The following is a 112,727-nucleotide window of genomic DNA, read 5'->3' as shown; positions in this document are numbered from 1 at the left end:
AATTGTTCAATTAGACCATATCACTGTACTGTTTAATCACTCGGTTTTTGATTGACTTTTGTCCACGATAGATCTGAAAGAGGACGTTCTGACGACCTTGGTATATTTTAACAGGAAAAGACGGTTTGCTTTCGAGTCAAATTGCAAGTGCACCAATTATGTAAATGATATAAATATGTCAACACTGGACTGGCATGGTTTTTCAGGTGTCCTGCTGTTAGATAAACAACGACCTAATTATATGTCGAGCGCTAAAGGCGAGTGGACGCAGCACTTCCTCCGTAGCGTCGCGTTTCCCACCCCGCCATCTTGTGGCACGTCCGTCACGAAACAGCTATACAATTTCCCCATGTTATCATCGCATTTTTATCCTCTGATCAGGAAACGTCACTACTCAATAGAAAATAGCATCCACCGTTTGATAACATTGCATCGCGGCCCTGAAACTACGCGACAGTAACGAGGAAAAACTGTATTTCCGTTACCGCTATCTCGTGGCGCGTTTAGCATTGTTCAGGTCCTCCAAAGAAAAGAGAGAAACGAGGGACAACACGAAAACGAGCTCTTACGCGAAGTGTATGTACATTATGTGCCAAGCGTCACGTGACCAGTCGCCATAAGTGTACGCTCTCGTGTTGTATCCTCCTCCCTCCTTTTTGGCCCTGAGTTAGCACCGGGACGCCAAACAATGAGAGCAAAGACAAAATAATTTCCACTGCTTCCGAATGGTCGCACTCTGTTACCTTTCCCACGGCGACGATACGGAGGGAATGCACGTTTCGCTCGACCGCTTTGCTCGTCGTTTGTTTATCCGAAAAATAAGATAGGACTCGTTAACACTAGAACTAGCAGATGCATCGAAATGAGACCCATTTCAGAATTTTCGTTTTTTAAGCACGGAAAGCAGATTTTGGAAATTCACTAACACGTTGAATGTCGGACCACTTGAACGTGATCCTAATGTGACGAGTATCGTCGAATATAGTCGGCGCAACATTGAATAATGTAATGATCCAACGGGTGTAACAAATATACACCTCGCACAGATTTACAGAAAAGACTCATTCTTTTCGAGAAATCGAAAGTTCCGTGTAACTTGATCGCTGTGTTAAATCTATAAATGCAGATCACGCGATCGTGTTACTTACAGCGTGTCTTGTAAATATGTAAATTAGCGTAAATTGAGCGATACTCCTACAAAACGTTTCGAACTTGCAATCAACGTGTTAAACAAATTCCATTTGTTCGTGTGCGCATGACGCTGAAGAGAATCGTGTCGAATCTGAACAACCGTAGTCTTGAGATTTTTATAAAAAAAATTAAGAACGAGTCGCTTTGACTACTCTATTATACTTCTAGTGCTAAAAGTCCGTCCGTACCAGCTCCTTTCGCGATCAAAATAGATTAACAAACAAATAGTCGCTCAACAAACACACACACACACACACACACACACACACACACACACACACACGCTCAGGCACTCACGCACATATACACATCGAGGGAGAGAAAGAGATGGCGAGACAGAGAGAATGGGAGAGAAAGAGAGAGAAAGGGAGAATGAAAGATAGAAAGAAAGAAGGAAAGAGTTTTTTTTCCGTGAGTCTCCTCCAGTTCGCAGATTTTGATGAAAATATACGCATGCGTCGTCGCCGTTTGCTCCGATTCTTTCGTAGGAAATAAATATCTCTGTGTTCGACGGACGCATGGGACGACGGCCTGTTATCACTCTCTTTCTCTCTCTTTCTTTCTCTCGAACACGTACACATACACATACATATACACTCTCTCCATCTCTCTGCCTTCCTCTCTCCTTCTTTCCCTCTGTCTGTGTTGCTCTTTGATATTTCATGGCCGTCGTATCGATGGAGAATCGAAAGGATCGGACATCGTGAAAAGAACCGAACGAAAGAAAATAGCGCGAACAATACACGCGCGTTGGACATCACTATGGTTCCAATCTACGCTCCGAGAGGACAGTTTCGTTCCTTGAAACTCCAGTTTATCTTTTCAAGTTGCCCCGAGCAGTCTCTCGGTTGTGCTTCGAAACAACAGTTAAGACGTATCTTATCGTTTCTCCGTAAACATTAGATTGTCATACATAAAATGCCCAATTTTCCAACACGCCAATATATACCAAGCGTTTCCGTAAAAAAATACTTTCATGCATGTCCGCACACTTTTGTCCAACGAGTTGAGCGAGTCGAGATAAACAGATGCTAGTCAATTCGGTGCGACACAGAGTTACTTGTTTCTCGGTTGGTTAACAACAAAAAAGAAAAATGGTGTTTCGTTTATCTACTCTCGTCTCGTTGGACCGAGTATAGATATCCTATATACAAATTTGAACTCCAGAAATTGTCTCTTGGAGTCGGCTCTCCATTTTGTTCGGCCCTGGCCAACGTTCCCGCAGACGAGCGGGGGAGAAGACGAATTACTGGCACGACCACCGGATTAAAAGATACATATTCTGTTTAAAATGATCGTTAAAAATCGGACATTTCACATGCAACAACCTAACGCACACGCACGCACCCGTTTTTTCTCGACGCTGCACGCGGCACGCGGCCATTGTCCGACAAATTTGCTTCCGTGGGTTTCGATAACACCAGGTTAAGAGGAAAAACAGAGAAAACGATTTCGGATAGAAAGAAATCATGTCTCAACAGTTTCTGTTCGCGCTCAGCCTTGCTCGACAGGGTGGATGAACGCGAACAGACGGATTCCGAGGGGTGAATCAGTTCGACGTCACGTGTCCCGTGCACGCACGACGCGTGATCGATTAAAATATAGATTATGTTCGCTTCGAATACAAAAATACAATTCTCGGTCGGAGACGGGTACAACGGGTATACGAGAGGCCGTATCCGCCTGTGCAATTCTTCTCGTTCGTATCGTCGACGATTCAACGGTACGAGTGTGCTGCACGCGCAAACATACACACGGAAACACATATTATAATCTACAGAGTAACACAGCGGCGCATCTCGGCCCTTCGACGAACACTTCGTCGAAGAGGCGACATCGTATTATACAGGTATCCTTCCATTTCGAGACACCGACCGATCACGTATCGTCGAAAAACGCACACCGTCGTCCACGAAGTGTCGGAACACCCTGCATAATTGTTCTGCACCTTCGGAAATTCCTTCAAACGATGGCTCAGATTTCATTGAATCAAATCTCGGAATCACTAGTTTTGACATAACAGAAGCAGACCTCTAAAACCGCTTGCTTCCCCCACCAACCTTTCTTTTGTGCACTTTTACGTACTTTCGAAGCGCGTCCTTTCTTCATGGTAACGGCGCTTATTGGAAGGGGATTTGCCTCGATCGAGGCAAATGTGCCCAGCACTGCAAACATTTTCTGCAGTATTTTTGCTACACCTCTTTACTTTAAGAGCGAAACCATCCTCCTAATTTTTGTAAAGATATTTGTTTAAAAGCTTTCTACAATATTAAAAACAATGACATTTAAAAACGTCCGAATACTTTGCAAACGAGGGTGTGCCTCGCGAGATACGTTCTCCCTCGGTGCGATAAAATTACATTCGCCCGGTTCTGGTTAAAATTTTCTGTGAAATCAAACTATTTCGATCACGAGTCAACTTCGAAAGGAAACGCAATTTCTATTCCACGCCGCGTTCGATCGGGGAACGACCCCGGCTTCTCGATCGTTCGCGAATAAGTACGGAACAGCTCGAACAAAAATATATTTCGAAACTTTCCAAAAATATATATCCGTTCCTCGCTCCAATTGACTTCGACGGGATTGATAGTATCGCACTGTCGCCGTCTAGCTCGCGGTTTGCTAAATAACTTGTATGTATGGCATTTTATTCGGAGTGAAGCGCGCGTTTGTTTGTCCACCTCTGGCTTCCCATTCTTTCCTCGCTTTACCCTGCATCGAAATCGCTACACTCGCTGGGAAGGTACTTTTTTCATTTCTCTCGATCGCGAGACCGATCAACGCGATAACTCCGTCCGCTCGATCAAGCGATTCGCAATCGTTCCTCTCGTCCTCAATCATCCTTCCGCCGTTTCTTCGATTCTTATTTTAGAAACAATACTACCTTTTCCTCCTCTCGCGGTCTATGTTCTCTGCTTTCCGTAGTTCAGCGACAAACTAATTCTTTCGTTCTTTCTCGTCCGTCAAATCATCTAAAAATATGACCTATATATATTTCTTCGTTTCCATTCAGGCATATATGTATATATATGTATATAATATAATGTATATACATATATATATACGCGCACGCATACTCTCTTTCTCTCTCTCTCTTTCTTTCCATCCGACTTCCTTTATTCCTGCGCTTGTTTCGCTCGAGACAAACCGTGAACCGCTTGTACATTTTCCTCGCGGCTGTCTGCATTTTCGGGCAGAACACCGGACGGTAATAGTTAAAAGAGAGCGTCCCGTTTCGACGATCGAAAAAGTTAGGACGAGACGGACGCGCACGACTGCTCGTAGAAAGATGGACAAGCGATCGCCGGAAGCTGGAACACCGGTGAAACAAGGAATACGCGCCGGTTTCCGAAATCATAAGCAGCAATTTTGCGCGAAGGACACCGACGACGGTGTCCGAGAATTGACTTGAAAACAGCGTCGGCCCTCCTCCGTGAGTTACGGAAAACAGAAAAACAAAGGAAACGAGCGCGTTCCGAACAACCGACGCAAACTCACGCAAAACATACCTAGCTGTACACGCTCTGTCCTCACACACAGACACACACAAGCAGATACACGCATACATACATGCACACAAAATACGCAATAACCTCTTCTCTGTCTTCATCAGCGAGGAAATTCAACGAATCCTAATCACTGGTCGAATGGAATGATCGACGGGTTTTTCCTTCGCGAGTACACAGACTGACGGACAGATGACACGCTTCTAGGATCCGACTCGTGTGGTACCCAATCGCCCCTTCTGCATCATCTGTTATCTGGGGACAGAGTGGTCTCACCGATCCAGTCGATCGTTTTCGCGATTGGATCGCTGTTCCAGCTTCACCAGCATCGAGTAAACCCCCCCTCTCTCCGTCTTCCTCCTCGTTCCGTGCTGATTCCACGTGAACCACGGCACAGCCTCTTTGGAAACTACGGGCATTTCCCAGCCCAGCCTAGGACTGACATCTTCTTCGACGGTCGATCCGCGACGCGACCCGTCGTATATTCCCGTCGGTATTGTCGACGCGACGCGACGCGACGCGACGCCGACGGTTTGTCGCCGGACCGCGGAGCATGATCGACGCGAGCACCTTTCTACTGTAGAATCGAGACGGCATGGCAGCAGCTTTCTCGTATCGAGTTCTTTCATCGCCGCGGCGTCGAGAAACGCGTCCGAGCCGCTCGGAAAATCGAAGCTCACAGACACACTCGGCGAGCAACGGAGAAATCGGCGAGACACCGGCTATACCAGCCGCCCCGCCGATTGCCGATTGGCCGATTCGTCAACTGTGCGTCGTCGAATCTCTCATCGGGTTAGGAACACTTCGTGTAATCGCTTCGTCCCCGGCTCACGACGCTGAATTCAGGCCAGGTTCCTGGGATTACCGTCAACCTTCGGCCGACACCCTTCACAAATAGTCGTTGTCAACGGCCTGCGCGTCCTGCGACTTCAGGGTCGCCATCTCCTCCACGGTACCCTCCTCCGCCTCTTGCTCCTCCACGAAATTTATGCTCCCGGCCTTGTACCAGACCACTATGTCCACCACGAACGCCAGGACCAGGATACCGCCCGTCGTACCTGATCGAGAACAGAACGGTTGTACGAAGGTCAGTCAGATGTCCAGGGCTCAGTGTTCACGCCATTGCTAGCCAATGTTTTGCAAATGATGAACATCAGGAAAAAATGAAAGAGGAAAAAGTAATACTGACTCTTGCAAGCAACGTAATAGCCTATGTAATTTTTTGTGCTTGCACTATTTTTTCAGAGGTGAAGGTGACCTTCAATTTTTTAAATGGAACCTATATAGTTTTTTGTACCACGTGAAAGCGTCTGTCAAGACAAATTCATTCGTTTGCGAGGCGATGACTTCTCAAGGTCATACAAGGTCAGATTTTCAAACGTAGGTTTTGTCGATTCATGTCGGTTGCGCGCATGCTAAAGATTTTATCAGAATCGATTTGTGTAGAAATGCGACAGGCACTGGCAGTTGTGAGAATCCTTACGATTAGTAAGATCGTTTGCTGGATTTTGTGGATCTATTTGGAGATCACGTACCGTGATAGAACATTCTGAAGACGTTCGAGTCGTAGAGCCAACAAGCACCTCGCTGACCGCATGCGTACTCCCATACGAGACAGGCAGAGTCCACCACAGCACCATAAACGATAGGACACGGAACGTTACCTGGAAATCGAAGGACGAACGGATAAATCTGACTGCTTTGAAAGTGTAGCAGAGTCACGCCCCGCCTACCGCCACCGTTGACGTCACACGCTATACTACACGTGTGACCATTTTAGCCAATAGAGTCGCTACAGTGGGAAATGCGTGTGAAACGAGGCGTGCCCCTTCCATTCTGACCAATCAGCCGCGCGATCCTTTCACGCGACTACTTTCGAGACGCGCACAGTACCCGAGTATGTACTTTGAATCTCCGAGAAGTTTGTGGCTCGTTCTCGGTTCGGAGAAGATGCGTAAAGAGATAATTACCGAACAGGCCGATGGCGAACTGTATGAGGCCCAGAGCCATGGCTTTGTCCCGTGGATCCACGCACCGTAGTATCAGCAGCATGGAGCCCACCTCGCTGGTCGAGTGTATGAAGACGAACACGGAGAAGAGGACCATGTAAACCCAAAAATTACTGCACTCGAGATCACAGTAACCGATCTTCGCTGTGGTGTTCACTGATTCCGATGTCGTGAAGTTTGAACCAATGCACTGGCAATTAAGAAACTGTAAAGCAAGGAAAACCGACGTTACATATTATCGTTTTGCCGACAAACCCACGATCAACTACTACTGAGGTGGCCAGTCAAAAAATATCTTTTTTTTTTTTACACAAATCAATATCACAAAGCTGCGAAAATATTTTCTCAGAGGCAACACAAATTTTGATGTCGTTTGTTGAAAAAGTGGCATTTGTTGATCGATATGATTTTACTCACCTCAGCCACCTTGCCGTCGGAGACGTTATAGCTGGAGCAACCGGCATGACACGCGGAGAAGTATGTTTTGCCGTCGGAACCGCAGATTGGACTGAATTTGTTTCGATCGCAGTCGCAGGTAGCCTGGCAAGTTGGCTCGAAGTTGGACAATCTGCGGAAAACAATGCACACCTATCACAAACAATCCTCGACAGATATTTTTAATGCCTGAGACGAAACACCTTGTATGAAAGAAAACCTCACTGGAATTTTGAATTTCAAACTGAAAGACAGGCATCATGCTAATCGCTATTGAAGGAATTACGCGAGAGCGTTCTAGTTTATCGTTGATAAAAATTATTTTTGGCAACAAATCGAATTGAAGAGATTTGTATAAATTAAGAAAAGTATAATAAAAACCTACATAGAGTTCCAAACGAATTAGTTTCGCCTTTCCACTTTTAAACGAACGCCAAAGACATCGGTATTTCTCGCAAAACATTTCCGAAATAATAGCCCTAGTAAAAATTGTATTTATGAGTAAATCGAGCTGAGAAAATTCGTATAAATTAACAAAAGTATAATAAAAACCTACACGAAGTTTCAAATGAATTAGTTACGCCTTTCCATTTTGAAACGAATGTGAAAGACATACGTATTTCTCGCAAAACATTTCCGAAAAAATAGTCGTAGTAAAAATTGTGTTTATGAGTAACTCGAGCTGAGAAAATTCGTATCAATTAACAAAAGTATAATAAAAACCTACACAAAGTTTCAAATGAATTAGTTACGCCTTCCCATTTTGAAACGAATGTGAAAGACATCGGTATTTCTCGCAAAACATTTCCGAAAAAATAATCCTAGTGCATCGCAAATAAAAATTGTATTCATGAGTAAATCGAGCTGCGAAAATTCGTATAAATTAACAAAAGTATAACGAAAACCCAGACAGAGTTCCAAACGAATTAATTACGCCTTTCCATTTTGAAACGAACGTCAAAGACATCGGTATTTCTCGCAAAACATTTCCGAAAAAATAGTCCTAGTGTATCGCAAATAAAAATTGTATTTATGAGTAAATCGAGCTGAGAAAATTCGTATAAGTTAACAGAAGTATAATAAAAACCTACACAAAGTTTCAAATGAATTAGTTATGCCTTTCCATTTTGAAACGAATGTCAAAGACACACGTATTTCTCGCAAAACATTTCCGAAAAAATAGTCGTAGTAAAAATTGTATTTATGAGTAAATCGAGCTGAGAAAATTCGTATAAATTAACAAAAGTATAACGAAAACCCAGACAGAGTTCCAAATGAATTAGTTACGCCTTTCCATTTTGAAACGAACGTCAAAGACATCGGTATTTCTCGCAAAACATTTCCGAAAAAATGGTCCTAGTGTATCGCAAATAAAAATTGTATTTATGAGTAAATCGAGCTCAGAAGATTGGTATAAGTTAACAGAAGTAAAATAAAAACCTACACAGAGTTTCAAATGAATTAGTTACGCCTTTCCATTTTGAAACGAATGTCAAAGACATCGGTATTTCTCGCAAAACATTTCCGAAAAAATAATCCTAGTGCATCGCAAATAAAAATTGTATTTATGAGTAAATCGAGCTAAGAAAATTGGTATAAATTAACAGAAGTATAATAAAAACCTACACAAAGTTTCAAATTAATTAGTTATGCCCTTCCATTTTGAAACGAATGTCAAAGACATACGTATTTCTCACACAATATTTCGGAAAAAATAGTCCTAGTAAAAATTGTATTCATGAGTAAATCGAGCTGAGAAAATTCGTATAAATTAACAGAAGTGTAATGAAAACCTACACAGAGTTTCAGATAAATTAGTTAAAAAAAGAAGTGTCAAATAAATCTTTCACCCGAAGAGAAAAGTTCCTCCCTGAACGTAAACGATATATGTGATTTTTGCGACTTGTATGATTTACAGAGCGTATAAACCTGGTGTTAATTTACAATTACGAAGACGCGAGAGGGAAAAGCGCGAGTGAGATGGTAATCGCGAGAAACGGTGAAGAAGGGACGAGCGCGGAAAGCGAGAGGTATAGGTATAGGTACACACCATCCACAGGCTGCGGTTCTTACCCATTGGAATGCGAGACGAGACCGGCGAAATCGTCCATCGGGCAGCCGATGAACATCAGCACACCCATGCCGATCGCGTAAACCACCGCTGTGAAGGCGATCCAGGCTGCGACAAACCTGGCGTTAGGCTTTGCCTTCAGGATGAACACTCCGCTGATTATAATGCCCAGACCCATTACTAAAATACCACCGACACCTGCAAAACACAGCCGTACGTTCAAATCGAACGATTTCCTACTTTCGAGAAAAATACGCAGGCCAGTTGTTCTATTTCTGCGCGTGTTCCTATACATCTTCAAATTTCGCACACAAGTGATTTAATTTATTTGCTTTATCGAATGAAAAAAGGGTTTCAGCCAGGCGTTTGACAGTGTAAATACTTGATCGCAACAGGGAAGCTTCGAAACCAGTTGCATCTTTTGTTCACACAGTTTCACCTGTCTGGCCCCCTCGTACGAAATTTGCTATCGTTTTGGGAGAGAGAAAGAGAGAAAGAGAGGGAGCAACGTTAACAATGGGGAAACGGAACAACAGAGGTCCGTACCATGACGATGCTCCCTCGCGTGTCTATTCGCGAAAATTACCTGAGATCATGTTCGCATGATGAGCCGGCAAGCGAAATTGGCTCTCGAGGTACTTTGGCAGGAAGGTGTAGAGGCCGGCGATCGGTAGGATGTGCAGCACGCTGCTGGCCGTTCGGAACATAAGAATGTCGTTCTTCAACAGCCTCTTCACCGCTTTAGGGAAGTCTGCAACAGGTAAAGAGAGAAGCCGAGGTGTAGCCAGTCGGTTGGGTACGTCGTGCAACATCGTGCAACGTCGCGCGTGCATCTTGCAGCTTCGCGATTTACATCGCCTCCAATTCATTCTACGTTAAACCCGCCGCACGGTGGACCGGAATCGCAAAAATACTCGACAAAATTCGCGTCTCTGTTAATTGTACAGGGTGTTCAATTGAAAACTTTCCTGCCGAATAGCTCGAAAGGTATGAAAGATATTAAAAAAGTGTAAAACACGTGTCCAAGGATTTCAAGGAGGAAAGAGAGGGACAGTACCAGTTTTTTATTTGGGCGGCGTTTTCAAGATCATTTGAAGGTCAACTTTGTTTTTTCAAACCTATATTTTTTATTATGGGATCTTGTTGTACATAAAAAGACCAGTAATTTTCGTAGGATCCTTTTTTTTATCCGCGAACTAGTTTCGGAAATATTTAAAGAGAAGTAGGGCGAATCATACTTGTACTGCGAGAAAGTTTGTAATTTCTTTGTAACCATAACAAATTTTCAAAACGTTCTCCGTTGTGTTCTAAACAATAATACAGATTATTCTCAAATTCTGAACGAACATTTTTGAAGGTATCTGTTGGAATAGCTCTGCAGTGTTTTATAAACAATAGATTTTAAGTGTCCCCACAAAAAGAAGTCGAATGGAGTTAGATCTAGTGATCTTGGTGGCCATTCGATAACACCTCTTCTACCGATCCATCTTAGTGGGCATCGATTGTTCAACCACTGGCGAACTGGTAACGTGTAATGCGGAGGAGCACCATCATGTTGGAAGTACAAAAGTTTCTCATTTACCAAAAAATTGCCGTTTTCATCTCTTTCATTTTCAAGATTTTCTGTTATAAGTGGATCAATGATGTCGTTCAGTAAATTTAACTACAGATTTCCATTCAAATTCTCTTGGAAAAACAGAGGACTTTGTACGTACAATAAGATCCCATAATAAACAATATAGGTTTGAAAAAACAAAGTTGACCTTCAAATGATCTTGAAAACGCCGCCCAAATAAAAAACTGATAATGCCCGCTCTTTCCTCCTTGAAATCCTTGGACACGTGTTTTACACTTTTTTAATATCTTTCATACCTTTCGAGCTATTCGGCTGGAAAGTTTTCGAATGAACACTCTGTATAATATTAATTACAGACCGGACGGTTCTAGGACTTTTTTGAACCGTACAGTCTGACTTTCGGCTCTGCGAACGTGTCGGCGATATCTCCGCGAAAATTAATGTATTTCGAAAAAATGTACGATCGCTCTCTCGCAAGTATTTTCAGAAATCATGAGAACGAAGTGAACGATTAATATTCGAGAGAGACCAGTTTCACCTCATTCATCGTCGACTCTGGGGCAAAAAGAAGAAAGAACAAACGTCTGGCAGGACTTTTAAAGCTTTGCCGACGAAGATCGATACTCGTTCTCCTTACGCCCGGCGAAAAAGAGTGTCGTCCTTCCAACTGCTCCCGTTCCTCCAATTCGTTGTCTCGTTTTTCGAGCTGCCGCTCGCGTCGGAGCTGTTCAAACACGCGTGTTTCCTGCCTCGCTTTCAAAATCGAACGAAATGAAACCCGATCGCGTCGACTAATTAGCTCGTCGTTACCAATCAAGTTCATAAATATTGTCGAACGTCCGAGCTCCCGCATCGGATCGGGTCGGGTCCGAGGGGTGAAGAAAAAGAAAAGGAGCCCCGTGCGACACGCGTAAATTTACGAGTTCTTCTTTACTTTTCAGCTTCAGGTCCGAACGCAAGACAAATTACCTACGTTGTCATAATAAAAATTTCATTTTAATAAAATAGAAATAAAATAAGAATAAAATTGTGATTTGTGGGATTAAAAGGAAAATAACAAAAGTTAAAAAGCGAAAGTTTTACCCTATTCTGGAACTTTACACCCGTTCTTACCCCCTTCTTTGAGGGATCAGATGCAATCGGAAAATTAAAAAATCTGGAATTTTGCTTTCTCAAATTTGTGAGTTTTCTGTAATTAATTTTCCTGTATGATAGATTGCGCATTCAAAAGATTCCCATCATTTTTCCAATGAAAAGATTTGTTCTCTTTGATCTCGACGACGCGCGAAGAGAGTTTTACAGATTGTGTGCCTAACGCCATTCTAAAAGCGATTTCCACACCCGGGTGTTCTCCTTGCGAGTTCAGTGAATCAGTCAGTCAGTGTCAATCAGAGCGAACGGAAAGTAGGTTTCTGGTACACTAATAATCGACGTTTCCATAGGCTGAACATTTAACGAATTCTATCAAAGTTTAGTGAGATATTTTCAGACACAGTCAAATCTGTTTTTGTGCGGTAGATAGGGACCGCATAAAAGAAACCGCACAAAAAAAAATATTCAGAGACTTCGTAAATAGCTATAACAAATAATGTTTTACAACGTATTACATGACCGCATAAAAAAAGTCTCACTTAGAAAATATGTCAAAGATTTACGAAATAGCGAGAAAATGCTTTCCAAACAAAATAAATAATTAAATTACACGTGGAAACATTTTTAAAAAATTCAATTTCTCATTTTAAACATGAAGAAATTTTCAAAATTCACATAATTCAATACTACTCGTCGTAGTCCAAAACGCGCATCTTATTGTAATGGGAACATCACAAGGGTGTTATAATGACAACACCGTTAGCATTCATATACCCCATAAAAAAATCGCACAAAAGAAAATCGCATAGAAAATGACCGCACAAAAACAGATTTGACTGTACAGTATTCCTGAAAAATTGTCGATGGACTGTGATAATTTCGTTAAGAAAAAAAAATAATACAGCAACGAACCTAGACTCCTTGTAGAACCTGAAGACTCTACTTTCTCAACGGATCATTCATGAGATTTTTGTGCATGCTACAGCACATAAATTAAAACATGAATTAGGGGATGTGAAAATAGAGGCTCCACGTTTATCGTCGTACTATTTGTTTTTGCAGAACTATCGAATATTAAATATCGACGATTCTTCGTCAGAAGTTTAGCGTTGAAATAATTGTTGTACCCCCTGTGTGTATTCCGTGGCGGTACAGTTTAAATGCTCGAAAGAAATCGAAGAAATATTTCCAACCATTTGCGAAGTCGGAAAAGGTCGATCAGACGCAGGTGGTGCATGACATTCTTAGACATTTCTAATTTGGACCAAAAAAAAAAAATTGAGAGGATTTCGAAATAACGAGTAACTCGCGTGCGTCCGGGTACAATTGGACAGTAATTTGTGAACTGTCGTGGAGGAAGAGAGAAGCGTAATCGCGATGCCGAAGAAGAACGAAGCGAGGCGAAGGGAAGTAATGTTGCGGCTCGTGTTTACGGTGGATGCGTTCCTGCGAGATTTCCGTCCGAGGAACCCTCGGCTCGTTGGAAACCGGCATTAAGGATGCCTAGGACTGCTCTAGGCTTCCTGGAAGGCGAAGCTAGAGTCGTGGCAACCCCGCATAGAGACGTCCTGCAGACCATGAGTAGACAAACGTGACTAACATTGCGCTTCGTGTATTATCGCGACAACCCCGCACCGGCAACATACAGGGTGGCGTTCTGCGAAATGCCGGTTAACGCTGGAAACGCGCTGCACCGAAACCGAATACTACCTACAACCTAATAAAAATAACTCGAATTTTGGGCGATTTTTGTTATACGGTGGCTGATCGAATTGTTGAACCCGCTTGGTACACTGAATTCTCATCGATCTTTTACGAAGCACACAAGCTTGGAAATCGTGAGCATTTAGCAATGCTGCAGGTAATATTATTCGTCACGTGGATGAAGAATGTGGTTTTCTTACTGTGGTTGGAACAATTTTATCAACCACTGTGCCAGATGTACAAATTAATTCATAGCCCTCACAACTATTCACAGTTCAGTTTCAATTCAAGAAGATCTTTCAAAATAAAAGTAATCCCTGTTGCATGTTGCAGTCTGCATCGATGCATCTCTAATTTCGTGCTACTCCTAGACCGAACGACCGAAAAGGAAAATCAAGATTAACCCTTTGCACTCGGCGCTACTTTCATCCTAAAACTAAATTTTTCTCCCGTCTTCGAATATTATCATTTTACTCATACGAAACTGATCCGGTTTCCACAAATAATATTTAAATGTTTAATAATCTATTGAATACAAATTTTGTAATGTAACAAATATTTTGTAATATTGTTTGCAATTTCTTTGAAATAATGCCACAACAATTTCTAGTGGCGCTTCAGAGTCACCACTCGAGTGCAAAGGGTTAATATCAAAATAGAAAACAGTTACTTTCAACAAGGTATTTTTGCTTTGCTTGTCCCCAAATGATCAACAAATTTAGCAATAAGGGCCCACGAATTAAGTGGTAGACAAATTAGTAGACGTCCGACGTTTGTTCATCTTTTTTTTTCTTCGTCCACGCGCGTCATTACACTTTACACTGTGAATCAGAAATTATTTAAACGCCCCTCGCTTCCATTCAAATTTCAGGTACGACTCAAGATTACAGGTTGATTCACATCGGAGGTATGCTCGCGCCGTGCTCGCGCATCGGCGGCTCACGTTCTCGAGGGAAAAATGATTACATTGATTTAAATGGAAATGGTTGCATCGGAGGTCACCCTCGACGCACGTTGCACTCGCGAGAGCGTACGCAACCTCCTTGCAGAATCGCTCGCGTATCCTCAGCCCGAGTGGAGCGACACCATAAACAAATAGTAAATTCGAGCTGGTGGCGGTGCGGGGATTGTTATTGTTATTAAACGAAACACTTCATGGAACTTGTTGGCGAGATACTGAAACGTCAGTCGGTTAGACATTGTTGCATAGAAAAAGTAAAAGTGTGAGAAAACAAGAGTGTTCACCGGGACGCAGTCTGGCAATCATGACACGCTCGCGGTTAGGCGAAAAGCGAAATTTTCGCGAGTGGGGCGGAACGCATCCGGATTTCTGGCCTCTCCGGCGTGTTGCGTACGTTCGTGCACTTATGGGCGCCGGTGTGCGTGGTTGCGAGGATCGTGCGAACGCACGGGGCCCCGTGTGTGCGTTAATAATGATGACTGACCGACTGGTGCACTAGGTGGGGCAAGTTCACGGTCATGCGTCGTGCATAGCACTCGGCAGGCACGCGCGCGTGCATTTCTCCGCGCGGCGCATATACGGCCGTGTTCTTCTGCGCGCGGATCCGCTCCTCGTGGGGAGAGACTTATCTCAGCTGTCCCGTGTATGCACCTCGACCGACATAACACGCCTCGCGCGACGTAACCGTACAGAAATACAGTAGGGTAAAGTAGCTCAATAAAAGACCTCTCCTAATATGCTTATCCCTGCTTATCTCCGATACAGAACTCTCGGATGTGTCGTAGCGATGCTGTTTTCTTCCGTAACTCGGCACTCGTTAGTTGTTTCATCACTGGCGTTGCATGGAAATTATCTGAATTAGCCTAACTTTATTTTTAGAAAAAACTTTGTTCGGTACAAGAAAAATGTATTCCACCTTAACACCAGAACGACCGAGCAATAAATGCCACTGACGTATATTGCTTTGTAACAGTGACAAGACTGTGCCCATTCAGACTTCGTACAACTTTTATTGTAATGTGTGCTTCAATGAAGAGGTTCATTAAAAAATTTCCGATGAAAACATTTTTACAATTTCAGTAATTGTAAAAGAAAAAATTAGGAAGTCATTTTGACTGCTCCGGAAAGCACCTTCCACATTCGGCAACGCCAAAAACAATTTTCAAGAAATTAAGCACAGAGTCTTTCCCGCCTGGAAGATTGAATCTAAGGTGGTTTGAGTCACGAGAAAAATTGTTCAATGTTTCTACGTGTGTTTAAATTTATAGTATTATGGACCAAAAGAGGGTCATGCAGAAATGTGTAAGACAAAAATGAACGATAGCAAAAAGGTAAATGCTTCAAGCTTTAAAACGAGTCCAACTACATCGTTGTACTGCAGTTTTAAAAATGTTTTAAAAATTAGTGTTCAAATATTTATCGGATCCACTGTGTACGCGTCCTAAAAAAATAACGAAATCGAAAAATTGACGAGTTTAATCAGGCTTTTCCAGGTCAGACGAGTCATCCGTGGCAGAGAAACGTTGTTGCGACAGCGACAGTGCAACAGAACAACATCTTAACCTTAACGCAACCTCTTCTCACGCCTCGTGGACAACGGATCGTCGGTCAAGGTCAAAAATCTCGTACAACGTTGACGCCGCGTGGCTACCGTTTACGATCCGGATTACTTATGCTCGCTTCCGTTCCCGCGTCGCGAATTTCGATCGAAAGTTCCAACGAAGCGGACAGACAGTAAACGGAAAAGGGTCGCCCTTCCGTCGTTCGGACGCGAGAGCAGGGTTCCCGGAAAAGGGCTCGGCTATGCTTCGCAAAACTTTGTGAGCATGTCTCTCACTATAGAGCTAACTAACTATTCTTCGCGTTCTCGAGGAATTTCGCGACAACGAGTCGAGGTCCATTTATACAGTGATTTCTCTGTATTTGTCACCAAGGCCTGGATGATTAATGTCGCGGAATTTTACCCACTACAAACATAACACGGCTCGGGTATGTCTCCTGGACGATACACGACGCTGGCAAGACCCGTGTTGTTGACATATATCGAGAATTCACGAGAGACACCGTTAAGACACGTATCGATATAGTGTTTTATCATTACGGTGTTTACTCGATATATGTCCCAAATGCCTGACCCATAAAAGTCCCAGAAGTGCCGCGGAGTATACCCCGTGAGGAGCCAAAGAATAGGAATATCTCCCGGCCGATATATGTCCGTGGCTAGACCCGTGTTTTGGACATATAGCGAGTAAACACTGTGTTTCTGATTCGAACAAAACCGCGAATTTTGTGTACTTATGGCAAAAATGTGTAGATAAAATCAAGGCTTACCTCTAAGACTAGGCTTCTTCGCATCCGTCCGTTTCGGCGGGGTTCTGCTCGAGGGCAGCCTCGTCGGGAACGCGAACATTCCAATGCTGACCAGCATCAGCATGGCGGATATTAGCACCAGACCTGGAATCACAAGACACCGGGAGGTTGAGTTTCAGTTCCCAGGAACACACATGCCACCGAAAATTTGCGCGGCTAATTAGCGAGCCGCGATTCTTTCGAACCCGTTTTCGGCGGTTCGCAGGTTTACACGTTCCGCACGAAAATTCGTCGAACTTTGCACAAAACGATCCCGAAACCTGTTCGAAAGATCGACGACCGCGCCGATGAGTAACACCGTACGCGACGAAACGCGAAGGAAATTCAATTTACCGAGCCACCATGCTCCGACCCATCTCGGGTCTGTCGGCGTGATTTGCGGATTCGTCGACAAGTCCGCGTAGATCATCGTGCACAGGGAGCCTAGGATGAAGCCCAGAGCCGGACCGAGGATCCTCACTCCGATCGTGATTGCTGCAACAAAACGATTCACCGTGATGTATCGCGATTATGGCGTAGAACGACTCCCTACTACAACAGTGCACGGTTAAATTTACACGAGTCAGCCCCACCTCTTCTCCCAACACTCGCTGTCTCGAGATTCGCGAAGCTACATCAATAGACGAGAATAGAGAATGCATGCAATGCCACGGAAAAGTAAACATGGAATGCAGAAAATTTGATTTTCAGTCATTGTCGTCTTACCTTTATAATTGTAGCGTCAATGGTTGGCTGAGATTGTTCCGGTTAAAACGAGTCCAAACACGGGGTAAATCGGAGTCACTTTACCGAATTGATAAGGAGCAATCCACGTCTTCATTACGACTGGTGGCCCGCGGGCCACGCGGTCCCTATTCCCCCTCTACTGAGCTAGTCCCACCCCTCCCACTGCGTCTGCGCAATCACGTGACACGTATCTACGAATTTACTAAAAGTGCAGTCAGTCACCAAGACGTTCACGCTTCACGCGCGGACTGACCTAAAGCACATGCTCCTACCTACGAGGTAGGGGAACCCCCATGATAGGGGTAGGAGTAACGGGGGGGGGGGGGTGTCCCCTGGGCCTGACGTATGTTGATAAAAATAATCCGATTTATACCGTGTTTGGACTCGTTTTAATCGGCATAATCTCGGCTATCCATTGTTACTACAATTATAAACGTAAGACAACAATTACCGAAAATACAATTTCTATGTATATAAGATTAATGGGTTTGTAACAGTGCCGTGAAAAGGTAATAAAATACAAAAAAAAAAAATCGTCATTGCCTTAGTATTGTCTCCGATATGTATACCTGAACCCGTATCGTGTTACACTTTTCAGCGGTCGAATTTGTTTGCCCTTCGAGGGCTATACCCCGCAGTAATGGGAACAATTGATTAATTACTTTATCGATGTTTAGGCTTTGAATCGCATGTGCGACCGCTTTGACCAATATTTCGCAGGTAAATGCGTGTGAAATGAGGCGTGCCCCTTCCACTATGACCAATCGGCTCCGCATTCCTTTCACGCGACTTCTCGCGAGACACGCGGAGTACATTCGAAGGCAAACACGAATCGTAAGACTTTCTTTTCGAGGAAACTTACCAAAATAAAGCGGACTCTCTCTGCTAGCCACGTTGTCGTCGATATAAGGAATACCAAGAGTGTAGACCGCTGTCTGACCCATTCCGACGCCCAACAACGACACGATGAAAATCGCCAGCACCACCGTCGTGATTTTACTCTGTATCAGCTGCTCCTCCTTGAAGTCGCCCTCGCAATAGTTTCGCGTGTTGATAAAAGACGGCGAGGACGTCGACGAGGTCCACCTTCGACAGCGAAACGTCACTTTAAATTTTATTCTCAGAAACACATTATTCATCTAAGGCATTGTGTCTTTTACTCGAGAATATTCAATGACATTTCCAAATTAGCGAAATACAGTTACGTTCGAAAATGACACGAAGTCATTAAAATGTTAACCCTTAGCACTCGAATGGTGACTGTAAGGCACCGCAAACAATTTCTGTATCATTATTCAAAATATATATTTAAATTTGCAAAATATATTTTGCATTATTAAATTTGTTTGTATTTAATAAATTACTAAACATTTCAGTACTGTACGAGTAAATTGCACTATTCTCGTATGTATACCATGAAAGCAAATATATAGAAGGGAAATATTCTAGGTCGGAAGAAATGTTTCCTTTTGGAGTTAAGATAGCTTCGAGTGCAAAGGGTTAAAACTTTAACGCAAATGCGATACCGATTTCCGATGGTCGATTTCTTCCAAATTTTGCACGCGTCATTTTCTCACCATGTCTCACAATTTAGGGGGGAGAGCAGAAAAAGTAGAAAGTCGAAAAATAAGGACCCCGCTATTGTGCGCCAACAATAGATGTATCCGTGTGTACTTACTCTTCGAGGGTCATGTTCTCGGGTCGTTCTAGCATCTTGCACAGGTTCGCGGGTATCGGATCGGTGTTGTTCGCGCCGCCGCCCTCGCCCCTCGGTCCGACACCGCTCACCAGCATCTCGTTCTGATGGATCAGCTGTTCGCCGAAGATGAAATGGGGCATCGAGCAGGTGAACGAGCTCACCGCGAACAGGATCATGCCCCAAGCGATCCACTTGGGCCGGTGACCTTGGCCTCCGTAGTACGTCAGCAGAAGAGAGGAGCCGATCTGGCCGATCTCCGTTGCCGACATTATGATACCGGTGGTCTTCGACTGGATCTGGAAGAGCTTCTCGATCGTCGTGATCACCGAGACGAAGTACGTGTAGTACATACCCTGGAGCACCTGGAAAACAACCCGATACAAAACGCTTGGCAATCGCGCCGTTGTTGGTTCCCGTGCTCCAACAGGTGTCCGCTAAACTTCTGCGTTAGGCTAGCTCGCGAATCGTGCCCAGAGGAATCACAACGGAACCGAAAACACTTTTCTTTTAGAAACGATCGTATTTCTTCTTGAAAAAATTATATTTTGTAAAGCGAGGATTCGATATACAGTGTTTACTCGATATATGTCCAAAACACGAGACAAATATCGCCCAGGAGATACTACTCTTCTGAGGTCTCTCAAGTTTCTTGGCCCCTCACGGGGTATACCCAGTGGCAGTGGGGTTAGTTCTGGGACTTTTATCGCCGAGACATTTCCGACGTATATAGAGTAAACACTGTAGGAGCAACATAGTGAAAGTGGGGGAATTTCAGGCAGTTGATTGGGGTACGTCGATGGTTGCAGGAACCTCGTTACTTGTCGGCACTTTCAGTTCCGGTTCGTGCAACTACCGAGGTTCTACTGTAGGTTGAACGTGCGCGGCACCGATGAAGCTGACGAGATGTTTCACGGAACTATCGGATACTAACCCAGGTGATGCAGAATGTAACCAGGAAGGCCTGCTTCGTGGCGAAATACTGAAGCCAGTGCGGCCTGCACGGGCCCCAGCCGCAAGACACGTCCCCGTCGTCGAACTCCGTGTGCAGGCTACTCGATTTCTCGTCGGACACGATCAGCTTCCCATTTTCCGTCCCGGCAATCTCGTGCAGCTTCCCGTTCGGTATCGAGCCATTATTATTGTGCTGCTTGCTGCAGATCAGACCGTTCCCGTTCGCCATCTTCGGCGGGATTATAGTGAGCGCCTCGACGTTTCCGTTCGCCAGGATCTGCGTGTCCTCGCCCGCCATGATCCTTCGGAGATTTGAACCAGCGTTCTTTCTATCCAGCTTTATTGCTACCTCTCTCTTTCTCTCTCCCCCCCTCTCTCTCTCTCTCTCTCTCTCTCTCTCTCTCGCTCTCTCCCTCTCTCGACTCGATGCTCTAGTGTTCTTTACAGCACACTCGACGCGGTACACCTTCCAATCGGGATTCTTCCTCGTCGGAGAGCCTCAGTGGTCGCTCAAGCGGCTTGCCTTCGAACGGTTAGCCTGAAATCATGCGAAAAACAATCTGTAAAGTCGCCTGGCGGTAACAGTATTGTCGCAGCGATATTCTTTCAGTAATTTTGTATTCCACAAGGATTTAATGCGAATCGATCTCGATGCAACTCGCGTCGCTCCTATTTCGGCATTCGTTGTCCACGGATCGCGATCGCTATGAGTTTCGCGCGGCAATAATCGGGCGAAACGTGGTTCCGAAATAAATCGTTAAAATCCCGGTCGCGACCCATCACTCGTCCGCGGAGAGGCGGCTTCGAGATACGCTTTGTGTTTTCAAATGTCCAACGAACGTGCGTCACGGCATTATTTATAACGGCGGTCTCTCGAGTCGTCTGCCGTGTTTCCCCGAAATCGTGATTGGCTTTGTTCCACGGCCGAATAGACCTCTTCCACGACCTCCAGGACAAGCGGTGCCACACCTCCGAAAACACCAACGATTCGCGAAATTCTAAAATGGATTGCCTGTCGACGACGCGACGCGGTGAACGCGATTCGAAGAAGAACACTATGTATTGCCGAAGCTACGAATCGTTATCAGGTGACCAAGCTAGTTCATGCCTTCTAGCGGCTTGTCATTGCTAGGCTGTGGATTTTATGCGCTTAGGACAAACATGAGTAGGGATAATTCTAAACGGTAAAAAGATTGAAAGAGTTTAACAACGTCGATATACTATTTTTAACCCTTTCCACTCGAGTGGTGACTCTGAAGCGCCACTAAAAATGGTTGTGGCATTGTTTAAAAAAAATTACAAAAAATATTACAAAATATTTGTTACATTACAAAATTTATAACTAATCGATGACTAAACGTTTAAATATTATATGTGGAAATCGGATCAGTTTCGTGTGAATAAAATGAAAATATTCTAAGACGGAAGAAAAATTTTAGAATTAGAATAACGCCGAGTGCAAAGGGTTAACATATAAAAATTATTAATGAGCAAAATAAATTTTTACTAAACGCCTATACATTGCAATTGATGTATACAAATTTTATTTTGCATAGAGAGTCTAGTCATTAGGACCTTCATTATCTGATACTCTAATGTCTTAAAAGTCTCCCAACATGTGTTCAAATTGGAATATATTTATTGTAAAGATTAACAGGCGTTGAATCACTGTAATTAAGTAGCTGCTTTATAAGACGCACAAATATTCCCCTACAGCTCTGAACTATTGCGAGAGTACTGTATAAATATCTAGCAACCGGCTAAATAAACTAAGCAGCTGATATCCCTAATTAACAGCAGGTTCGTCAAGACTCGTATGCACGTATTCCGACTGCACATGGGTGTAAAGCTTCCCACTGGGTATAGTTTGAAACCGACAGAAACAGCGTTACAAGATCGAGAGATTTCTGCGATAAATAGTGGGGGAAATGCTATAGTCAAAACCTGAGTAACGTCACGAAGCTATAGTGTAGTCTATTCGAGATAATGACCGAGGGTGAGGATCCTATCACGATCCTGCGGTACGGATCGTGACGTCACCGAGTACTGTTGGTACGTTGGTAGGTCATTTCTCATCACGTGACGTCACTGAGTACAGTTGGTACGTTGATGGGTCAATTGTTGGCACGTGACGTCACGGTGATCCTTTTGAGTAACTTTTTGGGAACAGAAATGACTATCAGCAACGAGGTACGAAATCAATGGACAAGGTCGCTAACTTTACTATAGAAACCTGCTAAACTCCACGACAAAATGGCGGAGAACTGGCGGGACCTTTCGAATTTTTCAAAAGCAATGACGCGCGCGAGGATTTCGTAGGTTTCCGTAGAAACGTATCGAACGAGAAACAGAAAGCGAATCGATCACGGTCGATCGCCATCGCCTTTCTCTCCCTATGTGATTGACAGAAAGGAAACGGTTCGACTGAAACAGCCTGTAGCCTGGCATCCTCTCACTTTCATCGGTGCCCGACTTTCCTCATTTCCCTCACGTTCCATTGCACCGACTATCCTACCGATGCGGTTTTCACTGACAGTGAGTAGGAGTCTGCGGACTAGAACGCGCCTCCACGTGCTGCGACCACGTAACGGGTGATCGAAAAGTTCATGGCACCGTGTGCTGTTAGAGAGAAGCCGCGCGGCATGAATCCTCGCCGACTCTTTGTTCGCGATTATTCTCTCGTTGAAATTTCGACCGATCTGTTAATGATATTTTTCACTTTTCGACTCAATTTACGAGGATTATAAATTGTAAGATTGTACGAATTAGTGGAACGCACGAGTGTTGATAGAACAGTTCCGATTTGTACAATAAATCCTACACGGATCGTTTCACATTCAAGTGTTTACACGTGAAATTCGAAAAAACACGGCTACGTTTCCTTGTTAGCCGAAGAAATCATATGAACTCATTAGCAAGCGTTGGTTCGTATGCCTGCCCGGGCAGCGCTGATGCAATCTTTTTGCATTCGTTTCGACGACCACGGATCGTTAAACTTTGCGAATTCGGAAACGAACTTCGAGAATGACGCTGCCCCCCCCCCCCCCCTCGTGACGTTCGTTCTGCTATTATAAAAAAGGTGAACGAAAAGATCCCCCCCCCCCTCCTCCCCCGCGTAATATAAATTCCATCCGGGCGTTACGTGAAAGTTAATTGATTGTCCGCAGTGACCGGACCTGTGAAACAACACTGTCTAAGAATACGAACGTGTTGACGGTGGCGGCGTCGTTTTCGGTACGCCATTGACCCGTAAATGATTAACATCGTGAGGCGCATACATCGCGTGTATTCCGCGCGCATCTACGAAACACGACCTCCTTCGAATCGATACGTACACATACCCACATACGCGCATGGGTGCACACGTGTACGGTCGCTTACGTCGTCGGAGCAAATTAATTCAGAGATTCTCGGCGAAAGAGAAAATTTTCCGTGGACGTTATTTACAGCGCTGCTGAACACCGATTCGCAGTCGAACGGTGTATGCCCCCCTCTCCCCAAGATAGATTTCCTTTTTTCGTTGATGACACGATAGACGACTTTTCGTTCGCAAACGTCCGCACGAGTAAAGAGTATTCCGCGACTATAATTGTAAACATTAGGAACAAATGAAGAAGGAACATTTTTTATATGGATTATTCTTTTAGAAATGAAGGTGACCTTCAATTTTCTAGAAGGAATATGCTATGTATCCTTTTTATACCATATGAAAGCCCGTGCCAAAAGAAATTCATTAGTACACGACACAATGGTTTATACCAGGCCTGGCCAACTTCTTCCCCGCCGACGCTTCACGACCCCCGCTACCAGTGTATAGGCACCCCCGCCACTGGCTTTTTATCTCTCCTACCTTCTATATAGGTTTCTAGCCCAGTGCCCCCTCCTTTCACGCTCCATAGGAGCATGGTGGGGGGTGTGAGGAGTGGGAAGAGGACTCGCAAGTGGCTCGCGAGCCACCAGTTGCCCAGGCCTGGTCAATACGATGAAAATAACAAATGTTGGAACAGTAGCTTTTCTGTAATAGAATAATTACATAATAATTAAATAGAATAATTTGCAATGTTACTTTCGCTGGGAAAGCGACAATATAAATTTCTAAATCGACAGAATTTTTAATAACTCCAGTCTCGGAACTTTTCGAGCATACCGTGCATGGTACGAATTAAACAATAAAGGGTATCTACAGTGAAATCCGGTGAGCTGAGACACTCGAGTGTACCGAGGGGATATTTAAAGTTTTCTGGAAAACGAAGTCTGAAACTTTTATTCCGTAGTCTCGATTTATGTTTTCACGTACAATCAGGCCCGTGTCCGGTTGTACCGTCAATTACACGACATTCTGTACAGTGTAAAAATAACATCGAGAATCTGAATAAGTGCACGAAGAACATAGAAATGCCAGACAGCAAGAGTTACGCGCAGATCGTTAAAGTCATTCATAAACCTGAAGATCGCAGTTATTCTAATGAAATTGATCGTCGGGCACGGATTAACGTAAGAATGTCAACGCGTGTAAGCGAACAAGAAGAAAACTAGAAACCGGCCCCCGAAGATAAAGGTGGATACAAGCGACGAGTATACTCGTCCGCGGCGAGCAAGTTGAATAATAGCCAGCAACGCCGGCCCCGGGAATAACGAAATTCCCCGTCGGCAATCTCCGGCGAGAACGAATCGGAGATTAAGAAGTTCAATTAGCTGGGAACTTTCGCCGGTTAAGGAGGGCAATGTCGACACACAGCACACGTATCGAGGCTCTGTAATCGGAATGAAATCGAAAGGGCCCGGGGAGAAGAGCGCGTCGAGCTCCGGCGAGCACGGGTTTCGATGGCGAAACGTTTCATCGAGTCGCTGCTCGCCGAGCGATCACCTTTTTACCGATCGTAAATCCTTCCCGGACAACGCGGCTGCCAAAGTGAAAATCTTACGCGGTCCCTCGATCCACGCGATCCCGTCGATCGCCCCACGGATGCCACCGCCATGAATCACCTCCCGAAATCGAGCGTTCAATCGCGCGTCCTGAAGAGTCGTGCCGCGAAAGTTATTCCAAACCTCTGCTCATCAGAAAAGAGGACATCAGCTAGGATTGCAATATCGGTCACCAAGGTTTCGATCAATTTACAATATTGATACTTTTAAGGAGGGTTTTCCTTTCACTTTTCATTTGTTTAACAATCATTTCACCAGAGCTGGATGAAATAGTACTGTGCCATTGAGCTGACTTGTTATTTCACGAATTAAGAAATTGTTTGACTTTAATTTGATCGGTTCAAAATTTATATCGATTCCCGAGCTTTTTCTTTTTATTGGAACATTTTTCTCAAGTCGAAAATGTTAATATTTCGCAATACAGTGTTTACTCGATATATGTCCAAGACACGGGTGTAGTGAGGGACATGTATCGGCCAGGAGATATTATTCTTTGACCCACGCGACCTTATATTACTCGGTGACCGAGGTCTCTCGAGCTTCTTGGCCCTAACGGGGTATGCGCCGCTGCAGTGGGGATAGTTCTGGGACATTTATCGGCGAAGCATTTGCGACATATATAGAGTAGACGCTGTAATGTAATTATTTAGGTTTTGTCGCAATTCGGATGTTTTTATAATAATAATAATAATATTGCTTTGTTCAGCCTTCCGGTCAAGAATTGGACTCGGTTTACAATAACCTATGAATACAAAAAATAACTATCTTATCCACGCATTAATTCTCTCTCTCTCTCTCTCTCTCTCTCTCTCTCTCTCTCTCTCTCCCCTTCCCTCTTCGACTCACCCATCCCTACCCTGACTACTCTACCGATATTCTGCCTGTTCCTATTCTTATTCCGATTATTGCACCACTTCCTACTCTGTTATCTTTGGTTTACGCTTCCTTATATTACCTTTATATTTCTGCTCGCTTATCTCTCTTCTTTCTGAGCTTTTGACGCCACGCTTCAACATTTGTATCTATCCTCCCACTCACTACGTCCTCCATCCTGATCCTTCCCTCCATTTCCCTGCATTCTCTTGTTAAAATGCTCCAGATTGCCATACCTGTCCCCACACAGGTCGCATCCTCTTGCTTCGTCTCCCAGCCAGTATTTGTTCCAGTTTTCTGCATTTCCGCAACTTACTTGGGCTACTAACTTTTGACTTTCCCCTCTTCCCTCCTTACTTAGGTATTCTGGTAACTCTGCCACTCTTATAAACTTGTACCTTTTGTTATGTTTTGACTGCTCTATCCTTGTATATTGTTCTTGCCGTTGTACCTCAATGTCTCTCTCCTTTAGCCTCTCCGCTACCTCCATCTCTAGCCTTATCATCTCTTCCACCCCTGCTTGGCTCCATCCGTTTCTCTTTAAGTATTCCTCCCTTTCTTTCCCGCTTTCGCCCTGAACTTTCCCTGATTCCTTTTCCTTCAGACATTCCTTGACTATCTTCCTCCCTGCTCTGTTTCTTACTCCTTCCGTGTATTTCCATGCCCTAATTCCTGCCTTTACTCTAAGCCTCGCCCTTTTTGTTTCTTCCAGTACCAAGTATCCTGGGGTACGCACGTCCAAACCAAGTGTCCACTTTATATATTTCAGCTGAATCCTTTCTACTTCTGTTCTCTCCTTAAAGCCCCATAGCTCTACCCCGTATAGGAGTACCCCCAGTACCAACGTATCAAAGAGAAACATTCTCATTTTAAAATCATTTTTAAATTTCCTTTCGCCGTTTCCCCATACTTGATTTAGGACCACGTTCGCTCTCTTTATCCTTTCCTTTACGTGACCTGCTATCTTTCCGTTGCTTTCAAACTTTATTCCTAAATAACAGAATTCCTTGACTTCCTCTACCGTTTCCCTCTTCCAGTTCCATGCAGCTTTCTTCTTTTTTTTCTCTCCCTCTCTTAAAAATCATTATTTTAGTCTTCTAATTCGGATGTTTTTAAAAATGCTTTGAACACTCGGTAGCTGCGGAAGATGGCATTCGTTCCGCGTTGGAGCCTCGCGAAAATCGCACGCTTCGACGAGGGCCGACGCGCGACGGTAACGGTGCAGAATGGTGTTGCGAACAGCGACGTAACCGACGGGACGCGTTAAGAAACGCTCGAGAGGCGCGTGCGTGCGGCTGAAAAATACCGTGCGAGGCATAAATCGACGCGCGATTTCTCGCGCGGTCAATTAGGAATTCCGCGCGCATTATGATTTCGTTCGGCGATCCCGTAAGACCGCTCCGTGGGACCGGCTGTGACGCAACGAGAAAAGAAATTTCCGGTAATAAATTGTCGTGGTATGTTGCCGTAGGCTTGAATGGGGGACTCAAATATCTCGTAACAGTTGTTGCCGGGAGCCCACGTGCGTACTTCTCTCCGGCTCTCGAAACCTCGTCCCCGTGTCTTGTGTCTCTGCCACTTTTTTCACGTTTCTTTTATCGGCAGGTACACGTTGTTGCCCGTACGTTCCCCAACCGTAGTCTCGAAAACGAAACGCCTCCCCGGCTTTTTTCTTGTAGGCGGCACGCCATATTTGCGCTTACGATTGTTGTGTAAATACTGCATCGCCGTGCAATATCTTCTTTATAGCGACGTTTGCGAGCGAATCTCATAAGGAAGCGTTCGAGGTAACGAAGGCGGTTTGCGCTGCTATCTTGACGCAACGCACTGTCATCGATTGGTAGAGAGATTTTACGATAGCGAACCTGCGTAGGCAAAATTTAGAACAGTGCATCGTGTATTTACGTTCAGCTATTTGAAAAATCCCATTGCAATGAACTCTCGATATGTGTCGGCAACACGGATCTTGCGGTGGTGGGGAGAATTCCGCGACGTTTATCGTCCAGGCCTTGGCGACGCATATAGAGAAATCACCGTAGTTAGGTGGCACCTATGAAATAGGTGGGCGCGACTTAAGCAGCGGAAACATTAAAACGCTTTAGAAACGCCGATCTGTTATTTTGAGCTTGTGGAAATTATCTACTTAAGTGAAAATGAAATGTCTACTATCTCAACTCTATTGAAATACAATATACTCCAAATACACTTGATTTCAATCATAATGTAATTCGGTTACGCTCGTGATTAGCGTGATTAGCAATTAAATGAATTGAATGTTTCGAATTGTGTAATGCAAGCAACGATATAATTCAATTATTATGTGACTCAAACGCACCGTAATTCGATTACGCAATTCGATTGCGTGACTCGATCACACCGTATTTCAATTAGCAGACGAAGTCGAGGAGCGTAACGATTAGTTTCGCCCAGCTGGCTCGTATTTTTCGGAGGAACGTGCGGCGCCGGCGGTATCTTTTGAGCCGCTCTGTACGACGACGCGGTTGCACGGCTGGCATTGAGCTGTAGCCGTAGTAGAATAGAGCAACTAACCAACTAACCACGAGACGTCAGTAGGACAGTGAAAGGCGACCTAGACCAAGTCTCTCCGCCGTAACGCTGCTGGAACTTGACAAACGCCGCTGTTTTCGTGCACGTATATTGTATACACATACGTGCACGTGTGATGCACAGACACACCAACTGCCAGGCTCGTCCGTGTTACGGCCGCTCGTGCATCGCGTCTCCTCGGGCATGCCGATCCTTCTGCGCCGATACCAAAGAGATCGGATCGCAACGAGGCGATCAGCACCCGCTACAGCGGTGCACGGTTAAATTTACATCGGCTCAGGAGAGCCCCGGCAGTTCCATTCTCGCGAACTGGACGTTAAAACACGGATTAAAAATGCTACTAGAACACTGGTGAAACAAAATATCATTTTATAGAAATAAATTAGAACAAATGAGAGGTATTAAATTGGTGACGCATGTTATTTAACACGTTGACTGCCATGTCACCCATACGTGGGTGACGGAAATATTTGTCCAGTTTTTAAAATGAATTTTTACGTTAATATATTCATTGTAACAAATTTAATTAGGATCTGTAAAATGCAAGAAAGTTGGAGGACTACTCAATATCATACATTTAATTTTTTTCAATTTTTACTTTATTAAACAACTTACTTTGATTTAATGGAATTTTTGAGGTTTCTAGTTTGCCAGTCAAAGTGTTGAACAAATCAAGGAGAGTAAATGATAACAGTAATATAATCATAACCGTAGGTAATTATCCATTACATTTATAATAATTTATTGGCAGAGGGGGGATTTGAAAGTTTTACCCTGCGGGCGGTAAAGAATTTCAGTGCAGCAGATTTTGTAAATTTAAGCGAGCACCGTTGTATTTTTCTGCTTGCTGATTTGAACGAACACCGAAACGTTCAATGGAGAACTGCAATGCGCACAGAGCCAGTCGAGTTTTTGAGAAAAATCGGTGGGATTCGCTGGCAAAAGGTCGGGGAAAGGATCGATTCTCGCGTGGTTCGTGTTTCCCGCTCGAAGCGCGAATTCGCTTTCGATCGACGCGCCGCGGGATGCGCGCGTGTCGCCGCGGATCTTTGCAAATGCCCCCAAGAAAGTAAGTGGAAAGCAGCGAGATTTATACGCCACTTTGATGTTACCAGCAAACTCGTTGAACCTGATCTTGAATCTGGTTTACGGTGATACGCTTACATGTGCGCGCCGAGCGGAGCGGAGCGGAGCTGTCGAGCGACGCTCGACGAATAATTCGAGCCACTTTTGCGGAACAATAAATAATAAACGGTGTTAAGAACCGGCTAGAATGGCCGAGAAACGATTCTAATGGGCTGCGATACGATACGCTCGCGTACTCCTTATTATCGGCATGCTGATTGCCGTCGAGGAGTAATGGGATCGAGGAGTCATCTAAAACTCTTACGCCAGATCGTTAATCATCGCGCCCGCTTCTTCTTCTTTTCCAGGACTGCACGCATGCTCCTTCAAAACAACAAGAATGGACATGAAAAATGCCGCTTCGTACCGTGAACGCTACCCTGCAACCAACAGCCACGGGCGTTTGTGAACCGAGCATTATGTGGAATTTTGCATTTGCAATCCATCGTGGTAAACAATTTCTCTTGTCTGCTAACACTTTTGCGCTGGGGTAAAACAGAAAATTCCAATGTGGATTACGCTTTCAACCGACGATTTTGCCAAAGTTTCTTTGACTTTTATTGCGTGTACTAAAGAAGTAATTAAGGAGAAACTGAAAATGTTAACCGTATGGGTGGTAACAAAAATTTGAATGGCACTCGAACGATCACACTTTACCGAAACGTTATGATCGCACAAGATACGCCCATTCGCGTGGGATTTAAACTCGAGTTCCAAGTGTAAGATAAAAAAAAAAGGGCAACGCGAAATTATAGCTCTTCGCAGGAAAGGGGGTCTGTAATCGAGCGAGGATGAAAGTCGTTTCCGTTGAGCCGGGATTCTCGTGAAAATCGAAAGTGGCGAAAGTATTGTAATTCCTCTGCCGCCGTAAACAATAGCGGAATCTCGAGTCCAATCTCGTTCTGGAAAGCAAGAGGAAGAAAGGCGAGGACGAAAGAGGGGCCCCGCGAACGATCTGCACAATCTTTCGAATTCGTGAAGATCGATCTTCGACAGTACCGTGTCGGAATAGAATAATATTTAATATTTTTTCATTCATTTCAGAAAATCCACCTACAGGGTTAAGTTACGAGTCAGATTTTCGAAAGAAATATGAAACTGGTAGCCCACGTTATCGCCCTTTCCTCTATCGAAAACATCCTTGCGGACAAGGAAAGTTTCACGGGAGCCATACGAAAGAAGCCGAACGAAACCAAGAGTGAAAGATGAGTTCGCCACGATATCTCTTCCAGTCGAAGGAAAGGAAGAGTTTAATGGAAACTAGAACATGAAAATGGTGTCATTAGAGCAGAGCACGGAGAACGAGAAAGGCCGTCGACGAAAGTTCCGACCTGTCCCCGTGCCCGAGTCTGTGCCCGTTCCCGAGTTTCTGCTTGTTCCCGAATCTGTGCCCGTGCCCGAGAATGTGCCAATTCCCGAATCTCTGCCTGTTCCCGAATCTGTGCCCGTTCCCGATTCTGTGCCCGTTCCCGAGGTCTGTACCCGTTCCTGAATCTGTGTCCGTGCCCGAATCTGTACCCGTTCCCGAATCTGTCCTCGTTCCCCATACAGTGCCCGTTCCCGAATTTGTGCCCGTTCACGAATTTCTGCCCGTTCCTGAATCTGTGTCCATGCCCGTTCCCGATACAGTGCCCGTTCCCCAATTTGTGCCCGTGCCCGAATCTGTGCCCGTCCCCGAATCTGTACCCGTGCCCGAGAATGTGCCCGTGCCCGAGAATGTGCCCGTTCCCGAATTTGTGCCCGTTCCCAAATCTGTGTACACTCCCGAATCTGTGCCCGTTCCTGAATCTGTGTCTGTGCCCGAATCTGTACCCGTTCCCGAATCTGTCCTCGTTCCCCATACAGTGCCCGTTCCCGAATTTGTGTCCGTTCCCGAATTTCTGCCCGTTCGCGAATTTCTGCCTGTTCCTGAATCTGTGTCCGTGCCCGTTCCCCAATTTGTGCCCGTGCCCGAATCTGTGCCCGTACCCGAATCTGTGCCCGTCCCCGAATCTGTGCCCGTGCCCGAGAATGTGCCCGTTCCCAAATCTGTGTACACTCCCGAATCTGTGCCCGTTCCCGAGTCTTTGCCCGTTCCCGAGGTCTGTGTGCCCGTTCCCAAATCTGTGACCACTCCCAAATCTGTGCCCGTTTCTGAATCTGTGCCCGTGCCCGTGCCCGTGCCCGTGCCCGAATCTGTGCCCGTCCCCGAATCTGTGCCCGTGCCCGAATCTGTGCCCGTTCCCGAAATTGTGCCCGTTCCCGAATCTGTTCCCGTGGCGGAGTTTGTGCCAGTTCTCGAGTCTGTGCCCGTGCCCGTCCCCGTTACCTCTTTACCTTCTTCGCTCGCATAATTCGTCGCATGATACGTGCCGCTTCCGAACACTTTCCATTTTTCTGGCCAGTTCTCCCTCTCTCCCTCTCCCTTTCGCATCGATCAGCTCCGACACGCGGTGCTTCACGCACTTCCATTGCTCTCGGCGTCGATCTTCGAAATTTATACGATCGCGCGACTGTTAATAAACCGCCAAACCGATACACCTGGTAATGATAGATAAACGTCGCGATATTAATGACAGTCGGTATATTCATGGCGGCAATAAACTTCGTCGGAAATTACAGGTAATAAAGGCTCAAGGGTGCGCTTTTTGCACAGCCTTTAGATCGACTGCTCCCCCGGTAGATCTCGTTAACATTGTACCAAGTGGCCTAGGCAGCAAAAACGAACGAATCGAATCTCAGTCTGCTCTTGAAATTCCAGTTCACCTGTCGGAAACGGTACTTCCAGAATACTTGCAACGAACCGTACTCGACTGCGTACTCTGGAGAATTTGCTGAAATTTTCTTGGAAATCGAACACGAGAAACATGTTGCATCAAACCGTTTTACATGCACGGACTAGTGCAGCGTCTTAATGAATTCAATCTAAAAAACCTTTCATGACCTCTACTTGCCTTTGCCTAGACCCGTGTTTTGCACATATATCGAGTAAACACTGTACAAGAGTTGACGATACTTTCGAAAAATATTAACGAAACGATGAATTGTTTTGTCTGTTTACCAAATAGAAAATAATAATCTACCCCAATGTGAAAATAATAATTTTCTTTTAATTCGAAAAATTGCAAATGTCATAAACCTGGACTCAAGTGTCTACGATAGGATTCGAAAACGGAAAAATCTGCTCGAGATCTCCGGAGCCGGTATTTTTAAAGAACCGCGAACGACGCGTTCGCTCGGTTGTCGTGCGATGGTTAAAAGACCCGCCGCGCGATTTCAGACTTATTAACAACCGGCTAAATAATTTTCCGTCGAAGCTGCAAACGGCGAAGCTACGAGGCAGCAGAGATACCGGACGACTACGGCAGTATCTACGAGCGGTTCAGTGGGATGATTTATGTACCGAGTACAAGATACGAAGCTATGTTGCATGCGCGTATCGGTGTGTTCTTGCGAGTCGTAAAAGTTGATTGAGCGGTTATCCCGGCTAAGTAATTTATCTCGGGAACGACGATCGAAATCGCGCTCGGAGTCGTTGCTTCTTTTCCACCGTGAAAACCGATAATGGCGACCGTTTCGTCGCCGATCGGCTTCGGGATTCAATCGCAGCCGATAAGAACCACGACGAAAACGGTCCGGTTGAAACGCGGCTGCACCGGCGACGATGAGGGGACACGACGTTCCATGCAATTATCGTAACCATAGTGGATTAATTAGGAAAATCCAGGCCGTCGAATAAAGATCAAGCCCAATTACTCGCAACAATAAACATCGTTCCTGAAATGACATCAGACCCGGTTAAGCGGTTAATCGCTGCAACGAGACATAATCCAATCTTTGCAGACCGCCACCATATAACCACGCCCCTTCCCATCCAAGTGAGACCAGTTGAAACAATTAACGTGACCGTGCGTCACGAACCTGGCTCGAACGCGTTTTAGAGACATTCCCGACTCCGAACAGATCGGATCGATCCGATCGATACCGTGTCTATCTAGATGGACCTTGAAAGCTTCCATGGCTAACGTAATTAACCGGCCTCTTACTTACACGGTCCACTTGATCGCCAACTTTATTTGTTGTACAGGGTGGCGCAGAAATGTTGCTCTTCCTTGGAACGGCTGATTCCTGAGGTGATTTCAAGTCACTTTTTCCTTTGCGAAAATATTCTCCGTGGCTTCGTTAAGGAGTTATTAACGAAAAACACGGACCAATCAGGGCGCGACAAAAGCAGACTGACTCCGGCACGGGGGCGGGTCCCATTGACCGTCGCGTCGGCATTGGCCCAGCCGAAATCTGTCCACTGTAACCGCGTCCTGATTGGTCCGTGTTTTACGTTAATAACTCTTTAACTAAGCCGCGGAGAATATTTTCGCAAAGGAAAAAGTTACTGCAAATCACCTGAGGAATTACCCCTTGTATGGGTTGGGTGGGAACGAAAGTTCCTAGCGTTATGAAATTAAAATTCACAGTTGAAATTCAGATATTTATTCATAGATTTATTCAATAACATATTTTCCATTCTGTTCTATTACTCTTTGCCATTTTTGAGACAACTTATCATGCTATTGAATAAACCTATGAACAAATATCTTAATTTTATCTTTGAATTTTAATTTAAGAACGCTATGAACTTTCGTTCCAACCAATACAATATTTATTTTCTTGAATTTCTTTACCTATTTATTTATTTGTGCTAACAAATTATCAGAAACGACATCAGTTTTTGTCTCGGAAACTATTAAAGGCAGGATGCTTAATCTACTGCATCTTTCTTCGTTAAGACGTTAATTTTGTAATATTGACATTTTCTTTTTCATCGAGGAAATCTCGTAAGAGATTGATTACAACGTTTAATATCGAAAATTAAACACGGATTCTCAGTTAGTCTTTCTTGTCGGGCATCGAGTAACTTTTCATTAACTTGAAACGTCTCTCGATATGTTTCGCGAAGTGCTATTAACTGTAACTGGTTTCATTATTACTGCATCTGGACAGGTATTCGTTGATATACAAGAGATCTTCATAAATGAAACACCAACATCGACAAATTATAGGTTGGCCGTCCCGTTCATCAACTGACACATTTATTATGAATCGAAGCTTTGTGGTTGAGTTTTTACTAAAGGATTATCTTCTGTTTTCGAAAGAACGTGAAACTTAACCCTTAACGGTCCGGAAGTATTTCAGCGGCAAAAGATAACGGAACATAGATAAAAAGCGGAAACAAATTCACAGGAGTGACACGCTGCTTAACGCGTTCGTTATGTAAGTATGACAACAATAAGGGTGATAAAAATAATAAAATAATTTTTTCCGCCATGTACGCGGCATAAAAGTAAATAGTAATAGTAAAAGTGCCATGCCGCTTATATGGCGTCATTGGTCCGTTAAGGGTTAAGATATTTGTGATTCCGAGACGCAAAGAAACGATTGAAAAATACTGCTAACATTAATATCAATCCTATTCACGGTACATGGCTGACATTTCTTCACTTGTTCACTGATTCGTGGCTTATTACAGTGAGCTTATCAACGACAAGAGTACATCATGCTTTGTGGGACTGCCGGGGAACAATTCCGGATTTATCTGGACGGCCCTGCAGAAGCAAACCTTGAGACTACATTACATCGCTAGTAATAGCGGTGCACCATGGTGGCCATAGGTAAGCGGCAACGTTGAACCGCAGCGCATTATGGTGGACACAGCTCGATGTAATAATAGATTGTATTCACGACCGCTGTGTGGCCCCTCGCCGCAAATTACCGACAATCATACTCGGCAGCGCTATCGCCGGTATCTTTTTTGGCAAATAACACGCTAGCCACGGCCGCGCGTATCGCGGTGGTTCGAGCTACGAGCACCGGTATTCGAGAGCTCCGATATCGATCCGAGCGGAATATAGAAGCAGTTGACAGGTTCTTCTGGCGGAGAATTATCGCGGAATCTATCTCTCGACCTAATCGAGAAATCGAAAGAAAGAGAGATACAGAGAGAAGAAGCAGCACGTTGGCCGCTCGATCGCATGATTCTGTATCGTCGAAAAAACGTGTTCCAGAACAGAGAGCTGCGAAATCGCCATCCGAGGAATTCATGTTCCGCGCGAACCCAGGCACGAACATCGAAAACCGGACCACACGCGATCAACCCTTGCGCCGCAATCGATTGCGCACCGGTAGCAAGTTCGCGTGCGCGTGTCTCTGTGTTTTCGGTTAACCCTTCATGCCTTGAATTATGCCACTTTCATTCCTCGCTGGCGCCGCTGTTGCGGGCACCTGTTCCGAGACTGCTCGACCAACGAACGCGATCAACCGCGACGATTAGAAATCAGAATTTTGAATGTTTTGCGATCGAATTTCGTGCGAATATAATTTCCGAAATTCGGGTAACTGTAGCACAGCAATTACTAAAAGCTATGCCGCAAAATTATTTCCCCGGGGCATTTCAGAGTCTTCTAGAACGCGGTGTGTTAAGAGTCACGGTAGTCACGTGACTTTTGCAGAGTCAGCAGATCGGTAACTGCTGTATAATTTCCGTTCACAGCCTTCAGACGTAGATCTAAGATCCGTCTTGGTCTTGATCCGACGGGTCCTAAGTCTGTGACTATACGTGTCACATTTTTTGCTCTGTATCATCGATATTATGAATTGTGAAACGTGCTTCAAGTTTTTGGCTCTATTTCGCAGAGAATCAAGACAAAATACAGCTCAATTTGTAGCTGGAGCTACTCTCGATTTCATCCAGAAAACTCATCCAATGGCATAAAAATGCTTGGATTCCACGGCACGCACATCGTCAATTTTAGGCCTACTTCTGACGCTTATATTACCAAATATCTGCATAATCTCGTCGGCTCATGACCAGCACGCCCTAGATTGAACCTTCCACTTTCGAATGAGCCCTTTCCCAGCGAAAAATATTCTCATATAAGGACGAATAGTTGAGGCGCGTGAAACCATTTTTCGCCTATTTGTGTCGGTAACGTGGTCACTCTACCTTATCGCGAATCTACGGAGTGTGAGGAAGGAGAGTGGGGATTCTATTGATCTGGATTTCTACACAATTTTTTAAATTGGGAATAAAGTTTGAGCATCGTAGAATATGTTTTGATAAAGAGTTTCGATAAAAATAGACATCACTTTAAAAAAGAAGTTATTACACTAATATCTCTGTCCAAAGTGAAACTGTGAGTCACGCGGACCCATAATCACAATCGAGGGTTACAGACTGCGGATTTTTCTACAGAATAAAAGTTGTTTGCATCGATTAGAATGAACAGTAGCCTGGCAGGAATTTCTTGCTCCCTTTAGTAATTTTGATAAGCCTAGCCTGACACACTGGAGCCCTTAACGCGTTAACTGCCACATGAGTCACATATAACTGACAGTGATTTTAGTCTGGGTTTCGAAATTCATTTTTATTATAAGATATCCAAACAAACCGAATTTTATTGATTTTGTAAGAAACTCTGGAGTTGATATCTGGCACTTATCGTGTTAAATTATTTTCGTCTATGCTTTGAATGGGCAGCTACTCGTTTTCACCATAAATGCATAAAATCCGCAGTCTATTAATACCGTACACATTGAGTAGATTCTATTCGAGATCTTGATCGCGTGTCTGACTGGATGTTATGGTGCAAGGGGTTAATTGAAAAGGATAAGAAAATGGCGAACTCCGCGAGCCGTTGCAGCGACGTTCGAATCAGAGTTGGAATCTTCGAGGTACGTGGCGTTAGGTGGGAGGAAAAGTATCGGGCAACGATCGATCATGGAGAGTTCAGGTTCTCCCGCTTCTGGTGTCTGCTCTCGTGAGTCGCGTGGCCGGCCACGTGTGTTTCAGTTTGCCGGCATTCAACCGTGCAACAAGCATTCGAACGAGAGCATGCTCGTTACGCGACGAGCCCGAGCGCCGAGCGATACGAGCGGGGATTCGAAGGTTCGCCTAATTGCCTCCGGAACCCGGTTCCACCGCGATCGGTCTTCGTTTGTTCGCGCAACGAGCACGCCCGGGCAGACAGGTTTTGTGTTTTCGTTTCCACCGAAATCACTCCTCGAGGCCCACACGCTTCGCTCGGAACGCGTGGTACGGGCATACCTGCTTTCCCAGCCCTTTCGTACTTTTCCGATCGGCCGAAGAACGCGGTGGACTGGTTGCGAGTGCATTATAGCCGGCCCGGATTATGCGAGTCAGGTGAACACGACGGCGCACAGGTGCGCCGACGCTAGAGATGGGATCAAGCGCGTAATTGTTCGTGAGCAATGCAGCCGATGCACAGTGGGGTATTTGGCCCGAAAAACCGGAAAAAATTATTTAAGCGTTATATACAGGCTCAATGCCACAATGTAGGTGGTCGTTGAATTCGTCTGAACATCAGCTATAACATTATGAGATCGAAAATATATCTTAACAGTTAAAAAATTAAATTGATCCTCACTTTTTATAAAAAAAAAATTTTTTCCGAAATTTTATGTATTGAAATTTGTAGACATCTGAATACTGTTAATCTTTTGTTCGAACCTTTTTTTTCGTCAGATTATCGGAAACCCTTGAAAAATCGTGGCGCTTGTGGAGTACGTGCACCGAAAAGCTAGAAAAAGTATTTTTACACGTAAATTATGTTAAAATGATGTAAATTATTATTGTAATACAAAATATGTAGATCATGAAATGTTTTAATAAGTAGATATGTATTTTAAGAATATTTTTAAATTATTACCATTAATTTGCGTACGTAAAACACTTCTAAACGCTAATACTAAATTAGCTATAAAACGTCAATCTGGACAAATCTGGAACCAAACTTTATTAGCTTGGAATCGCAAATCTCTACCGAATATAATGAGACCAGAAAGACCATCGGGACTCACTCAGAACCATAATAAAATCGTTAATGAAGTCTTATAATTGTAAAAATAATTTCTGAATTATTGATCATATTCAAATATTAATAACTTTATAAATGAGTATAATAAAAAAGTGAAAACAGTCTGAGAGTGTAGTCCATACTTACCTAAAAGATGTCCATAAAGCAAAAAATTACACAGCTTTTTTAAAGCATGTAAAAATCACTAATAAATGTACGATATGTTATAGCATGATTGGAAAGGCAATACAAGTCATAGAATCTCTCGACTTTCGATTAAGTTTAGACATTCATAAACTTACAAATGAATAAAAACAATTTAGTACAATGTTCTACACACATTCAACAACTTCGAGCAATAAAAAAATTACAGTTTACGTTAAATTTTTGAAATTGACTTTTTTCCGGCTTTTCGGGCCAAATACCCCACTGTGCGATGCAGCGATCAATTAACCCTCTAGTTTTACCCAAGCGATGTCAACGAGCTCTTCACAGTTCTAAATTTTTCTATCTCTAAAAAAAATAGAACTCGTCGTTTGGTTCAAATTTTTACAAAGTTATCAGTTTTCAGACGGTGTCCCCGTAATTTTGTCCCGGACTTTTCTTCGAAAAATTTTAAAATAAATTCTATTTATTATATTCCGAACACTGTCTACCGGCAATCTTCCCCTAATCGAACAGTCGCCACTCGATCCCATCTCTATCCAGCCCACGGGACTCTCGCACCGGTGCGGTGCGCGCGCACGCAGCTGTTGCTTGCTCGCAAAGTTTTATGCACGCATTTATTTCAAGCGTTCAGCATCTATGCGGCCGGAGCTCTGGTGCGCGAAGCCTACCGGCGGCACCCTTAATGATTTCGCGGAAATCTCATTCCCCGCGAATTCTTCTGCGCGCCGCGCGCATACCCGTAAGGGTACAGAGCCGCGGCGAAATGAATCGTTCGGACGGTCGTTTCTACCGTCCGGAAATATTCGCGGAATCCGCGGAAACTGGACGGGCCCCGGGATACGATCCGAGACACCGCGTTTTCGAGATCGTCTCTCAACCCCGCGATCCTCCCTTCGCGCGGTTTCTGCGGAGAGAAAGTTCCAAGCGACGACCACGCGTCGAACGCGCCGTCCCGCAGTGGTCCAGAAGCGTACAGGAGGCGGACAAAATTCGTACAGTTCTCTTTCGATAGAAGACGGTGCCTCGGGACGCCTTTCGTCGTATTTCGGATGCGAGTCGTTCTCCAGGGGGCCGGGACAGAAGAAGAATGAGCCTGAGGCGCGAGGTAGCAGCATAATATTTTTCGTTGGAAAAGGATAGAATACCCTCTCGTGCTGGCACTAAGCGGTGTCCAGTGGACAATTTCAAAAGAAGAAGAGGGGATGGTAATTTTCTTGTTGCGAAGAAAACATGGTCGTCTTATATCGAAAGAAAACCTTTGAACACGTTAACTGCCATATCAGTCACATATGACAAAGTCATGATAAGTGGTCATATGACGTATGTCACATTTCACCAGGTTTAGACATTTATTTTTATTGTGACATATCCAGATAAACCGAATTTTATTAAGATCTTTAGAATTGAAAAGGGTTAAAACAACATCCCCTATAATACATTTAAAATTTCTAGTTTTGCTTTCATTAATTAAATTACTCTGAATCTCTGTAAGAATGTAAGAATCTCTGGGAATGACATGTGGCAGTTAACGTGTTAACTATGCAGTATTTATTATGAAGGGTTCGGAGGGTTTTTCAATTCGTCGATTCCAAATCTAATATTATCATGTTTCTGCTAATGTAAAATACTACTCTTACAGGAAGTGTTTTACCCTATGAAATCGAAAAATGTCTAATTGATCTAAAACGTAATTTCAAGCAAATTATATATGTACAAACATACCTATGAAACTGTATAACAAAGAGTTAAAAGCACTGAAAGTTTATATTTCAGAGTTCTAGGTAAAAATAATTATAAAGAATGGAGTTCTGAAAGGTCAGCACACAAAATGTGTTTTTAGACATTCATCTAAAATTTTCGGATCAATTCCGCCTGTTTGCTTGAAATAGACCAGTGCGGCGCCGTTTAAAAAATGTTCGAGATACCGGTGGATATCGTTGGATCGCATTCACCGTGCATCAGAGTCCTTGAAATCCGCAGGAATGCTCGAGCAATTCGGAAGCCTGCAATTCGAGGTCTTTCGAACTGCGAATGCTGGCCGAGCTGAACCCGCGTCGCAGAAGAAAGGGCTTACGGGTGTTTTCTTGCGAACGAACCGAGAAGAAAAGATTTTTCTGCGCTTCACATTTTTCTGGAGCTTAGACTGTGCCGCTAGACTGTGGATTCTATGCATTCACGACCAAATTGAATTTTCGTAAATTCTATTTCGTCTAATTTGCTCGGAAAATTTTTCTTTCGCAGCAAGATCCATAGTCTATTCATCATTACTATTGTCACCGATCATGTCACCGATCTCATTAAATTTTTGTTAGACAATTTCTGGCGACACAAGCACAGAATCTTTGAATTATTTGTTCAGTTAGGGCATTGCCAACTGATTAACACGTGTGTTCGTTAAATGTTACAACTAGACTCCAAAAATAAAAAGTTTGTGCATCAATTGCAAGACACAGGAGCTAAATATAAGTAATATATTAATAGTCTTAAAGTCTTTTAATCTTTCCACTGTTTTAAACTGCACTCACGTTTGTCAAAAATTGATAAAATCCGGAGTCCAGTTGAAACGATCTTAAAAAATAATTATCGGATGACGTATGTTCACTGTAGTCGCTGTTCTCTGATCATAAACAGCGTAAACCATTTCGGTGACTTCAGTTGTGACTTTTCCAAGATCGAATAGGATTCAATCTGGATAATTTTTCGAAAATCACGTTCGAAAAGCTCGGCAGACGACCCACCGAGGGCGGGGGAGGATGAGAAGGAGGTAAGCTGGTATAAAAAGGGGTCGCGACTCGAGAAGGTTTGGAAACAATGCGCTAACTGGCTCTCCTCCGGTGCGTTCTTTTCTGGATTCAAGACGCCCCGGCAGAGGGTCTGTAACCCTTTTTTCTTGGCGCGGACGCGGAACGGGTCCGACAACGGGTCGGGTCGCGACGATCCTCGTTCGAACGGCTGGAGTAACGGTGTCAACGATAAATCAGCCGGTGGACGCGACGAGCATCGTCCAAGGGAAAAATTCAGGATCGTCTCTCGGCGATCGAGCGCGACCGCTGGATCGCGCCAGGGAGAACGAAAGAAAGTGAAAAAGCCGGAACGGGAGCTGTGCACAGTGCACGGTCAGAGAAAGAGAGAGCGAGAGAGCGAGAGAGAGAGAGAGAGAGAGAGAGAGAAAGAAAAAAAAAGGGACGAAACTGGCCGGATGACCTCGGTCGTGGTGTTGCAGTTGCAGCGCGACAGGTTCGCAGCTGCGCGGCCTGTCCCAGATGTCGAGGCTGACGTAGGCGTAGGTGTGAGAGATCTCTGTATATTGTACGTGTGTATGCACGTATCGTATGTATATATAATATGCATGCGTGTGTGAGTGTGTGTGTATGCATCGCCTCGCTTCGCTTCGTGTCGCGTCGAGTCGCGACGTTTCGTTGCGTTGCGTTTCGTTTCGTTTCGTTTCGTTTCGTTTCGTTTCGTTTCGTTTCGTTTCGTTTCGTTTCGTTTCGTTTCGTTCGAACGGGCCGGCCGATCTGTGTCACGGCGACTTTCAGCCGGTTTAAAAGTAAAAGTAATTGATAGACCGTGCGTCGGTGACGTTCGCGGATGATCGTTCGGTGCAGTGGCAAGCATCCTGCGACGTTATCGACCTCCTCGGATTCTTATTTTTAAACCATGAACAAGTCCTGCCGTGCCGTGCCGTGCCGCCGCGGCTCCAGTGACTCATCCGTGGATGCTCCGACTCACCTGGAACATGAAAACGAGGAAACGCGTTAGTATCGCTGATCCGACCGACGAATGAATTAGTAACCGGGATCGTTCGCTTCGGGTCGGGCCGGGCCGGGATATCCAGAAAGCTTGCAATTTTACCCGAAGCTGCGGTAGGATAGCGTCAAGTTCGAAAATCCCAAAAATTTGTAACCACGTGAGCGGGCATAACGCTTTTTCATTACCTCCCAATCTAATTGGAAGACTCGAATACAATACTCGACATCGCCGGTACCCGAACTTTGTAAATCTTCGGGATCCCGAGACCCGACCCGACCCGACCCGAAGATCGATGCCCGATACTCTGATCAAAGTAAAGAGAAATTAATATTTTTATTTTTGTTATAAGGTGAGACAATTTGATAGTGGTTTGAACAAAGGTTCCGCCATTCCCAAGCGTTGTTGGGACATTTTGACCATCCCCATTGCCATCTTCATTTGAGGCATTACTCTCTAATACTTTGTCATGCTGTACCAATATTTTCTACGTTTTTACGTAACGGTAGACATTAATTTCACATTCGATAACATGGCATTTATCATTTTATTAACACTAAACCAACCACGGTCAAAACGATTTGTTTTCTATTTCACAATTATTGAAATTATAAAAACGTGTGCATAGTAAACAGTTTAAGTAAATTCTCCCTTCTATAAGACGTTTCACTTTTATATGTTTTGTACTTGGTAGGTTTAGCGTGAACACCTTTTTAATTATCACTTTCATCGAACGCGTTTTGCATCGTTTCATTTAGACAATAATCTTGCATGTTTACAGAGAAAGCACTTTGTGGAACTTTTTATTCGAGAAACTGTTTGTTTCTACATTTTTACATCGGGAATTGTTTGTTTTCGGACTGAGTCGATCCCCCTTGAACTTGCATCTACAAAGTTTCAGTTATTGCAATTGCAATTCGAAGACCGAAGAATTCAGCTTTTTGGAAATACAGTCGCAAAACGAGCTCCGAAGCTTGTTTATACGAGTTCGTAATTGTTTTAAAAAATGTGTCAATTGGCAAGTGTGTGGGGAAAGCCATCTGCAGATGCAAATGAGATCATTGAGATGGGTACCGATATCCGGCGACATTGTTTATAGAACGCATCGAAGATAATATGGGATGCAAGAAGTACAGATGGCCGAACGTAATAATAATCTTTAGCAATTCATTGCGACGTTAATATTCACTCGTTCCATATCCCGTGTACCGTTTCCCGTGCGCACTGAAACTTACTATCAGATCGAGTGATATTTTCCTCGCCAGTAGAGAAAGTTCCGGAGAACAATTGTTACATATTCCAAGCGAGGAACATTTATTAAGATCTACATGCAACAAAGACAGTACAAGCGAAAATTAAATTCGAAAAGCTGAGACATTCGAGAAACGAGTTACAGAATAGTAACATAGTCAAAGTTGTTACATTTTTCAAATGTATCAACTCGATTTACATGATAAAAATTCGTACAATAGTTTTCTGCAAACAAAGCTAGATTTGACAGAAGGGATAGTTCTGGGACTTTTATCGCGTAGGCATTCGGGACACGTATAGAGTAAGCACTGTACTCTGAAAAGAATGTTTAAAAAGTTCAATCTTTAGTCATTCGTTGACAGAATATGATTGCAATAGAAAAAATTTTTTTCCTAAAAAAGGTTAGCTTTCTTTAAGTTTCCTTTACTGTTAAAAATCGGGCATTTTATATGCAACAGCGTGACACTTTTCGAGACCTAAATTGAAACGATACTGGTTTTCGTGGCGAGAAAGAGCATTGGGACGCAGATCGATGCGATGCGGCCGTGAAATATGGACATAGATCGTTCTAATTTTGCAGAAAAATCCGCTGCTAACCCGTTGCGAGATCGCGGAGGAAAGCCGAAGGTTTCGTATCGAATGATAGGGACGCGGTAAAAGGAGCGCGATCGAAGCGGCGGGTATTGCAAAGTATCAGGCGCAGCAGGTGCGCATCTGCGACCTACTCTCTAAATCGATGGTAAGCACCGGTGACGTAGGCGCAAAACTGCATCCGATCGCCGACACGTGACACGGCTGTGCGCGCGCGACGACGCACGACGCTGCTCGCTTCGAACGAAGCGAATTGGTTTCGAAGCGTTACCGGGCGGCCGCCGATCTTCGCCGATCCGAACGAAAAGAAAACCGAAAAGAGAATCGGACCGATCTCGGGTCGCGAGAAACCACGATCGATCCGACCGGGTTTTTCCTTCTGTTCGAGTTAACGCAGCCCGGACGATGCCCGGACGATTACGGACACGCACGGAGCAGCAAGCCGAATTGAACTCTACGAAGTTAGGCTCTCTCAATTGAGTCACGTTCACAGCGGCCACATCTTCTTAATTCTAGGATCGAAACGACTGCCACCTACATTATTAATTGGAAAATAGCTCCGAGTGTCCTTCTAGACAAGCTATTCGGGCAATTTCGCCGGGCCCTGAATAGTATGCCGCACAAAGCAGCAATGGAGGCACACTGTTGAGACTTTAGGAACCGGCAATACTTCACGCTTCAAAATACAGGTCAAACGGATATTAAGCGGTTAATCGGGGAGGACGTGTCGACTCGTCAAGTTGCATTCAACCGTGCATCCTGTGTCGCGAGCTTTTCTTCTGGTTTTCTACATTCTCGACAGTTCCGCGCGATTTTCAACCTATCTTTGCCACTCTTTATCCCATCGTTTCCGCCATTTTCTATCGTTTAGAACCCGCAAATCAACTGCGATGCAATTTTCAGCATGTACATATAACTAAAATAAATCCACCAAACGCATTTTTGAAAATTCTATTAAGAGCCCAAATGAGAAAGGTAAAAGCAGCTTTTACTATGTTTTTCGTAACTCGGACTAATCGCAATTTTCCAAAATTCTCATTATATATCGTCCAGTAAACTAATGCATCCAACTTGGCAGAAAAATCGAGGTCTGTTTATAGCTTATTATAATTATAGCCCAGTTTGTAAATCCATAAAACGCATTTTTGAAAATTCTAAATATTAGAAGCCCAAATGAGAAAGTTAAAAACAATTTTTACTGTTTCCTTCGTAACTCGGACTAATCGCAATTTTCCAAAATTTTCATTACATATCGTCCAGTAAACTAATCCATCCAATTTGGCAGAAAAACCGGGGTCTGTTTATAGCTTATTATAATTATAGCCCAGTTTATAAATCCATAAAACACATTTTTAAAAATTCTATTAAGAGCCCAAATGAGAAAGTCAAAAGCAGCTTTTACTATGTTCTTCGTAACTCAGACTAATCGCAATTTTCCAAAATTCTCATTACATATCGACCAGTAAACTAATCGATCCAACTTGGCAGAAAAATCGAGGTCTGTTTATAACTTATTATAATTATAGCCCAGATTATAAATCCATAAAACACATTTTTAAAAATTCTATTAAGAGCCCAAATGAGAAAGTCAAAAGCAGCTTTTACTATGTTCTTCGTAACTCAGACTAATCGCAATTTTTCCAAAATTCTCATTACTTATCGTCCAGTAAACTAATCGATCCAACTTGGCAGAAAACTCGAGGTCTGTTTATAGCTTATTATAATTATAGCCCAGTTTATAAATCCACAAAACGCATATTAAAAAGTCTATTACGATCCCAAATGAGAAAGTCAGAAGCAACTTTTACTATGTTCTTCGTAACTCAGACTAATCGCAATTTTCCAAAATTCTCATTACATATCGACCAGTAAACTAATCGATCCAACTTGGCAGAAAAATCGAGGTCTGTTTATAACTTATTATAATTATAGCCCAGATTATAAATCCATAAAACACATTTTTAAAAATTCTATTAAGAGCCCAAATGAGAAAGTCAAAAGCAGCTTTTACTATGTTCTTCGTAACTCAGACTAATCGCAATTTTTCCAAAATTCTCATTACATATCGTCCAGTAAACTAATGCATCCAACTTGGCAGAAAAATCGAGGTCTGTTTATAGTTTATTATAATTATAGCCCAGTTTATAAATCCACAAAACGCATATTAAAAATTCTATTACGATCCCAAATGAGAAAGTCAGAAGCAGCTTTTACTATTTCCTTCGGAACTCGATCTAATCGCAATTTTCCAAAATTCTCATTACATATCGTCCAGTAAACTAATCCATCTAGCTTGGCAGAAAAAACGAGGTCTGTTTATAGCTTATTATAACTATAGCCCAGTTTATAAATCCACAAAACGCATATTAAAAATTCTATTACGATCCCAAATGAGAAGGTCAAAAGCAGCTTTTACTATGTTCTTCGTAACTCGGACTAATCGCAATTTTCCAAAATTCTCATTACTCATCGTCCAGTAAACTAATCGATCCAACTTGGCAAAAAAAAACCGAGGTCTGTTTATAACTTATTATAATTATAGCCTCGACGAAATTATATCCTCGACGAAAACTCGGATCAGCTACGGGTGTCCGGAAAAGTCCAAGAGGAATTCTTGGATGTTACCAAGGGTCGATGAGTAAGAGGTTCAAAGGCATGATTCGGGTTCGGTGAGTAACAGGGTCAAGAGTGGAGTTCGGTACTGGTGAGTAATTGCATGCGGAAGATAGGAAGGAATTTTCGGACTGTTTATCTTAAAGTAAACCCTAAATGTTATCTAGGTTAGAGCGGTGTCTAACAATATCTGGTCACTCTTCCTTCAGAACATTTTGCATTCCACGAATACTCGGAAATCCTGGATAAAAATTGTTTCGAAAATTTCCGCGGACTGTCCCGTGGACAATTTCCGGACACCCAGAGGCATTGTACGCGTGCACACGTCTGCGGGCAATGTGTGTAAGTATGTGCGGGGCTTTGGATGATCCTGTGCAGGTGTCGGTGGATGAAAGGAGCTATCCGGGGCGGAGGAACTGTCGTCGAAAATACTCGCGGGAAAGCTGGGGCCGGAAGCGTTCACGGCGGAAGAAGAAATCAATGCAGGGAGGGAAGAGGGTGCGAGAGATTCAAAATCGCCCGGATGACCTCGGTCTCGAAGCTGCAGCGCGGCAGGTACGCAGATGCGGAATGTCCCATATTACCATGGTGAACTCGGACGCTCGATAATCGAGATATCGGGCACGTAGGTGCAAGGCCCGAGAGCTTCAACAACGCCGATCCCGGGTTCCGCGCTTGCATCATACGCATTACGTACGGTTTGCTTGATGAAACAAATTGGTATGACCTGGTCTAGCGTTGCTTCTCATCGACACCCTCCAACGCTAGTCTTCCTCCGTCCCTCCTCCCCCACCCGTTCTTTCTTCGTTTCATTGAAGGAAGTCGTTTAGAGGCGAGCGCGATTCTTCGACCCCGGCTCGACGAAGTATCATCTAGCTCTGCTGGCGATTTGTCTATGATTCTACTCTATGACTCTATGGATTAACGTTGATTGGAGATTCTACGCGCCACCGGCTCGAACGTCCGCTCCTCTTCCGAATCCTGACCGCCTCTGTTCACTGGATCGTGAGAAAGTTTATTCCTCTCGCAAAACCTTCGTTGAGAAATAATCACTGATAACATGTGCCATTATTATTGACGATAATCAAGCAACGAACGTTGACGCGTACGTGCAACATCGATTTCGAAATTTATACACAGCGAACGAAAATTTTATCGACGAAGTTAAAAAGTTTCTGAGCATGAAAATGCACTTTCTTTAATGAAATACACTCGGGGTGATGAACTTGCGCTCAAACAATCGGAACCTAATGCGATCTACATACAAAGAACTACCTACGCTGTCGCGTGCGTCTCTCTTTTGCTTTTTGTCTGTGAAATATAAAAATGCATCGATCTCAACCAGTCTTCCCTACATTGTCCTCCCATTGTTTGAAACTTTGATACAGTATCCAGTTTTTTCCAAGAAAAATGTTTCCAACGTTTTCAAAAAATGTATATTTAGCAACACTGAAGGTAATAGAAAAAATATATGGCTTTCGTATTGTGGCTTTAATAATCTGATCACCTACGGATGAAATTGATCGGTAGATTTTTATGCAAGATAAAAATTGTCCAAGTCAATTGTAACGAATCGAGGTTAAAACGAAAATGTGTTTTCTCTTCTGGGAACTATAACTCCTACAATTTCAAGTATTTAAACCTCAAAAAATTATGTTGCATAGCCCAAATAATAGAAAATACGTATGCAAATCCTCGATACAAAATGGTCGTCCGATTTCTTCATAAATATTCCAGGACCTACAAAATAGCCAGAAGACTCTCCTCAGAAATAATTGCATAAAATATTCTATGTAGTACGATAATTGGCCCATTTTTGCTCTGCACTGTAAACCAACAAATTCCGTTTCAGTGCGTAAAAATGGGTGGGGATGATCACCCCGAGGATTAAAGGGTTGATACGCGTATATCGGTGCGAGCTGGTCCCCGCGTTTGCGAATGCTCGAAGCCCGTTCACGCGGCAAGATTTCCCGGGCAGAATGATCCGACGAATTGTTAGCGAATCGACGAAAGTCGCAGAAAGTGTGTCATCATCCCGGAAAAGGGGGAGGAAAGGTCGCGAGCGAGAGGAAACGCGGCCGAGCGGGGAAAAGGGTTTGCGAGCGCGGTGCGGAGCGGTGCGGAGCGGGCGACGATATGCTCGGCGCTCATAGTTCAAAGATACGAGTGCAAGTGCGCTTCGTTCCGTGCCGAGCCGAGCCGAGCCGAGCCGGGCCGGGCTGCATGTGCATTGGCCGGCTGTGTGCGCATGCACCTAGACACCGGCCGTTCTGCGGTATCGCCATTGAGACCTGACCTACTTCGGAGGCGCACGGTCCGCCAACATCGCGCTTTGCCCGAGTAAAAGCATCGAGAGAGAGAGAGAGAGAGAGAGAGAGAGAGAGAGAGCAAAAGCGCGCTTCTCGCGACCGTATGCGGCCAGAACTCTCTCTCTCTCTCTTTCCCTCCCCCCACCCTCCGTTCCGTCACCCCAACTGTCCCATTTTTTATTTCACTCGCCGGGTTTTTCCGAACCTCCCTCCCAGAGCCCCTCTCCTTCTCTTTCTTTTTTCTTGCGCTATCCGTCTCTCTCTCTCTCTCTCTCTTTTCCACCCTCATTCACACCACCGATTAATCTTTTCTCTTGTCTCTTCCTTCCTCCCGCCGCGCGCCGCCGTCGTTGCCATTTCCATTTTATTTTCTCTTGATCTCCGGATTCCGTTTTTCACTTGGCGGAAGGGCTTCGAGGTATCGGCAGAAAGCGACGAGACTGTATATACTTCGATGTAATTAACACTAGAACTACCCCGAGTGATGTATACTGCTACGTAACAGTGACAAGACCGTGTCCATTCAGACTTCACACAACTTTTATTGTAATATCTGCTTCGATGAAGAAGTTCGTTCAAAAATATTCGATGAAAACATTTTTACAATTTCAGTAATTGTAAAAGAAAAAATTAGGGACAATTGACTGGTCCGGTAGCTCTAGTGTCAACTGAACTGCGACTGAACTAGCTTCTCCGCAGTTCCGATCGAAATGAAGTGGTGGGACGCGAAACTGCGGAGACGCTAACCCTTGGACGGCGGACATCCTAATCTTGCATCGATTAATAATTTCAATGCTACATATGACTCTCACATTTCACTCGTTCTGCTTCTCTGAAACGTAAAGCAGTTTTGTTGTATTTTTGTTTATTTCCAATTGGCGTCGTTATTTCCGCACATTCTGGGGTTACATGTGATTTACGCTCACACGATTAGGTGTGTTTCTTTGCTGGAGTACGTGGTTCATCAATCACCGAGCTTCCAATGTTTTCTACCCCGTTCAATCTTGTGCAGCAGAATAAAAACTGAAGATATAATCATTCGAACTGTGTATATATTTTTAGAGGACACCCTGAATTATGATAACATTTTAGATTCTTCTGCGTTTACTGTTTTATATTTCACATTAGTTATTTTTGTTACAAATGGATGCGATCCGCAGTCTATTTTGTGGAGACTCCATTTTCTTTCGGCCCCTTTTCCTGTCGACTGGCTCCGACTAGTGTTCCTTCTCGAGAAATTTAAATCTAGGAAAATTCTTATGAATCTCGTTTATTTTATAACATATAAATTCTTAAATTCTCTTAAATTCTTATTTAAAACTTTAGAAAAACTGAATACTGAATTGAGTAATGAGTTTCTTGTTGTTATTACAGAAGAAATATCTAAAAGACGAGACAAGATTGTTGTATCCCTTATAAAATATCTGCATAATCCAGAATCTCTGCAAAAAGATTCAAAAGATACATTTTTTTATTTAACATCCAAGGCAGATTGTATAAAATGGCAAAACAAATTCTAAGCAGACTTTTTGGAAAATATAACAATGATTCTTATGAAAATAGTGAAAAACAGTTAGAATTAGAAATTGCAGACAGCCTTCAAGAATTTAGTGTCAAGAGTTTAGCGGCAGAAGAAAATAAATTCCGGACTTTAACAAAGGAATTCCAAATTTTTTAGTCCACTGGAAAAAGGACACCCAATCTTCAGCTTTTGGATGTTCTGTATACGATAAAGCCAACATCCACACAAAATGAAAGAAATTTTTCTACGGCTACAGATTCTGTTACAAAAAAAAAAGAATTTATTATGCTTCTTAAGAAGTCATTTCGAAACAAAAGCGTAATGTTTCACTTTATAAAAATTTGGTAAGAGTTTCCCAATATTTTTTCATCTTATCAAAAATTCTCGAGAAATATAGTCTTATTTCTCGTTTCTCGAGAAATGAAAAACGTTGAGAAATCAGGAACACCAGCTCTGACTATCCGACGCCGCGTTTCTTCCGTTTCTGTTTCGGTGTCCCCGGGCGCGGCGCGCGGGGGTATAATGCACCCGATTTTCGATGCATCGCAGCCGCGCGAATCAAGAGAGATTTCGAGTGCATTGGCCTAGATAGGAGCCCGGAGAGCAGAGGGGTATAGAGCATGAATTTCCCGGTAGTCGCGGCCGGATTTTTCCCTTCCCTCGGATATCGGAGACCGAAACGAGATTCCCGCCGAAATGGGGCAAGGGAGCGCAATAAAGCCAGCCAACCTCCCCTCGCGGCCGATCCAACGGCATTCCCCGATCGAGTCCGCTCCTCGACTTCGATCCGCGGAGGCGAACCGCTTTTGCTCCTGCTCAAACGTTTTTCCCACGTGTATCGTTCCCCGAGTTACGATCCACGCGAGCATCGACGCGCTCGATCGTTTCCTCGGAATCCCGTCGTCGAATCTGCAAAGTTGCACGCTCGCCTTTCGGTTGCATCAACCGTTCTCGATCCCGTGTCGAGCCGGACTTGACATTCAGTCTGACGCACGGTTGGTTTTACGCGGTGCTAACACCGATGGAACAAATACGGTCCCTTGCCGCAAAAAGTTAGGGCCGCTCAGAATTTTCCATACAGCTCGCGGTAGAATTAAAAGACCAGAACACCTGATTTAACCAGCTAAACGTACCAGCACCGGTCAAATGACCTAGAAACCTCAAATGTTCTAGATCTTTTATTTGACAATTTTTGAAATTATACAGATGCTTTCGTAAGCAATGATTCAATAAATATCTTCGGTAGTGCGCACATTACAATGACAACCGCGCAGAGTCGAAATAAATTAAATCTTGTCATTTTTCTAGGGCAACCTGTTACTTTTGTATCTCGGTACGATTAGTGTTAACAATCGTTTTTATCAACCACTGAAGTACGTACGTAAAAACATTTTTGTCCGATATCTGGTCCATTCACACCATGCACATTACGTAACAAATATTTTTTGCATCACAATAATCTGAAGAGATGTTTAGGTGGCCTTACTTGAAAGGACCACCCTGTATATTAAGTAGACAGATATTAATAATTTGTGTCCCCCCGCCTTTCGCTTTTATTACAGCATGTCCATTATTTTGGTATGTATTTTCTCTTCTGGGGACTATAACTCCTACAATTTTAGGTATTTAAATTTCAAAAAATTATATTGCATAGCCCAAATAATAGAAACTATGTATGCAAACCATCGATACAAAACGGTCGTCCGATTTATTTATAAAAATGTCCATACAGGACCTAAAAAATAGCCAGGAGACTCCCTTAACCCTCGCACTCTTCTCAGAAATAATCGCATAATCCGAATATCCAGAATTTATTCTCAAATCTATGTTGGAAAACTGATTCACCGGTTAACAAAAATTACTATTAAATATTTGGCTTTCTAATTTGACTGTTTTCCGTTGCACGGAGCTCAATTATTTCCGAACGTTCATTAAAACAGCATCTGCAGATTCGTGCGTGGAACAACAAGCAATTTGTACACTCCCTCCTGTAATAAATCAATAATCGATTAAAAACGAAGGTGCACGTTTGACCCGGACCGATGCACGTGGCTCCAAGATGGAAACGATCGCACGAGTCGTGAACGAAAGCGAGCGGCGCGGCCGTTATCTCGTGCCCCGAGAAAGGAGGATATTCGGCCGATTATCTCAACGGGGCCGAATACCTGCGGATCCTTTCACCGATAATATATTTATACATTGTCGCGTTATACTTAAAAAAGCATAAGGAGAAATCGAGAGGGAAAGCCGCCGGGCAAACATCGCCGATAAATTAATGTTAACGAATCGAGTCGCCTCCCAAAATTCGTGATCTACCCACTTTCTCGGAGTCCCCGGCCAGGAATTCGCGATCGTCGGAGTCGGACGCGCACGATGGCCGAAGCAGCATAGTGAAACGCGAATTCGCGCTCGCGCGCGCTTGTCAACCTAAACAAACTGGCGAACGCCACGCGTGCCCCCGCCCCCGACATGCGAATCCGCAAATACTCTGGCCAGTCTTCGGTAAATTCACCTTGAAACGGTTATCCGGTCGCCTGCTGCAGCTTCTTGCTGCACGGTTGCACCGCCGATTCTGCCGTGCAATTTTCCTTCGCGAATGGAGATCGCGCGCTGATCGATCGTTCTGTCCGAATCGGGGATAACGGTCTCGTGCAATTTTGATCGATTCAATTTAGTGTCAATTCCATCGGAAAAAATTGAGAAAGATGGAAATAGGCGATGAGTAGACTGAGGATCTTTATGCAAAATTTTCTACCTGAATTGCAACAGGCTGAAGTGAATTAGTAATTTTTTTTTCTTTCTTAACATATTCGCGACCGACACATTTTTCCGTTTCTAATACTGAGTATCGCTAAAGCAAGGATAAAAATGATAAAATTTATTTTGAAATATCAATGTTGCAATTATGTGTTGTTTAAAATAAAACGTCAGATTCACGTCAGCGGCAATCAAGAATAGAATTTAAAATGACGTGAATTCACGTCAACGGTCGCGAATGTGTTAATACGTTCAATAGGTTGAAAGAATGTAACAGCATTTTAAAATTTTTCTAATGTTTTTACTGTTTTAAAATACGCCTGTCCATTTTGTAATAAATGCATAAAATCCGCAGTCCAGTGACGAGTTTCATGGACGAACAAACTAGGTCTCATAGCAAGTTGTATCCGTCTGTGCACAATAGTTTTTATTTCATTGCAAAGGTACCAGATCTGTTTTACCTAAAATTAAATGAAAATATATTTTCTCTTTCAATCATCTAGAAAAATCGAAAATAATGTAACAATATGCTTAAATTCAATCTCTTTCCAGTTCTACATCTGACCTATTTAATTTTCTAATGATAATGCAGAAAATCCCCAGCCATAGTCGGCTATAGTGCGGTGTGACCCACACTTTATGATTTGGGATTTTGAGAAGCGACATGGAGGGAAGAAAGAACCCTAAATACGAAATTTCAACGGCGGATCATTATTAAATTTCGAGATATTAACCCATTTGCATCATTAGCGTATATATACGCTCAATTTTCCCGGTCACTATCACCGGAGCGCATATACACGCTCAATTTATTTTTTCTTATAATGCTGAAATATGAAGTTCTTTTACTTGCAGTCATTTTTGTACTTAACCCTTAGCACTCGAATGGTGACTGTAAGGCACCACTAAAAATTGCTGTATCATTATTCAAAATATTGTTTACATTATTACATTTGTTTGTACTTGATAAGTTACTGAACATTTCAGTATTGTACAAGTAAACTGCACCATTCTTGTATGTATAACATGAAAGAAGAATATATAGAATGGAAATATTCTAGGTCGGAAGAAATGTTTTGTTTTGCAGTTAAAATAGCTTCGAAAAAAAAAGTTTGGTGATAAAGGCCTTCTCTTCATATTTCCTTATGATGCAAACGGGTCAACGAAAATCTACCAAAAAAGATGTGTTCGAGTTCACCGGTAGCATATAATTTAGTAAAATAATTATTAACTCTGACGACTGCCGCATTCGATGTTTCTCGCTCCGGAAAAGCTAATCAGTTCAGTGCCAATTAGCGCGCGTATCCCCAAAGTCTACTAAGAACCTAATCGCGTTCTTTCCATTCATCGTTCGAGTCCAAAGATGTCTGCTCCGTACGGAAAGCGTTAAAAATCTTCCCGGAATCTTTCTTCGGGATCGCGGCGTTTCGGGGGATCGAGATGTCCGGGTTGCCGAACTCCCATTGGAAGTCGCAATTAAACGTGGAGCTTTTATGGCGGATCAACGCTCGAGGTATCTGGCCCCGGCGAAGAAAGCTCTCGGTGGATCCTCGTCCGGGTTTCTCGTCGCAGAGCTGCGTCAATGGAGTCGACGAACGATCCGGTCGGATCAACAAACTTGGGCTTGGCGGAAAACAGGACCGCGAGAGAGTATTTTTAGCCGGCGATTGACGGCAATGGTGGTTCGGGATCGTGGGCTACGTATCGGGGGGCCTCGTGCATCGCGAGCGGGAATGCACGTGCGCTGGTAGCACGGCCGCGGGAGAGCACCGTGCAAAATCGTCCCCGAGAGGGCTCGCAGCACCGTCAACTAGGTCAACGTGACATCGTCGGCTCTTGACGCACGTGCAAACATCTCGACACGCGACACGCATGTGCACAGCACCCTTTCTGCTTCGGGGAGAGAGAGCCCGGCTGGATTTCCCTGTCGGCGATCGATCGCCGACAGTCTAGGGAACGTTCATCCCCCTCTCCTACCTACCCTCTCCCTCCCTCTACCTAGCTCGCTCTTCCCCTTCGGTCAACTGTGTCGCGCAACTTCCACAGAAATAAGAATAAACGCGAGACAAGGGGAGAATCCTACCCTTGGGCGAGATCGAGCTACTTACTCTCCCAGGATGCTCGCTCGAGTACACCAGCAGGGGAAGACGAGACGCCAGACGGGATTAGCGTTCATCGCGGAGGCCAAATGTAACGTCGACAATCTTCGTGAAAACAATTCGGTAACCGATACAGTGAGTTCTCGATATACAGTGACTCCCAAAAATATTCGGACACCAGCTATAACTACCTTTACGACTTGATAATTCCTTTGTTAATAAAGCAATCGTACCGGGAATTGTTTCTAGCAATAAAAGATCTATTAATGTTGATAAACATAAATAATTTATTTGAAAAATGTACATAAATTCCATAATAAAAATTAGTAAAAGAAATAATGTACCATTTTTGGCTCACAAAAATATTCGGACAATATTAATTTTTCAATTTAGATAATGTAATTTAGCATTACAAAATTTGTTTAATGCTTCGTGGCATAACCATTTTGTTTAAGAACATGTCTTAATCTGTTTGGCATACTGTTTGTAATTTTTTTTAAATATTCAACAGTTATATTCGACCACTCACAATCAGTTGCAAGTCTTTGTTTTAATTTAGCTATCGATGTAATTGGGGTTTTTCGAATTTTTCTATCCAATTCATCCCATAAATTCTCGATAGGATTAAGGTCCGGTGATTAGGGCGGCGAATGAAGAATTTTGGGGCAGCGGTATAATAAAAATTCTTGCACAATACGTGACTTGTGCTTGGGGTCGTTGTCTTGGTAAAACTTAAAAGTATTATTAAGCCCCATTTTTTCAGCACTTTGAATTCAATTATTTTTGAGTATATTTAAATAATGATTTTTGTCCATGATACCGTCAATAAAAACTAGGTTACCGACTCCATATGACGAAATGCAACCCCAGACCATTACGCTGCCTCCGCCGTGTTTCACTGTACCTCTTGTATTTTCAAAATTAAACTCTTTATTCGCTTTCCGCCACACCATAGTTCTTCCGTCGGAATTGTACAGATTGAATTTGCTTTCATCAGCAAATATGACATCCTTCCACCATGTCTCATCCTTAGAAATTAGCTCTCTTGCAAGGGTTTTTCGTTTATCAATATTCTTTTCGTTGATAAATGGTTTCTTTCTAGCTACTCTTCCATTGTAACCAGCTTGCCTCAGCACTCTCCGAACTGTTTCGGCTGAAACATTTTTGGAGCTTCCTCCTAATAGCTCACTAACTAGTTTTGGAGCACTTAAGGGCGGATTTTTTTTCACTTTCCGAATAATTTTGCTTTTCTCCCTCGTACATAAGAGACTTGGTCTTCCAGTTTGCGGAATAGAATCAATGCGATTCTCAATATAAAATCGTCGACAGATATATGCAGCAGTACTCTTACTTATACGAAGCATCGCACTAATTTCGCGATAGGTTTTTCCTTTTTCTCGATGAAAAATTACAAGCTGTCGCACATCGAAACTCGTATTCTTTCCTTTGCGACCCATTTTGAACGAATTCACGTTTACTACTGACAGTAGTGAGGTGGCATGGACATCTAATGGTCCACGAGATTCTGTTTGTAAACAAACGTTTTCCCGTTCTTGGAATATCGCGTCCCCAGAAGGCGATTGCCAGAGAAATATAATACGTGTCCGAATATTTTTGTGAGCCACAAATGGTCCATTATTTCGTTTAATAATGTTTATTATGAAACGTATATATATTTTTCAAATAAATTATATATGTTTATCATCCTTAATAAATGTTTTATTGCTAGAAACAATTTCCAGGGCGATTGCTTTATCAACAAACGAATTATTAAATCATAAAGTTAGTTATACCTAGTGTCCGAATATTTATGGGAGTGTACTGTACGTCGACAACACCGGTCTTGGTATCGTCCAGGAGACATACCCGCGTTATGTTTACACTCCTGGCCGTCCGAGGCCTCTCGAGCTTCGTAGCGGGGAGAATTCCGCGACATTTGTCATCTAGGTCTTCGCGACATATATGGAGAAATTACTGAACTAATTATTTAAGTCAGGCATACTGGTAAGGTGACCACCATAGATTCCACCACGAGGCTCTCGCCATATCTATTAGCCCTAACGGTCCGGAAGTGTATTTCAAGTTTACTTCCCACCAGGTTCAAACTATTTTTCATACGAAGAGAAACTGTGGACCCGACATTTTTTATATCAAGTATAGAAAGGAAAATATTTATATTCTTTTTCTTTTTTTTTTGCCGCCATATACGCGGCATTGGACCCAGCAAGTAAAAGTATCATGCCGCTTATATGGCGGCATTGGTCCTGAGGAAGAAGAAGCTGACGAGCGCAGCAGACCAATTCCTCCTTTTTCGGTTATCGCCTCCTTCAAAAAAGTCCTCAAAACGGTCGATTATCGCAGAAACGTAACATTTCGTAAAAGGATATTTCATAATTTTACGCTTCAGTTTTAGCAACAAAGTCCTAGGTTCAGTACAAATTGTACAAAATAAGAACCATTTTCATAGACTTCGCACTCCGAAAAATTGGACTTTTCAGCATTGTCCCGAACGCTGTGCGACGTCGCGCGTCGCCGAACGACAGATGGCCGCTCGAATCTGTATGCTTCGCAGTCGTCCGCGCATTCCCGAAATCGAACGTGTGCGGTGGGTGCGCGCGTTGTCCCAAGAGCAAAGAAACGCAAAAGAGACGGAAACAAGGAACGCGAACGGATCGAGCGAAAGTGCGAGACGTCTCGAATTTGCGATTAGAGTGCCTCGGGAGGGAGGAGGAGTGGGAGGTGGCCTACCAGAGAGTTCGTGGCTGGTAAGAGAATCGGGAACGGGCGCGCGTGTCCGACGGTTCCCGAAAAAGGCGAATCACCTCTTGCTCGAAAGTTGTTCGATTGCACCGTGGGCCGGGTGGCTCCGAAAAAGTGGTCGCGAACAAAGTAGACAATTAACGTACGAAAAGGCGGCCGCGAACAAAGTAGACAATTAACGTACGAAAAAGCGGCCGCGAACAAAGTATGCAATTAACGACCGAAAAACTTGCCGTCGTGTTCGGCAATGATTGAAGTACATATTCGCAAACTATTTTGTGTCCACTGTAAATCTCAATTTTCGCTTGACAAATAAGAAACTTTTATTCATTCCGCAAAGGGTAAACCAGTTGCTAGCTGCTAGGTGCAGTTATGTTATTTCTCATATTCACGATGGCGTGAAGACGCTAATGCAGAGGAGGGTGAAGGAAGTAAAAGTACAGCGAGTTCTCGATATATGTCACCAACATGGGTCTTGCCAGCGTCATGTATCGTCCAGGAGACATATCCGAGCCATGTTATGTTTACACTCCTTGGCGTCCGAGGCCTCTCGAGCTTCGTGGCCCCTACCCTGCGGCAGTGGGGATAATTCCGCGACGTTTATCGTCCAGGTCTTGGCGACAAATATAGAGAAATTACTGTATTTATCTCAGATTTAGTCAATTTTAAAGTCGTCGGAGCAAGTCTGACACGATATTGGAGAGCTGTAAATAAATGCCCCATTGTGTGCCGATGCTCCACGTACTACAGTCTCTACTCGATAAATGTCCCAAATATCTAGCCTATAATTGTCCCGGAACAATAACTAGCCTATAATTGTCCCAGACCGGGTACACCCCGCGGTAGTGGGGATCATTCCGCGACGTTTATCGTCCAGGCCTTGGCGACAAATATAGAGAAATTACTGTATTTATCTCAGATTTAGTAAATTTTAAAGTCGTCGGAGCAAGTCTGACACGATATTGGAGAGCTGTAAATAAATGCCCCATTGTGTGCCGATGCTCCACGTACTACAGTCTCTACTCCATAAATGTCCCAAATATCTAGCCTATAATTGTCCCGGAACAATAACTAGCCTATAATTGTCCCAGACCGGGTACACCCCGCGGTAGTGGGGATCATTCCGCGACGTTTATCGTCCAGGCCTTGGCGACAAATATAGAGAAATTACTGTATTTATCTCAGATTTAGTCAATTTTAAAGTCGTCGGAGCAAGTCTGACACGATATTGGAGAGCTGTAAATAAATGCCCCATTGTGTGCCGATGCTCCACGTACTACAGTCTCTACTCCATAAATGTCCCAAATATCTAGCCTATAATTGTCCCGGAACAATAACTAGCCTATAATTGTCCCAGACCGGGTACACCCCGCGGTAGTGGGGATCATTCCGCGACGTTTATCGTCCAGGCCTTGGCGACAAATATAGAGAAATTACTGTATTTATCTCAGATTTAGTCAATTTTAAAGTCGTCGGAGCAAGTCTGACACGATATTGGAGAGCTGTAAATAAATGCCCCATTGTGTGCCGATGCTCCACGTACTACAGTCTCTACTCCATAAATGTCCCAAATATCTAGCCTATAATTGTCCCGGAACAATAACTAGCCTATAATTGTCCCAGACCGGGTACACCCCGCGGTAGTGGGGATCATTCCGCGACGTTTATCGTCCAGGCCTTGGCGACAAATATAGAGAAATTACTGTATTTATCTCAGATTTAGTCAATTTTAAAGTCGTCGGAGCAAGTCTGACACGATATTGGAGAGCTGTAAATAAATGCCCCATTGTGTGCCGATGCTCCACGTACTACAGTCTCTACTCCATAAATGTCCCAAACATCTAGCCTATAATTGTCCCGGAACAATAACTAGCCTATAATTGTCCCAGACCGGGTACACCCCGCGGTAGTGGGGATAATTCCGCGACGTTTATCGTCCAGGCCTTGGCGACAAATATAGAGAAATTACTGTATTTATCTCAGATTTAGTCAATTTTAAAGTCGTCGGAGCAAGTCTGACACGATATTGGAGAGCTGTAAATAAATGCCCCATTGTGTGCCGATGCTCCACGTACTACAGTCTCTACTCGATAAATGTCCCAAATATCTAGCCTATAATTGTCCCGGAACAATAACTAGCCTATAATTGTCCCAGACCGGGTACACCCCGCGGTAGTGGGGATAATTCCGCGACGTTTATCGTCCAGGCCTCGGCGACAAATATAGAGAAATTACTGTATTTATCTCAGATTTAGTCAATTTTAAAGTCGTCGGAGCAAGTCTGACACGATATTGGAGAGCTGTAAATAAATGCCCCATTGTGTGCCGATGCTCCACGTACCACAGTCCCTACTCGATAAATGTCCCAAATATCTAGCCTATAATTGTCCCAGACCCGGTACACCTCGTGGAAGTGGGGATATTTCCGCGACGATTATCGTACAGGCCTCGTGCGACATAAATAGAGAAATCAGTGTAATTCGGAGTTTGAAAATGAAACGAAAGACTCGGAAATTGGAAAATCCGTGTGGCTCTCGCACGTTCGTTCGCGGGTTCGCTGGCTCGCGCGGTCAATGAACGACGTCGACTCGCGTCGAGACAAAAGAACGTTCGCGGTCAACGCCGTGATTTGCCGCATCTGGAACTACCTGAAGAGTCCCTAGCTGGGAATCATCGCCGGGAGTCGCGTCCCCCGGTTCTGTTATCTGAAACGATCCGGGTAATTGGAGCGTGGCTCCATTCGACTGGGAGGGGGCGTAGGCACAAAAAAAGAAAAAGAAAAAGAAAAAAGAAAAAGAAAAAAGAAATGAAAATGATCGCGAGAACCCGGGTAGTAGAAACGTCGCTGTACGCGAGCAGAAATAATGGAGAGCGCAGCGTCAAGGAGGGGTACAGCGAAGAATCGCGCGTTCTACCCGGGAGTAATGCGCGCGGATGCATTTTCCATCCCTCTATTCATACGCGGCCGATGTTTGCCACGACCCACTTCCATGCCGAGGAATAAACGGCACACCAGCAGCACCCCACGCACGTCAGCCATTCGGACTTTCATTCGGACTCCCATTGACGACGCTCCGCGTCGCCCTTTCAGCCCGAGCTGCCTCGGAGAATCCGTTTTCCGAGACGCTGCAACGACGACGCCCTCTTCGACGACTGCCTTCTCGGCGTCGCAACAGTGTGATCAATTTCGTTTCTTGCCCTAATTTAGTGCTGTAGCTACCTCCAAATTTTATATAGAACCTAGACCGCACGTCTGACGTAACAAATCGGATGAAGCATTCCGAACTCGAAGATGATCGAGTCAGATTAATCGCACCGTTTCTGACATCGGGTTGAGCAGCGAACGTATAGAAATTACGTTTGACTCATTGACTGCAAGGACGTTTTCTCCCGGGCATTTCTTAATCAAATGGATTATCTGATCCAACGAGGATCGTATATAGAGCGTGTAACATCCGAAGAGAGTCGGATCATGGTAGACCTTCCACCGTGCAACACAATGATTACGAGAAAGAAAAGAAAAGTACCCGCGGCAAGCTTAATGAACTATATGTGGAAATAGTTCAACACGGTTCACTGATTACTTGAAGATGGCAGCGCAGCAAGTATAATATTTCGGGCGCAGCGCAGCTCGTGATTTGTCAACACCTTTACTTTTATGTTGTGCTAATTCTACGTTAGCTACCATTCAATTAAAACAATTGTTGCAGTTTGAGACTTTGTGCGATAACACAATAAAACTTTACTTTTAGTGAAAATAGGGGATATACTAAAACTAAAAATGTACTTCCTTGAAAGGAGAGATTCTTGAGGTCATTTGAAGTAACATTTTCCTTTGCGAAAATGTTCTCCGCGGTGCCGTTAAGGAGTTATTAACGAAAAACACGGACCAATCAGTGCGCGGCTACAGCGGACGGATTTTGGCTCAGCCAATGCCAACGCCACGCTCAGCGGAACCTATCACCGAGGTGGAATCCCTCTGCTATAGCCGCGCTCTGATTGGTCCGCGTTTTTCGTTAAAAACTCCTTAACGAAGGTGCAGAGAACATTTTCGTAAAGGGAAAAGTTATTTGAAATGGCCTTGGGAATCACCCTATTCAAAGAGATACAATATTTTTGGGGCACCCAGTAGAGATTCGGGAGAAACCTAGTTTCTCTAATACTGGCGCGCGACGTTACGGGGGGAAAACTGTGTACACAAATTCACCCAACGATTGCCAAGCGAACGCTTGGCTCAAAGCGGTAGGAACGTTGACTTTCAAGTCGAAACGGATGAAATCGTCGAAAATCAGTGTCTGAAGCTGGGGAGGTAGTGACGTGACGCGAAGAGACGCTCGAAAAGCACGATAAAAGCAGAAAGTAGAGCAACGGTCGGGCCTGAGATTCTCGTCGGAAGACTAACGGACGTTTATGAGACACTGGAATCCGAGGAACGGCCCGGTATCTCGTATTCCGCCGTGGAGACTGCTCCGTATCGAACAACCGTGCGCCGCCCACACGGACAAATTGCTCCGATTGATAGGGAAAACTGTTGCATCGCCGAAGGCGGTTTCGTCGACCGAGCAAAAACATCGAACGTGCGAAAAATTTCAAATCGAATTCGACGATTCACAGTAAAGATTACTTTCATTCGCAGTTACTTTCAGAGTGATCGTCGAAAGTGACTGGTGAACGAAGTTTCGGTTTCTACTTCTCGACTCACTGTGGTTGATTCACATCCACAGTGCCCAAACAAATGTTCGTCTTGTGCACTTGTGCAATCATCAGTTGTGTTCTACGGTAGTTACTCGATCTATGTCCAAAAGACGGGTCTAGCCGTGGACATGTATCGTCCAGGAGATATTATTCTTTGATACTACTTTGTTGAGATCTCTCGTGCTTCGGTGGGGATAGTTCTGGGACTTTTATCGGCTAGGTATTTAGGACATACAGTGAATTCTCGATATACGTCAACAACAAGGGTCTACGAGCCGTGTTATGTTTACGAGGTCTCTCGAGCTTCTTGGCCCCTCACGGGGTATATCCCGCAGTAGTGGGGATAATGCCGCGACGTTTATCACCTAGGCCTTGGCGACGTATATAAAGGAATCACTGTATATACAGCGTAAATTCGTCTTGATTTCGGATAAGCGGGTGTAAAGTGAGTTCGCACAATGGCAGCAGCGAATTCGGTAAATCGAGCATTCCGACAAGGAGGATTCGTATAAATGGAGTCTCACTGTACACTCCATTGCTCGTTCCCTAACTTCTCGCCTCTGGTGCTCCGCTCGAAGACGATTTTCAGCCGCTTCGCTGAATCGGACGCCTTTTCCTTGTTCCGCGGGTTGCCACTGATCGTCGCGGTTCCCAGTGACGTTTGCTGGGGCCGATAAACGTTTCCTCGTAAATTGTTTAGCTTGGAACCGTGACAAGCCGGTGCCGCGCTACAGAAACGCGTTAATTTTATTGCGAACGCACACACCGCGTTCTCTCTCCTCCTCCACCTCCTCCTCCTCCTCCTCGTCTGGTCCCGTCTCGTAGGATACTCCCTCGCGCGCGTTCGGCAACGAATTTCTTTCTTCCCCTCGCGACTTCCTCTCGGCTCGCTCGGTTCTCCTTCTCCTCCTCCTCCTCCTCCTTCTCCTCCTCCTCCTCCTCATCCTTCTCCATCGTCTTCTCTCGTCGCGAGGCAATAAACGCTCGATTTCTCTTTCGCTCGGACGCGATCGCGCCGGTTTCCGTCTCTTTTCCCAGCGCCTGTCTCTCTGCCGTGTTGTGTCACTGTTGGTCGTCCGGTTGCTCGGAGCGTTGCTCGCTACGAAGGGGCCAAATAACTCCGAGGGGTAAACGACTTCCACGCGTGGCGGAGTGCCTCGATGAAGCGCCGTACGAAGCTGAACCGAGAGCTGAACGGCAATGGTAGAGGAGACAGGTTCGGGCATCCGGCAAAGTCGGTCGATTCGGAGTCAGAGACCGAACGCGAGACGCGTCACGACGCGACGCGACGCGACGCGACGTTTCGGCCGGTTCTACCGCTGCGAACAGAGCCAAACATCTCTCCCGTGTCCTAACAAGGCGCAACGCGACACGGCAGTGCTCGCTGAACAAGCGGCCGAGAACGAGACCACTCGCAACCGCGGTTCAAAGTCGGCAAAAAATCTGCAATCTTAGGTCACCGCAACAGTCCTAATACGATTTTTGGTTTCTTTGTTACAGAAAATGTTACCTCGTTTCATTACAAGATTACCGTTCTGATTTTCTGTTGAAAGTAGCACATATTCCAAACGAACCCAACGTGAGGAAATAAATGTAACTTACGTAGTAGAGGTTTGTTTCATTACAATCATCTTCGATTTGCTCTTTGTTACAAAAATGTTACCTCGTTTCATCAGAATTTCATGCCAAGAATAATGTGTTATTATTGTTTTGATTTTCTGTTGAAAGTAGCACATATTCCTTACGAACCCAACGTGAGGAAATAAATGTAACTTACGTAGTAGAGGTTTGTTTCATTAAAATCATCTTCGATTTGCTCTTTGTTACAAAAATGTTACCTCGTTTCATCAGAATTTCATACCAAGAATAATGAGTTATTATTAGACTGCGGATTTTCTGCATTCATGACAAATATGAGTAGGTGTAATTGAAAACAGTAAACACATTAGAAGATTTTAAAAATACTGTAATATTATTTCCAATCTATGAAACATATTCAGAAAGAAAATAAATTTCTATTTCACTCCAGTTTGTTGCAATTCAGATAGAACATTTTTATTTCGCATAAACATCCGCAGTCTAGTTATTATCGTCTTGATTTTCCGTTAAAAGTAGTATCTATTTTTGACGAACCCAAAGTAAGTAAACAAGTTTCATTAAAATAATAAGGTATTTTATTAAAGTTCTAATTAAGAATCTTATTGTTTAGTAACAATTTTCCCCACAACGCGGCAAAAAGTGTCGCCCAACGACAAATAAATGGAAAGATATGAAAAACCTATCACAATGTATTAAGGTTAAGGTGACAATTTTAAAGTAAAATAAACTTCACAATAAGTTACTAAATAAAGGAGAGTGTGTCTATACTAATTTTTATATTTTTTCAAAATTGAAGCTTTTAACCCCGGTCTACCCTATTCCAAGTATGGAAGATGAATCTATGTTACATAAGCCTAACTAATATTAGTTGTCTTTCGAAAGTTCCTGTGGGACTTCATTTATAAACGATTCGGGAATAAGACACTCCTCTTTATCATTGTTCGTTTGTGTATTATCACGTTCATATAACTGGATTTATTAACCCTTCCACCACAAAAGGCGTATCCCAGGGCTATCAATATGTACAAAAGACGTAAGAAATTGACAACCATCCCCTGCCATAATTTCTCGAACAGCGCTACGCCTGCGTTGTCCGCGTGAAAGGCAGGAAGAAAGAGAGGGAAAAAGAACAGAGGGAAGAGCGACGAAATAACGGCGGGGAATGGAATAAAAAGGCAAAGGGAAGGTGGCCGGCAGGGAACAAGGGAAAATAAGAGAAAAAGAAAAAAATCGAAAGAGTTTCTCTTCCTCGGAGCGCGCGACGTGGCGCGAGCAAATTGTGCGATAGCGCGCAGCGACGCGATTTTAGACGTTTCGTCTTCCCCTCCGTGCAGTCGGGGTCCCCCTTTCGGCAGCCGAAAACGACGAAGAGAGACCTTCGCGTATGGCAACTCGCCCGCGGGCCGGGACGGGCCGGGCCGGGCCGGGCCAACGACGACGACGACGCTCGGACGTATTCCGCATACGTAAACCCGCGCGCGTCCTCTCCTCCCGACGACGCGACGTATCCGTTCGCGTCTCACGAAATTTCGGAGAACAGCCGATCGCAGAGAGCTTCCCTCGGGAAAGGAACGCGCCGTTAAAAGTAATAATTCCTAAAATATTTTTGTAAAACAAATATCACTTCGAGCGGTGCTCCAACCATTGGAAATATTTTAACCCTTAACGGACCAATGCCGCCATATAAGCGGCATGGCACTTCTTACTGGGTCCAACGCCGCGTATATGGCGGCAAAAGTCAAATTAATTAATAATATAAATATTTTCCTTTCTATGCTCGATACAAAAATCTTGAGTCCACAGTTTCTCTTCGTATGAAAAATAACTTGGACCTGGTGGGAACTGAAATACTTTCAAACCAATTTAAAATTGATTACAAATGATGTTCTTCTGCAACATTGTTGCTCGCTTTCCAGAAGTGGAGGGTAGCTAGATAAAATAACAAAAAAGTTGAAATAATTTAAAGATTTATTTTACCATCTGTAATAGGACAGTTCTCGAGGGACCTACCAGAAGGCACGGTCCAAATATTGTTTTCTTTTTTATTTTTATAATTATAACCGCATCATTTGTTATCCCTGCCGGTGATCGTCAAACTCTCGCGAGAAGATCAAGCCCCGTTGCCAACGCGCGATCCTTCTTCCCGTCGATTCATTCGGGGGTTTTGACGGGACACGATGAATGTGCAACGCGCGTCGGACGTAAATAAACGACCTACAAGGTGGAACGAGAAAAGCTCCCGGATCGTAAAAATATCACGGAAACGCGTTCGGTTGAATCGTTTTTCGGGGAAAAGTCGAGCGACTCTCCTGCCGCGAGTCTCGCCGCGCTGACTTTCATCGAACGCGTATCGCGGCGTCTACGAAAACACTCGATGTCGGAGCATAATACGCTTGCCGCTAAAAACATTCAGTGGCCGGCAACAAAGTTTCGAAAATTTCTCATCGTTACACGTGCCTGCGTGGGATCTCCGAATTGCCATCCGGCTGCAGGAAGAAGTCGGGTGAGATTGACAATCGCGTGCTGGTCACCTGAATTAATCCCGTGAATGAATTCCTTGTTTTGTGTAGTACGCAACTCAACGTTTTGCAAACTTTTTTATTTTAAGGTAATATGGTGTTTCGTGCTGCTCAGTTTGAATTAATTTATTTATACCAATTTATTTCTATTTCCTAGTATATTATATAGTCCCAAAAACGTACCTCCTTGAACGGGATAATTCCTGAGATCATTCGAAGTAACTTTTTCCTTTGCGAAAATGTTCTCCGCAGCTTTGTTAAGGAGATATTCAAGAAAAACACGGACCAATCAGAGCGCGGCTATAGCAGAGGAGTCCCGGCTGGGCGTCAGCCTCCGCTGAGCGTGGCGTTGGCATTGGCCGAGTCAGACTCCGCCTGCTGTATCCGCGCTCTGATTGGTCCGTGTTTTTCGTTAATAACTCCTTAACGAAGCCGCGGAGAACATTTTCGCAAAGGGAAAAGTTGCTTCAAATGACCTCAAGAATCTCCCTTTTCAAGGAAGTACATTTTTGGGACGCCATGTATACTACTTGCGCAGATTTCAGCAAGGTGTGCCATTCGATCATACGTTTTCAACCTGTGAAAGTTGAAAATTGTAGAAAAATGTTTCTATCCGTTGTAGAATAAATTATGCGTACAGGTAAATCATAAACGCGAGTCGCACCGTTTCCCGAACTTCGATACCGATCGAATCAGGCGCAAACATTTAACTTGCCCGCATTTATAAACGTGCCTGCAGGCTGTTTTGACCATGGCCTTAATCGCAGTGTACACCGATATGCGCCGCGATGCACGCAGCACCGTCTTTCCCTACACTTCGAAACCGTGAACTCGTAAAATTATCTGTAGTCTGAGAGGGGAAGCCGGGCGTTAACGCGTCAAACAAGCGGCTAATTGTTCTCGCGACTGCCATTCGGGCATTTTTGCCTCTCTACACGCTCATTTGGTATTCTCGCTGCCCTATTCGATTCGTGAACCGGATTATCGGATTACCGAAACACCGCTAGCACAGCAGTTACGGATTATTATTCTGTCAGTGGTGTTGATTGAATTAAAATAAAAACTGCTGGTAAAAACTTGCGTTTATCCGAATGTTATAATTATTTGCACACCGTTAGCATAAATGTATCTCGCTTTAGATCGTGTAGAATATTAATGATAGTGGATTAGATTCCACTGATTTGCGTTTGCTAATTCAATAAGAACGAATGTAAAAAGCATGCACGAAATTGCTCAATTTCTTACAGCCACAGTGAAGTCCCGCTCAAAGGTTAAATACTTGCATTAATTTATCGTGCGAGCGAGTTGCGTGTAACTCGCGAATCGAAGAAAAAATTATCTATATTTAAATATTCTTCAAAATTCGACGAAGCATTTTCAGAAGAAACCGAGAACGAAAATACGTGACCTCGGGGCTCAGTCTTGTTTTTCATTATCTTTTTTTTTTAATTTTACAAATTTTTTAATTCTCACAATAACTGAAAATTCACAATAATTTTCTCGTTTTTGTCAAGTCCTCGAAGAAGAGACGTTTTACGTATTCTCATTGCTTTTCTCTTTGTCGCGAGACAAATCTAAGAACGACGATTCTCAATGAAATAATCAGCAAAGTTGACTAATTACTTATCGTTGTATTTCATTTGATGTTTTACCATTTGTGCCAATTTGGCGCGCGGGAGACGCGTTAAATCACGAAAACGAGGGACGGATGCGAGTTAATTTACGATGTATAACGTGTAACATAATGAGCGCATCCGTTTTCGGTTCGGCGTCGAAAAGTATTGACCCAAATCGTGGCAAGCCGCGAGACAATGACAACGCGGACGCCTGCCTAGCGAACCCCCGTATCGTACGATGCACTTTTGCGATACGATTACCCGCCGGAATAATCGTCGAGATAACGAGCCTCGAATGCTCCGTTTTTGCACCGCTCTCCGAGCCGATTGCACCGATAAGATAAAAACTCTCCCGCCGTCCCTGCGACACGACATCGATCGCGCCTCGATCGTCATCGCAGAACGGTGTCGCGACGATTTTGATTTTGCGATCGAGCTTATATTGTCGCTATTCGGCATAGCAAGAGCTCGTGACGGGATTTTCACTCCCGTCGTTATGGTACGAAGGGTTAATCGCTTTTTCGTATACCAGTGAAAACCCTAGGGTGAAACTAGGTAATACGCCCCACCCTTGTTTCACGCGGATGAAAATAATAAATAATCCACTGACGAGTTAACAAAGAAACAGCGTCCACTGTTAACACGTTAACTGCCACGTCAGTCACATATGACTGACAGCGATTTTTGACAGGGTTTCCCCTATCGCATCCCCTATATCCCCTGTAGCATCCCCTATAATACATTTTAAATTTCTAGTTGTGGTTTCGTTAATTAAATTACTCTGATTTTGTAAGAATCTCTGGGGTTGATATTTGGCGGTTAACGTGTTAAGAAGTCAGCAAAATGAATTATCTCGAGATGCAGGGAGACTTTTCTAAATTATACTGAAGCATCTTATTTTAATTTCGTTTACTATTGATTCGATAATGGATAAATTATGTCAATTCTTTGGGCAATATAGCAACGAGTAGCAGGCAGTATAGCTTCTGTCTCAATTAACCCTTAGCACACGAATGGCGACTGTAAGGCGCCACACAAAATATTTTTTACATTATTAAATTTGTATGTGTTTAATAAATTACTAAACATTTCAGTACTGTACGAGTAAATTGCACCATTTTCGTATGTATGGCATGAAAGAATATATGTAGAAGGAAAATATCCTAGGTCGGAAGAAATGTTTCGTTTCAGAGTTAAAATGGCTTCGAGTGCAAAGGGTTAAAAGAAATTTCGCAGGGAGTAACAAAGAATTTCTATCAAACTGTTCGGAAACAATCACTCACTCATGGAAATTGAGAAATTAACTGAACCCATCGTCGATACCTCCGGTTTCGTTCGGTGCGCGCATAAAGCGTACCGCAAAAACCACGAAAACTCGATTGTAAGTAACGTTTACCTTACTTTAAGAAGTTCCGAAGAAACCATCATCGTCCGAGGGCAAGAAACAGTCGGGACAATATTCGAGCAATCAACGAGAAGTTCGTTAAAGCGGACTGGTTCCGCAGCGTCGACGAAAAAAATTTCACGAGCAATAAAATTAAATACGACATCATATATCACGATCATCAATATTCGCGCGAACGAGTTGATCAGGCAACGTTTCTTTTTCAAACGGAAACTGTCGCCCACGGATCCCATCCGATTTCGAGACTCGTTACTCGGCTTCTCGACACGTCCCGCTGTATTCGATCCCATATACAGGAGTGCCCGTTTTATAGACGCGTTTTTTCTTCGCATAATACTCGCCGAGTCATCCCGCCGGTTTCTCGGAACTGATTGATCCTTTCTTTGTACATCGGGGCTCATGCTCGATGATCTTCCCTCCCCTCGCTTTCGTAACGATCATCGAACGAGCGAAACGCGGAGAGCAACATCCCAGCGATTCTTGGAACGTCTACCTCATTCGATAATAGTCGTCGCGCGGTCCCGTATTTGCGTTTGATCTGCATTCAAATATTAGGTCGTCCCACAAGTTCGTGCCGTGGATATGTTTATATTATTCACCGTTGAAAAGTATTTTAATGAAAAATCGCAGAAATTTTATAGTGATGTCTTTGCCAAAAAGGTCAGAACAGGTTGCGGAATGAAAGGGTGATTACATATTTTATGTTTAGAATTTAACCAGTTAACTGTGGAATTTAATTTTAAAAATCCATCACGGCGCGGAAGTAAAAACAAGGAATGACGCATATATACGTCGAATGCAGGCCAAATGCCGCTATTATAAATTTTACGAAAAGAGGAAAGCAAAATGAGAAAGAACTACATTTTTATTCGATAAGAAATTAACAATTCATTAACGTTAACCGCACCGTAATAGAATTTTGAAACGCGCTTAATTGGTTACATGGTACCAGAGTAAACGGCACGAACTGATGGAACGACCTAATATTTATTCCTGTCCTTTCAGCGAAATAATTCACAAAATGAATAAGGTTTATCTTCTTACTCTATGGTTTAGTACCGCGCTAATTTGATATATGAGGGACACATTAAGTTACCGAATATGAGGGACACCTGAAGATTAGCATAAATGCTTTTTCTGGATAGATGGGTTTTATATTGAGGGGGTATTTTAGTCTAGAACTTTGAATAAATCGATTTTTCTTTCTCTTCGCATTTTCTTTGAGTATCCCAATCGTTTTAATCGATTCCAAACAATAACTTTACCTATCTTTAATAGCCAAGACTCCGTAGATTCGCGATAACGTAGAGTGACCACGTTACCGACAAAAATAGGCGAAAAACGGTTTTACATGTCTCAACTTGTCGACCTTGTATGAGCATATTTTTCGCTGGGAAAGGGCTCATTCGAAAGAGGAAGGTTCAATCTAGCGCGCGCTGATCATGAGCCGTCGAGATTATGCAGATATTTGGTAATATAAGCGTCAGAAGATGACCAAAAATTGACGATGTGCGTGCCGTGGAATTCAAGCATTTTTACGCCATTGGATGAGTTTTCTGGATGAAATCGAGAGTAGCTACAAATTGAGCTGTATTTTATCTTGATTCTCTTCGAAATAAAAAAACTTGAAGCCCGTTTCTGCCGTCAGAATTCATAATATCGACAATACAGGGCAAAAAATGTGACAAGTTTAGTCACAGACTTAAGATCCAAGACTCAAGACCAAGACGAATCTTAAGTCAGTGGTTGAAGGCTGTGAACGGAAATCATACAGCAGTTGCCGACCCTGCTGGCTCTGCAAAAGTCACGTGACTACCCTTGGCTCTCAACTTATCATAATAAAGCAAAAAAATTCCATTGTTTTATCAGGAGAAATGCCACTGGATTTATTTGCACACGTAATGAAGCTCGTCGGAAAATCCGGTCGGTCGTCGCACCGCACGGTGCACCGTGTCCCAGCGAAAGCTTTGCGAACGAGCCGAAATACGGTGGCCCGCGGAGGTCCATAAGCATCTAGACCGACCATGCTGCCAGCTAGAACGACTATCAAGGTAGTTCCGCGTGGACAGAGACGTGACGTTGCCCGTTCCGTTGCCTGTCGGAGTACTTTCATTGCTGTTATACAACCGCGGATCGAGCGACCGACCGCTGAAAGGAGAAATGGGAACACGCAGAGGTTCTCACGCGAACGGAGCTTCCGATCGATCGCGTTCTGCGAGGACCGCCCTCGCCTGCCTCGATTCCTCTCCGTACTCCGCGAAACGGCCAACGATACCAAGCATGTGTGCCTTCGAGCACGAGCGTGTGCTGGGTTTCAGGGTTAGATTCAACCCTTAACGCTAAACCTGCCGAGCCTCGAAAGTACGTGCTGTCTTGTAAAAATGACGAGATTAAATTTATTTGGATTTTGTGCGATTTGTATCATAATGCACGCTCCACTAAATATGTTTATTTAATCATTTCCCACGAAATCCCACGAATCTTTATACTTTCAGTAATTCTAAAATAAAAACTCTGCGACCGGTCATTTTGAACGGTGGTGGTAGGTTTCGTGTTTTAACGGGGTATTCCGGTGGTTCATTTTCGGAAAATCCACTTTCTCCGAGTATACAGTGAAGGGTAAAAGTGAAATGGCATAACTTTTTTTCAAATTAGATGACTAACTTTTTTTTCAAGAAGACTAGCATAACTTTTCTTAAATTAACCCTTTGCACTCGAGTGGTGACTCTGAAGCACCACTAGAAATTGTTGTGGCATTATTTCAAAGAAATTAGAAAAAATGTTACAAAATATTTGTTACATTACAATATTTGTATTTAATGGATTACTAAACATTCAAATACTATATGTAGAAATCGGATCAGTTTCGTTTGAATGAATTGAAAATATTGTAAGACGGAAAAAAAAATTTAATTTTACATTGAAAATAGTGCCGAGTGCAAAGGGTTAAATCAGACCACATGACTCGAGCGTTTTTGAGAAATTAGAAGAGTTAGTTTGTTGGACCAGGTGTAGAAAATTCGTGGTATCGCGAAGTAAATAGTAAAAGTTGGTTTTTACAACTTCCTTTACCCGGGCCTTTATCAAAAATTTCAAAAATGTGTTCTTTTTTAGATTCAAATAAATACATGCTGAAAATTGCATCACTAATTTCATGAATAATGTTTGTCATCCGTGTGTCAGTTGTATGAAATGGAAGTGAAGTAGAAAGTTATTTCGTTCCTAAATAATCTTAATGAATTGGTAATAATGGGATAGTTTTTTATAAATTTCCCCTTTTCAGTTTTTACCGTTCTCTGTTTCTGAAGAAAATCGACTTGCGGAGGGGGTTAACAAGGCGCATGCAACGCGCAGCGACCCCATATTTATTTATGACCTCGTAGTTTAAACAATACGTGTTTCACGATAAAATTCTGTGTTATGTAAAAACGTGCATTATGCATTCACTGGTACTTTTACGTTCAAAATCACATGCTAACCGCGTGCGCCTAGTTAGGGGTTAACAACATCGTTGATTAAAACGCGCTGAAACTCGATCGTTCGCGCCATCATTATGAGCGTTATCTTAGACCATAGTTTACGACCAGACTACGGATTTGATGCGTTTATGACAAATGAGGGCTCACGCGATGCGCTCACATTGAAATTTTCGATGAAGCCTCGGGCTGTCATTTTTATTTCTAATTTACTGATCTAGTTCTGATTTAGTTCATTAGACAAGAAATCAATTTTTATTTAACTTTCGTCAAAAATTTCAATTTTAAATGTAGTCCATTTACAGAGATTTGTTTATCTTTTTCTATTGCTTGAACGTTCTGTTTAGAAAATAATATCTTCGTTAGACTAAAAATAATTATTGAGTGCACAAAGTAACACAAGCGTCAGTAAATAAGTTTTTTAATATCACCTAACTATTTAAATGTCATGTTTTCAATATTCTGTAATCGGTGGGCTTCGCAAATCCCACTTTCTCTGATTAATTATTGCGTGTAAAGTAAAAATATTACTAATATTTTGTACTATATTTACACTTTCTGGTTTAAGCTTTACAACATTTCAAATCATTTTAAACATTATATCAGATCTTTCGTTCTCACATAAATTATTGAACATTGTTCAATAATCTTTGTGACTCGTTAAACTTTACACACCTATTAGAAATCTGACGAGTAATTGCCTACTTTGAAAGCATCGCACCCTATTGAGTAAACACAGTACCATAAAACGTATGACAAGGCCTGTTAATCTTTACACCGTGAACATTAACCTATTTCCTTTCTCCTTTAACATTTGTAAACAAACTTTTCATTACTATAATACTGATAACTCGTTAACTTTTCACCCACACCTCGAGTCTACTAGCGTCATACACAATCTTTTCCTCGTGTGTAATAATTGACCTCTAAATGACCTTCGCCGGAAACAATTTTAGGAGATTCAATATACAATCTACACGAAAAAAAAAAAGAAATTACCGGGAATGTAAATATTCTACATCGGAAGAAACCTCTTGACAGCTTTGAGAACAAACGGTTAATATGCAAATCGTTTTCTCCCGATGCACTGCGTGCGACATACCGGTTTTCTTCCTTCGAAAAACAGACCATAGCCGCCCACTGATCCCGTAGTTTCGTTCGATCCTGGATCAAAGATGGACGAATGTCGCCGGGTTCGACGTTGATGGGATGGGATACGAGAACTATAACGACGGACGAGCGAACGTTTGGCACGTGGAGACGCATCAACGGGTCGACGACTCGGCTCGTTTCGAGACGCGAACACGTGTATTTGTTTTGCTATTACGTTCGCTATTTTCGATGGCCGCGTAATAATATAACTGGCGCGGGCGATATCGTTGCACGATAACATCGTGTCGTTCCCTACTCTTCACCGAAACAGAGGAAGACGCGTTCCGGCGAACGCGTTGCTCGGTCCGTCTGCAAATAGAACGTCGCCGTCGACGTAGTCATCGTCGCGGCCGTCGCCGACACGTAGTGGTCCGGATCGAAGAATTCAGTGACGTTTCGTCATAGCCATCTCTTTCAATCCGACACCTACGGTAGAACCTCGCTCGCTGCACGAAACGGGACCAGAAAATCTGTGCAAATGCTCTTTTGTTTCCGCGTGGCCACCGCAATCCTTACCATATAGCAAGAAAGCAATTCCATTTGAATATTTCTCAAAAATTTGAAAATCTCATTTCGGTGTTTCTCATAGACCGAAAGTTGTACCGAAGTGTGCCATTTCAGAGTGACAAAATATTGAAAATTAAGGACCATCGAACAGGCAAGATACACTGATTTCTCTGTATATGTCGCCAAGGCCTCGACGATAAACGTCGCGGAATTATCCCCACTACCGGGGGGTATACTGCACGAGGGTCCACGAAGCTCGGCAGGTCTCCGACGCCGAGGAGTGTAAACATAACACGGGTATGTCTCCTGGACGATACAAGGCGTGTTGTTGACATATACAGTGACTCCCAAAAATATTCGGACACTAGCTATAACTAACTTTACGACTTGATAATTTCTTTGTTAATAAAGCAATCGTCCCGGGAATTGTTTCTACCAATAAAAGATCTATTAATGTTGATAAAAATAAATAATTTATTTGAAAAATATACATAAATTCCATAATGAAAATTAGTGAAAGAAATAATGTACCATTTTTGGCTCACAAAAATATTCGGACAATATTAATTTTTCAATTTAGATAATGTAATTTAGCATTACAAAATTTGTTTAATGCTTCGTGGCATAACCATTTTGTTTAAGAACATGTCTTAACCTGTTTGGCATATTGTTTGTAATTTCTTTTAAATATTCAACAGTTATATTCGACCACTCAGTTGCAAGTCTTTGTTTTAATTCAGCTATCGATGTAATTGGGGTTTTTCGAATTTTTCTATCCAATTCATCCCATAAATTCTCGATAGGATTAAGGTCCGGTGATTAGGGCGGAGAATGAAGAATTTTGGGGCAGCGGTATAATAAAAATTCTTGCACAATGCGTGACTTGTGCTTGGGGTCGTTGGCTTGGTAGAACTTAAAATTATTATTAAGCCCCATTTTTTCAGCACTTTGAATTAAATTATTTTTGAGTATATTTAAATAATGATTTTTGTCCATGATGCCGTCAATAAACACTAGGTTGCCGACTCCATATGACGAAATGCAACTCCAGACCATTACGCTGCCTCCGCCGTGTTTCACTGTACCTCTTGTATTTTCAAAATTAAACTCTTTATTCGCTTTTCGCCACACCATAGTTCTTCCGTCGGAATTGTACAGATTGAATTTCCTTCCATCAGCAAATATGACATCCTTCCACCATGTCTCATCCTTAGAAATTAGCTCTCTTGCAAGGATTTTTCGTTTATCAATATTCTTTTCGTTGATAAATGGTTTCTTTCTAGCTACTCTTCCATTGTAACCAGCTTGCCTCACCACTCTCCGAACTGTTTCGGGTGAAACATTTTTGGAGCTTTCTCCTAATAGCTCACTAACTAGTTTTGGAGCACTTAAGGGCGGATTTTTTTTCACTTTCCGAATAATTTTGCTTTTCTCCCTCGTACATAAGAGACTTGGTCTTCCAGTTTGCGGAATAGAATCAATGCGATTCTCAATATAAAATCGTCGACAGACATCTGCAGCAGTACTCTTACTTATACGAAGCATCGCACTAATTTCGCGATAGGTTTTTCCTTTTTGTCGATGAAAACTTACAAGCTGTCGCACATCGAAACTCGTATTCTTTCCTATGCGACCCATTTTGAACGAATTTACGTTTACTACTGAGAGTAGTGAGGTGGCATGGACATCTAATGGTCCACGAGATTCTGTTTGTAAACAAACGTTTTCCAGAGATTGCCAGAGAAATATAATACGTGTCCGAATATTTTTGTGAGCCACAAATGGTCCATTATTTCGTTTAATAATTTTTATTATGAAACGTATGTATATTTTTCAAATAAATTATATATGTTTATCATCCCTAATAAATGTTTTATTGCTAGAAACAATTTCCAGGGCGATTGCTTTATCAACAAACGAATTATTAAATCATATAGAGTCGTAACCTATCATATAAAGTCGTCATATGGAGTCGGTAACGTAGTGTTTATTGACGGTATCATGGACAAAAATCATTATTTAAATATACTCAAAAATAATTTAATTCAAAGTGCTGAAAAAATGGGGCTTAATAATACTTTTAAGTTTTACCAAGACAACGATCCCAAGCACAAGTCACGCATTGTGCAAGAATTTTTATTATACCGCTGCCCCAAAATTCTTCATTCTCCGCCATAATCACCGGACCTTAATCCTATCGAGAATTTATGGGATGAATTGGATAGAAAAATTCGAAGAACCCCAATTACATTGATAGCTGAATTAAAACAAAGACTTGCAACTGAGTGGTCGAATATAACTGTTGAATATTTAAAAAAAATTACAAACAGTATGCCAAACAGACTAAGACATGTTCTTAAACAAAATGGTTATGCCACGAAGTAGTAAACAAATTTTGTAATGCTAAATTACATTATCTAAATTGAAAAATTAATATTGTCCGAATATTATTGTGGGCCAAAAATGGTACATTATTTCTTTTACTAATTTTTATTATGGAATTTATGTACATTTTTCAAATAAATTATTTATGTTTATCAACATTATTAGATCTCTTATTGCCAGAAACAATTCCCGGGACGATTGTTTTGTTAACAAAGGAATTATCAAGTCGTAAAGGTTATACCTAGTTTCCGAATATTTTTGGGAGTCACTGTATCGAGAATTCGGTGTACATTGCGATAGGTCGGATAGGAAAATTGCTCCGTAAAATTTCATTTCGGTGTTGGTTACGGTTCGAAGGTTCGACCGAAATGACGGTAAGTTGTTCGATCGAGACCAGAATGTGTCGATTGAGCACCGCGCGAACGCGCGCGCGCTCGCGCGCCAGAAAGAGAGAAAAGAGAACGAAGGTGAGCTTTATCTCGTGGTGTTCTACCCAAGGCTTCGTGTGTAATCTCGGTCGCGGAGAAAGTGGAAAAGTGTATCACTGACTTCGTTCCCTACATACTCGGTTGACTCGAGGTATCGATGCGTTCACGCGTTTCACCGGCTTCGCGCGGTTCTTCGACGACAGCTTCCAACCAGCAGCGTCTCTAGACACGCAGAAACCGGCCATTCTTATCAAATGCTCGTCCGTGTCGGCTGGAGTGCACAGTTTAGGCGAACCGAGTCCGGCAATAATGGAAATCCTCCCCTTCGACGGCTAGAGTTCACATAGACAGGGATAGTCCGGGCAGCAAGGAAGATCCCGCGAGTGATGGGGATAATATTTTGACAGTTACGGTACAGACCTTTGCGACAGCTACGGAGGTAATACTGTACTCTTGAAGTACAAGCTCTCTTCAAGTACTTCCTTTTAATTCTATTTATAATATTTTTTTGAACATAAATGTAACCAATCGGCCGCAAAAAAGCACCTACCACCAAAATTCTATGTCTCGCGCATTCAGCTTCCCACTTTTAAGGAAAATTTGTTTCGTACAACTATTCTGGAGGAGAATATAGAATTCACAACCTTCAACACAATATTTAATATTCGTCTCCCAATAAAAATGTTTATTGGCTTTATTCAATATTCGTTATTATCTGCACAACGATATAGTTTGTAATCTGCAGCTCTGTAATGACATTTAAATCTAAGGAGTTTTTAACCTGTAAACGAATAATAATAATTGCATCGGGGCATTAAAGTTAAACGAGCATCGTAACGAAACGGTAAGCTCGCGATCGAAGTCGGTAAGAATTTTAAAAAAATTCGCGTGTGGAAGCGAGAAAACGAACGCACGCGTTCGCGCGTCGAATTGCTATACATACGTGTTACCGGTCGACCTCCCATACTCTTCAATGTAATTGCTCCCGTGCAATTGCTTCAAATTACATTGTATGCTGCGCAGCGCTATACGAGGAGAGTTATGTGGACTCTTCTCGATGAGCCGTGGCAACGGTACAGCTGTACCTATCTTCGTACTCATGCGCATCGTGTGTGGAAACTCATTTGACTTATTTTCACAGCGGAAAAAATAAAACTCAAACCGAGCCTGTGCCAATACCCACGACATTTTGTCGAAATTTTGTTACACAATCCGTTCCTAAAAGTGCCAACCAAAATTTACATCTTTGGTCAAAACGAAATTAAAAATTATTTCAATTGGATTTATCCATTTTGTTATTTCTCATTTTATTTCTTTTTTATTCTACCCTCTTCTATTTTACTTTCAAGAAACATAATGAATACAAATTTTTCATGGAGAACTATTTCATGGAGGACTATCCCCACTCTCCCCTACGCGGAGATATTTCTCATTTTATTTATTTTTTATTTTATCCTCTTCTATTTCATTTTCAAGACACATAATAAACAAACAATTTTCATGGAGAAACAATGATGAACGAAAGAAGCGGTTCGATTATCCCCCACTCTACCCTACGCGGGGATATTTCTCATTTTATTCATTTTTTATTTTATCCTCTTCTACTTCATTTTCAAGACACATAATACACAAAAATTTTTCATGGAGAAACAATGATGAACGGAAGAAACGGTTCGACTATCCCCACTCTCCCCCACGCGAGGATATTTCTCATTTTATTCATTTTTTATTTTATCCTCTTCTATTTCATTTTCAAGACACATAATACACAAAAATTTTTCATGGAGAAACAATGACGAACGGAAGAACGGTTCGAATATTCCCACTCTCCCCATCACGAGGATATTTCTCATTTTATTTATTTTTTATTTTACTTTCAAGAAACATAACGAATAAAAATTTTTCATGGAGAAACAATGATGAATGAAAGAAGCGGTTCGACTATCGCCCACTCTCCCCTACGCGGAACTTGCATCAAAATGCATATTAGGTCAAGTTGACTCGAGCAGCGCCCGAAGGGTGCACACCGATGAATTTTCCGGGAATCGAGCACAGAAAAATTTCTGCTGCAATTTCGTAGAAAAACACCGATGATGATGTCGCGTTGAACAGAAAAATTCGACTGGCGAGGTCGCCTTGAAAACGAAACGCCAAGGGGGAGGGGGAGGGGCGGGGGTTGGTTTTCGCGATATTAAAAATAACGGGTGGAATACACGTGGAACTGTTTGACCCAGTTCAGTCGGGGCATATCGATTTTAGTGGCCGGTATCGCCGAGATTAATATTAGACCGCGTTCTGGAAATAGGTGAACGTACCAACGCGAGCGCTGCGATACGGTTGCGCTCTGCACTCGTTATCGCAAGACTTTCCAGTAATGGACCCGGGGAAACAACGAGGAGTTTTCCGTTCTTTAGGGGGACAGTCCCGTGTGAACGCTGCAAAATTTAACAACTTTCATGAATTTTTTTCAAAACGAAGCCACGTCTATTTTTCTTTAAAATTTCATTTACAGTGACTCCAACTAATATTCGTACGCTCTTAAAAATCGCATAACTTTGTCAATATTGGACTATACTACTTGAAACTTTTTTTGAGAAGTTAGGGGAAAACACACAAGGGGGACAAAGGGGACAACATAAAGGGTAAAAGGGGAAAAAATTTTTTACAAGAATTGCAATTGGTCGAAATGGCAGAGAAAATACTAAAAATTGTATTTTGCAACTTTTTATGTGGACTTACATTGAAAATTTAGAAAGTACGATTTGTAGATCTGTAAGAATTATACATATTCTGAGAATTTCATCAAAATCGGTCAACGTTGCAATGAGCTGCAGATGTTCCAAAATGATCACATAAGGGCGAAATTCCCTGAAAAGGTCAAAATTCTGCGACTTTCGCCCCTAAGTTTTCATCGTTAAACTAATGTAGCTCAGTGCAATGTTGACCGATTTAGATGAAATATTCAGAATATATATAATTGATACAGATGTACAAAACGTAGTTTTTAAATTTTTAATATAAGCCCGCATAAAAGGTTGCAAAATACAACTTTTAGTACTTTCTCTGTAATGTCGACCAATTGCAATTTTAATCAAACATTTTTCCAATTGTTCTAACTTCTCAAAAAAATTCAAGTAGTATAGTCCAATATTGACAAAGTTAAACTAAACCCACCGACAATTCTTGTATACCTATTCCTACCGTGCGCGGTAAAAATGATCGGCCCTTTTAAAAAGTTATTGTTAATATAATTAAACGTGGATAATAGTCAATTTGTTGCTGAATGAATTAGCAGATGAACAACTTCCATAAATGACGATACAAATTTATTTTTATATAATTCCAATTGTATAAAAAATTCCGCGATGATCTCTCCTCGATTTACAAAATTGTACCGTGTCGTCCACCATTATGGTTTGGATGTATTTGCCATGAAACGTGCGTAACTTGATTGCGTCCCATTCAATAATGCGGCTCATTTATTTTGAGTTGGCTATGCCACATTATGAATAACCTTTCTTTTATACTGATTGTTTAGGTTTAGAAGAGCTATTTAAATAGCATATTATCTCGCGCGGTCAAATTGACCGATCACGGTAGGTAGGTCAAGCTACAAATATTTTTTGGAAAAAAAGAAATAAAACGAGAAATAAATACTGAAAAATACATTGTATACATACTTTAAGAAAAGTCGTAAATATAAATAGCGATGTGATCATGTTGTATGTATGAAATTGTACGCAGAAGTTGGAAAAGGTCAATTTGACCGGCCGTGGTAGGTTTAGTGTTAATAAATAAAATATACTAATACCACTAAACACATTTTTAAAAATCCTATCTTGCTAGGCAGTAGATAATTGGAAATTTTAGGGTGGACTAAAACGAAAACATCAAGACGATTCTTAATCGTTCATCGTTATCGCCTCTACCAAAATAAATTATTTATTTTCAAAATTGTGCACCAGAAACTATGTACAGTTTAAGGAAAATTCAAGAAAATGCTATTCAGTTTAATCAGAGGTACCACAATAACAATGCTCTCTTTTCCCCCAAAAGTTACCCCAAACAAATGTAATACGTACTAAAACATTAGCCCCCTTATCCATTTAACTAAAAAAAATGAAGTGTTATTTTTTTGACATGGTTTATCTCAAAATTTAGTTGTTCCTTTATCTCTTTAATAATTTCTGATACAAGTGTTGTAGATAAGGAAAGCCAGGGTTTTCACCCCGTCGCGTCACAATAAGTCCGATGTTACGTATATGTGCATACCACGCGATGTTATTATAGTCCGTTCAACCGTTAACATTAGATTGACTACGTAACAACGGCGTAAAACGCGATCGAGTTTGTTGAGCGGCGTTCAAAGGCCATCCGCGTTAAATCCAGTATACGCTTAAGCCTTTCCGATCCTCTTAAGGGAGTGACGCAGGACCCTCCCCCCTTGTAGCCTCGAAACAATCGATTTTTCAGCCTCCGCGTGTCCTTACGGGGTCGTCTCTGTTCGCGTCTTAGGACCGTCTGCGAAACACCCACACTAAACTCCGCCCTCAACGAATCATTATTTCCAATCCAACTCCTGAACAGCCGTTGTATCTCACGGGTAGTAACAGGTAGTAAGACTCGACAACTAAGCAGGAATTCTCGATATATGACAACAACACGGGTCTTGATGTCGTTTATCGACCAGGAGACATACCCGTGTTATGTTTATACTCCCAGGCGTCCGAGGCCTCTCGAGCTTCGGAGTATACTCCGCGGTAGTGGGGATAATTCCGCGACGTTTATCGTCCAGGCCTTGGCGACAGAACTATTTATCTATAGAAATCACTGTACAGTGAATTCTCGATTATGTCGACAACACGGGTCTTGACAGAGGCCTCTCGAGCTTCGGGGTATACCCCGGTAGTGGGGATAATTCCGCGACGTTTATCGTCCAGGCCTCGGCGACATAACTATTTATCTATAGAAATCACTGTACAGTGAATTCTCGATTATGTCGACAACACGGGTCTTGACAGAGGCCTCTCGAGCTTCGGAGTATACTCCGCGGTAGTGGGGATAATTCCGCGACGTTTATCGTCCAGGCCTTGGCGACAGAACTATTTATCTATAGAAATCACTGTACAGTGAATTCTCGATTATGTCAAGAACACGGGTCTTGACAGAGGTCTCTCGAGCTTCGGGGATACTCCGCGGTAGTGGGGATAATTCCGCGACGTTTATCGTCCAGGCCTCGGCGACATATATAGAGGAACCACTGTAATTTGGAGTTTGAAAATTCAGCGAATACGCGTGCTTTTAGACAGGAATCGCGCTCCGAATGGACCAATGGAAACTTCCTTCGAAGAGGGCTTGGGTAAATATAATTTTTCATTCGCACGGTTTCGTTCGAGTCAATGTTTCCCCGAGAGAACGTGGAATATTTTCTTCGGACATTCTTGAAACGAGGAGCGTAACTGTTTGGTTGCTGCACGTGGAATGTCTGATTTTAGAATGCCGGGTCTTATGAAGTGTTTTCACTGAGAAATACTGGGAAATTTTGTAGGTGTATCGTGTGAATCATTCTACCGACTAAAATCTGTCCGTTGCGACACTGTTGAAATCACTAGATCGCAAATCCTTGTTTAATCCTCGAAAGCTTCGAACTTTCAAATTTATTTCTGGAATATAGTTTTTCACGAAATTACCATCGGTTGAATATCGACCATTTCTCCAGAATCGGATATTTGGCGTTCAAATAGTTCTTGGAACCAGTGTGCCACCTCGATAGGAAAAATGACAGACACGTAAAAAATCGGATGTTGGATAGGCGACGGTCCAGGTAGTATTCGATCGAATCGGGGCCCGAGTTTTGTGCGACGCGTCACGAATACGCTGCATCACGGCCGAGACCTGCAGAGAAGCGCATCATCGACGCATATCCTGCAGCTTCATCCTCGCGGAGCGTTCCATATTTTTCTTTGGAAGCAGACGCAAGCGTACGCATCGCGTTCTCGAGGCCACGGGTCGAGCCAGATAAGATATAATTATTCGTGTCGCAAAAATGGCTGAATCCACTCCGCCCTCCTCGCTTTCTTTTCTTACGCGGGTACAATATTTTCTTCGTTCCAGGTTTTTACTTCTCCCCCTCTTGCTTCTTCGTCGCCTCTTCCCTCCTCATCCTCTCAACCGACCGGGATTTTTATTTTCTAAAATAAACACTTTCTTTACGCCGACCGTCGTAATTAGGCAATAAATCTTCGCGCGAACTTGACTCTTTAAGGACTGCATTAACGACAGCAGGGATTACACGGAAACTTATTTATTATCATAACGCTAGGCTCCTGTAATCTCTTCGTAAATATAACATTCCGTTAAGCGTTCTATTTTTATAAAATATTCAGAAAAACTCGACTGATTTTTAACATCGCCGGAGAGAAGAAAAAAAAAACGTTGGAAAATATCGTCGCCGCGGTAACGTTATTTAAAAGCCCGGCCGATTCCTCTCGCGAGCCGGTGACCGGTTTTTTTGCATCGTTTCTTGCAAAATTCGCCGGGATTAACATACACGAGCGGGGTATTTAAAGATGTGACGTCAAACAAAACGTGTAGCACGCGGATCAGGAGGGGACGAGAGAAATAGAAAAGGACCGAGCTACGTTTCAGCGGAACGAAAGGAAAATTCCGGAGGGCTCCGGTGAGACGCTAGACGAGAAGACGCTAAGCGGGCGCGGGTGTCTCTCGTCGCAGTCAACTGCGTTTCGGCAAACACCGCTCCAATTTTTTTGTGCATCGGTGTTTACACGAACGCGATCGGAACGAGTGCCTTATCTCCTCCGAACGCTTGGATAACAAATTTCGCGCGGCGCGCAACCGCACGATTTTTTGGAACCGTGCACGGTCAGACCGGAGCTCGAAATCGCAAGCGAATTCCGACGAAAATTTCGCGGGCCAGAGGAAGGTCGAGGTGACAAAGAGAAATGTTTGCAACGTTCGCGAAAACGTAGTCCATTCAGTATCGGATACGCAAGGTGTTTGCTAAGCTCTTGACGCGACAAAACTCTGCTCTGATATTTTTTTTTTTTTTTTCGGGGAAAATGAGGAGCTCTATTCGTCCCTCGAGCAGAGAGGGAGAAGACGACGGCGCCGTTCCCGAGGAATGTTTTCGTGCCGCGTCGATTCCCGTAGGCAAACTTTGCCATCGTCCCAGACTTATCGCACCACAAATAAAGAAGAGCCAGATATCACGATATCGTTCCGCGACACTCAGATTAAATGCGGAAAATCCGACGTGCCGCTCGGGCGCGGGCAAACGAGCACGCAGAGGCCCGACTGCAACGCGAAGAATAGATAATTCACCGGTGTTCCTTTCGAAACGCGTCGAGCGGAAGAAGCACAGAGCTCCGGTCGAAATTCCGGCGTAGAAAGGGGTCTTGCACCCTCCTGATTACCCGTCCAAGAACTCTGCTCGGGGCCCTTCAATGGCCTCCAGGTGGCGGCGACTGAGAAAGCCGAACGTGTTTCCAGAGATGACTCGTCGGGAAGTTATCCGAGATCGCGGAGGTCCTTGGAACTCGAAGAGTGACGACGCGTACCAGCCCTCCATGGCTTCGGTCGCGTCGTCGCGTGACAAAGAAAGATGCACCGTTCATTTCCGCTTTGTTTAACTCGTCTGCCAGCCGCTTGCTTTTGCAGAGCATCGATAGATTCCCCAAACAAGCTGCAAAGGGCCTGACCCAAATGCCTAGCCGATAAAAGTCCCAGAACTATCCCCACTCCCGCGGGGAATACCCCGTGAAGGGGCAAGAAGCTCGAGAGACCTTAGAAGAGTAGTCTCCTGGACGATATATGTCGGTGGCTGGACTCGTGTTTTGGACATACATCGAGTAGACACTGTATCGAGTTTCTGACGTGGGGTATACCCTGAGAGGGACTAATAAGCTCGAGAGACCTCAAAAGAGTAGTATCAAAGAATAGTATCTCCTGGACGATATATGTCGGTGGCTGGACCCGTGTTTTGGACATATATCGAGTAAACATTGCATCGAGTTTCTGAAATGAGGTATACCCCGTGAGGGACTAATAAGGTCGAGAGACCTCAAAAGAGTAGTATCAAAGAAGATTAGTCTCCTGGCCGATACATGTCGGTGGCTGGACTCGTGTTTCGGACATATATCGAGTAAACATTGCATCGAGTTTCTGAAATGAGGTATACCCCGTGAGGGACTAATAAGGTCGAGAGACCTCAAAAGAGTAGTATCAAAGAAGATTAGTCTCCTGGACGATATATGTCGGTGGCTGGACCTGTGTTTTGGACATACATCGAGTAGACACTGTATCGAGTTTCTGAAATGAGGTATACCCCGTGAGGGACTAATAAGTTCGAGAGACCTCAAAAGAGTAGTATCAAAGAATAGTATCTCCTGGACGATATATGTCGCTGGCTGGACCCGTGTTTTGGACATATATCGAGTAAACATTGCATCGAGTTTCTGAAATGAGGTATACCCTGAGAGGGACTAATAAGCTCGAGAGACCTCAAAAGAGTAGTATCAAAGAATAGTATCTCCTGGACGATATATGTCGGTGGCTGGACCCGTGTTTCGGACATACATCGAGTAGACACTGTATAAAGTTTGTACCGAGTTTGTTCTTTCATTATCTCGGTGCATCGCGGTTGGTCATTGTTCGGCAACGATTACGCGAAATAATACTGGAGGGGATTAGATAATTTCGCGTAACAGTGATGGAAGAGGTCCAGCGATGCGGATAAACGGTAGCTGCCATCGAAGGTGGCAGTCGTCGGCCGACTATTTATTCATTACGCAGCTAGGGTAGCTGTTTTCCCGGCACGATTGCCGCGTGCTCGGCCACGTTCCGTCTCAAACGCGTTTATAAATAACCACTCAGCCCTGCGTGCATCCGTGATTACGATCACGGAAGATAGCAGAGTGCACGGCGGTCGCGTTGCCTTTGGTCCATGCACCGCGAGATGCGCTTCCTACTCCGCGTCCAGATGCGCGTACACGACCGTCGGTGATAAATCCGAAATTTTTTAGGGCAGTACAACGAATAAGGTGTAGGTCAGGGAAATATAAACAAAGCAATCATTGACAAGGTCTCGCTATGCCTCGCAATGTCTAGTAACAATATAAGTAGTACAGTGTTCACTCGATATATGTCCAAAACACGGGTCTAGCCAGGGACATATATCGTCCAGGAGATACTATTCTTTGATCCCCGCCGAACGTAGAAATGGTATATAGGTACCCCCCTGCAATGGGGACAGTTCTAGGACTTTTATCGGCTAGGCATTTGGGACATATACGGTGAATTCTCGGTGTATGTCAAAAACATGGGTCTTGCCAGCGTCGTGTATCGTCCAGGAGACATACTCGAGCCGTGTTATGTTTACACTCCTCGGCGTCCGAGGCCTCTCGAGCTTCGTGAGCCCTACCCCGCGGTAGTGGGGATAATTCCGCGACGTTTACCACCCAGGCCTTGGCGACATATACAGAGAAATCACTGTGTTCAATCTTTTCACAGAGTTTAAAAAACGAATTTCGACGCTGTTCGAACGTTTGTCAAACCGTGACACGAACGAATTAAAATATTGATTAAAAAGCCGGACCGTCGTCGACGCAAAACAACGAGATGCCAACAAGAAGGCTTAATTGGGGCCTAATTGCAAGATAATCGTTCGCCTCGGCCCGTATATTCCGATTCGATGCCGCGGAGACTCGAAAAAGCCATCGACGAACGTTTTGCAATTGACAAGCCGATTCTGCTTCGACACGGTTTTTAAGTTAGAGTTTTTAAGCTCCCTCGGAGCGCGGCCCGAGGACACTGTGTGTACACGAATACGGTCGATCGTTAACTGGATGCACGCGAAATCGTTGTCCCCTGGGATAATCAGCTGATTAAGAGAAGCCGCGCAGCGAAGCGGTCGTTCCGTGCTGTGCGCCGCGATATTTTTATTTTTGCTGCCTCTCGGCCAGAGAAAGGGACCGGTTTCGAAAGCGTGCACCTCCGCGGAGAACATGCACGGCTACACGAACACAGCCCGTCCCCTCCCCTCGGCGAAAAACAATGTATAATTTTAGAATGTACGAACGATGATACCTGCCGGACATTAGGATGGACGGGGAGAAAGAAAAGAAAAATCCCCGATCCCCATAACACGACCACACAGTCAATTTGATTCACAGAGGAATTTCACGATACTTTGCCAAAAACTTTCTTGCGCGGATGTCATACTTGCCCCTCAAGTGTCCATCTTGAAAAATTTGACTTTTTCAAAATCGGCTTCGACAGACTTTTATTTTCAATGTACACTTAACCCTTAGCACTCGAATGGCGACTGCAAGGCGCCACTAAAAATTGCTGTATCATTATTCAAAATATTTTTTACATTATTAAATTTGTTTGTATTTAACAAATTACTGAACACTTCAGAACTGCACGAGTAAATTGCACCATTTGCGTATGTATAACACGAAAAAAAAGTATATAGAAGGGAAATATTTTAGATCGGAAGAAATGTTTCGTTTTGGAGTTAAAATAGCTTCGAGTGCAAAGGGTTAAAAGTTTAAGTCTGGTTTAACAGGTATTTAACTCAATTTTTCTTAAGATTGCATTTAAGTTGATTAAGCTACATAAAAAATTTAAAAACACTTTCAAACAAGGTACTAAAAGAAGAACATTTTTTGCACTGTTTTCAAATATTTTCCAGACGAACGATCTCCTGCGATTCAAAGATCACAGCGAAACGTAACAGAAATCGTTTATTCGGACCACCAAGGGCCACGGTGACCGGTCCCCATAGCACTTCACAATTTACTATCCGCTCGCACCACAGCCCGCGGCAATTGAATGCAATTAATAACTGCGTTCCGAGCTCGCCATAGATCGCAGCAATATGACCCAATTTTTCATAACGCGCACAACATTTTCCCTTCTGGAAACTGCAATTTTCTCGTGACGTTTCCCTCGCTTTTCTACGCCTTTTTTTTTCTGCTACACCCATTCTCTCCTGTTCGGTTCTCCTTCGTTCGTTTCAGGATCGTTTTTAATTCATTTGTCCCCCTCTCTTGTTTCATTGAAGCGATACGATTTTCGTCGCCTAGCGCTTATTTTCCAGAACATTTTCGAATTCGTCGCGTAAAGACAAACAGAAATCATCATCTTGATTGGAAATACTTTCTATTAACACTTTAACTGCCAAACTAGAAACCTCAAAAATGCCATAAAATCAAAGCGAGTTATTTAATGAAATAAAAATTGAAAGAAATGAAATGTATGATATCGAGTAGTCCTCCAGCTTTCTTGCATTTTACAGATCCTAATTGAATTTGGTACAATGAATGTATTAACGTAAAAATTCATTTTAAAACCAGGACAAATAATTCCGTCACCCACATATGGGTGACATGGCAGTCAATGTGTTAACCCTTTGCACTCGGCGCGATTTTTATTCTAAAACTAAATTTTTCTTCCGTCTTGGAATATTTTAATTTTATTCGTACGAAACCGATCCGATTTCCACATATAATATTTAAATGTTTACTGATCTATTAAATACAAATTTTGTAATGTAACAAATATTTTGTAATATTTGTTGCAGTTTCTTTGAAATAATGCCACAATAATTTCTAGTGGTGCTTCAGAGTCACCACTCGAGTGCAAAGGGTTAAATTGCTTGAACGTTCTTCTGACATAGTCTCAGTTTTCTTCCTTTTATTTCGAATCGGGTGTAGGGTGGGAGACCCGTCTCTCGACGAATCTCTCATTGAAAATCTCCGAAAAAAAATGTTCACCAGGTACAGTTAAGGTCCATCGTATCGCGCGCTAATTTCACGCGGCGCACGGATCCGCCGCGGGAGTAATAAAGCGAGCGGGCCCGCGTGGGCCGACGCGGGCCAACGCAGTTTATTTAGCTAATGACGTTGAACGGCCCCCGGGGGCCGAGTTTTTAAGAAGCCGCCACAACGGGGCGGAACCCCGGAAATTTCGTCGGCCCGGTGCGAAATCGTGGGAATGCATCCGCGCGCTGACCTGCCAAAAGTTTTCGCGTGCATGGTTTCGCCGATCCCCGAAACCGTGCGATTCTCCATCGCCGGCGCGGCGCCGAGCCGAGCCGAGCCGAGCCCCGCGCGTCGGCGCGAGAAACTAAAAGTCATCGCCGACACTGATATTCATTTTGCCAAGCGATCGTTAACTCGGCCGCCGCCACGCAGTGGGGCATTTGTCCGATTAACCGGACAAAACTTTTTTATTTTTAACCCCTTAACGCACAGTCTTTCTTAAAAAAACCTGCCAAAAAATCAATTTTTGCGCTTTCTGCGCTTTTGTTCCATGGAAAAAGGCTATATTTTATTCTTGAATAAATAAGTGTTATAGCTTACAATCCCATGTAAATGATAAATATCGATAAAACGATTTTTTTTAGCGCGCTCGAATTAACTCGAGCGTACAAGTTAAGGGGTTAATCGTATTTATTTATGGTATTATCCGGCACTTAGAAGAATGAAGACCAAGTAACATTTTTTGAATCGTCAATTTCTTAAAAATTATATTAATTATTTCAATCAATCTGAATACGCATCTTGATTTATATTAGATAATTGATAATATTAGGCGGCTTTTTCTGTTTCAGAAGAGCCGGAATGCACGGACAAGCGTATAGTAATGCGGTTACTATTTTGCGCCGTTGTAAACAATAACGCTTTAAAAACCACATCCGGACAGTTCCGGAACCAATTTTTGTCCTGCTATAAACAACTAAAATAAATACAGGAACCCTGAAGTACAGTACAGGCAATTAGAAATGTCGTTGGGGTCATGAGAGACGTATACTATTGCAGGACTAACATATAACTATACTGCGAGATCAAAATTGTCTAAATTAATTGCAAGGTACAGGGACTGCGTAGACTTCCATCTCTTTCCTTAAAAATTGTAATTCGTTGGAAATAGTTGAATTTAAACGCTTTAAATATTTTCTCTGTTTGGTGTTTGACCTACACATTTTTATCATAAATCGGCAGTTTACTATAACAGACGTGGTACTCGGATAGTTCTTGCAATTCGACTGGCCTGATTATGGACCGTCCTCGCTCTGTTTGCACACCTTTACTGAAACTATTTATAACAATTTACGCGGCGCTGTACGAAATAAAAACCCATCCCACGCGAACGTAACACACCGATTCAACTTCTGACCCGCACACGCCGCCGCATTTTTACCTGTCCACGTTACACGCACACTTTTCCGCTCGAATTTTGCATACGCCGAAGCTCGTTGTTATTGCTCGGGTACGATATCGCAAACCATCGTGTGAAAGCTGCTTAACCGACAATCAGGAAGGGGCCTCGAAAAGAAGCGGGTCGATTTTATGGGGGCTCATTATCAGCTTTTCTCTCTCTCTCTCTCTCTCTCCTTTTCTCTCTCTCTTTTTTCTCTTTCTCTCTTTCTTTCTTTCTCTCTCTCTCTCGCCACGATTTCGTCTTATTGCTGATCGCTCGGAACCGAGTCGGCAGCTTTCGTCGACGATATTTCCTCGACCATAAATTCGCCATCGAAATTGCTGTAATTTTTCCCGACATTCCATTCTTTATAAAGACAAATTTTACCAAGCCGAGGAAAAAAATTGTGGTAGGTACACTAATCGTTAAATTGATCTCCCCCCGTCACGACACTTTCCATCGACAGAAATCGATATCGCTTTCCTAATAATCGACGGTCGCCTCCAACGATCAGTGTGTAATTTATTGGTGTTTCGTAAGAATTGTTCACTCAATCATAGAAGCACTTTCGATGGTTATTAATTCTTAGTATTTACAGTGTGCCTCCATACGTTTGACTCCGTCAGATCGTAGAATCATCGGCAGCTTCGCGAAGAAACTCTGCGTCTCCTTTCTATTCTATTAGCAATTAAATCTTTCTTGACGATCCACGAGTGAATTTACATAGTTCCATAAACTTTCGCCATAAAATACCCGACTTCAAAGAAACATATTCGTAATCCAATCCGACGTTACTGGTAGACCAGAACTTTATGCATTTGTGGCGTATAAAAGTTGTCAACAGGTCCGTTGACAGAGTAGCTAAATCAATTAACACTGGCAAACTAGAAACCTCAAAAATTTCTATAAAATCCAAGCAAGTTATTTAATGAAATAAAAATTGAAAAAATTTAAATGTATGATATTGAGTAGTCCTCCAACTTTCTTGCATTTTACAGATCCTATTAAAATTTGCTACAATGAATAACGAGAAAATACATCTTAAAACCTGAACAAGTAATTCCGTCACCCACATATGGGTGAGATGGCAGTGAACGTGTTAAAAAAGAAAAAAAATATAACGTAAGACGTACCAAAAAATTCGCGAAGGTTGTTAAACTTTGCAGCATTCGCACGAGACTGCTCCCTTAAGTGAACTCCGAGATTGCGGACGTTGCATATCTGTTATGCTGGTAGCGAACGTGTTAATGGATTAAGATCCGTAAAAGTCGTTTCTGCCATTTTCGTGCAATGGTGAACGCACCGCACGACGGCCGAAGATGTGTTCGTATCGGGGCCCGTATCGATGGGATAACAAGTAGGCAGGTACGGTGTGATAGCAATGGGCATTGGAATTTATTAACGCGAAGTGCGCGCCAGAAGTAACTGGTGGGACAAGTAGGCGTGAGTAAAAGTTACAGGCGATCGAGTCGACGCGTTCAATAATCGAAATTCCCGTGTTCCAGGTCGCGTGACCATGCAAATAATTCGCGGCGACCGGCAGTGACAGTGTAATAATGACCGTTTCCACTTACCGCAGGATGATGTTTACGCGAGACTCGCCGATGACCGTCGATCACGCGCCGCGCACAGGTGCTTGACAATTCAACGAAAGAATCCCCCAATCATCAGACCGATGATCACGAAATAGCCCTGAAGAATCTACACGACCTACCCGTGATTCACTTCGCATGGTCTCACCAATTCAAGAGCAACTTTTTAAAGCAAAAATAATGTTTAATAAAATCAGTTCTCATCGTCTAAGATAGACCTAACGAAGACTTATAGTCAGTAGGGATTTTTGGAAATGAGTTTTGAAAAATTCTGATTTTGGAAAATGAAAATGCTTGAAATGGACTCTAGGCAACAGAAGTTAGATAAAAGTGAAATTTTTTAAATAATTTTAGCGGTTTTTAATTTTACTTTTGTGTTTCATGAATTAATTTTTGTCATGAATGCATGCAACAATCCGCAGTATAGTCGTCAGGAATGTTTGTGTGTAAAAATTGACTCGTTTCTTTCACGATTTGCGTACGTCCAGAGCAGTTTATTATAAGCCATTATTGCATAATATTTCGTGCTATATTTAGTAAAAATTATTGGATAACGCTTCAAGCACGCGTGAGTGGTATTTTAAGAGACGCATATCGCACACGTGCAACGAAAGTGACACACAAACTTGGAAAAATATGTTTTCCAGAAGAAACGAAAAACGATTCTTCTCGAACATAATTTTGTTAAACAAATTTATGCGCGATAAGAATAGTGCTCGTTGAATAGGCACGAGCACGTGCACTTCGCAGTGATGAAGATTAAGATTTTCAGATTTTGAGTTTTCATCAATTTTTGAAAAGTAAGAATTAAGTGCAAGATATAAATCTCGAGGAATGAAGTATGCGATAAAAATTAGACTAAATACTCGTTACGGTTTGAATGCACGTATAAAATCCGCAGTTACAACATTATAGATTGCTAATTACATGGTTATTCTGGTTTCTAAAACATTCTTTGCGTTATTTAATCGCTCCTGCTGGCAAAGGTGAATGGTTAGAAAATGCTAGAATGCAATTGTTTTTCCCTTTATGCTACCAGGCGGCGTTAAACATTTGAAAGTGATTAGATATGGATCATTTAGCACGCCCTGGACGGTTAAACCGAGCCCTGGGATAAATAAAATTTAATGATCGGCATTAATCGATATTTCAAATTCCACAATTGGTGTTTCAGATTTGCAAAAAAAAATCTCTTGTATTTCACGCAATTGAATCTACCGAACTGTTTTATTTTTAGGATAACCCTACAGTAACAGATATTTGGATATAAGTTTATGTAAATTTTTTGGAACAGTTCGTATTAACTAAATAATCAAGAAATAAATAAAGTTCTCAAGAAATGTACCTACTCCTCTAACGCGTATATCTAATCTTTGTAAAAATCGTTGCTACAAAAACACATCCAAAATAAGCAAAATGCAAATTGCAAACAATAAAAAAAAACGCGTTAACACGAAGTACCGAGTAATAAATACGACTGATGTATATTGTTTTGTAATAATGACAAGCTACTTCTATTCAAACCTCATACCATTTTTATTCTAACGTGTGCTCCAATAAAGAAGTTCATTCAAAAATTTCTGATGAAAACATTTTTGTAATTTTTGTAATTATGAAAGAAAAAATTAGGAACCAGTCATTTTGACTGGATCGGTAGTTCTAGTGTTAATAAACATAATAAAACACAACCGTCATAATGATATAAACGTGGTCATCTAACACGTTCAATATAAAATCAGCAATTCTAAGTTTCTGAGATTTATCAAAAATCGATTTTGCAGTCCAAAAATCTGAGAAAATTCGCAGCCGTGTGTGCTGTCGGGTAGAATGTTCATGAATTTTTTTGTAAATTTTTGTTAAGTAGAATCGAAGAAATAAAGTATTATTCATTGAACCGTGCTCATCCTACAAACACTCTAGTGGAAGGGGTAACGACTTCAAATTTGTCACAGAGGATTTTCTGGGGGAGGGGGGCTAACGAAACACATGAAGACAGATCAATTTGGTTTGCCCTAATCGGGCTATATGCTAATCCCGATGCGACTGAAACAATTCCCGACTCGAGTACTCAAAATTTTCGGGTTCTCGCGCATTTATACTTCCGAGAAACCGACCCGATATTTCCGGGTTCTCGCACGCCTCTAGCCGATGGTATATTTTGCGTCGATGGTCAAGCCGCATGATCGCATCATCTCCGAGACTGGCGAACTATACAGTCTGGAGCAAGATCCGCTCAGAATGGGAAATACGCGCGCATGGGAGGATCGGTTTTTTCAGCGTTGTTTTTTGCGGTCGAAAGTGAACGCGAGAGAGCCCGGGAGCGCTCGCGCGAGGCAAATCTGCGCCGCGTAGTTTTTTGCGCAGCTTATTGCGATTTAAAGTCGATTTACGCGCGGCCTCCGCGTCGCTCGGCTTTGATCATCGACAACCAAAAAAGTGAACGATCAATGATCGCCTGAAACCGGCCCCTGGCTCTCTCGTCTACGGTCTCCGGATCCCCGAGATCGGCCAGCTCGAAAAGGAACGTTACGCGAACGCGATTTTCGACCGCGTCGATGTGCCAGCGACAACTTTCTCCGAATTATGACACGCCCGGCGAAAAGGAAACTCGGAGAAAAATGGGTCATTCGGCAATCCGTTTCTATCTAAGAGGTCGCCCACTCTCAGCTCGTTAACCGAGGCCCGCGTATCGCTCGTAAATGACAGCGAGCTGTACTGTACACGAAGGTATAACGATTTATGCACGATTTTTTCTTTTTTTTTTTTGGTTTCTCGAGAACGAAACATTCTGCACTGATAAAGCACGAGGCGCGCCGAGATAACAAAATTTAAATCACAGAGGTTCTTGCATCGCGTGTGATGCAACCCACCCCTCTATTCTTCGCGCTTTAATCCGAGGTTCTCTGCAATTTCACTTTCCCTGCTGAATTATTAGACTGCGGATCTTTATGCATTTATAATAAAATTGAGTAGATATAATTTGAAATTGTAGGAAAATTTAAGAAATTTTAAATGTCGATATACTATCTCTCGTCTATTAAAATTGGCGAGTGAAGAAATAACCTTCTACTTGGTTTCTATTTCTTGTAATCGATCCAGACAATTTTTATTTTGCATAAAGATCCGCAGTCTATTAACTATGTATGTACTTACAGAAAAAACACTCCACAATTTTGTTTTTGCCAGTCGGAGAACGTTGGGGAAATGGGAATACTGTCTTTGCTCGATATATGTCCTAAATATCTACTAGACAAATGTCCCGGAGCTATCCCCACTGCCGCAAGGTCGCCGAGGAGTTAAGGGGGCCGGCATGGTTTGAAATCCATATACCTATGCAAGGGTCAAAACCTTTTCAAACTACCGCTTCAATATTGCAATGAGCAGTTTAGAAGTGATCAATTATGTTTCCTAAAAGTCTAATCTACGTCTGTATAGAGCCCAAATTGCGAATTTCTACCTCATCGTGGAGTAATTTGTAATATTCGGCAGAAAATTCGAATTCTGAAGCAAGTATGACGTCACAAGATGGCTACCGCTGAAAGATTCTCTTAATTTCGAGAAATTTAGTGTTCGTATCGAAAAAAAGGCTCTATACAGACGTAGCAAAGACATGTACAAACACGGTGGTATGCATTTTTAATTGATTACTTACTTATTTAAGACGTAAAATGTCTAGAAAAAAAAGGCACAGCGTAACATAGCGTGACAGTCAAGGCCAAATGCCTGCCGGCCCCCTTAAGGTCGCGTGTATCAAAGAATATTATCTCCTGGTCGATGTACGTCCCTGCGTAGACCCGTGTTGTGGACATATATCGAGTAAACACTGTAGATCGTACAATTGAAATGAACATTGCGATGGTATTATGTGAAAAGAAATAGTTCTAAATAAAAGATCGGTAAAATCGGAATCGATCGCAGTTTCGATCCAGCTGCGATCCTCTTTGAACCGCGTGACGATTGCAGGCGGGAAACGCGTTCGCGTGCATCGCAAACAATTCTCCCACACGTTCTCCGGAAATATTTTCGAAAGAAACGATGTCGCAATTGGTCCAGAAAACGTTACCCAACAGGCCAGCGGATTTTAAAGAAACCGTGATTCGAAAGTTTTCAAGGGCGCAGCAGTGTTCGAATTACTTGCGTACCGGCAATCCACGAAGAGCTTCCACAAACGGGGCTCGAAATTGCGTCGAATGCAACAGAAATAACGCAGCGCGGTAGAGGAAGGCGTTGTTCGAGACAGCCAGGTAGATTAGTCGGCTCTTTCTTTGTGCTTGGGAGAGAAGAGGAAAGGCAAGAGCGGAGAAGAAGCAAGGCGGAAGAGCCGACGCGCAAGGGTGCAAAAACTGGGAAGGGTCAGTGCGATCAGGCGAAAGGAAAGTCGAAGGGCCAAGAAAAATGTTCGAAGGGAAAGCAGACACCGCGTCGCAAGAACGTTTGCTTTTCTCCCTTGGAAAAACCGGAAGGGACCGGCGACGGGTCGTCGAAGCGGTGAATAAATATTCATCGGCCCATTTCGGATTTCATGTTCCGCCGATGGATCTATGCCGGGATGTCTAACGGTACCTGATCTCCCCCTGGCTGGCAAACGTGTGCATCGCTGCAACCTGCCTCTCGAAGCTCGTCGACGCGCTGCAACTTGGCGCGAACGTGACTCGGATGCACCGGTGCGCGAAAGTGGAAAGACCAGCGGACACACGACGCTCGTCGGCGAATTCGACGCGTGCAACTTCTCTCACCTGTTGCACACGAGATGCGGTATCGATGCCGTGGACCAATTTGTTTCGAGCATTGTCGAGCCAGCACGCGCCGGCAAACGCGTTTCAGCCTTGCTCGTCCCGATCTCTCTCTCTTTTTTTTTCGAATTACCATAGAACGATCGATGGCAAAGCTGACAACGACACGTACAACGATTTCCCGTACCGCGAACTATAGTTGCGGGTGCTTCGTTCGTCATTTTGAACTATGCTAGTTTCTGTACTACCCTTGCGCACTTTTTTCGATCTTTCACGTTGCAATGGCGCAATGGTAGAACATTCTGCAAGAATGGCTCTTGAAAATTGATTGCGAGATCCGCTCACTTTAAATAAAAGGGCACGATACACAAGAGATACAGTGATTCCTCTATATATGTCCCCCAGGCCTGGATGATAAATGTCACGGAATTATTCCCGCTACCGCGAAGGTCGAGAGGTCTCGGACGCCGAGGAGTGTAAACATAACACCGCTTGGGTACGTCTTGTGGACGATACAAGACGCTGACAAGACCCTTGTTGCTGACATATATCGAGAGTGCACTGCACACGGTGTTCAGCAAGTAACAGTAATTTTCCAGGCAGTTTTGGCCTTCGGAAAAGGTCGTCAGTTCTCGGCATGCAAGAAAATTGCAAACATAAAAATAGGAAAAATAATATTTTTTTCTAGAAAACATCAAGGTTGACAATGACCGTCGACAACGATGCGACAACCTGGAAAAAAAATTTGCTTTAGCGTAGCTGAGTTCCGGGGTCAGGTTCTCTAGCAACCGCGCGGCGTTCTCACGCACTTTCGTAGACCTATGCATTCACGGCGTTCAAGTCCATCAGTCGCGCACTAAAGGCGACATAGCAATGACACGAGTAGCATGTGCGCAGTGCTGCGGGAGCCGCGGTGAACATGACGGATTTGTACTTTATCTTCGGCAAACGCGCAAACAATGTGCGCGCTCGCGTGTCGCGTGTCGAGTATTATGCGAGTATCTGAACCATGCGGCACGTCGAGGGGACCCCGAAGTCAAGGTACAACCTGATGCCCCCATCGTTGCTCGTGCCGCAACATCGATCTCCGTTTCCCGCGCGAACCGACGACTGTCGATTTCGACGATCCGGCTTGTCTCCACCGACGAACGGCATGCGAACACGTTTCGCTTCGGGGAAAGAAAAAAGAGAGAAAAGGAAAAAGGAAAGAGACAGAAATAAAATCAAAGAGAACGGCGAACACCTGCGCGAACGACATGCGTCGAAGTATCGCAACTTGATTTCCCTCGTTAACGCGGTGGAGAAAAAAGGCCGTAAAGAGCTTGATGTTTCCCCTGCAGTACTCCGCGCCGAGTAACTAGCTTCGAAGAGCGAAAAGCGATGGAGCCGCTTCGCGAAAAGTAATTAAGGTAACATGGTAACTAATGGTAGGCTGCCCTGCTCAGCCCTTCGTGCCGTTCGACAACGGGTCGGGTCACTCGTCGCTTGTGCCCTTAAGTGGTTTAATCTTTCGCTTATGAATAGACTGCGGATCTCTATGAGAAATCAAAATTGTTTCCGAGATGAAACAAGAAAATTACAAAACAGCAGAACCGAATAGAAATTTATTGCTTCCTTCGACCCTCGGACAATGGACGATTTTTATAGCTTTGTAATTCACGATGCTTACAACCATTCACAGCTTTAATTGATCATTTTTTTTAAATTCACTTCCGATGATATTTCGTGTAGACAAATTAGTCTTTCTGATATCCATAGTGCCATTCGTTTAGTTTAATTGCCACAAATTGAGCTTTCAAACGAGGATTTTTACGTTCCGGGTCAAAACAGACCCAGATGAAGCTGTCGGAGGGTTATACTAATACGTTGATAATATATATTCTACTTCTTTATCGAGAAATAGATTTATTGAATAATTCTCCATGAATGGATCTTACCAATCTTACTAATCGTGATCGAGAAAAATTTGGAACCCGTTATTTGTAATTTAAACAATTTTCAATGTACGATAGAGGAGCTGTATTAGCCCAGCATAGTGTTTCCCCGTGACAAAAACCATTCACTCCGAATTTCAAGTGAAACTTGCGACACTAGGATTGCTAAGACTTGGCGAGGTTCTCGTTGCGCACACCACGTGCCCAAAAATAAATGATTTCGTTCTGTGATTCCCCGTGAAACCATCTCTGCGATTTCGTTGGACGTAAACCTATGCTAGTCGGACTAGCCTAAATCCTGGAACCTAAATCCTGGTAAACGTCCACAACTCGTAAACGACACGAACGTAGGAACGATTGTCTACGAAGTTGCAGAAGACGCGTGCGATTGCTGCCGAGCTAGAGGAGCGCGTTCATCGACAACTGGTCCACCGATCGGGATATAGATCAGCGTGTGTCGATCTTCGAGAAACGGCACAAGAACGCGGGGTGGGCCGATAGCGGAGCATGAGCGATCGGGGGTGTCGCCGCGACGCAACGCGACGCGACGCGACGGTCACGGTCCAGATTGCGGACGGTGGGTCAAGAGAGCAGAGAAGGAGGCCGTGAGATTCGCGAAAAGGCGACGAGGAAGAAGAAGAAGAAGAAGAAGAAGTCGGGAAACGTACCTGTCATACGCGGATCTCTCGGCGTGTCTTCCGCTGTTGGCTGGGTCGCAGGCTGGCTGGTTCGCTGGCTTCTCTTTCGCGGTGTTTCGCGCTCTTTCTCTCTCGCTCTCTCCCCGTGGATCTTTCTGTTCCTCTCGCCCTGTTTGGTCAGGGCCATGCGTCATCGGCGCAGAATCGGCTGCGCTTCGGAATAACGTGGACGCGGACACGGTCCCGGAGAGCCGAAGAAAGAGCCCGCCGCGCGGTTGCGGCGGCAGGTCTGGCCACGAGTCGGGCAGCGAGGCGGAGAGCGCACCGAGTGCGCCGAGATATTTGGTGGGCTCGAAAATAGCAACAGCGTTGTCCTCTATGGTGTGCACGGGCTCCCTCTTCGCCTTCCTCTCGGTCGTCGTGCTCGCCGTCCCGTTCTTCTTGTTGCTCTTATCGGCCAGCGCGGCACTGGCAGCCTCGCACCGCCCGGTAACCCGCTCCGGTTGCTCCACCAGCTCTCGCACTTTTCTATAACACGCCGTCGTCCTCCTCGTCCTCGTCCTCGTCCTCTTCTTCGTCCTCGTAGTTTCTCTTGTCACTTGTTTTCCGCTCTTCCCTCACTCGGTCACCAGCTGCACTCCGTATCTCCGGATGCAGCGAGCACAACTCGCGGGCACGCGATTACGACGAGTCGATACCGCGCCAATTACACCGGATAACCCCGAATTCGTCTCGCGGGACCTTCAGCCACCCCGTTCTTCAACCCCGACCGACCGACGCGTACTCCGTTTACTCCGTTTCGAGCACCAGGTAGCTAAGCCTGGCGCGCACCCATTCTCGATCGCGCACGAGATCGTGGCTGGCGAAGATCGACCCGCGATCCGCAGACACGTTAGCTCCACGAACGCTCGGAGGGTGAACCGTGCATGCCCCGTTCCGTACTACTTTTCGCACCCCCGACGACAGACAGAGGACTGTACCAGTCGAAGGTCTCGGGTTTGGGATCCCTGATCTCTTCGTGTCGGCCGTCTTCCAGTCAGCCCTTCGATCGGCGGCGCCTGTCCCCGGTGGTATCGAAAGGGCACCCCTGCTCCCTGGAGCCAGTCAGGCTCTGCCGACGTCGTTTTCCATTCGCTCCCCTCGTACGGTCTCTCCTCTCCTGTTCGCACGTGCACGCCGCTCGAAACGCCGGAATCCCGTCGAGCAGGCCGAGAGAAAGAAACGGAGAGATGCTCGCGGCTCCGCGGTTCGCGCGCGACTGACTGAGGGCGAGAGTCGTTATTGGGAGCAGAGCGCGCCGCTCCGGTGAAGTCTGTTCGCTCGTCCACCCCCCTCTCTCACTCTCCCTCTCTCTCTCTCTCTCTCTCTTTCTCTCTCTGTCTCACCAACCCCCGGATTGCGTTTCTCTCCGTCTCGCTCTCTCTCTCACTCTCTCTCTCTCTCTCCTACTCTCTCTTTCGTCGTGCCCCACTCTCTCGCAGTCTCTCTCCTCGTCTGTCCCGTTGGTTCTCCATCGCGCTCGCGCCGTTTCCTACTACCCGCCTTCTCCACCCTCCGTTCCCCGACGACCGCTGGCCGTCTACCTTCTTGCTCGCTCTCACCTTTTTCCCGTCTCGTACTCTCTCCTCGAGCCCGCGGCTGGCTCTCGGTCTCGTTCTCTTCATCGAGACGGAGCTCCGAGAGCGGCTCGAACTTCTCCGTCGCTCGGTTTTCACTCTCCTCCTTTGCTCTCTTTCGCCTGGCGAAACTCTTCTCTCTTGCTCGCTCGCTCGATCGCTCTCCGGCGTTCACTCTCGGCTCCCGTTCGGAGCGACGCGCGGAGCAGGCGCGAAACGAACGAAACCGAAACTTAAGCTCTCGGCTGTCGCCTCCTCCGTCTCTTCTCGCGCTGCTGGCCCGCAACTTGGATTCGCCTCCTCCTCGTCGCTCGGCCCTTGGTCCCGTTCTATCTGTCCCTCTTTTTCTCTCTCTCTCTCCCTCTCCCTCTTCCTATCTCTCTCTCTATCTTCCTCTCCGTCTTTCTTCCGTCTCTTCAACCCTCTCTCGTTCGTCCCACCGAAGCCTCGAACTGCCGTCTCCGCGCGGAGGAACTTGTGCTACGCGTAGGCCTCGTTCCCGAGCCGAGAAGACGCGCGCGGCTGCTCTACGCTGTCCGAAACTGGTTGGAGAGATGGCCGGCCAGCCAGCCACTCGTTTCGGCATCGTAATCAACTGGCCAGACTGCTGTTCCACACACGGCCGGCCATCCTCCCCTCTGCGATCATCGTTCTCACCCTACTTTTACCCACCCCTTCTTTCGGCATTCCAGACGAACCTCGGGAACCAAGGGAACGAGTCCCCGATGCAAGCGCGTTTACGTCGCTCTACGTGAATCGGTGCACCGAAATTCTACCAGCTGTTCGATCCCTACGATCCGAACCGATCCGCGATCGGACTTCTTCTTCGTCGTTTTCCTCCGCAGCCCGTTCTCGCTGCTGCTCGAAACCTATTGGTTCAGCGCAAACATTCCTGCCCGAGTCAAAGGTAAAACGCGCCAGCGATTATAATTTCGAGTAAACTGTTTTGTCAATCTATTATATCCCCTTGCGGTCGAATGTCTGCTCTCAGCCACCAAACCTTTTTCACCGTTCCACTCGTATGTCTGCTCTCAGCCACCACAGCAAAGAACCATGCTGATCTCACATTTCCCTCATAAACATATTTACAGAAACCATATGAAGAAGATTAAATGATGGAGAACTATAAAATATAATTTTTACACAAAGTTAAAACATATTATTGTGTTACATATATCTAAAGTTTAAGAAGAATTAATAAATTTTGCTTTTCTTTTGTATCACTGTTCGTTCGACAAAAATTAATTCCGTTCAGCACGACACCTATGTATAAACTTAATACGACCGCAAAGGGATATTATGTCCGATTTTAGAATACAAATGTTACGAAGACTTTTCGACAAGAAATACTGTTACTGGACTGCCGGTCTTTATGCATTTATGGCTTATGAAAATTTAAACACAATGCTATAATATAAAATTCGATAGAATTTAGTACTATTTTTATTTTATTTTCTTTTTTCTTTGGATCTACAGACGCTGTTCCCACGGAAAATAGTTTTTTATTTCACTCCATCTTCTGGAAATTTGTCCGCAAAAATTGGAAATTGCATAAACTTCCGCAGTCCAACTATTACAATCTGCGGTATACATCATTCTAACGCTAAACCTACCGAGCATTAACAGTATCTGGTAAATATTGCCTTATAAACACGGCAACCCTAAATTCATTAAGATCGTCCGTAATTTTCAATACAACAAATACATGTACAAGGAAATTCCACTATTTTCCATAAATGAATCTGTATAGTTTCAGTAATTGTAAAATATAAAACCGGTCATTTTGACCGCGGTAGGTTTAGTGTTAACACATTCGCGACCGGGAAATTTTTTCCGTTTCTAATACCGAGTACCGGCGAAAATAAAGCAAGGATTAATTAATCTATTAAATTAATTAATAATTTAAATTCAAATCCAATCCCATTAATGCGCCTAATGCTGCCGCATTCGGAAACAAAAATTGCAGGACGTGACTTCACGTCAGCGGCAATCAGTAATAGAATTTAAAATGTGTTAAGCTCTGTGCGGAATTGCAATAGTGTTGCCGTCACCTCTGAAAATCGGGCACGAACTTTTGCACTCGTCGTCCGATATTTCGCGCGACCGGCGACGACTACGAGATCGACGGACAGAAACTCGACACAAAAAACCATAGAATTCGAGTGAAAGCGGCGACTCGCCGTAACGGCGATCGTGGCATCGCGTACGATAGCTCGCCGGGACTCGCGTAATTCCGTCGGCGACGCTTATCGCTCGAGGAAATGGTCGCCCAAAATTTACGTCGCTCGACGAGCAACCATGTCATCCCCAATAATCTCTGAATAAAGAATCCAATGGACATCAGCCTTTGATCGCCGACATCTTTTTTTTTTTTTACGGAGCTTGCGTGACCTTAGACGTGTTCACCTATGTACGTATTCGCAATTTAGGTGAAATTCCTGATATTCGGACGGTCGACGTCACGTGTGTGAGATCTTTTAGCCAGCGGTTATCAGCCGGTATCGCGCGGACGTCATTTGGCCACGCGAAATTAAAATATCGTTTCTAAACCTCCGTATCTGATAAAAAGGCAAACATTATTAATACGAGTCAAGAAATATTTTCATTGAAACGAACGATGATGTTTTTTTTTTTTGTTGGTCGTGTGCAGGAATTCTCGATAAACAGCAGTGCGGAAAACAATAAATATTAAGCAACACTATTGTGCTTGATTTAACGGTTGATGTTTATACATTTAATAGTGGGTCATTGAAATTCACGTTTCTACAGTGTTAATTAGCTACAGTGTTAATTAACAGTCTGCGAACTGTAAATAGTATATTATTAAACAAAGCGGATGGTATTTGGAATTTCATTAATACGTTTACGTTTTGAATGGAAATCAACGATTTGTTAAACAAATAAACAATATTCGTAGTGCATCGATTTATACTGATTAATGGCAGTTATTCAAAGTTATGTTACGCTTCCTTGATCGAACAATTGAAGCCCACGGGAATGGACCATTGTTCTTTCAGAAAAACAAACAATTATTAAATAAAACCGTCTCTAGGTTAGCACGACAATTGTAGTAATAAAATAATGAAAATTTCGTCGGTTGATGTGGAAAAAACGACAAGCATTGGCAGATGTAACAATCCTCAGATTCATTACATTTAAAGGTCAAGAATCGTGAAAAACCGTAATTTTTTCGATGAAATTTTTATAATATGTATAATCGACACAGATCTACAAAATGTACCTTTCAAACTTTCTATATAGGTCCACGTGGAAAATTTGCAAGACACAACCTTCAAATTTTTCAAAATTTGTTCTCTCTCGATGTAGCAACCCAATTGTCCTAACTTCTAAAAAATCTCCAAGTCGTACGGTACGATATCAAAAAAAAAGTAACCGTCTTTTTAAGCGTGTCCGAATATTAATGGGAGTCACTGCGCATGTATACACTATGTTTTTACATAATCACCATAATGCGATTCCGCGCGTACACGTGTCCTTTAATTGCGGGCACGAAACCGTAATCGCCAGCAAATATCTCTTGCGAGCGGAAGTGGGGGACGGGGGGGGGGGACGGAGTAAACATAATTATTGACCGACCCTCTTACCTTCTCTCTGCGGGTGTCGACGGGGTGAAGGGTGAAGGGTCCCCCATCCCATTAGTATCGTTCCGCGGCGTTTTCGTGTTTTACGTGTCGCGGGGTCCGAGCGAGAGAATCTCACGAAAGAAACGACGAAACAAACGAAACGCGGGGTAACGCCTCGATGAAAGTTCCCGTAGAAAGTGTAGACAACCGATCGACTTCCTAGATACGATCAAATTACTTCCGAGAACGAAGGGGGTTAGGGGGGCTGTGGAATTCAATTACGTTTCGGTTTGTTTCCCGGATCCGACGATCCAGCGTAATCTCTGATATTGTCTTCTGCGGTATTTTTCGGCTTCGCTCGCGCTGACCGCCTCCGTCCGCCTGAATTCGAGTTCGAACTCCACTCGGAAATTCTTACGCAATTTCTGTCGTAACGACGAAACTGAAGCGATTCAAGGTGCTTTGGTAATATATCATTAGGCACATTCTCCGCGGAGAGTACGTTGACGAACTTTCCCGTCAATGTGGAACAAAAAAATGTATTTTTGAAACGTGATGTAATGCTCGGAGGAAAGTAAGTTGACAGATATTTCCGGCTACAGTTGGTGATTATTCGGAATAGGAGACTCATCGACGATTTCTACGACCTTGAAATGTCAAGGTCATCATTCGGAACAACGTTTTCCTGTACGTGTTACCGAGCGAACTTGGTTTGCGAGATATTTGCAGGAAACTGTAACTATAGCAAACGCTACCACCTTTTCCCGGTGACCAAATTTGCGGAGTTTTTTAAGGATTTTGATTTTTCTTGGAGTTGCCAAAGACGACTGACGGTTAGATTTTTATAACTATGTGAAAAGAGTCTTGGTTAGGTCTGGATTAGGAGCCCCTCCCCTGCCCTAAAGGACGGTCATTAGGCAAAGGTAGAGTTCGCTATAGGCATCCCAACAGTTGCCTGAGTGCGTAATGACTAGACAGCGGGTCTTTATGCAAAATAAAAATGTTCTGCATCGATTGTGGGAGGCAGTAATTAAATAAAAATTCATTTCATCCGTTAATAGACTAGAATATTCTTAGATTTTTTATATTTTTCACTGTTTTATATTTCACCCAGCTAATTTCTTCATAAATGCATAAAAATCCGCAGTCTAGTAGTGACATTTGTGCTACTGCATTAATTACGCACGGCTCTGCGTCACTCGTCTTATCATATTTAGAAGACTATAAAAGTAATTGTTAAGGAGAAGGTACTGCATTAAACGCGCTAGCTATGAAGCATGCTTCGCCTAAACGATATACACTTTCAAAGACACATCGAATTTCTGTTCATATGTAGAGTGTCTTTGAGAGACTAGAAAAGTAATTATTAGCAAAAAAGGGGTACGGCGAACTTTGCGGAATGAAACGAAACCTGATTTTATCTAGAGACCTAGAGAATTTATGCGACGTTTCTTCTGATAGCGAATTATTCAAACGACCCGGTTCAACGATGTCTCGTGCGGCACTAAACGCGTTAAAATAAAATTATTAAGCTTCATTTTGATACCGATCGTTTACCGAGGAGCCCGTTAATAGGACTCCGATAAATAAAACTGTTTAATAAAAATAGTGTAACCTAGGAAAGCGCAGAACCTGTCTACACGATCGAAAGTCGTCGACACTGAAGGATCGAAGGAAACGATCGAACAACGCAAAATCAAAGACAGAGACCACCAGATTCTCGGAGGTTTCCACTCGAATAACCCAACAGCGGAACCCCCGCGAGCCTAATTTTTTCGTCCCCGATTAACCAACACCGGATTGCACAATTTTAATCATCGTCCAGTCGATTGCCGAGTCGTTTCGATTTCTATCCAACGGCCATTGGTATCGCGTCCAACGATCGACGGCTAATATTCCGTCCATACTTTGATCGGTTCCAATGAAACTGCAATTTCTACGTACACACCCGCCCCCACCCTCGTCCCTCCCCCACGAATAGAAATGTTTCACGCGGTGCGATTTTAATCAAACGAGCGAACGAGATCGTCGATTCCGGCTCATTATCCTTTCGACAGCTATCCCACACGTTATCCGATCAGGCGTTTAAATCAACTTTCATCTTGAAAGAGTAAAGCACTTTTATTTCCTCCGTGCTACATATAGGAGCGTTTAGGATATCAATAATGCTGTAATTCTGCGATATTAATAAATGTGCCTGGAGTATCGAAGACTTTCACTGTGCGAAGTAAGGGTGCGCGCCATTGCCGGGAGCGGAACTCGAAATTTGTGTGGTACACTTCATTCGATAAAATGTTTCTATTATCTACAGGGTGTTCATTTGAAAACTTTCCGAAACTAGTGCGCGGATAAAAAAAGTATCTTACGAAAATTGCTGGTCTTTTTACGTACAATAAGATCCCATAATAAAAAATGTAGGTTTCCATTTGAAAACACAAAGTTGACCTTCAAATGACCTTAAAAACCTAAATAAAAAACTGATACTGCCCGCCTTTTTCCCCTTCGAAATCCTTGGACACGTGTTTTACACTTTTTAAATCTTTTTCATACTTTTCCAGATATTCGGCTGGAAAGTTTTCAAATGAACACCCTGTATATTTGCGACTATCTACCGATTATAAAATGTTGCAGATCAAATTTCCGTTTGAATCGGAAGCAAATCTTTGAGAAAAATGAAAAATTACATGAATACCATATACAGGGTCATCCGTTTTCAAACGGCCAAACGTCAACCAGCTATAGAGGACCCCAACTGAAACAACTTTCACCCCTAACACTTTTTTTGATTCGGTCTTGATTTTTAGATAATTGCAAAAACCCGTCATTTTTTGCGTTCACTTAAGATTAAATATATTAGGACTGCAATTATGTATCTTGATGATTTTTCCTTTGTTTGGTTTACAATAAATAGGGGCATCTTTTTCATTAAGTCAACTTTTTTGTATGACCTTTGGATCACCCTTTCGGATGACCCTGTATATTAAATCATTTTTCATCCAGGGTTGGCAGAAAACCATATCCACGTCTGATTAATCTTGACTTCGGTTGTGCGTTTCGCGCAAGTGACACGGAAAACGTTTGAAAAGATTCATTCTGTTGCTCGGCACCTGTAGCGACTACAACATGGCCACGGGTACAATTTGCTCCGAGCTATGTATGTAACGTTTCGAATCCAATCCTTTCCAGTAACAGCCGCGCAAGTTTCTCTTCTGTAACGATACGCCGTGCACTTGCAGTTGCCAGGCCTTAACGCGACCGTATGAATGGATTCATTATAAACCACGCGAAACGGAGTTTTCGGTACGCCGGGGTTCTTTCATCCGAGCACGTTAGGTTAAAGGCTGCCATTTAAAAACGCAGCGTCAGAGACCGACTACGCTCGGCAAATGATACCAATGCTTCCCACAAATCTAACGCGTTCGTATCAATGTAACATCGCGTCAATAGCGCACCGTCACGAGCGATCAATAGAAAAGTGTTTGCGAAACTCTGGTATGGAAACAATGGCTGTACATTTGCCTCTTATTGTATACATTTACCGCTTAATGTAATTTACGATGCAGCGGCCAGCTAAGTCATGCGTGTCCTCCTACCGTAAGAACACAAGCTGCACTTGCGAATTTTTATTTTGAAAACCGTTTGTCGAATCAATCTGTTTTAATAATCGTACATTAAAAGTATGCAAACCTAGTGTTAACGTTATTGAGAATGTCTGAACTGACAAGAAGTGTCTATGTGGGTAGTTAGTGAGCTAGCAGGTAAGCTAGCAGTTTAGTGACGTAAACAGAAAGTACAGTAAAGTCTTGATCTAAGCCGCACGGAGCTACACGATCTTAGTTCGCGGGCCGAGCAGTGTACAGTATAAACATGATCCGATACCGGGTCGGGTATATCGGTGTGAACCAGTACCAATCCAAGTAGGAAACTTCTTCATTTTTCGTCATATTTTATGGGACTTTCACCAAGGTATTCGTGGCATTTACACGATATAATTTGAACTGTATACGGTGGTTGAATTGACGATACGTAGTGCTATCCTAAATACAGGGTGGCCCACATAACTCTGAACAGCTCAATATCTCGAAAACTATGCCATCGATTTTAAAGTTCTTAGCCTTAAATTGCATGGAACTGAAGGGCCTTTCTGACTACATAAACGTGAAGTGGCCTCCCTTCCCCTTTAACGGGGGAGGGGAGGTACCTTTGTAATTTTAAATGGAACCCCCTATAAAATGTTACATATTTAGATTCTACCGGAAAAAACAAGTCAATTTTGTCTGAAACATTTTTTTGTCAGATACTTCCACGATGAGATATAACAGTTTGAAGTTTCGAGTTGTAGGTAATTGAAGCGCTCGGAAATAGCGTTATGGAATTATACGCGCTTGAGTACTTTGCTTATTCATGAAGAAACACAAACAATAATATTTACAATTCTTGAGTTTGACTCACTTATCTATGAAAACGTTTTCAGTTTAGAGCTGTTATTCAAGCAGTAACATTGTGATTATGGCTACTTTTGACACAGAAGTGAATATGTTATTAACGTTAGGTGAATGCCAAAAAAATTATCGGCGTGCAGCAGTGATGTTTTTTGAACGTTATGGGATCAAAAAATGTCATGCAACATTTCATAATTTAGAAAAGCGGCTTAGTAAAGCTGTCACTAATGAAAATAATAGTGCCAGTATTCTTGCTGCAATTACATTAAATCCTCATATTAGTCAACGTACACTTGCACAAACATCACATATTAGTCGTTCATCAATTCAACGAATTTTGAAACGGCAAAAGTATCATCCACATCACATGGTTTTATCACAAGAGCTTCCGATAGCAGATTACGATCACCGCGTAAGATTTTGTAAGTGGCTGCAGGGTGTTGTGGAAAACGACTTTTTGTGGAAAATACTTTTTTCCGATGAGGCCACTTTTATGAATTCAGGGCATGTAAGTAGACATAATCTGCATTATTGGGCCGTGGAAAACCCAAATTGGATGCGATGGGTTCCCTTTCAACATCGATGGTCTTTAAATGTTTGGTGTGGCCTAATAGGAGATTTTGTGATTGGACCTTATTTTTTTCAAGAAACTGTAACATCTGCAAGTTATTGTGATTTCTTAAAAAATCATTTGCCTGCGCTTTTGGAAGATGTGCCACTGCACGTTAGAAGAGAAATGTGGTTCCAACAAGACGGCGCTCCTCTACATTTTGCAAACATCACCAGGCAATTTTTGAACGAAAAATTTGGGAACAAATGGATAAGTCGTGGGGGACCTCGTCAATGGCCTCCTCGATCCCCCGATCTAACACCATTAGATTTTTTCTTATGGGGATATGTAAAGGACAAAGTTATGTTTGAACCACCGACGACAAAAGAGGATATGAAACAAAGAATACGTGACCCTTGCGCTTCAGTGACTCCCGAAATGATAAAAAATGTTGGAACAACTTTGATGTTTCGAGTAAATAAATGTTTACAAGCCCGTGGTGGACATTTTGAACATTTAATTTAAAGTACATTTGATTTCTTCACGAATAAGCAAAGTACTCAAGCGCGTTTAATTCCATAACGCTATTTCCGAGCGCTTCAAGTACCTACAACTCGAAACTTCAAACTGTTATATCTCATCGTGGAAGTATCTGACAAAAAAATGTTTCAGACAAAATTGACTTCTTTTTTCCGGTAGAATCTAAATATGTAACATTTTATAGGGGGTTCCATTTAAAATTACAAAGGTACCTCCCCTCCCCCGTTAAAGGGGAAGGGAGGCCACTTCACGTTTATGTAGTCAGAAAGGCCCTTCAGTTCCATGCAATTTAAGGCTAAGAACTTTAAAATCGATGGCATAGTTTTCGAGATATTGAGCTGTTCAGAGTTACGTGGGCCACCCTGTATAGTGGTATCGTTTATAGTCCGGCATTGTGGGGGACCGTGTCGTCTCAGCCGGAGGGGCCATCTCGCCCGGAACCACAATAATAATGTGAAAACGTCGATGTCGGCCTGATGCAGTTTATGTGCCACGCAGTTAAGTGGGCGACGGCCTTAATGCGACCGCATAACGCGCGATAACCGCCGGAGAATGGTACTTCACCGTGTAGCCCGTCGGAAACGAAACGTCGGGCCGACGGATTCCACGGTCACCGAGATAATACAAAAACACGGTCGATTACGGTTCCGAGCGCCGCGCAAAAATCTAATCAACCAACCCGCCGCGTGGGCGGTAAGAAACGAAAGGAACGAAACGCACGAAATGGAGTCCCGGGCCCCTTGTATCGACGATTCGCGTGCCGATTGGCATTCAGCTCGTCCCGCCGCGCCGAGCCGCGGCAAAATCCGCTCGCACAAGCTTCATACGTGGATCACGGTACACGTAACCGTCGCTGCGACAACGCCTGCAACGCGTGTCCACGCAACACGTCGCTCGTATACCACACTAATACCGTCCATTTCGACGTAGCCGTGCACGAATCGGCGCGATCCATCACGAACAGCGTCGCGACGCAACACGACGCAAACGAAACGCAACGAAACGCGACGCGACGTGCGAGAAGCCACCGGGTACCGTTATGCGAACACCATCCTCGGGAATCTGCTGCGGATCGAAACGAACTGATAAAACACGCTGGATCCATAGATCGAACGCGTGTCGATCACCGAATACACGGACCCGTCACCGCTCCGTGCGATGACCGTCGTCCGCATAATTTCAGGATAATGTGCGCCTTATTCGGGGTGCGGCCAAACATATGTGCTTCGTTGCATATTTTTGTTCATGGGCTGCAGGGCCCCCTCCGAGGTAAAAAAAAATAAAAACAATTGCAATGGATTATACAGAAATATTTGGTAATTCAGTTAATTTTTGGTTAATTGGGTAGGCCCCCAAACAGTGTTGGCCCAGGGCCCCGAAATTAAAGTAAACATCCACCGAACTCGAGGAATACTCCGAACGCAAATATTCCCAATGTTTGCGACGAGAGTCGAGGGAAATGAGAAAACTATACTTTTCAGACAGGTGAACCGAGCATAGTGATTCGCGTCCTTCATATTTCAGGCCGAAACACAGGGGATACCTCGAGGCGCTCCAGGTGCTATTCGACTCGAACTAGCCTAAATCTTTCACAGCGAACGATCGCAGTCCTGATAATAGAGTTTCTCGTATGCGGTGGG

At 43.5% G+C, this 112,727-nt stretch overlaps 1 protein-coding gene across 2 annotated transcripts; it reads right to left on the bottom strand.

Annotated features, from left to right (window-relative positions):
- Positions 1 to 5,465: 5,465 nt before the first annotated feature.
- On the bottom strand, positions 5,466 to 101,073 carry Oatp74d (Organic anion transporting polypeptide 74D). 2 transcript variants are annotated; one of them, XM_076801508.1, is made up of 13 exons: positions 100,386 to 101,073; positions 20,715 to 20,829; positions 20,272 to 20,682; positions 19,320 to 19,702; positions 18,504 to 18,727; positions 17,249 to 17,389; positions 16,877 to 16,999; positions 9,799 to 9,963; positions 9,215 to 9,410; positions 7,124 to 7,274; positions 6,668 to 6,911; positions 6,233 to 6,361; positions 5,466 to 5,755 (listed from the first exon to the last, which is right to left on the bottom strand). In XM_076801508.1, the coding sequence occupies exons 3-13, from the start codon at positions 20,587 to 20,589 to the stop codon at positions 5,586 to 5,588; spliced, it is 2,244 nt and encodes a 747-aa protein (XP_076657623.1). In that variant the 5' UTR covers positions 20,590 to 20,682; positions 20,715 to 20,829; positions 100,386 to 101,073; the 3' UTR covers positions 5,466 to 5,585. The 2 variants fall into 2 exon arrangements, with proteins under 2 accessions (XP_076657623.1, XP_076657624.1); XM_076801509.1 differs by having other exon boundaries at positions 20,272 to 20,676.
- Between the last annotated feature and the right edge of the window lie 11,654 nt (positions 101,074 to 112,727).

The sequence above is a fragment of the Halictus rubicundus genome, chromosome 15 (genome assembly GCF_050948215.1).
Source record: "Halictus rubicundus isolate RS-2024b chromosome 15, iyHalRubi1_principal, whole genome shotgun sequence".
Classification (NCBI taxonomy): Eukaryota; Metazoa; Arthropoda; class Insecta; order Hymenoptera; family Halictidae; genus Halictus; species Halictus rubicundus.
Note: the sequence above shows the minus strand (reverse complement) of the source record. Positions and strands in the feature narration are given on the sequence as shown.

Coding starts and splice junctions, on each gene's coding strand:
- Oatp74d (XM_076801508.1), bottom strand. CDS start 20,589: ATGGCGGGCGAGGACACGCAGATCCTGGCGAACGGAAACGTCGAGGCG. Junction 17,000..17,248: donor GGTCGGAGCATGGTGGCTCG/GTAAATTGAATT, acceptor TTGTGATTCCAG/GTCTGGTGCTAATATCCGCC. Junction 6,912..7,123: donor CCGACGGCAAGGTGGCTGAG/GTGAGTAAAATC, acceptor CTTGCTTTACAG/TTTCTTAATTGCCAGTGCAT.